This window comes from Mixophyes fleayi, chromosome 4 (assembly GCF_038048845.1).
Source record: "Mixophyes fleayi isolate aMixFle1 chromosome 4, aMixFle1.hap1, whole genome shotgun sequence".
Classification (NCBI taxonomy): domain Eukaryota; kingdom Metazoa; phylum Chordata; class Amphibia; order Anura; family Limnodynastidae; genus Mixophyes; species Mixophyes fleayi.
In genome coordinates, this window is record NC_134405.1 from 71715534 (window position 1) to 71837429 (window position 121896).

A 121896-nucleotide genomic window follows, 5' to 3' on the forward strand; every position below is an offset into this window, starting at 1 on the left:
AATGAATTACCATTAGCTGTACTGAATACTAGCGAGGTTATTTTTGTTCACTTTACATATTGCATTTTTAAAAAACTATCAGAGTGAAGAATTTCTGTCAAATGATTTAATTTGTTCTCCATACATTATGGCAGCTGCTGAGATTGTAGAACAGAAATTGAAGCCAGTTTAAAATACCCATTTATCACTTTCGCATGTATGACAATTTTATAGAATTGTAACATAAAACTGGGCAATTATTCAGATCTCCCCATTAGCCCGGCTGGACGATGACCACACGGGCAGATAGTGGTGGTCCTCCATCCTCATTTATCCAACATGCCCCAATATGATCAATTTCTATCAGATTATTATCAAGCATTATGCTTGTTTTAGTCCAGTCAAGCTGCAACATTTAGGCCAGTTGCCCAATAATATAGACAATCTGTCAACTTAAATTATACTTGTTGTCAAGCAGCTGGGGACGTAAAGAGGACATTACAAGGTAGGATGTGAGCTGATCACTTGATACACACGTCCGACCCGGGGACACTCACTTCAGCCCCTGCTGACCACAATTTAAGATTATATTTTTTGGGTGCTTAGTTAACTTCAGAAAAAGTAGTAATATAATCTTTTATAGATATTGACATTTAGCTGCCAAAAAAAAAAAAACCAGTGTATTGGCCAGAGTGTGTTAATGTCATTGATTACAGAATGAATGGATTATAAGAAATTAAAAGAGGTCTGCTTATAAACTGGTCTGCTGTGCCACTTTTTTGATCCTAGAGTACAACCACAACAGATTTTTCTTTTTAATTAATGTTCAGAAAAAAGGATAATTAACATATTTTTATATACTTAGGCCTCAGCCAAAGGTGCACCCCCTTTGGATAGCATTGTAAATAAAACATATTACGCTCAAACATACAGACTAAAAATACATCTGGAGAATAACAGCCAGCATATACAATGCCACGTGCCCTTTCACTCACTGCCACCCGTCCCGATTGTTCATTTGTATAGTAGCATTAGCAATGGTCTGCCGACACTCTAGCTAGGCCAATTATTATTATCTTTAATTTATAAAGGTGCCACAAAGGGTACACATAACATACCAAAAACATTGAGCCATGACACAACATGATACAGAAAGAACAAAAATATATACACAGACCCAGGTAACATGGTAATTAATGCAAATCAAATTATTACTGGGACAACGAGTGAGAGCGATGGTAGTAACGAGTAAGAAGTAGGCCGAAGCTTAAGAAAACAGGGCTAGGGAAGCAGGCCAAGAGGTACAGAGGGTGATGGAATAGAAAAAGGAGCGCACAAGGAAAGAGGGCCCTGCTCCTGAGAGCTTACATCCTAAAGGAAAGGGGGAGACACAAATAGGGTGGTACTAACTGGGGGAGAGAGCCAGGACAAGGGAGTTAGGAGGAGGACTGTCAGGATGAGAGCATAAATCTGATATGCTGAAATAGAATATTGGATGTCAGGACCCAAAATAACTCTTTGCACGAATACCTAAATTAACCTGATCTTCAATTCAGATAAAGGTGTGACCAAATGAACCCAGGAGGAGGTAATTGAGTTAGGTAAACCCTGTGTGAAGAGACCAGCTTTAGATATGCAGATCACAGACATCCATTGTATTTGATCATGTATTTCCCTAGCTAATGGACTTCCTTTCAATAGGTAGTGTAAACACAAACTAACCTCTGGGTGTAAATTGGAGAGCCATATGCCTAGAGGAGATCCTGGTAGACAGCATGTGAAAGCCTTTACAGGTATATAGAAATGTGAACTGGAAAGGAAATTAATTCATTTTTCATATTTCGGGAAATCTGGATGCCACTCTGTTCTGAGGGGCCAAAACCACACAAGGGTCTTGAAAGATAGATACCAACTACACAGGGAACAGCCATAGGCACATGTATTTCAGGATGAGATTGGATATTGTTGTAATTCCATTATGTTTGGTATTTAAACGTGCGGGAGATTATGACCGGTTTATTGAGGGGGGTGTTATTTCTCTGAGATATATCTGTGAAGAATTACCAACAGGTCAAAACTTAGGAATAGTTTGACCAAACCTGAGGTAACACCCAGGGAACATTTCCACCCCCACATTAGCATTCACACTGCCCCTGTGAATGCCGTCCCATTTGAGTTTGCTTAAAAACCTGTGTCTGGAGGGACAAAGTGTCAGACTTCTGGGGAAATCAAGTTACATTGATAAGCTGTCCATCTTCTTAGCCAAATTCCCCTTGGCCAGATGCAATACATGTAAGTGCAAATCTGAATGTAACCTTTTTTATTTTAAACTGTTTTTGCTTGTTATGTCAAATTTATTATTTGTTTGTTCATTATTTTTCTTTTTATCTGAATGCCCTGTACCTTTTGTATATTAAATCTAAAATGTAATAAGTTGCGTCCTTGATACTCTAAAGAATCCATAGCCTGTTTAGAAGAGAGATTGCTTGTCCAGGTTACCCTGTGTGTGATTTGTTGATACATTTGATTAACAAGCTGTGTGCGCTTGTATTTACATTTGTGTAACAGTCTGGAGGTTTGAAGAGTTAACCCTGTGTGTGCTGGTGTGAGTCTTGCTAGTTTGTGGAACTAGAAGCCTGGGTGCCAGTGTGGGACAGTATATTGGGGTCCTATTGCCCGTACCCTATAGGTGGTGGCTGTACCTTGAAGTGTCTGGGGGGTGTGAGAGCGCTGTGTTTGGGGGCGATTCCGTAGGTCTAGAACCTGTGCGATAGGTAGAGAGAGACTGCGGTCTGAAATCGTGTGTGACCTCATACAGCAAACACCCCAAAGTCACGGCAGCTGGGAGCGTGTTCGTGACAAGGACTGATAGACTTGAATAAAGAAATGAGTCTTAAGGGCATGCTTGAAGCCTTTGAGAGTGGATGCTAACCTGATGGAACGTGGAAGATCGTTCCACAGCAGGGGGGCAGCCCGGGCAAAGTCCTGGAGACGGGAGTGAGAAGAGGTGATCAGTGAAGCAGTGAGGCGGCGGTCACAGGCAGAGCGGAAGGGGCGAGTAGGAGTGTAGGTAGAGATGAGCTTGGAGATGTAGGGATGGGAGGATTGATTAAGAGCTTTAAAGGTGAGGGTGAGAAGTTTAAATTTAATTCTGTAGGCCATGGGGAGCCAAAGTAGTGACTGTTGGAGGGAGACAGCAGAGATACAGCGGCGGGAGAGAAAAATGAGGCGGGCAGCAGCATTGAGGATACACTTAAGAGGATCAAGGCGAGAATCAGGTAGGCCACAGAGAAGGAGGCTACAGTAGTCAAGGCGAGAGATTACAAGCGAGTGAACAAAGTTTTTCATAGCTTCCGTGGTGAGAAAGCGGCGAATTTTGGATATATTCCGAAGGTGAAAGTATATTATACAGTTCAGTCCAACAGGACTCACTGTACAAAGAGCCTGGCAATATCAGTCAACTAAGAATGCGAGTGCAGTCGGCTAGCTGAGCACCCTTATATCCTTTGAAAGTTAGAGGGTTGGACTGCTTCTACACCGATCCCCAATTGGCTGCCAAAATCCAGCAGCTCAGCTCAACTATTTAGAGCGTTAGTTGCTGTATACTAGTTGTTATAGATGCTAGACGTGAGTGACACGCCTAGTAGTGTAGGAGTCCTCAAGAGGGTAGTTACCCTATTTGCCATAAGCAAAAAACAGGCACTTGATCCACAATGGGGGAAATTCTGAACTAACAAGATAGCCGATTTACAAATAGAGACTGAAATAGCCACACACCACTTCTCATTCAATCTATGCAAAGAACTACAGCGTTTACAAAGTTATAAACAAAAGACACATTGTAATAATTAAATAATTTTTATTTCATTTTTGAACAGTTTAACAGTACAGAAGTATTTCCATATACACAGCAAGTTTTTATGTATTTTTTATTTTTATTTTTTTTTATCTTCTAAAACGTAGATTCTAAAAATGAGTGTGCTGGATGCAGTAAAAAGCACCATCATGTGATCTCAACACAGCGCTCAGAAAGAGAAATAAAATAAACAAATATAAAAAGGAAAAAAAAAAAAAATGAATTATACAAACAAGGGTAACCCAACCAAGGAGAGGTTTTTCTCTATACTATCTGTGCCTGCTGCTATTTGAAGCTTGCATTTTGGAAGACTGGCAAAACAACTGTGAAGGAGACAGACATTCATTTTAGGTAGGATGGCGAGGATAACAAGTACTAAATATGTCTGCCTAACAAAAAAAATAAAAAACATTTATGATGGCAAATAAATATTTGGATCTAGCAAGCGGCAGACATCACACCTTTAACCATCTGTCACCTATTAGTAGAAAGTTCCTCAACCCATCTTACAACCTTCATAAAACTAAAACTATTGTCCATGGAACTCTACTACACCTAAAATATTGCACCGTTTCCTTGGACAACAGACCATTGCAATACAGGGACAATGACAGTATTACCGTATAAAAGTCATTACTATTCTGCTAAGGGAATCCATCAAATTAAATGTATATATTATACAAATGCTTTTCATTTTTAAAACATACAAATAAAAACATGGGAATAATGTTCTCTTTGATTACATAGAATAAGCAGCAATGTATTTCCAGGACAAGCCCCCAAGTGTACAGTAACCCATATAGCAATGATAGGTAACCAATGAGTACAGGCTATCAAATTCTAGTTTTACAGCTGGAAAACACCACGTGTGCCTAATGTACTGGAATAGTATTACACTTCCTTAGTACCCGGCGCTACTAACGAGGCGTCGAGGCATGACAATTCACCTTTATAAACGGAGTACAGCTTCAAGAGGTCAGCATGAATTTTGTTTTCAAAAAATACAATTTGGTAAAAACTGAGTTTTTTCATTGAAACGCTTTAGAAATGTTTCATGGAATATAATTCCAGGCACTTGCCTCAACTTAAAACTGAAGATGTTCATATTATATATATATATATATATATATATATATATTTTATATTAATTACACATACAAATTGGTTGTGTTTAGGTTTTACACTTGTATGCAACATAGATAACATTCACAAAATTAGATATTACAAATGGAAAATAAAATCATAAGAAAAGAAGGATAAGACATAGAAACATATTAATGCAGTAGATTATACACCAGAAGTATTATTTGTACCAGTCCTAGGGTTGGAACTTAGGCTGAAATGGGACCCTAGCCCCTAGCTGCCAGAAGGATGGTAGAGACCTGACAATCATCTTCATTTTACGTCAAGACACTGTGCAGGGTTTTATAAGGCATTGAAAGGAGTAATAATGTGTATAATATATAGTGGTAAATAAACAAAAAAGAAAATAAGAAAAATAATTCATGGCGATACAAGTAAAAATAAAAAACCGCCTCACTGCCAGAGTGCCATTTTTTGGGCTTTAGAGATATTCATGAGCTTGCAGTATATCAGTGACGTCACTGGTTTCTAGTGAAGGGAGAGGCTGCATTCTCAGTGCTTCAGCAAGATCACTGCTTCATAAAGACATTCTCATAAATACTGGATCAGCAAACAAAATGGCTACCCTCACTGTGTGTGGACAACAAGTGCACATTAATGCTTGGTTTACAATATATACAAGTGCTAGATAACTTTAGGAGAAATCTTTTGTGTGTGCTGTGTTTGAATACAAGTGCTCTGTATTAGCGTAAGTGAAAAATATGCTTATTTTAAATATTAAAAATATGCAAATTTGCTGAAATTACACCACTTTAAATCTCCTGTAGGCAACAGATATTTAACAGTCAACAGACACCAACAAGATTTATACCTGTTAAATGCTACTGAAAAATGGAATAGGAATATCCATACTGCTGGCTTGTTAGGAAAGATTAAGGGGTAGAATTATCAAGTCACCTACAACGAAAAAGTGGATGTGTTTCCGATAGCAACCAATCAGATTCTAGCTATTCATCCAGCACATTCTAGAAATGATAGTGAGAATATGATTGGTTGCTATAGGCAACACCTCCACTTTTTCTTTTTAGAAAGTTTGGTAAATCTATTACTAAGTTTTGCATGGAAACCTGTGATCTGTTGCCTTTCATGGGGAAAAGCCATGGAGTTCAGACTCAGGAGCTTATTTAATGACATACAGCAATAGGCACAAGTGTACAACCAATACAGTCAATGAGATGCTGTTATTTTTTTTTAGTGCAGGTTACAAAATGAAAGCACATTATCCGATTGGTTGCTATAAGTTTCATCACATTCCTGCTTATTGAAACAGGTCATTAAATAACCATAATAATGCACTATTACCAAATTGGCTGGGTACAGGTCTCAAATATCATTGTTGTCGATATACCAGAGGACCATTACAATGAAAGACCCGTTAGGGGGCTTTGGAGGAGAACCCCCCCCCCCCCAAAAAAAAAACGTCAGATGATATAAAGATCTGCAAATCCATGTTCTCCTCAGTTTGCAAAGACACTCCATTACAAGCAACAGTGACTGTGTGAATAATACAAAGCTTGGGCAAAACGATTGCAAAGTTTAAGAATCTTATTGCGAATATACTGATTCTGTACCTAGTAACAGGAAAGGACGTTGGTCAATAACAGTTACCGTCTATGACCATGTATGCTGGTGGGCAAATTCCAGGAATAAACTCTTTACACAACAATTGCTTCCCCTATGACTGAAAGCCTGCAGTATCTTACTTTTTGAGTCTACAAACCGTAAAACTAAAGTAGTGTTGTATCTACAAGGCCCCAGGCTTGGCAGCTTTTAACGTAGAACATTCATTATCCTAAGAGCTTAGTATCTCAGATATGAATTCAATTCAAGTAAAAGATTCAGAACAGCGCACAAACACTATAGATGTCTAGGTTTTTAACCAATGAATACTGCATTAGTTTGCAAATTCAACAACATCCTTTAAGATGGGGAATTTAAAAGGTGTGTCTCTAACCAACACAAAATGGAGGCAGCCGTCTTATGGCCAGGACCAATATTCAGCCTATGGCTTCAACGGGAATCAGTCACATGACCAGTTTCTAGTGCACCGATAGGTAGCATTCTTATGAATATTGGTTCCTTCCAACAAAATGGCAGATTGTTCTTTTAACCAGATGAAGGCTACCCATTGTTATACACATTGCAGGACAAAACTGGGGCTTGCTTCTCATTAACGGTCATTTTATGAGTGGTTAGAAGTCATTCCAAAGCCACAGCCCAAACTACTCTGTACGCAATTCAGTGTTTTAATTTACTGGACTTCATCCTCACCTTTAAAAGAAAAGGAACCCAGAATGGCTAGCTGATTCTCCTACCTCAGCAAATAGAAGATGGTCAGTAACACTACTGAAGAATTTGCAGATTGTTAGACAAAAAGAAAGTGTTGCCAACAAGAGGCCGTTTCAAAATTGGAAAAAAAAACAACCCTTGGTATATATTGTTTTTATTCCGAAAGCCTGTCAACACTCACATATGAGTACATCCTCCACTGCACAAGAAGGGTCTAAACGGATTGATTTGTCAACATCAACTGAGAAACGCATAGATAAAAATGAACATTTAAAGTCATCAGTTTTTTAAACCAATCTCTCAAATGTCTTCAAAAGCAAAGGGGGCAGGAGGAGACAACCTTGTGTGTTATTGCCCTAGGAGAGAAACATAGCTGTTAATTTGTCATTGGTGGTGCCGCCCACTTGCTAGCTGCTCCTGCAACCACTGATTTCTGCCACACATGCAATAGTTTGCTGAAACGAACACCTGCTGTATGAAGTTCTTTAAAGCTATGTAACTCTTGTTGTACCTGAGTTTGACTTGTCTAGAATAAGTTTAGGAAACAATAAATTATGAGGGGATTAACCAAACTGTGAAACAGATTTTCTTCTATGGGCATAAGTCAGTGACTTAATACTTAGAAGGTGCCTACTGACTGTTCATCCAGCCTCGGATGCCAGAAAGGGGTGTAATTTTGCTTTCGTCTGACTGGAAAGAAGATAAGCTTTAAAGCAATTACCCAATTGCTATGTTTGTATCCGTCATTTACAGGCAGACATTTTGTAGCCTGAACCAACATTCACTCTATAGTGATAATCTCTGAGCAAATTTAGTCTACACAGATATGAATTTCAGGTTTTGCTCACAGAATGGCTGACTCCACTGCGTAAGCGACAGGTACAAGTTGACCTCAAAGATAATCCCCCCCCAACGAACATTGGACTAGTTATAGAGTTTTCTTTTCTTAACAGAGATTGGCACAGTGCGACTGCCTTCACCCCTGAACCATCATGTTCATCATCACCGTCTCAAGGGAGAAATCACCTTGCTAAAACTAGTAAAACAGCTATATGGTTGTATTCTTTCTGAGCGAGCCACACACACTGAGCGGACCTAGCCCTCACTCACGGTGACCCTCCGAGCCTGGCGAAAGGATCTTCTATAGCCTAGAAACATTTCCAAGTGAACGGATTGTACGACTCTTCACTATCCTCTTATAGGGCAATTTTTTTTATTTTTTTTTAATAATGCTACAAAGTGTTTAAAAGGTGTGCTAAAGTACTGCATGTAAGACTACACACTTTTATAATTTGCAGATAGAGATCTATATTATATATATTTATATACATACAAAAGAGTTAGGAGAACATTTATAAAAGCACAAATTCATAAGAATCTCCCTAATACATCAGCTATACAAAACATGAATAAATAGTTATAGATTTCATATGATTTATTTACAACTAGGTGTGCTTTTTTTAATAGCATAACTTAAACGTGTCCCTAGAAAGATAGAAAACGTGAGAAGGGGAGTTACAGATTTAGAACAGCAGAAACAGTGGCGTGAATTGTGAACGGTTCGGACCCGGACTACGCAAAACGGCCTGTCCCTGAATTGGTTTAAAATATTTCCCAGAATACTTAGTCCGCAATTACTTCAGCCCTGTGTTAGTTAGGCAAGTATTCCTGTAAGCCCTTTAGAGCTGAACGTCACGGTGGCCTAATTACGTTTTAGCTGACGGTACTGCAGTGGTTTGGGTAGAACACAGTTTAGTGATTTGAGGCCATAGTGAAAGGGGGGAAAGGAGTTTAGGGAATCTGCATTGCTGGTTAATCTCAAAAATATATTATTTCATTTTGAGATTGTACGAGAGTTTTTTTAAAAAATACATGTAAATACCACACTTTTTTTTAGGAAAGGCAAAATGAAAGATTGAAGGTCAGGAACAACCATACCTATTGGCCAAGTATGAGTTACGCTGTGTGATACCAGCAGTGTGGCTAATGCAATGGTTATTGCTCCAGTGTCTGTGTGGTGTGCCAATGACCTAAGGCCTAACAACAGTGGTTCTGACTACACAGCAAGTTGTACTATCCGTATTGATTGCAAGGAAACCCTGTGGTAGTACTTAAAGAGCACACACAACAGATTTGGTATCATAAAGAAAGGCTACTAAAAAGGTCATATTTTATAGTCTGCCGTAAAAGCACTGAGCATGTCTTGTTCATTTCTCTATGAGGTAGAAAAAAATTAAATAAAATCTAATTATATATATATATATATATATATATATATATATATATATATATATATATATATATATATATATATATATATATATATATATATATTCCTTCAAAAGAATAAACAATAATAAAAAAAAAAAGTAAAAACAACAAACAAACAAAAAAATCCCCACCTGTTTTGGGAAACTATATGGTGTAAGCTCAGTAAGGACAGCACAGTTTAATTGTGTTTACAAGATTTTGGTAAAGTTCCTGTCCAAGTAGCTGCATGGTAAGAGGTGTGTTTAGTGTACACAACAAACAAGGTCTCGATTGATTGCCTTTTATACTGTGCGCTCTCTTGTTGTATGTATGCACTTTTGGAGAAGATCTCAATCTATTTATAAAATAAAAAAGCTAATGGTCAAACAGATATCATGCAGTCAGATGCCAATCTCTAAAAATGGTAGCCCAACCTGTTACTCTCCAGCCGGCAGAACTTCAAGTCCCTCCATACACAGCCAATCACCAAATGTTAATACATGCTGAGACTTGTAGTTCCAAAACAGCAGGAAAGCCATAAGTTGCCCTAGCTTGCCTGAAGAGAACATGCCAGATTTTGACAGAGTTTTAACTTAATGTTAATTAAGGACTGCTATAAACATGGAATTCGATGACCAATATACATAGTAAATAAGACTTGATTATAAAAAGCCATTATTAGCGCCAACAACCTAAAAACAGAATGAAAACATAACAGAGACAGACAAAAAAAGAGGAGGGGGGGACAGGACAGGCTGATACACTGACTTTATGCAGATCCCCCAAAATAAGCCAGAAAGGTCCAGCTCTGCGTTCTTTAGACTGTGCTGGGTTCAGTGCAACATTTACTGCACAAACTTGTGAGGGGGGAAAAAATATATATTAGCAGCATTCTCACTGAATAGAAACAAAAACTCCCCTCTGTGGCTTCCTGGCGGCTTTTTGATGTTATAGTCTAGTAGCTGTAAACTGAAAGGCCTTGCAGTGTAGCAAGATGCATTAGACATAAATCCTTCATACCGCTCCCAGAAGTGTATTCCAGGTGATGCAAGAAAGTTTCGGTGTTGCAGGGAGATACCAAGACCATTGTGTTTGGTAGAATCTAGTGGGTGGAGGTGACAGATGCAGAAAGTGAGCAGTACAGACTCACTCCTGCATTTGCAGTCAATCTTTATCATTACAGTATGGTTGCTCCCCATATACATACTAATTATATATATATATATATATTTTCTTTCAGTGCTTTACGTTTCTGGAATGTAGTTTCCCGGAGGACAACTGGTGAATGGGATAGGGTGTGATTTAAAATGTAAACTGACACCCACATACCTCTCGGGAGCTCTGGGCATGGGAAGCAGACAGAGAGCTGGAAGTCTGAGTGGGCAATTTCACGTGCAAGGTTACGGTGTGAATGCAGTCACTACAGAAGACAGTCTCTGAAGTGGGAGCCCTGGGAAGGAGGGGGAAGAATTGCTGGGACACGGAAACCTCCTCCCCTCACCTTCTCGTACTGGTTGGTTTATAGGGTAACACTGGCTTTTAGATTGTCCTGTAGTTCTAGTCTTTTAATTCCGGCGCTGTAATAGCCTTCGTCGCTGCAAATGCTTTGCAGACTTCCTCTCTCATCCAAGTCACTGGCGCTACTGCTGCTGCTGCTGCTCCAATCCAGGTCTGCCGTTAAAAAGTCTGTGCTCTCTACATCCACGTCAATCTCCTCTGCAAACAAAATACATGTAGTGAGCAGTGATCTAGTAAAAAGGTCACTCTTATAAATTGCTAGTTACCTACATATAAGAAGCAGCCATTGTGCGGGCAAAATGGCTGCCTCCATTATTTAGGCGATGTATAACATTTTAAGAAAACGCCTATATGAACAAGACTAGGAACCTGAAAGAGAGGAGTAATGTTTTAGATGGGATTTTGTGAAATGCTCACCCCGGTCAGAATCTGATCTCTCGGATGACACGGCGGATCCTATACTATCCATTCGTATCCTGTCCACCCCAAATTTTTCTAGCTGCCTCTTCAGGTGTCGCTGCTCCCGCTGTAGCTGCTCTAGTTGGTGCTGTGACTTTCTGTCACAATCTTCAAGTTTCTACATAAACATAAAAAAAATACACAAGTTTTACAAACTCATAGGTAACCATCTGTAGCACAAAGATGGCTGAACCAAAACTCCCAGAATCCTCAGCCAGAGAGACTACCTCTGTGGGCATGTACATCAGACTTACTTTTATGTGCAACTTTGCTCTTGTTAACAAACTTAAGGTAGTATGCCTATTGGATTCAGGACCTAGCGGCACCAATACTTTTAGCTTTTCCAGACACAGTCTTAAATGAGCTCGCCTAGAAAAGATAAAAAACATAAAATTAAAGCGGATTTAATCAAAGGTTTGGAGTAGACCATAGTATAAAAACCATGCCACGTCCCAATAAATTCAATCCACCAAGAGCAAAAAAGTAAAATATACAGGCTGCCGGGCATCTGCACTTTTAACAAATATCTATTACTTAAAATGCACTCTAACCTGAATATAGAGTTCCTTGCACACATAAGTATAAAGGAAAACTCTGTATTTGGCTCTGTCTAACAAATGAAAAATGTGACTATAGTGTTTTCCTCAGCTTTTACAAGTTTGTGAGATTCCAAACATTAAAAAAAAAAGTAAAAAAAGGTAAATTGAAAAAAAAAAAATAGAATTACAGTTCCTGTGAAAAGGAACACATTAAAAATTCTGCAGACATTTTTTCAACTCTGAAAAACATCCCTGTCCTAACCACTCCTAACGAAAACAACAAATAAAATACAAAAATCACTCAAGGCAAAATTTACTCCTATTTTGTCTGCTGAATATAGATTCCTAAAGCAGCTTTTTACTTTGAAGTAGGGAAGTGCAACAAAACTGCTCAGCAAAGTCTACCCAATAATTACAACAATTATTAGGGTGGAACAGATTTGGGGAAAGAAGAAAAACAGAAAACACACATCCACACACAGAGAAGGGAAGGACTAATGACTCAAAGCTAGGAACAGGTGAAATATGACTGCTTGCCCTGCTCTGCAGGCACTAGGGAGGACCACATGTCAAGAAGGAAGAGGCAAGATAGGATTTTCAGCAGCTGTAATACATTGTTGTGGTGCTGGGGATGAATAAATAAGCCTGTAATATGACTGGACCTACCTGTTCTTCTCCATTTCATTATGGGTTGACCTGAAATGCAAAAATAACCAATATATTAGTCACATCCTCTCTAACATTAGGCTAGTAATTGCACAGCAATTTAAATATTAGATACATTGCTTTGGTAAACGTGCAGAGATAGAAGTGCACCTATTACTACAGGAGGAGAACATATAGTCTGTCTACATAGGTACAACATAAGACGTACTGGACAAAGCAGCATGTACAGCCTCATTTATTTTGACACGACATTAAATACTGTATTCTAAACATAAGACCCTATGTCGTCTTGACGCAAGCAAATGCTAAACTCCTATTGGCTGGGAACTTATAAATACAATGCCACCAGGACCCAATCATATGCTATGCCATGTTCTTCAACAAACGCTTACTGCTGCAATTACTAGGAGAAAGTCATGCTCTTTTCTTATTGTATTTTGTTTCTTGGGCCAGAATGGGAGACCTATGAAGTGGACGTACACCTTCATTTTATCTGTACTAGCAATATCTGGCCATGAGACCACCCATCCTAGTACAGTACTATCTGATGCGAGGACATGTTTTGTGCGTGTTCAGAGCTGTATAGCATAGCGGGAGATAGCAATTACATAGATAACGGCAACGTTCGGCACTAAAGCGGTTTCTGAAGGACAGGTGAACAGTCAGCTGCTCTGGGCCAGTCTGCCAGTTATTGGAAGTTAAGGTGCAGACATAGTAACACAGTATTGCCTGCACTTTTTCCCACTTCCACAGAAGGAGGAGGCAATACAAGATGAACAATATTTTAAAGGCACTAGGTCTGTAGTATATAGATCCAGTCATCTCACAATTTTTACAGTTATAGCAAACACAATAGTCATGACTGAATGCAGTAAGCACAACAAATTGATTATAAAAGTGCACTCCTCCCAATTCTAGGTGCACCGACAATTCATCAAGTGTCTGCATAGGGCTGGATAAGACAAATGGATTTATTGCAGAGACCAAACCATTGTCTACTTTCTGTGTACTACAGTGATGGCGTTTTATGAGAAAAAACACATGACCAGGTGGTGCCAGAGTAAATATCTCTTCAATCCCCTGTTACTTGCAGCAGCAGTTGATTTACATGTAAACAACCAGATCTAGCATGAACATTGCTGGCTATTCTATACAGGGAAAATCCTTGTGCAATTTTGTGGATACAAAGATTTTGCATTTCAGATAAATGCAACCCTTCATTTGAACCTTTACCAAGATACTGCAAGCACCAGCTCACAAAACTAGAGGTCACACCAGGTGCCAAGGGTTTTTGGGTTTTGAGAAGAAGGTTTTGTAGCGAGACCCATTAAACACCACTCGGAAGAAAGGACGGAAGCTGGCATGGCAGTGAATAAAAAAAGAAAAAAGGAAGTGATATAAAGTAATATAATGGCAAACTACCACACCAAATAAAAAAATATGATATCCCACACCCCCCGAAAAAATTGTTTTCGTCAAATAAAATAACACAATGGAGATTTGGGTTTTTCCTTTATATTACTTTCAGCAAAACTAATTTAAAAGGATTGGAAAACCATAGTAACATATGTACAATGCACACATTCTGAAAAATACAACAGAAAAATTACCAAGTGACATTCCTTTCAATGTGCCACCATTCTTTCATTTCTAAAGCTAAATGTTTCATCTATCTGAGATATGGGGTGTTTGTCCGGCAAGGCAGCAGCATAGGTCTCCCAAATGCTTGGTCAGGGTTTCAGATCAATGATTCCAATTAATATAGCGGACTTCAATAATTCTAAAGGCTGTGACTTGCAGCCTTTCCACCAATAGGAGGGCATGGTATGAAATCTAAGTGCAGCGATTGGTTGCTGGTTCCAGATATAAAAAACTCACACTGCCAGTGTGTTAATGAGACAAACCAAGCATACATGCATCTATATCCACCAGTTCTATTGTTGGAAAGGTGAAGGAGGATGCTCACATACATACAGGATCATTGATCTCTATGGAGAAATAGACTAACAATGCACACAGGCTTCTTATCTTGGAAGATGGATTATTGACTGGGGGAAAGAAAAGAAAGTCCTATATCTCCCCAGACCACTTACATTAAGCATGTCAGTCTGTTTAAAAATAGATCAGTGTGTGTGAGCGTCGGTCTCCCCTCCATTTCCCTCTCAAACAACAGAACTCACGTTGGCTGGATGAAGCTTCCTTCTAACACATCTCTGTGCAGAATTGTCAAGTGTGTTACAAGCAAATGTAATGGTGTCCACGCATGTAAAGGATAAAACCAGTCACTTGCCATCTCAGGCAGCAGGTTGTCAGTGTCCACACTTGTTGCCATCTGACATAACCAAATCACCACACAGCATGGGTGCGTATGGCAGGATGAAACACATTACACCACATCACCAACACATATAGTAAGGTCAGATTTTCATCATCTGGAGCCCACATGTTGTACAATGGTTGGCGATAGCAGGGACAAACCAAGAATCACACAAACTGGAAAACAGAAACACAAGTCCTCATATACAGCTTATTTCCTCATCTACTGAAATCCTTGCAGCCTCACAGCTCTACTCTATTGGCACATGTGTCGTGTGACATGTAAACAAACTTGAAAAACATGGGCAACAGAAAGGAGTAGGAGCTTAGGACAGGGCTGGTTTCGGTGGAATGATTCATATATTTGTTCCATAGAGCATCTACAAGAGAAATTGCTTAACTAGGAAATGTACCCAAGCTTCAAGCTGAAAACCATTATCCTCTTATGCACATTTCATAGGAATTAAATTCACACTCCACTCAGATTTCATTTTTACTGTATTGTATAAAAAGGACACAATCCCGGACACCAAAACAGATAAATGTTGGTCAGAATTCCCTGACTAACTTCTGTCTTTTGAACAGGATGTGCTCACTGGGTAGTAAGGACACATTTCCCAGGCAGTATAAATATACATTGTGCTGCTTCCTTGAAGCACGTTTCCTTGTATACATTGCAAAAAAAATAAAAATATATAAGTAAGTGGCCTTTATGGTTAGGGTGATGTGCGCTAAAATGAACCAAAAAAAACCCTCATTCTAAACAAACCACATTGAAAGTTTTCCTAATGGTCACGTGAAGCATGCTGCAGATAAGTAACTCAACATCATCATCATTTATTTATTTATATAGCGACAACATATTCCGTAGCACTTTACAATTTCGGACAAACATAGTAAACTAATAAACAAACTGGGTAAAACAGACAAAGAGGTGAGAAGGCCCTGCTTGCAAGCTTACAATCTATGGGACATATCCTATATTAACTGGGATCCACCTAGTGTATGTTAGACTAATGAAACAAAATATCTGATTGGACGCAGTTAGCTACAACACAACAGTGCTATTCGGAAGTCTGATCAAGTGTCTTAAATCTATACTAAAATATTGTGAAAATAGGCGACAATTTCCATGTATATAAAAAAGCACCAGTACCTGGCAAAAACTAAAAATGGCCTTTTTTCGAATAGCGAAGCTGTATAATTCCCTTGTGTTATCTCCATTCTTCATAACTGGACAACTCTACTCTTTAGATCATACACTCCCTACTCACATAGTATTTGTCAAGGGCCATAAACAGGAGGCATAAGCTCCAAAAGTGAACAAAGCTTTTCATCCATTACTAATATTATCAATATATATAGAAACATAGAATTTGACGGCAGATAAGAACTACTTGGCCCATCTAGTCTGCTCATTTTTTAACCTAAAACCCTATTTGATCCTTAGTTCTTTGTAAGGATATCCTTATGTCTATCCCAAGCATGTTTAAACTGCTCTACTGTATTAGCCTCTACCACCCCTGATGAGAGGCCATGCCACTTATCTACTACCATCTCTGTGAAGCAATTTTTCCAAAAAATTCCTCTGAACCTACTTCCCTCCAGTTTCAGTGCATGTCCTCGTCTTCTAGTACTTTTGTTTCTTTGAGAGAAGTTTCCCGCCTGTACCTTGTCTCCCCATTCTCTTCTATTCTCCAAACTATACATATTAAGATCTTTTAATCTTTGTGTAGCTATACACTGGTATTAAATAATAATAATAATAATAATAATAATAATAATAATAATAATAATATCTATTCAAACAAACATATCAGAAAAAATTGGAAACACCACTCAGTGATCCTCACATGTGTATGCTCATGGCTGGTTTATCCTTATATTTGAAGTAAAGTCCTGTAGGTCCTGCATGCAGTCTATGAGGAATACAACTGAACACACACAGGCATATTACACCACTGTGAAAGAACCCTCAGGAGAAACTGTACACGGTTCTTCTCTGTGTCTGTTCGGGGGTTAGTTACATTTACACAAACAACGGTTATGCCTACCTATGGACATCCATGTTAATGCAGCACCACCTCTGGGTATCAGCAAGGTAGCATCTGATAGCTGAAACACCTGTCCAACAACAAACACTGCACTTGCACTGCTCCATTAACACCTGCTGTATTTGCCTATGTGCCTCCCGTTCCCTGGTGAATTCTACTCTACTGTGAATGTAAAGTAACGGTGTGAACCCTCTTTCTGATGCTGGAGAGGAGGAGGAGGATTAGCTGCTTTAATTCATGTATTTGGAAAGAACAAAATATGGTGCACGCTCTGATTAAGGTGCTCTCATTTAAGCAGTTTCTGTGTTTGACAATAATACACACAGGTATTGTATGCAGTTGTCTGGTCTACAACCTTCTGCACCTTGTGTGTGGGTGAAATGTCGGAAGTATGACTGACTGACATACATCCATTTTCAGTCCTCACAGAAGTTAAGTCTTGTCCCTGCTGAAGGCTGGAGAAAAATCCCAATTCTCCTTTCTCCTGTGCACATATTAAACACCTGTATGTTTTATATAAAAGTCTGTCAGTCTCTGTCTATATATACCCAAGTGCTCTTTACAGAAACGTGACATTAAGATATAATCGCGTTCCCCTCCCCTCTCTCTTCCCCCCCAATCCCTTGTGTGTCTCCCCATACCTCCAAGACTCTCCTCTTTGAATTGTATACGCCAATGCAACACTTGTGGTTTGCTTCCTTATACTTATAACGTAATCATAAATGTTGTAATCACTGCTGCAATCTTCTATATTTTTGTATTACTTTATGTATACAATTCCTCTTTGATGTTATATGTTATTTGTAAACGTGTTCAAATAAATAATAAAAATTATTTTATAAAAAAAAAAAAAAAAAAAGATATAAGCGCTCTTTAGGGCAAGATGTTATAAAGGAAACAGATTGAATTTAGCATTCTTGACTATACTAATCTTGGTTAGTTTTGTTTTTGCTTTTTTTAATGATCAGTTTAAATGAGTATATACATCTAATGACTGCATTGTAACAGACCTGACAAGAGGCTTCTTATAATTCCTGCTTTCTAACCATATTCTTCACACGGCCTCTTATAGATTTGGTGGTAATTCAGTTGATAAGTTTATGAGCATCTTATGGCTTCCCTGCATCAACCAAATTCTGCAAGTGGTTACCATGGTAATGGTTTAGAAACAGTGTCACATTGAATTTGCATCACCGCGTGCAGTGTTCAGGGCCCAGGTTTGGACATTGGCCACTTACAATGAGATAATTGTAGGAGTCTGTGTTTATGTTACGTTGTATAAATTAGCACACACATCTGCCAATGAGAGATGCCCCATCTCCTTCTCATTAGCTTGGTGCTAGTTATGCATGAGTGTCACTGCCTTTCACATAATCTGATGGTGACAATTATCACTGGGGATGACCCATGGGACCCGAACTCTGCATGACCTTCCTCTTCTTCATCTCTGAGCCTATTCTGCATAATCAAAGCCCCTCACTGGGACCGTCATTTGTCATGACCAGGAAATCCAACAACACACTTACCCCTGTGAGCACAGTCTAAAATCCTGGCTGAAGTTGCTATAGCAACCTGCCAAATTAAATGTTCAACACTTGACTGCATTGAACAGGATCCATTGGGAAACCATTACAGGGGGTTTGCTGAACAGGTAAAGAAAAGCACTTATTACCCTCTCCCAAATCCAGGGGGAAGAAAAGTAAAGCAAACAGAAAACACATATACATGGGGGCCGCACATTTTCTAAGAAGTGGCGCTGTGCGTGTGTGCATCTATAATAAATACACATAAGAATTACATCCAGCGTACAGAAAAGGGGAAGTGGTGTTGGGGACATGATCAAACATAAAAAAGCAGGTTACAATACACAGAATACGGGCATATACTGATAACTGTATGTGGAACAATGCTGTATTATGACGCTACTCAATGATAAAAAAAAAAATATGGACAATATATGGGGACATTTTGCTAAAAATGTAAACTGTTCCTGCAAATGTAAAATTGTCAGCCATTAAAGGTAGAGGCATATTCCTTTATTACATAATAACAATGTATAGGTTATTTTTTATTCTCCCTTGCTAGACTGCAACTGTCTTCCTGTTCAGTTCTATGTATTAATTATTATTGTTGCTGTAAAATACAAGTAACAGTAGTTGCACCAATCCCTGAAATGTGTTACCTTGGATTGTATTCACATGCCAGACTGCTATTCATTCTCACTGCTTTAACAGCTCAGACACATTTTTCACATGAAAACAAGAACAGAAATCGCAAGAGGTTTCTCAATGAAGGCACAAACCCACAGGGGTGTGCAGTCTTCCAAATGTCACATGTGGACTGCATGTGAGCAGGGAGGAAAACTCATAGTGACTGAACAGATTGCAGGGGGTACAGAGACATACAAATGGAGCCTTGTTGCTCTTACCTGCTATTGCTGCTTTTTTTCGATTTGCTTTTCCTCTTCAAGCTATCCCTCTCCTTGCTATTGTAAGGCAACATGGATGCATAACCATGCTCAGCTTCTGCGTAGAACAGAAAAAACTTGACAATTAACAGGATACTGCATCAATTTCTCGCTCTCTCTCCTAGCACAAACAGGAGAACAAAAATCACACAACTGCTGGAGAATATAACAAGTCTAGATATACAAGGCAGTCTGACACAACCGAGGCTGCTTCCTCCAGGGAAACAAAAACCCCAAACAATATTCTTTAAATAAGAAGCACACGGTTTAAAACAGAAGAAAAGGGGGTGGAGTGATTACAACATTAAACCTAAATCCACTACAGCTCTTTCTTGGAATAAAATGGTGCTTAGCACTTCTAAATAGCATGTGTACATTATCCTGTAAGACAAACTGTAGTATCAAAAAGGTGTATTTAATCCATTTGAACGTTTCAGTACATTACTGTCCTCAGTGACATCATGTCTGTATACACATACACATACACACACACACTCGAAAAGGCAGTGATGTAATCAGAAGCCCAATGGTCATTTCAGTGCCCAATGAGCACCGTTATCAAGGGTTCCCAAACAAAATATATAATATGTATACACACACATATATACACGCTGCAAGTACTCAGTGGCTACTTTATCGTTTATCTAGTAGTGCGTAGGATCCTCATTGCCCCCAAGAACAGGCTGAATGCTTTGTGGCATAGAGTCAACAAGGTGCTGGAAATATTCCGCAGTGATCCTGGTCCATGTTGATATTTGCTGCAGATTTGTTGGCTGCAAATCACCCGTTGCGTTCCCGTTGGAAGTCATTGGTATATTAACCTGCTGGGAGAGTAGCGTTTTACAGATGGGTAGACGTAGGCCATGCACATGGTCAGCAACAATACGCAAGTAGGCTGTGGCGTTTAAATTGGTATGAAGGAGCCTAATGTACGCCAAGAAAACAATCCCCACACCATTACACTAGCACCACCCTGCACTGTTGAAACATTCAGAATGGATCCTGGATTTGTGTAGTTTACTCCAAATTCTGACCCTACCATCTGCATGTCGCAGCAGAAATCGAGATTCGTTAGACCAGGCAACGTTTTTCAAATCTTCACCTGTCCAGTCTTGGAGAGCCTGTGCCCACTGTAGCCTCAGCTTCCTGTTTTCAGCTTTTTTTTTCGGCGTCGAACCTGGTGTGGTCTTCTGCTGTGGTAGCCCATCCACTTCCAGGTTCAGCATGCTGAGCATTCAGAGAATACAACTGTTGTATCACATGGTTATTTGAGTTACTATTACTTTTCTGTTAGCATGAACCAGTTTGGCCATTCTCCTCTGATCTCTCTCATTAAAAAGACGCTATTGCCACAGAACTGACGCTCACTGGATGTTTTTTATTTTGCGCACAATTCTATGTAAACTGTACAAACTGTTGTTTGATGCGTGAAAATCCCAGGAAATCAGCAGTTTCCGAGATACTCAAACCATCCCATCTGGCACCAACAATCATTCCAACTGAACCTTGTGCCGATATATATATATTCTACATACCTTAATTATATTCTATGGATTCATGAGTGACTGACATTGCAATAGAACAAAAAAACAAAACAAAACAAAGCCCCCAAAAAACCTTTGGATACTTATCGCAGATTATGTCAAACTGCAGAACAACATGTTTAAGTTAAGCACTGAAAATCTGTAGGGCTTTTCACCGTTAACCTTGGCAGTTTACTGCGATACTAGATTGGAAGCACTCCTGTATGTGCTAGGCATTGTACCAAATCAGTAAATGGGTTTGTAGTTGCAGTGAATGAAACATACAACAAGCATTTATGCAAAAGTGACACATTTTCATTTGATAAAACGAAACCTGCAGATTCATAACACGTTATTTACTATTAAACACCCGTGCAGCAAAAACACAGTAAATTCAAGCTACCATTTATTTATTTGCTTACATTAAAAATGCTAGGTCACCAGGCATCAGCTGCAAAATAAATGCACTTATGGCGATTTCAATAGGATTCAAAGCAATGTGGCTTTTGAAACAAATCTAGTAAGCATGTTTGCATAGTAGCATACATAAAAGAAAGAGAAATGAAAAACATTTTTCTCTTGCCAATATTGAAATTTTATTTCCCCTCCCCCTCTGGAACCTGTTCTGTTGACCGAGAGTAACACGCATATAATAATGTCTCACTTTGTATAGCCTGTGCATCCTAGACTATAGATCTCTACATCTCTTAGGAGGTTACAGTGTTTGACCCTTGCATTTTTTTTTGAAAATGCAAATAACCTCTATTTTTAGCAAGAGCTTATATTTCTCTACTGTGTTAACAGAGAGACAGACCATAGAGAAGTACAGGCTCCATTTTCATGCACCACACTGCTGCATCATGTGAATTATTCAATATATTAGCATAATAATAGTCTACCAATACAAGAGGAAAATATTTTCAGGATAATTACCAACTATTATCGAGATGCTGATCACTAATTGTTGCTTTCACCATTATGCCAGCATTTTACATTGGCTTTCAGTCATGAATGTAGTGCATAGATGATATTATGGTTTGATGTATACATGTTTGTTGTGAAGAAATTAGCAAGCAATTTGGTTGCATCGAAATCTGCTCTCATCGAACAAAAGACGGGCAAAATGTAATTTAACATGCATTTAATCTGACTGAGAACCATGGCATCTCGAATGAATCAGAAGAGGCCTGTGCAAGTAATGTGCAGCAATTATATTAATACTATGCTTGACTGTGATTAACAGGACATATAAATATAAACGCTCATAGGTACACTTAAGCATGTGGTACAGTCCACATTTTAATAGCAACTGCTTCTTTTGCTCTAAATGCTGAATATGTACGTGCATATAAACCAGACCCAAATATCTACATAAATAATGCTGCTTGTGCATGCATCATCTTATATCAAATGCTGTTATGTTTAATATGGACATAATGCTACATAATAATTATTATTATATGTGTAAAAGATCACCAATGTACACACACAAATATATAATGCACTTGACACTTTGCTGCATGCTCACTATGCATTATATTCAATAATGTATAATCTTAATATAGACATATTAGTTCATTCATATTTACACAGAAATACATACACACACCCCTGTAACATTACATGCTATAGACTGGGCTACACAGTGGTACAATCACACTATTATGTGATGTGTTTACACATGTATATGTCAGATATGTATTATATCAACATGTGCACATGGCTGTATTATATAGTCCGATCCATGTACATTACAAAGAGCCAATTGTACACGATATGTATTTCATTATGTATGTATATGTAGAGAATATAGAGTTTTATTCATGTACAGTATACAGATAATAACTAAACACATAAATAGTACAATTGCAAGTACACAGATGTGTTTATAATCATGTATACTTAGTGTATACAGCCTGGTTCATGTACAGTGTAATGAGAAAGTTGTACACTGAGACATGTATGTATACTGGCTGGTACAGTGTAAAGAGACAGTTGTACACTGAGTAGTATATGTATGTACATACTGACTGGTAGATGTACAGTATAATGTGACAGTTGTACACTAAGTAATATACGTATGCATGTATGAACATACTGACTGGTAGATGTACAGAGTAATGTGACAGTTGTACACTGATTAATATATATGTGTATGCTGACTGGTAGATGTACAGTGTAATGAGACAATTGTACACTGAGTAATATATGTATGTATGTAGACACTGACTGGTAGTGTACAACTGTCACATTATACTGTACATTTACCAGTCAGTATGTTCATACATGCATATATATATATTACTCAGTGTACATCTGTCACATTATACTGTACATTTGAGTAATATATATATGCATGTATGAACATACTGACTGGTAGATGTACAGAGTAATGTGACAGTTGTACACTAGTAATATATGTATTCATGTATGTACATACTGACTGGTAGATGTACAGTGTAATGTGACAGTTGTACACTAGTAATATATGTATTCATGTATGTACATACTGACTGGTAGATGTACAGTGTAATGTGACAGTTGTACACTAGTAATATATGTATTCATGTATGTACATACTGACTGGTAGATGGACAGTATAATGTGACAGTTGTACACTAGTAATATATGTATTCATGTATGTACATACTGACTGGTAGATGGACGGTATAATGTGACAGTTGTACACTAGTAATATATGTATGTATGTACATACTGACTGGTAGATGGACAGTATAATGTGACAGTTGTACACTGATTAGTATATGTATGTATGTACATACTGACTGGTAGATGTACAGAGTAATGTGACAGTTGTACACTAGTAATATATGTATTCATGTATGTACATACTGACTGGTAGATGTACAGTATAATGTGACAGTTGTACACTAGTAATATATGTATTCATGTATGTACATACTGACTGGTAGATGGACAGTATAATGTGACAGTTGTACACTAGTAATATATGTATTCATGTATGTACATACTGACTGGTAGATGTACAGTATAATGTGACAGTTGTACACTGATTAGTATATGTATGTATGTACATACTGACTGGTAGATGGACAGTATAATGTGACAGTTGTACACTAGTAATATATGTATTCATGTATGTACATACTGACTGGTAGATGTACAGTATAATGTGACAGTTGTACACTAGTAATATATGTATGTATGCACATACTGACTGGTAGATGTACAGTGTAATGTGACAGTTGTACACTGATTAGTATATGTATGTACAGTAGAGACACAGGAATGCACACATATGCATTCTCACCTCTCTCCCTCCGCTCCAGATACTCAGCCGCCTCCAGCAGCATCTGGATGTTGACACAGACCGAGGCCGCCATTTTCCAGCAGCAGCAGGGAGGAGTGGTGGTGACAGGGCACGGTGTAGCGGTGGAGGAGGTGAGACTGGGGTCTGTGTGCGCCGCGTCCTCAGCCTGGCTCGGTGTCTGAATAACACAGTATATGGGGGATTGTTGTTTATCTGCTCCCGCAAGACACGCCCCTTGTTCGCCTGCGCGGACACGCCCTCTGGCACAGTGGCGACTCCCGATTGGTCACGCTGGCACGGCACAGCGCCCGCCTCTTATCTGCCATTGGTCCGGATGACAGATGGGGCAGACCAATAGAGGTCGTGAATGGGGGCAGGAACTGCTGTCAACAGAATGTGTCTCCAATTGGGCAGCCTTCTGACAGCGACACACCCATGTACAAATGGTGCCGCCCACTAGACTAGCCGCATCTGATTGGCCGGCTGCTGGAAATGTGTTTCATCCAAGAAAGTAGTGACGTCATCGTCCAATCTATATTTACACTTCGGTATCTGATAAACCTGTTTATATACCTGTGCGGGGCCCGGGCCTGTCTGACCTCTGTACATGGCACTGGCGTGGTGTCTATTTCACTTGTCACCATTTATGTGGGAGAGAAATCAGTCATATAGAGAATGGTTGTAAACAGACAGCATGTATAGAGGCATGTCTGCATAGAGAGCTATAGAACAGGTGCTCACTGGAATCTGCGCAAGGATACGCCAAGGTGTACATAGCATGGGAGTATATACACTCTGGGCACACACAGATATGATGGGTACACGATCAGTATCCGGGTCCTCCTCATAGACGTGGTACCCTGATGTGTGCACAAGAGGAAGGCGGGTCCTGATGGCGGAATGTACATAGATAAATGTAAAGCATGAATGGAACCAGCTACATTCACAACTAATTAACTATTGAGGCTGAGGTTGTTTCCTGTAAAACACTAATACGTTGCCAGACCCCCCACGTATCCATTAAAGTGCACAGACATATATGGCTGCACTATGAGTGTATAAATACATTTATTTATATATATAATGTCCCAGTACAGAGAACCATGGGCCCAGCATCCCGGGCTCTGCAGCAGAGGGGGAGTGATGACGTCACGGCTGTCAGTCAGAGCAGGGACCCCCTCTGTGACGTAGCCCGGCGATCTCTGGAAATAGAACGCATTACGTAATGTGGTTGGCTGCCAGATCACGTGACGACGAGGGATTGGGGGGACCACGTGACTCTCCACATTGACTGCTGCAGTGCTGAGCAGGTCGTGCAGCGCTGTCTGTGCACAGGGCAGCTCTACACTCCGGCAGCGTTATCCCTTCCCCGAGCATCCACGGCGCTGGTGTCTCTGTTACATGGACCAGTCTCCCAGCTTGTAATGAATGCAAGCATGTCTTTTATACACAATATATCTTTGTGTGAGCACTATTTAAAGTGATCCACCTACACACACAGGAGGCCGCCATTTTACTGACTGATCAGTACTAATCCACTAGCAAATCTGGGGCCTAGGAATGCATTAAAATTGCAACTGTTGAAAATAAACAGGCTTTATAGTAGCTTGTTTTTCAGAGATATGGGTTTTATGGATAAAAGAAAAACTCCAATTTATAATGGACGATAGAGAAGACATGATATAAGAATTAGAAAATAAAGTGAAAACTAACAAGAACACTGCACCTCCTTATTATTATTACAATACCTTAGTTGTAAATTCAACTGCATAGGCATCATTTAGTTTCACATGCATGCAGTGGTCAAAGTAGAACTGTGCATGATGGTATTCCCCACCACCACTTCTCCTGCGCCCTGCATTGTAACACATTCCATTCACTTACATTTTCTATACCGCCACTTCTAAATTTCCACCTCAAGCACAAATAAATATATATCTATCTCTCATCACCATTTATATAGCACCACCAATTCTGCAGCACTGTACAGATAATATTTCTCCTCCACATCAGTCCCTGGCCCCATTAGAGCTTAGTCTAAAGTTCATAGCGCGTGCGCACAAACGTTTTTATTTAGTCAGCAGCCAGTTAACCTACCAGTATGTTTTTGGCATGAGGGAAGAAACCCCCCCACCCCCAAATACAGGGAGCACAGACAAACTCCACAAAGATAAGGCCATGGTCTGGACGCAAACTCATGAACCCAGAGTGCTGTGAGGCAGAAGTGCTAACCACTAAGTGTGTGTGTGTGTGTGTGTGTGTGTGTGTGTGTGTGTGTGTGTGTGTGTGTGTGTGTGTGTGTGTGTATACACTATAAACACACACTTTACAGTATGTAGCATAATTGCCAAAACTTCCCATTGAAGAATATACTACACCAACATGACAGATGTGCAATTATGATCTTTAAATAAACCATCAGGGAAGGTCAACAGACAAAGAACAGAGAAGTTCCATTCCTCTATGTGGGGTTGAAGAACTTAAGACACAGACTGATGTTCTACACCTGGTGTACAGATGGTATTTCAATAGCAACCTGTTTATGCACCCAGCCTTGCACTTGTATGAACTTAGGTTTAAAGCTTAAAATAATAAATACCTAAAAGGCATACATCATTTTGTCCCTTTTCTCAAATTGTTTTAGAAGAGAGGACTGAATAATTAAACAGCAGCACTTTAGTAAAGTTGGTTTAAAGCATCTATACAAACAAATGCAAATCTTTGGATATTTTCAATGAATGAGAAAATGTTTTTTTCTCTTTACCATCCTCAGTGCCCGTGTTCCATTGAACAAATACATTGCAATGATATCTAAAAAGTTAGTAAGTTTTTGTTTTGTCCTCTAAACTTCCCTGCTCTTCAGCACAATGATACATAATTAACTTCCATCCTCTGACTCAGAAAAGGTTAGATACAGAACTTGTTTGTGGGTAGTACACTGGAGTTTGGAGACACCCAGTGTGTGGGCTGCATTTGACAAACACAAGTAATAGTGTGTGCTAGCAGTTTATTCATGTACTGCATGACTAATGTATGAGATACTGCAGTTCATATGTCCTGCACAGACACCTATCATTTCTGGGGGAAGGGGAGAGAGCTTTTTGAAAGGACCAACTTGCAAAACATTAAAGGTCCAGTTGCAACATCACCAATTCCTAAACTCTCCACAGAAATGCTGTATCTCCCCTTAAAGGTGTCAGAAGGGCACTGTTCACTCAAAGCCAGTTCACAGCCTACATCCTTGGTCCCAGCTGGATTCTGCTCCGAGGACTACAATTTCAGAATATCCAGACACCGGTATGTGTTACTTACATTGTCCAGGATAAGTATCTTATGAAAAGCTGTGTGCTGCCCCCTATGAAATGTCCAGGACATGAATTCTTGCTTTTATTCTTGTTTTATGATGCTAGTCCAGTATTGCATTATATTGTTAAACAATGAAGATGTTTTAGTTATGGACTAAATTGCTTTCATCAGTAGCTAGAACACTGACATCTGCAGGCTATGAAAAGTTACTACACCTATTACATATTGCAACACAAGTAAAAACGGCATTGTATTTAATATGCATTTAGAAATTAGTTCAATCTGTGTTTTGTAACAATGTGTCTGTGACACAATAGGAAGTTATCTTGTTCAAGCCAAAGGCACTTGGAAGCGCTTTATATCTCATTCTGATTATACTATGCTCCCATTGAGATGAGAGGAAGTAAGAACGTTGCTTATGTTTCCCCTAATTAAATCCAAATTTTAGTTTACTCAGTTGGAATATGTGGTCTAGGTGGAGAAATGCACACAGCGTTTACATGTTGCCCAGAACTACTGCTCTCTGTACTTCCACTCCATCATTGTTTATCCAGAGTTCACTATGCACGGTTTATGTACCTCTCCCATAGGAGATCAATAGCTACTATTCAAAATAATGTTAAATGTGCGTCTACTATGCAGTGAAGAGGACAATAGACAATTCACAACCATGCAACCTGGATTCTCATTTCTCTGGTAAAACTTGCTAATGGCAAGTATATGCTATTTAATCACTACAGAGAATAGAATGAACAATATTTTGTCCAGGTCATGGTGATAAAATATTCACTCATGCTTCCTTATGCACATTTCCAGAAAACAAACTCAAGTATTCCCTGCTGCGAACAGACAAAAACAGGGGTTAAATTCTCACTTAACAAATTTTAGCAGAGAACTGGTAATAAAACACAGACTGTTGTAGCAGCATAAGTGTGTGTGTCACTAAATGGAACATTGCATTCCTGGCTCAACAGGGTCAGGTTGTTCTTATCATTATAACTTTCCCTGCTGCACCCCACACAGATTGTAACATTAAACAAAGGTCTGTTTTGTTTCTCCTGTACATTCTATTATTTTACCCCTGTGACCTGTTTTATAGTCAGGGACATATAAGACCTTGATGCAATAGAACATCTTTCTACATTACATGCTGAACTTTATCTGCAACCTGGAACAATCTATCTCAACTGTAGCCGGGTTTATGATCTCCTGGGTTAAGAGCATGTTAAGCATCATTCTCATTTACACAGTAGACGGTCATATGAGGATTGGTAACCTTTGGCACTTCCAAAGTGCATTTACCATGATGCACTGCAAACCAAAGTCTTGAGATGTAGTTTAGCAAGTGTGAGTGCCCTAGTTCATTTACTGCTCCAGTATTTCATTGGCTATATAATTACTAGTTCTCAAAAAACTCCACTTTTACATTATTTTATATTTATCAACCTTAAATGAAGCAGGCAGTGCAAGAACAGAACCATGTATCCACACAAATAAGAAATATATTGGATTGCAAATAGCATAAAAAAAAAATCATTGTCATAAAATCCAACTATCTGTAAGTTATTTCCTTATAAACCAGGTCTGGCCAACCTGTGGCTAAGTGTTATTATTATTATTAATTTTTATTTATAGGGCGCCACTAGGTGTCCGTGGCGCCGTACAGGGACAAACAAAATTACACTACAAGGTGAGACAGCACAGTACAGTAAACAATAATCACAGTAACTCAATGAGCTCAACGCTAGGGTAGGGGGAGGGGAGAGTCCGCATACGACGGAGCCCAGGAGGGAGGGCACGGGTGACAGGGAAACTCCCAGAGGAAGAGTGTGAGGGGAGGGAGAGGGTCCTCGAGGAGGAGGGCTGATAGCTGGAGAGCAGAGTTAAAAGTGGTGGAGACAGGAGGAGAGATGACCCTGCTCAAAGGAGCATACAATCTAAGGGGCGGGGTAGACAGACAGAGAGACACGGGGGAGGGAGGGAGAGAAGGAGGAACAGAGGATAACTATGAGGGAAGGGGAGTGAGGGGGAAGAGGCAGAAGAAAAGGTAGGAAGTTAAGTGGGAGACTGAAAGGCTTTAGGAAAAAGGTGGGTTTTTAAAGCCCGTTTGAAACTAGACAGATTAAGGCAAGTTCTGATGGAGGGAGGGAGCTTGTTCCAGTGGAGGGGGGGCAGCGCGGGCGAAGTCTTGGATACACGCATGGGAGGAGGTGATAAGGGGGGAAGAGAGGCGACGGTCATTGGCAGATCGGAGGGGAAGGGATGGAGCATGAATAGAGAGGAGGGTGGAGATGTAGGGTGCAGTGGAGTTGGCGAGGGCCTTGTATGTAAGAGTGAGGAGCTTGAAGAGGATTCTGTAGGGGAAGGGAATCCAGTGAAGGGATTGGTAAAGGGGGGAGACACGACGAGGAGCGGTGAGAAAGGAAGATGAGCCTAGCGGCTGCATTAAGTACAGAACAAATGGGGGCGAGATGTGAAATTACAAGTCCCAGCATGCTCTGCCAGCTATCGGCTGGCTATCTACTGACAAAGCATGCTGGGGCTTGTAGTTTCACAACATCTGGAGAGCCACAGGTTGGTCAAGCCTGTATAAACCATGCTTTGTACTGTCACCAGTTCAAGACTTATTTGGAAGCCTTATGTACTATATGGAATATTATAATAGATTGTAGATTAGAATATTGCCAGTAACCCCATAGTTCTGTGCCCTAAGTGAAGATCATTTTTCCTGTGGACCTTTACATTTATACTGTTGGTAAATATAATACTCGTGTCATTTAATTTAGACTGTACAATAATTCGTATACCTTCCTACTTTTAAATACAAATAAAATAAGTGGACAGCTCCTTTAACCAGCTGAGCAAATAGTATAACGTCAAAGCAATTGTCTGTGTTTGAATTCCCCTAATAATGTCGATAGCATTAAATTTAACTTTTCTTGCATATTGCAGTTCTACAAACACATTTGTTAACATTTTAGTGCTGTGTTCTTTAGATCTTCTCAAGGATGTCACTCAATACATAACAAAATGATTTATTATACAACAGTTAGTAAAAGGGGGAACAAAGCAAAAAACACAAAAAAATAATCTCACAAATTTAAAACAAGATAGACTGTGACATTATGCCAAACAATCCTGAGCAAAGTAACATCTCACAAGGAACCGGGCTCCAGAATCCTAGGCTGATCAGCTAGTACAGGTCCACATACGGTTTCAGCATAAGACTGGAGCAAGCAGGACACAACTACAAGATGTAGTGTCAGATCCAAGCAGTGGATGTGTAGCGGGAAAGACGTGCACACATCAAGTGTCCCAAGTATACGTACTGTACACCCTCCAATCACACTGCTCTCTCAGATCATGCAATAAAGTCCAGAGGTCTGTTGAACCCTCCTTTTCTGTTCATGTATTGCCTGCATTAAAGAGGGAGGAAATCAGAGAACTTACAATCAGCATTATTAGGCCTAAAAAAAAAAACCAAAAAATCTATATTGGGGCTGTATTGTTCACACCATTGCCATTAAAACGTATCTAGTAGTCAAAACCAATTTGCTTACCTAAAAATAAAAAAAATGAAGCAACTAATTGCATATTAAACAAATAATTACTAGGCTCTGGTATCAAAAACAAATTTTACCATTGACAGATCAAATTTCACGCAGCGACTGTCCCATATGTGACCAGGACAAGAAGTCAGTAGCTCTGACTCGCGTTCTTTTTTAAAGTTAAGCGTGAACAAGCACTTTCTTCCTCCTTGTTGCTGAAGGATAGAATAATATTCTCTTCTTACCCAGTTTCAACATCTCTCTTATTTATAAGATTATCTTCACTTTATTTCCCATAGCTGTTGCTTGAATAACTCAGCAATAAGTTATATGGAAGGGGGAGAAAAAACCCCCCAAACATGTATTTGAATGAAAGGGAGCGGCTATACTGCTGTGTCTATCAAAGTAAAGTGTCCAAGTGGTCAAATTAGGAGAAAAACTTTACAGGTAAATGCCATCTAGGTGTGAAATTGTAATGTAACATCCCCCTCTAGTCAGGGAGACTCTGTGATGTTACGCTGCACTACAATGTTACTTCTGGTTGGAGTTCTTCCTGACAGTACCCTTTTCCTTTAAAAAGCCCCTTTGAACATTGATATAAACAAATCCTGTGTAATACGGTCCTAAATTATATACCTGAAACAACCGATGTGTTTATACTTAAATCTTCCCAGCATAAAAAGGTGATGCTTCTCCTTCTCGCATCACTATGTGGTCATTCAGAAACCTGATGAGTGACTGGCCAGTTTCAAGGGGGACAGAAATTATTTGTCCAAATTGCAGATAGGTAGTTTCCTACTGAGAGGCAGCAACCATGACAGACACACCACTCTCTATCAATTCAGCTTTTGTCGTCGGACAGTGTCTTGGAAATGTTAGTGTGCCTATAGCTGTTAGCGGTAGTAGGAGGAGGTGGAAATATATAAACCTTATTTCAAGGAGACTACAGTGGAAAGTCAGGGCAAAACATACGCTTCAAATATGAACATTTGTTAGTTTTAGGGTTTAACTGTTCTTTTAAAATAACTCCGTGCTATTTTATTACTAGTACCTGTCATATCAGCAAACCAGATCTTACTGTAAGACGCCAATTACAGCAACCTATTTCTGTTGTCATGGGAACTAATTCCCAAGTATATTACATCATGATTTCTCCTATTCACTACATGTGACATCAGACCAGGTCTAATCCAGTTTTACCTCTGCAGATTAAATTAGGCCCATGTTGGTACTTTTTATTTCGTCACACATGAACATTGTTACCCGGAATCTTAATAGCATTATCCTGTAAGCTGTGGCTGTTACTACTGCATTGGCTCAGTCAGCAGGGCTACTTTAAAGAACTGGCATTAGGTGGGGTTCATATTTCTATTACACTGCTCTAAAATACATTTATAAAGCTTGCTGCAAAGGCAAACCTTTCTGAATGTAACATTATTAACCCAGCTAGACCATGTTACGTATGGTGGCCTGTGCCCTGTGTATAACTGTCCCAGGAACCTCCTAATACCTGCATACTGCAGTGCTAATAATACTACAGTGTACATTGCTCTATGTCTGCAGACAGTGTCAGGAAACAGGCTGGGTTCCTAAGTGAACAGTACCCGTGTAACACCACATTTCAGTATGTGAGTTGCAGGCTGCCATGTGATGTATACACTAGTTGTGCATTTCCTTTAACAGAGTACAATGCTCACAATGTGTTATTCTTTATTTGTAGACAGCTGCACAGTGTTTTTGTTCTGCACCTTGGGTACTATTGTACATATTGAGATGCACTCTCTAGGGTGGTGTCAAACAGGACCCTTGAAAGCTAGAATTTTTTAAGCAAGAAAATGGATTTGGAGTTTCTGTGACTACAGGAAGCAGCTCCGTCCCTATTATACAGGAGCGATTAAACGCTGAAGATCCTGCATGCATCTGCCACTATGAAAGCGATTGAGCGCTATGAATGTTAGCACTTTGCTAGCTGGAAACACGTTCAGGACCATCTTATAATGGTCATCTGTTCCAGAATTATAAAGGTGATAAATTGGTCACATACTATATACAGACTTAAATGCTGCGGGTAAAATGGGTGGTACAGTCATTTATATAGAAAGCAAAGAACATAATATGACAGACATAAAACTGTGACTTGCTATTAAGCATGTTATATAAATATGTCTGTTTGTACCACTAGCTATTTTGTATTTGAGGACTGTTGTGATTTTGTGATTCCAATTTAATAAACAAAGCACCTCATTGGCACAGTCACCTTTATTACAGATATTATAAAAGTCTCCTTGTGTTCTAGTTATCCATTTACACCAAATGGAAAATATCACCATAGAAGTGGATCTATAAGAACATACCAGCAATGCACATACTAGCATTGCATGCTCCTTTTAGTAGGTTAGATGTTGTGTTTGAATCATACCTGTATTTCCGCTTTTGAGACACATTTATGGCATATGCATTAACCGAGCCGTCTACTTTCCTCCCCTGAAAGAGAACACAGTAACCAGGAGTTAAGACAGACACACATTTGTCAAGTACAGATAAAGGTCACTAGCACTACAAGACCTCCATAAACAATATGCAGAAAGAGAGAACAATAGCAGCCCCGGGACTCCCATTACATAGGGGGATTGGCCAGTTATTGATTACTGCCATGTACAGATTCAGATTAATGATGGACACAGCTAGCCACGAAATAGATAAGAACAACAACATTTACACAAAGGAATTGAAATTGGATGATTGTCTAAAACAATAACATGAGCCAATAGACTTGCACACACACACTTTCTAACAAGTGATCACTTTGCAGCAATTTCAACATTCTGCTGCTGGGGGGCTTTGAGAGCACGCTTTGAAGGCTCTGTTAACAGAAGACTATGTACAAGGTTTTGTCTTGCATTTAGTTGCCATTTTTTCATAGCCCATATATAGTCATAAATCAGTTTTCTAAATAAAAGCAACAAGTGATGTACAGGTGATAACACACACATTTACTGTAGTTCGCATTTAAAAAGGTTTTACTTATTTACAATAGTGCTTAATTAGTCCTAAAGATTTACAGAGCAAGTGATCTCACAAAGAAGGACGACCACACAATGAATTACATGAAATGACACAAATATAAAAAGGTCATCTGTGAATAGCCAAAGAGTTGTGGAAAATAAATGGTATTTGATACTTAAAGACACACATTTAAAAAAAAAAATGAATAATAGCAATACAGAAATAAAAAAATAAAATTAGAACAAAAGGGAAAAAACCCAGCTTCGAGAACAAATTTCTAGGAGGTTAAGTGCCATCTTGTGGCTGAAATATATACAAAGCTTTAAGTACTTCCCTGTTGGCACTAACAAGAGGGCATTACACATATACACACAATGGGTGAAATAAGTATTGAACACAAACATTTTTCTCAGTCAATATATATTTAATGTGGCTATTGTAATGAAATTTACACCAAATGTCAACTACAACCCTTGCAATCCACACATGCAAAGAAATCAAACCATAGATGTCCATAAATTAAGTTTTGTGTAATAATGTGAAATGACACAGGGAAAAAGTATTGAACACATGAAGAAAGGTAGGTTCAAAAAGGCATGGAAAGCCAAGAAAGCAGCAGAAATCTATCAGTAATTAGAAAGCAATTCTGCCAGCTGGTTCAGCCACAACTGATGGCCTATAAAAAGGTGTCTCATTACAAAGGTGTCACACAAGAAACATCTCATGATGGGCTAAAACAGGGATTCCCAAACCCAGTCCTCAGGGACCCCTAACAGTGCAGGTTTTCCAAGTCACAAGTGAAATAATTAGTAGCACCTGTAGATCTTTCAAAATGTGTCAGTGAGTAATGAATTCACCTTTGCTCTAGCAAAGGGATATGGAAAACCTGCACTGTTAGGGGTCCCCGAGGATTGGGTTTTAGAAACACTAGGTTAAAGCAAAGAACTCTCTCAAGACCTTCGCTACCTTATTGTTGCAAAACAGACTGATGGCATTGGTTACAGAAGGATCTATAAACTGCTGAATATTCCAGTGAGCCCTGTTGGGGCCATAATCTGGAAGCCGAAAGAACGTCATTTCACTATAAACCGGCCACAACCAGGTGTACCTCGCAAGATTTCTGACAGGGAAGTAAAAAAATTATCAGAAGAAGAAGTTGTCCAAGAACCACTTGTGGAGAGCGTCAGAAAGACCTGCAATTAGCAGGCACAATTGTTTCAAAGAAAGCAATAAGTACTGCACTCAGTCGCCATGGCCTGTAAGCACACTCACCACGCAAAACTCCTTTTCCGAAGAAAAATGTTGAAGCTCGTTTAAGGTTTGCTGGAAAACATTTGGACAAGCCTGACAAATACTGGAAGAATATAGTGTGGTCAGATGAGAGCAAAATTGAACTCTTTGGATGCCATAATACACACCATGTTTGGAGGAGCAATGGCAGTGCACATCCCCCCCAAAAACACTCTACCAACAGTGAAGTTTGGAGGTGGGAACATCATGGTGTGGGGCTGTTTTTCTGCACACGGTACTGGCATACTGCATATGGTTGAAGGAAGGATGAATGGAAAAATGTACAGAGACATTCTTGATAAAAGTCTGCTGCCATCTACCAGGATGCTGAAGATGAAATGAGGGTGGACATTTCAGCAAGACAATGACACCCAAACACACAGCCAAGGACACTCTCATTTGGTTTCAGAGAAAGAATATAAAGCTGCTAGAATGGCCCAGCCAATCACCTGACCTGAATCCAATTGAAAATTGATGGAAAGAACTAAAGATCAGAGTTCATAGAGGAAGCCCACGGAACCTTCAAGATTTGAAGACTATTTGCGCTGAAGAATGGGACAAAATCACACCTAAGCAATGCATGCGACTAGTTTCTCCATACAGGAGACGTCTCGAAGCTGTCATTAACAACAAAGGCTTTTGTGCAAAGTATTAAATAAATTGCAGGAAGCATGTTTAATACTTTTTTCCCTGTGTCATTTCACATTATTACACAAAACTTAATTTATGGACATCTATGGTTTGGTGTAAATTTCACTACAATAGCCACATTAAATATATATTTACTGAGAAAAATGTTGACGTGTTCAATACTTATTTCAGTGTGTGTGTGTGTGTGTGTGTGTGTGTGTGTGTGTGTATACACACACACACACACACACACACACACACGCACACAGTGGTTGGGCAATGAATGAGGAATTTTAAAACTTTTTTTTTTATTTAAAGTTTGTACCTCAAAAATAGTGAATATGTAGTGACTATGTTCTGATTTATAGTATATGATGTGGTCATACAACATAATAGTTTCATTTAGGCAGCTTGTTGCTATAGTGTTTCACCAGGTGTCAACACACCCTGGCTAAATCACCTTCCCGACAGGAAAGCACTTGTAAAACTACGCCAAGACAAAACAGACTGCTCAAAAAAATTGCAATAGAGAACCAAAAATTGACAGGAAAATGTGATGATGATGATGATGTGGAAGAAGCAGGAGCTAACGTTTTTTAAAAACTGTTCAGAGGCGGTTGCAGAGTTTGGGTTTAGAGCTTGTCGACAAGTCAAGAAACCAAAGCGGACACCAGTAATGAGGAAAAATCATCCAGCATGGGCCAATAAATAAAATAATGGCAAATGCACACATTTAATACTTTATATAAACTTATTTTTTTTTTATCAAACTTTTACAAGAAACAAAAACATGCCTAATTCATTAAACAAACAGCAGGTTTGCAGACAGGTGCCAAGCACAAAATATATACAAAACAATGAATCCAAAGCATTCAGTAATGACACAAGCAAAATGTCCAAAAAGTTAATGAAATGAGAATCCTACGTTCCAAGGGGCAAAGATGATAAATCTTCTAAAAGCTTGTGTTTAGTTCTTATAGTAAAAATATCTGATATTCATTAGACTATACATTGCTTTATTGATTTTGAAATCACCAAACATGATCCTTTCTGTCTGTTACTAAGGAGGAGTCCGGTATAACTCCACGCCAGAGGACCCATCATTGTAAGGAACTACATCTTTGATACGGGCTTGTTATATTTGGTGAGTGCGCAACCCTGAGGGGTTTATTTTAACCCATCATCACATGAGGTGTTCCTGTCTACTTATTAGTGCACGGAGTATATAGGGACTATTTCCCCCTCCTATATCTTGCCATATATGTGGATTGCACTATGTTTTGTTTCCTCTCTCCTTTTTCTTATGAATGACCCACGAGGATTCCTGAAGGGTTTGGGACTCTTTTAGAAGATTTATCATCTTTGCCCCTTGGAAAGTAGGATTCTCATTTCATTAACTTTTTGGACATTTTGCTTGTGTCATTACTGAATGCTTTGGATTCATTGTTTTGTATATATTTTGTGATTGGCGCCTGTCTGCAAACCTGCTGTTTGTTTATATATTTTGGATAGGGTTTGGTGTTTCCCATTTTGATTGCTACAGGCTGCCTTTCATATTGTTACATTGGTTTGCGGACTTAGTCATCCTTTGTCTATATATGCCTAATTCATTGTCCAACCACTGTATACTGTTCTCTGCTGACCTTCTGCTATAATATACCTATAAAGTTTGAAAGTGTAGGCAAAATGTAATATTGTTATCTTTAAAGAAAACCTTTTATCATATTTGTAATAAGTGAACAAAAACGAACCAAAAAAAGTAAATCCATTTCTCTATGTTCCCTTCTGCTCAGGAAAGAGCATAGAAAAATAGCACTCAGGAGATGTAATGTAAGAAGATGACCACCCTGGAGTGACTATATTACGGGCCAACTCTCATCCAGATTCCCTGCATACAGAACATACTTTTTTTTTCTTGGTTCCACGAGCATGAGGATAATAATAATAATAAAAAAAAAACCAGAACTCTTTTGTACATATATATAGTTCACTAGGCTATAAGTTAAAAAAAAAAAATTAAATGGAGGAGTAACACAAAATAACAGAATTTCCTCCTATTTCTATCTTAAATGCTTAGTCCAGGTACCCCTATTGTTACACGTTGCCAACCAACAATTAGGTAACATACTAATTATAGGTTGCTGGGATTGGAACAGAGATTTCTTACACAAAGGAGGAAGCGGAGACAAAGGTAAATTATTTATATCAGAGGTTAGGAGAGGGGGGTGGGGTGGCAAGGTTAAAATGTACAGCTTGAGAGAATGCAGCCAATATTCTATAATGTAACTCAGATCCCTCTATCACCAGGACGTATGAATGTGTGTACAGCTTGAGAATGCACTCAATTCTGAAACTGTGTGTGTGGTCCTAAGGTGCATAGGTGGTAATGCACTATTCTCTACCCTGGCTAGCACTAGGGTGAGGGTGTAAGTGACCAGAGGCCCCCACTCATGTGACTGTTACAGCAATATCTGTTGTGTTGTTGTGTAGTGATGTAGTGCAATAGAAGTAACAGTACGTTTGGTACCAGACCATGTCTATCACAAAATACAACTCTTATTTACACGCCTTGTCCACTCCAGCACAATACTACAAACAGTAAAACAGATATGTACAGCTCACATACTCCTAGCTGCACAGTTCTTAAGTGAGTCCCAAGGTTATGATCATAGAAGTGTCACATTCGTTTAAATCTTGCTCAGCCGTGTTCACTCACCCCTACTCTGCAGGGGTAATATCACTCGCTTGGCTCTGGCACTATCTCTGGTGCACTCTCAGTCACAACCTACCCCTCATCTGTGGGACGACTTCTCCATTTACTTGGGCACTTTCATATTCTCTCTTGCGTAGCTTCTTCCCCTGGAGTACACTTCCCTCCAGTGTAGTTCTCAGTTCCTTCAATACACACAATGCTGCCTCCTCCTGAGATAATTCAGTATATTTCCCCTTACTGAGTTCACCTCTATCACACAGCCACACTGTGAGGTATCTCAGTATACCACCCACTGACTGATCTCACCTCTATCACACAGCCACACTGTGAGGTAACTCAGTATACCACCCACTGACTGATCTCACCTCTATCACACAGCCACACTGTGAGGTAACTCAGTATACCACCCACTGACTGATCTCATCTCTATCACACAGCCACACTGTGAGGTAACTCAGTATACCACCACTGACTGATCTCACCTCTATCACACAGCCACACTGTGAGGTAACTCAGTATACCACCCTGACTGATCTCACCTCTATCACACAGCCACACTGTGAGGTAACTCAGTATACCACCCTGACTGATCTCACCTCTATCACACAGCCACACTGTGAGGTATCTCAGTATACCACTCTGACTGATCTCACCTCTATCACACAGCCACACTGTGAGGTATCTCAGTATACCACCCACTGACTGATCTCACCTCTATCACACAGCCACACTGTAAGGTAACTCAGTATACCACCCTGATTGAGCTCACCTCTATCACACAGCCACACTGTGAGGTAACTCAGTATACCACCCCTGACTGAGCTCACCTCTATCACACAGCCACACTGTGAGGTAACTCAGTATACCACCCCTGACTGATCTCACCTCTATCACACAGCCACACTGAGGTAACTCAGTATACCACCCACTGACTGATCTCACCTCTATCACACAACCACACTGTGAGGTATCTCAGTATACCACCCCTGACTGAGCTCACCTCTATCACACAGCCACACTGTGAGGTAACTCAGTATACCACCCCTGACTGAGCTCACCTCTATCACACAGCCACACTGTGAGGTAACTCAGTATATCACCACTGACTGATCTCACCTCTATCACACAGCCACACTGTGAGGTAACTCAGTATACCACCCCTGACTGATCTCACCTCTATCACACAGCCACACTGTGAGGTAACTCAGTATACCACCCCTGACTGATCTCACCTCTATCACACAGCCACACTGTGAGGTATCTCAGTATACCACCCCTGACTGAGCTCACCTCTATCACACAACCACACTGTGAGGTAACTCAGTATACCACCCCCTGACTGAGCTCACCTCTATCACACAGCCACACTGTGAGGTAACTCAGTATACCACCCCTGACTGAGCTCACCTCTATCACACAACCACACTGTGAGGTAACTCAGTATACCACCCCCTGACTGATCTCACCTCTATCACACAGCCACACTGTGAGGTAACTCAGTATACCACCCCTGACTGAGCTCACCTCTATCACACAGCCACACTGTGAGGTATCTCAGTATACCACCCCTGACTGATCTCACCTCTATCACACAGCCACACTGTGAGGTATCTCAGTATACCACCCACTGACTGATCTCACCTCTATCACACAGCCACACTGTAAGGTAACTCAGTATACCACCCTGATTGAGCTCACCTCTATCACACAGCCACACTGTGAGGTAACTCAGTATACCACCCCTGACTGAGCTCACCTCTATCACACAGCCACACTGTGAGGTAACTCAGTATACCACCCCTGACTGAGCTCACCTCTATCACACAGCCACACTGTGAGGTAACTCAGTATACCACCACTGACTGAGCTCACCTCTATCACACAGCCACACTGTGAGGTAACTCAGTATACCACCCTGACTGATCTCACCTCTATCACACAGCCACACTGTGAGGTAACTCAGTATACCACCACTGACTGAGCTCACCTCTATCACACAGCCACACTGTGAGGTAACTCAGTATACCACCCCTGACTGAGCTCACCTCTATCACACAGCCACACTGTGAGGTAACTCAGTATACCACCACTGATTGATCTCACCTCTATCACACAGCCACACTGTAAGGTAACTCAGTATACCACCCCCTGACTGATCTCACCTCTATCACACAGCCACACTGTGAGGTAACTCAGTATACCACCCTGATTGAGCTCACCTCTATCACACAGCCACACTGTGAGGTAACTCAGTATACCACCCACTGACTGATCTCACCTCTATCACACAGCCACACTGTGAGGTAACTCAGTATACCACCCACTGACTGATCTCACCTCTATCACACAGCCACACTGTGAGGTAACTCAGTATACCACCCTGACTGAGCTCACCTCTATCACACAGCCACACTGTGAGGTAACTCAGTATACCACCACTGACTGAGCTCACCTCTATCACACAGCCACACTGTGAGGTATCTCAGTATACCACCCTGACTGATCTCACCTCTATCACACAGCCACACTGTGAGGTATCTCAGTATACCACCCTGACTGAGCTCACCTCTATCACACAGCCACACTGTGAAGTAACTCAGTATACCACTCACTGACTGATCTCACCTCTATCACACAGCCACACTGTGAGGTAACTCAGTATACCACCCTGACTGAGCTCACCTCTATCACACAGCCACACTGTGAAGTAACTCAGTATACCACTCACTGACTGATCTCACCTCTATCACACAGCCACACTGTGAGGTATCTCAGTATACCACCCTGACTGATCTCACCTCTATCACACAGCCACACTGTGAAGTAACTCAGTATACCACTCACTGACTGATCTCACCTCTATCACACAGCCACACTGTGAGGTAACTCAGTATACCACCCTGACTGAGCTCACCTCTATCACACAGCCACACTGTGAGGTAACTCAGTATACCACCCTGACTGAGCTCACCTCTATCACACAGCCACACTGTGAGGTAACTCAGTATACCACCACTGACTGAGCTCACCTCTATCGCACAGCCACACTGTGAGGTAACTCAGTATACCACCTACTGACTGATCTCACCTCTATCACACAGCCACACTGTGAGGTAACTCAGTATACCACCCCTGACTGAGCTCACCTCTATCACACAGCCACACTGTGAGGTAACTCAGTATACCACCCACTGACTGATCTCACCTCTATCACACAGCCACACAGTGAGGTATCTCAGTATACCACCCCTGACTGATCTCACCTCTATCACACAGCCACACTGTGAGGTAACTCAGTATACCACCCGCTGACTGAGCTTACCTCTATCACACAGCCACACTGTGAGGTAACTCAGTATACCACCCTGACTGATCTCACCTCTATCACACAGCCACACTGTGAGGTATCTCAGTATACCACCCGCTGACTGAGCTTACCTCTATCACACAGCCACACTGTGAGGTAACTCAGTATACCACCCACTGACTGATCTCACCTCTATCACACAGCCACACAGTGAGGTATCTCAGTATACCACCCCTGACTGAGCTCACCTCTATCACACAGCCACACTGTGAGGTAACTCAGTATACCACTCACTGACTGATCTCATCTCTATCACACAGCCACACTGTGAGGTATCTCAGTATACCACCCGCTGACTGAGCTCACCTCTGTATTATACAGTTATATTCTTAGGTAATTTGTTATATTTCCCCCTGGTGGAGCTCACATCTCTTATCATACAGTTATAATCTGAAGTAATTCAATATACCCCCTGACTGAGCTCTGCTCTGTAATATAAAAGTTATATTCTGCAGTAATTTCTCCCTTCAAATCTGACTATTACACTTCTCCATCAGTCTAATTTACCTGTCTCTAACAGACTTCTGCTGTCTTTTCTGTCTCTGACAGCTCTCTCCCTTAGTTTGCGGTCACCCTTATTGTACTTTTAAATCTGTTCCCTCTTTTATCAGAACTCTGTCTCTCCCATTTACCTGTTTCTCACACTTCTTATTCTTTATTCTATGCTTTCTATTATTTTCACTTTCTTTGTCATGATGTACTTGGGCCCCTGCGGCAGCAATCCACAGACCACCTCTAATTCTTCATGCTTATTTCAAAAGAGTATTGACAAAAAAAAGTCTATTACCTTGGTGGTGTCAAATGAGCCAAAACCCATCACCTTCATCATTTCAATCTCTTCTTCTGTTTTACCCTCAAGTTCTTCCTCTGGGGATGAAAAAAATTGTAATAAAAAAAGAAATACATTTAACTTGAGAAAACATAAAATAAATTTAAAGAGTACATACACTATGTGGACAAAAGTATTTGGCCCCACCTGTTAATTATTGATTTGAGGTGTTTCAATCAGACCCGTTGCCAGAGATGTATAAAATCAAGCACCTAGCTATGCAGTCTGCATTTGCAAACATTTGTGATACAAAATGGATAATTCTGAAGAGCTCAGTGACTGCAAGCGTGGTACTGTGATAGGATGCCACCTTTGCAATAAGATGGTTTGTGAAATTTCATCCCTGCTGGATATTCCACGGTGAACTGTAAGTGATATTATTAGAAAGTGGAAGCGTTTATGAACAAAAGCAACTCGGCCATGAAGTGGAAGACCACGTAAAATCACAGAGCAAAGTCAACGACTGCTAAGGCGCATGGTGCATAAAAGTCGTCAACTCTGCTGATTCCATAGCTCAAGAGTTTCGCACTTCCACTGGCATTAACGTAAGCACAAAAACTGTACGGCTGGAGCTTAATGGAATAGGTTTCCATGGTCGAGCAGCTGCATGCAAGCGTCATATCACCAAGACCAATGACAAGCGTCAGATGGAGTGGTGTAAAGCACACCGACACTGGACTGTGGAGCAGAGAAAACGTGTTCTGTAGAGCGACGAATCACGCTTCTCTGTTTGGCAGACAGATGGGTGAATCTAAGTTTGGTGAATGCCAGGAGAACATTACATGCCTGACTTCATTTTGCCAACTGTGAAGTTTGGTGGAGGAGGGATAATGGTATGGGGCTGTTTTTTAGGGTTTGGGTTAGGCTCCTCATCTCCAGTGAAGGGCTATCTTAATGCTCCAGCATACCAAGTCATATTGGACAATGCTATGCTTCCAACTTTGTGGCAAAAGTTTGGGGAAGGCCCTTTTCTATTCCAACATGACTGTGCCCCAGTGCACAAAGCAAGGACTACAAAGACATGGTTTTATGAGTTCAGTGTGGAAGAACTTGACTAACACACAAAGCCCTGACCTCAACCTCATAAAACACCTTTAGGATGAACTAGAATGGATATTGTGAGCCAGGCCTTTTCAAACATCAGTGCCCGACCTCATAAATGCTCTACAGAATGAATGGGCACAATTTCCCACAGAAACACTCCAACATCTTGTGGAAAGCCTTCCAAGAAGAGTGGAAGCTGTTATCACTGCAAAAGTGGGACTAACTCCATATTAAAGTATATGTATTTGAATACAAGGTCATAACAGTCCCTGTTGGTGTAATGGTTAAGTGAACACAAATACTTTTGTCCATATAGTGTATTATTTATCCATACATTAAAATCAATGTGCAGACATTACTACAGCATACAGAATATCTATAAGTTTACAGTAAGCAAAGTGGGGGTAAGACATTGCCTTTTGTAATTCGCCATCAGGAAGACTAGTGTATTAAATGATGCTTCATTCAGTTCTTAATATATACAGAAGTTAACAATGCTCTCCACAAAAAATAAAAATGTGTATAATATACATTATATATAAGAATGGGTTAAGAGGTGAGAAATGTGATTTTGCTAAGCTGACGCCATCTTGTTGCCTTATAGCCATTTTGTTCTGTTATAGCTTAAATACAATTAGATGCACCTGTTTTGTAGGAGTAATTCATTATTTGCAAGGCTATGCTTATAACCTTGGACATACCAGACAGGAGATAAGCCACCCCCCTCCCCCTTGTGGAGTATTCCTGTCTCATAATGAGAGAATGGACTAACATCTGTGGTTAAAACCTTTTGGGGCGTAGTTTTCTGTAATATGTGATTTTTGCTATATAGATAGGGACTTGTAACTAATAAAGCAGAGTTTATTGTACACTCAAACCATGCAGTGTATTTAATTCTCTCAAGCTGATGAGCTCATAACTGATAAAGTGACACTTACAGGTAAACAATCTGATTTAGATTCGACAGAGGTATAATATGGAATGGCGATACAGCATGACACCAGCACAACGTGTAAGAAGTGCAGGTACAGTTATTGTTGGTGCTGAATGAAGAGGAAACACTCCAAATATATATATATATATATATATATATATTATATATATATATATATATATATATATATATATATATATATATATATGCGTTGTTTTTGATCAATAGAGGTACATGCCTAGTATGGTACAGAGCAGCTTTGATATTAAATCTTCTAAATACCTTGAAGGCCTCCTACATAATGTGTTTTACTCCTATATTTTACTGGAATTAATAAACATACCTTCTATTAAGGAATAAAATCTACAAATATATTTGTTTTTTTAGGCACTTAAAACAATTTGCAGTAGGCTTTACTATCTCTGATATCAAAGTTCTGAGGGGCACAGCACAACTTTTGTTGAGGTTATTGAAGCTATATACCAGTGTACTAAATATGTCCAACCAAATTTATTCTCAATATGTACACCTCACCGCAGGTATGAAAACCACTGGTATTTAAAAGCAAAAAAAAATACGGCATTGGTGTGAGGAAAAATGAGGAATGTTTTCATTACTGTAACGTTTTTGTGCGCATAAACATAATTTGTGATGATACTGTAGCACCAGAGGGGCCTTAAATTCATAAATGTGAATTAAATAGCCCATACATTATAAACTATGTCTAGATAAAGTCCACAAATATAACAATTCCAAATCTAAAAACAATAAAGTCCATATGAAGAAAGCATAATCCTGATTCGCTTATCTTACTTCGCCATCTTCAGTCCAAATCATCATCCACAGATCTTAACCACTTTATTAAGCTTGCCTTATAACGTGTGCTGGTACGCACAGGAACACAGTCCCAGCACTTCTGTTAATGTCCTCCTAGCATAGCGATACGTTTTAGAGCTCCACTACTTTTTTTAATCAGCGTTTCACTTTTTTGCTTGCAAAAATTTAATTCTAATCCGGTCATCAACACCTCTGGTATCTAGACGATCTTGGCAATCACATATAAATCTTTTATGATGTCTGATGTGAGAAGATGGGGCGTCTTTATGAATTCTATGTCAAAAGTACAAAGCCATGTGATATGAGTAGCATTTACATCAACACTGCGAGAACATAACTAGTGTCTGTAGTATAGGAAGGTATATTGAACACTCTAGGTCAGTGGATCCCAAACTTTCTTAGTTTGAGGCACCCTTAGGGTATCCATAATTTTTTCAAAGCACCCCTAAGCCAAAATAATTACCAAGTAGACACCCACCTCACATACCACCAGCCCTGGCAACGGCACCCCAAGGAGGTCTCCGCGGCACCCAGTTTGGAAACCACTGCTCTAGGTAATCAAAATGTATCTACAAATTGTACAAAAGGATATAAAAGTGATCCACATATTGACACACAGGGTTGACCCAGTGTTAGCCTTTTATGTACTTTGGGTAATCAATAAAATACTGGCGTTTGGGGAAATGGTACAGTTAGAAAACAGATCTCATGTTTATTCAATCATTTAAATGTATCCCATTGTTATAAGTTAGAATCCAATTGTAGAATTCTCTATTACCGAGATATTTCTTACATTATCGTTTATATGAATCATCTTTACAAGTCATTTTAAATACAATCATGTCAATTATTACATTAGCATGAATTAACCGAGGAAATGATTCCGCTTTGAATATGGGCTGTTTTTTGGGTTTTTTTTTAGTTACAATCATGCCATTTATGCTTTTTTTTGATAAGGTTAAAAATTAAAGAAAATGTTATATTTTGCACCACAGTGGTCTCATTTGAGTCCTAATTATTTTAACAGAACTATGTACCTGGCTTTCTTAAGTCCTAAGAGTTACTTAGGAGTGCGTCCCATTTTACCGCATGGACAGCATCTGAATAGGATTGGTATGATCTGCTATTGTGGTCAAGGCTAAATTTATCACGAAACATTTAGGGCTTCACCCCGCGAATCGTCAAGCAGTTAAGTTTGTCCAATCATTATTATTATTATTTATTCATTAGGCCCCACAGGTTAAAAAGCGCCGGATACAGAAGCTAGTAACAAATAGATTAGGTAATATATATAAGTAGCACAGATGAGTGTGAGTAATGCTATGGGGACTCATACAGAGTGCAGCAAAAGAACTGACAGGACGAATGAGGGAATAAGACAGTAAACAGACGTGGGACAATAGGTAGAGAAAATCTTGCTCGCCAGAGCTTACATTCTAGAGATCATCCGTAGAGTGCCTGAATCATACCAACATTAGCCACAAAATATATACGGAAACGTTAGAGATTGGAATGGCAGAAGATAGCACTATAGAGTATATTACATTTTGCTGACATTTATCCTTAAAGTTCAACAGAATGTATAGATTTCTTTGCATGCTGACCTGTTATCTGCCTTTCCTTGGCTACTTTTGAATCTTTACCATCCTTATCATCATCACGCCTTTCCTTCAGTCTGCCAGGTGAAAGGGAACTGGACCTGTGTCTGCGTGGTGACCTGATTACAAACATAATAAGACTTTACTATTTATGCAAGGATGCCTTACTCAAATTCACTCCACAATGCCAAACCAGTGGCCCATCAATAGGTGAAGGCGTTACTCTCTCAAAGATTGTTAAAAGTATTTACTAGTCTATGTTTTGGTGCATTGTTGCACAACACCGAGGGTTGACCTTCCTCTACAGTAGACTGTTAACATTCCATCATGAAAAACACCATAGTACAGGACAAGGTGCTAATGTGATTTCAGTTACATTTTGTTTTTTGAAGGATAGGTTTGAAGCCACATATATTTAACTTCATTATCTTAACAAAAAACTAAGCAGAAAGATATAAACTAAAGAAATACGATACATAGAATAATTTAAGAAGACAGTGCTCCTTTACTCTGAGGCATGTCCGTAGTTTATCCAGGTGAAGTCTGCACATTTATAGAACATAAACAGTATTACATTCAAAAAATCTCACAGTAGAACTAGGTAAGAATTGTAAAATAAGGGAACATGGGATATTTCTCAATTATATTTTAAATATTTATTGTCAACTGCTTTGAAATCAGCCTTTTACCACACAAATCCCATCAACCTTTGTTACCTGGAGCGCCGTCTGTGTGGGGATCGCGAACGGCTTCTCCGTCTCTCCCGAGATCTGGAACGCTCTCGTCTTCTTCTTTCTCGCTCTCTAGAAGCAGATCTGGAACGCCTACGCTCTAGAACGAAAGTAAAAACATAAATAAATATGGTGTGCATAGAAATATGCCCAACAGAAAACACAAGAAAAAAAAAAAGCACTAAAATAAAAAGTTTAACCATTCTTTTGAAGATATTTCAAGGAATAAGGCATTATTATTTTAATATACAGTGTAAAATTAAATATAATGAATCATCAGTTTAATTAAACTAACATTTATAATATGTTAAAAAGATAACAAAACTATATAAGAATGTGCCAACAATGTAAAGTAGAGCATATAATTAAATGTTTTTTTATGGTCCCAGCACTTCTGCCTCACAGTGTTGGGAGTTCGATTCTCCACTATGACCTTATTTGTGTGGTGTTTGCATGTTCTCCTTGAGTTTATGTGAATTTACTCCAGATGCTCCGGTTTACTCTCCTAAAACCAGACTAGTAGATTATCTGCTGCTGAGCACAGTGGCTCAGTGGTTATCACTTCTGCCTGACAGCACTGGGGTCATGAGTTCGATTCCCGATCATGGCCTTATCTGTGTGAAATTTCTATGTTCTCCCTGTGTTTGAGTGGGTTTCCTCTGGGGGCTCCGGTTTCCTCCCACGATCCAAAAACATACTAGTAGGTTAATTGGCTGCTATCAAAATGAACCTAGTCTTTCTGTCTGTGTGTATATTAGGGAATTTAGACTGTAAGCTCCAATGGGCAGGGACTGATGTGAGTGAATTCTCTGTACAGCGCTGCGGAATTAGTGGCGCTATATAAATAGCGGATGATTTAAATTACCACTAGTGTGTGGGTGTGTGTGTGTGTGTGTAAATTTAGACTGTAAGCTCCAATGGGGCAGGGACTGATGTGACGACAAATATTTTTCTGTATTGCGCAGGAAAATTGGTGGCGCTATGTAAATAAGAGGATTGTCCCATAGGTTGTATGCTTGCAAGCAGCGCCATCTTACCGCTTTGTAGATCTGTTAATACCCAGTCTCGTTTTACTAATGCATTTGCTCTCAACAGTAAAGCGATTCAGAGAATGCTAGTGCTATATAAATATTAATAAAAACATTGTTTCAACACACTATCATGAAGGATGATTCTGTAACAGAAAGCCCGACATGGCTCAGCAGGTGTAGTGGTAGCAGCTGGCGAGCAACAGATCTCAGCTCTAGGTCTATGGACCCTTACAAGCAATAGGGCTCAGGGTATATGTGGGTGGAGGGGAACCATGGATCGGATGGGGGGGTTGTGGTATAGACCCATGCCCCCAACACACTACGTATGAACGTGCACTGGGTGAATGAGAGTACCACCGTCCATCATAACCTTTTCTCTGGTACATGTATATATCATACATCTACTGTACGGACCGTCTGTGCCCGGTGCCATCTACTGTACGGACCGTCTGTGCCCGGTGCCATCTACTGTACGGACAGTCTGTGCCCGGTGCCATCTACTGTACGGACAGTCTGTGCCCCGGCTATAACTGCCCCTCTATGCTGTACAGCTGGGCACACTAGCGGCCAGGAGCACCGCATACACCGCTCTCACCTCTCTCACCTCTCCGCCGCTCCGGGGACCGGCTCCTGCTTCGTACCATCCTTACACCAGCCCGGAAACACGGACCGAAATCTTCCTGTGCGCACTCAGCAACCTTCCGGCTAACAAAAGCTTCCGTGGAGAAAGGTTCCGGACAAATCTCACTCACGATTGCTGTGACTTGGAATCACCCTCACTTAGCATTTGTGCAAATTAAAACAATAATGATCAGGTCTAGCGTTCCATTTAAAAAAAAAAAAAAAGCAACAACAGTATAGTTATATTATTTTCAATCTGAGGGTCCGCTGACAGTGTGCAAATATTTATTTAAACTGGTATCAATGTGCCATGATACATGATGTACAGACGTGGGTGAGGTTAGCTTCTTATTCACTTTTTATTCATCCAGCTTCTTATTCAGAAAACTTTATTTTTAAACTATTAATTCAAGTTGGATCACTGATTGCACATTAGATGTTAGGGGGTCCCTTACACACATGGGTCAGGGCATGAAATCAGGTGCAAAGTGGGCACAGTCCCCATATTTTATCATTGTGAATAAGTCGCTGTAGTTTTGCAAGGGTTAAATGCCGCTGGGCCACAAATTTGATAGTGGGAATCAACACAGGGTCTGTTACATACAACATACTTGCATATTGCCTGGTCCAACACCATTATAGGCATGAAATCAGGTGGCATATTGGGCACAGGTGCCATATTTTTTTCAAGTGGGTGGGGAATTCACTAAGGTAACAGAGGATACTGATAATATTACCGAGGTAGTTCACAGTTCAGGTGGAGGAAACCGGTGGAATAGATCCAGGGGGGTGGAGGAGGGAGTAGATCCAGAAAGGAAGGATCCCGGGTGTCACTTCCTAGAACGTATGGTGTTGTTCTGTTAGAAGACACTTTGGCCATAAATGATGGTGCTCAGGACCCAGGGATAGGGTCTAAGGTCCTATAGGTGTTAGGTAATATGATGCTGAGAGAACATGAAGGCAATGCCCATCAGTTTTAGTGATGGCTCCTCAACTCATACGATTTAACACCATTAATGTGGCATTTGTGCGTTTCGACAAGCTCGTTATTTGGTCTTTGATTTTTTTAAACACGCTTGAGGTTGATTTTTTGTTTTTGGAAGAAAAGGTTGGGTACCTCACGAACATCCACAAATGGAAGGGGAGGCGAGGTCCCTCCTATTGGTCTCTTGCGTCTGAGCCATGCGGTGGAGTGGCAGTGCATTTTACTGGTATGGTAACCACGGGATTATAGAAATAAGCATGGACGGATGTATGGTTATGGATGTTGCCCTAAGGGGGCAGGTGCTGAGGCTGATAAATATCTATGGTCCACAGACCCAAAGGGGCAGGAAATGCCTTTTTAGGTAAATTAAATATTACAATTTTACAGGCCGGCCGGTTGACTTCGGGGATGATTTTCAAACCATTGTTAGGCCAAAGGATAGTGGACATCGCTGGGCTATGATGCAGGTTTTTTAGTTAGCATGGTAAGTCAGGCTGGGCTGGTAAATGTGCATATTTATCACTCTCCAGACCTCACGGGGTTCACCTTTTTTAGATAGGATTATGGAAGTTTCAGGCCTGTTACTTTCCCCTGGTCAGCACTGTACGGTGAATGGTCGAAGCTTCTTTGATGCTGTCCTTTGAGTCCCTGGATTCCGTTAAACGGTACAGGGCTGAGAAGTGTGGCAAGTACCTTCTGACGCTGGATGAATCTAAGGCGTTTGATTACGTCAATCATGAATACCTGTAGGCACTTCTTGAGAGGCATGGTCTGCCAGTGAGGGTGCTTGATTGGCTTTGCCATTTATAGGCAGGCTGAGAGCTTCCCTCTTGTGAATGGTTGGGTGGGCCTACTATTGGGGTATCATCTGGAGTCAGACAAGGTTGTCTCATGAGCCCCCTCCTCTATGTATTTGCGATTGACCCTTTTATCAGGAAGATTGAGAATGGTACAGTGAGGGGAGTGCAGCTGGCTGTGGATGTTCCCTTGAAGGTGGTGGCTTATGCTGATGATGTCACGGTTGTCTTGTCAGACGTGGTCAAGATGCACGGCATTGAAAATCTGATCTACGAATATTCTTCAGGCTCAGAGATAAACCAGGAAAAGGGTCAAGGTCTCTGGTTAGGGGAGGAAGGATGGCAGTTTTTTCCTTCCGGATGTGCTCCCTCAGGCCAGTCGAGAGGTTAAAATCTTAGGCATTTGGTTAGGGTGATAAAGGCCATCAAAATTGGGAATTGAAACTAGCAGATGCCACCACTAAGATGGAAAACTGGAAGAAATAGAAGCTGCCCTACAGAGAACGGATTGATTTGATCAAAACTTACTTGATCTTAGTTTTTTTTGTACGTCGGTTCCATATGTCTGTTTCCAGAATCATTAAGGGTCAAGGTCAGTTCCTTGTTCTTTCATTTGCTATGGGGAAACAAGTTGAACTTTATAAAGAGGAGTGTGACATACAAACCGAAGGATGAAGGTGGCCTGGGAATAGTAAAGCCAGTGCTGTTCTTTAATACTGCCTTCTTGAATCTTTGGAGTCTCTTTGGGGTCTCCCCCTCAGTGGGTAGCTGGCTTCTGAGTTTGGGTGCACCCCTTTCTCAACGCATGGTTGGATGGGGGTCCCATAAAACTCTTCAAGTTAAGCATGGTTAAGCATGGTTACCTTCTGTCCTATGTGGTTCATGGTTTGAAGGTGACAAGGAAATGGCAGATCGGGGTGGGTGAGGCAATAAACTCCTCTAGGAGTGTGCTGGAGAGGAGGATTTTGCGCACCCATTTTGATGTGCCCCTGTTACTAAAGTATTGCCCAGGTGATATGTGCTCGAAAGGTTTGTCTTTGGTGAATTCCAAGCATATTCCTCAGAAGTTTAGAGATCTCACTTGGCTTGTGTTTCACGGGAGGCTCATCATTAAGGGGAACCTGAAGCATAAGGGTGTCGATGATCTTGGTTGTCCACGGGAGGAATGTCACGGGGAGGTTTACAAGGGAGTGTCCCACGTCTTAGGCCTTCTGTGTCTTTCGGGTCTTTGTACACATGGAGTGCACGATGTTTCGTGTTCATTTGGGGCAAAATCCTTCCCTGTAGTGAGGTGGTGGATAGTATTCTGCACAAGGTTTGGAAAATAAGGGAAATAGTGGCTGGATTGATGCTATGAGCTGGGGTAGACTCTAGCGAGGGTTGGGACCTCCCTAAGTGGCATCTAGGAACTGGTACATTTAAAGTTTGTTTTCATTTTCTGACAGTACAGGGTGTGTGTGGGTGGTATTATAGCTTGATGACAGGGTTGTTGTAATGCAGAGTACTGTGTTAGGGGATGTCATGTTTCTTTGATGTATATAGATATCTTATTTGTGAAGTGATGTAGTAGGGTTTGTGGAGGGATTGTTTTTGCTGGCGCTATATAAATAAATGTTGGTGATTATGATTGTAGGAGAATTGGGTGTAGGATAATCATCATCATCACTATTTATTTATATAGCGCCACTGATTCCGCAGCGCTGTACAGAGAACTCACTCACATTAGTCCCTGCCCCATTGGAGCTTACAGTCTAAATTCCCTAACGTACACACACAGACAGAGACAGAGACAGACTAGGGTCAATTTTGATAGCAGCCAATTAACCTACCTCCAACCTACTTGGAGTGTGGGAGGAAACCGGAGCACCCGGAGGAAACCCACGCAAACACAGGGAGAACATACAAACTCCTCACAGAAAAGTCCATGGTCGGGAATTGAACTCATGACCTCAGCGATGTGAGGCAGAAGTGCTAACCACTTAGCCACCGTGCTGCCCTAATAATAATGTGAAGTTTCGTTCCTATTGGTCCTTTTTACCATTTGATGTTGTATATAGTCTATTTTATTTTGGACAAAGTAATATGATATTTTAATGTTGTTGCAATGTTTAATAAAAACATCACCTCTTGCAAAACTACAGCTACTTTTTCAAAATGATCAAAATGCTATCTGTGCCCACTTTGCCACCTGATTTCATGCCCAAACTGGTGTTGGGCAAGGCAAAATACAAGTATTTTGTATGTAACGGGCCACTCTGTTGATTGCCACTGTCAAATTTGTGGCCTAACGGCATTTAACCCTTCCAAAACTACAATGATAAAATATGGTGACTGTGCCTGCTTTTTCCACCTGATTTCATGCCCTTACCCATCATGGGTCAGGGTTAATACTATTGCAATTTGTGTAAGGGACCCTCTTTAGTGTTAAACTAATGTGAAATTAATGATCCAACTTGATTTAATCCTTTATAAATAAAGTTTTCTGAATAAGAAGCTGGAACATAAAGAAAAAGCTAACTTCAGGCTCGTGATGTACAGCCTGTATGTACAGTACTATGACTGGAGGGGAGATAACCATGCTCGGATTGAGGGACTGGCAGTATATGACTGCCGCCTTGTGGGAAACAGGTAGAACAGCAACTGGAGTCAATACAGACGCAGGATTTTGTGAGAGTGTAATCATGTTATCTCTAACGAGCTCATGATCATATTTAACATTGTCTCCACTGTTTATGATATGCTATGAATACACAGAGCTGGAAAGAACTAATGTTTATGTGTTTTGAGTCTAACAGTGTATGTTTCAATATACAACTTTTCTATTTATACCACTTATATAATGCTGTGTAGAGTGCAACATAATCCATTTCACCAGAGACGCCTTTACGCACTGCAGCTTTCTCGCTAATTTCCCAACTGTACTAAGTACAACTAATGTTGAAACAAACCAATAGTTACTTTACTTACCTTAGGCTAATAGAAATTGGGGGAATGGGTTTTATTTTCAGGCTTAGTTCCTACTCCTTCTCTAGATCCTGTGTTGAGCTCCCTTCAGAAAAATTGTGTATAGTTGTCTTACCAGATCTAACTCAGTCTGCAGTTGCCGAAGCAGGCAAATTATAGTATCGGGAAGTCTAAGGAAAGAGGTGAGAGGCCTGAGACTGAAAAGTCTTGGTTAGTCCTCAAAATGAAAGAGATACTATCTGCCAATGTGAAGGACACCATAGCCTGACGGGACATTCTTCTGGTGTGTTGTCTTGTAATATAGGTGACGTTGTAGGGTTTACTAACCTTTCTTGGTTCTTATCCAAACCCATCAGAGGAACTTTCACAGTGTCCTATCAGGGTATCATCATTTTTATTTTATATAGCGCCACTAATTCCGCAGCGCTGTACAGAGAACTCACTCACATCAGTCCCTGTCCCAGTGGGGCTTACAGTCTAAATTCCCTAACACATACACACAGACATACACACACACACACACATACACATACACATACACATACAGACAACGGTCAACTTGTTAGCAGCCAATAAACCTTCCAGTATGTTTTTGGAGTGTGGGAGGAAACCGGAGCACCCGGAGGAAACCCACGCAAACACGGGGAGAACATACAAACTCCACACTGATAAGGCCATGGTTGGGAATTGAACTCATGACCCAAGTGCTGTGAGGCAGAAGTGCTAACCACTACGCCACTGTGCTGATGTAAGCATAAATAAATGCATTTAAGAAAACACTTTCAGCAAATATCATCAAGCATCTGGTCCAGCTCCTCCCAGATTTTTACCCACAATTCTATTCTATACCCTGCCCTGCTTATTAGATAAAATGGAGATTATTATCCCTGTAAATCTGATCCTTCAGGCTGTAGCTGTGTCCACACGGATCTTGTAGTTTACCCAGTTGTGAGTCAGGAGCTTTGAGTTACTGCACCTTCTGCTCCCTGTACTTTCAAAGCAAAAAGAGATGGCTGAGGCAAAGCATAACCTACTTGTGACACTCAGGTACGTTCACTCACCTCCTCCTGTAATATGTGTCTCATGTATGTTTTTCTATATGTATATATAGCGCTTACTGTCCATTTTTGACTCAGAGTGCACATTTCAGATAACCTGTACTTCACAGGCTGGAGTGATCTGAACAGAGGGGAGAGAGAAGGGGCGCTCAATAGTACATAAGTGTTTTACCAACACTCAGTATAATGGTTAAAATATAAAAAAAAGAGGTAACAGCTTATCTGACTAGACCATAAATTCCTGGCTTCCTCATCAATGGTTCCACCTGGCAGGGGGAACGAGCGGTGATCCAAGCCTCAATCGCAATTACATACAGGCTTCAGATGTAGCTTAACCCCCCTTGGATAGAGTCCTGAGTGAGGAGGCGCGTCTGTTCATGGCTTTGATGAGACTTGGATGCAATCACAATTAAGGCTTGGAGCTCATGCTCACTGCTAGCTGGAACCATTGATGTATAGACAAGTGCCCGGTTCTCTCATCCATGCTGGAGTGGTGGTGCAAATATACACAATATACATAATGATGATGCAAACTTCCCAACTGTCCCGTTTCCAGCGGGACAGTCCCGGGTTTCAGTGGGACTGTCCAGCTGAAATGGGGACAGTTGGGAGGTGTGCACTGAAAAACGAACTTCCTGTGACGTCCCAATCACCGTCCAGTCCCCATACAGAGCATGCGCAGAACACAAGAGCGACCCCTGCTATACACAAGACAGAACTCTGTGGTGTTACCATGGAGATAGGTGGGGTGGAGATTGTGCTGAATCGGGGCGTGGCTTATTTTGTCCCGCTTACGGGACTCTAAATGTTGGGAGGGTCTTAAATAAACTGGAGGATTGGGCGGCCAATTGGAATATGAGATTTAACATAGATATATGTAAGGTTATGCATTGGGATCAAAAACAAGCACGCAATCTAAATTAAATGGGATTAATTTAGGGAAATCTATAATGGAAAAGGATTTGGGAGTGCTCGTAGACAGTAGACTTAGCAATAGTGCTCAATGTCAAGCAGCAAGGGCAAATAAAGTATTATTGGCATGCATAAAAATAGATGCAAGGGAAGAACGTAATTTTGCCACTGTATAAATCGTTGGTAAGACCTCATCTTGAATATGGAGTTCCGTTCTGGGCACCACTCTATAAAAAAGATATGTTGGAACTAGAAAGGGGTAACCAGTAAAGGAAGGGGTTGTTTACAGTAAGGGCAGTCAAGATATGGAATTCACTGACAGGGAAGGTTGTGGTGGCAGATTCAATAGATATGTTTAAGAAAGGGTTATATAAATTTTTTGTGGAAAAGTGTATTCAGGGATACGACCGTTAATTAAAATGAAGAATAGTAGTAGATATAGGGAAAAGATAGGACTGCAATATTGGGTCTGAAGAGATTTTTGCATAATCTGGATCAATTTCAAATATAAGTGATGGATCGCCAGAGATCCAAAATAGGTTGAACTTGATGGACTGGTGTCTTTTTTCAACCTCATCAACTATTTTACTATGTTACTGTGATGGTAACAATCAGCAGCACTTGCTAGCTGCTTTCAATTGGCTGATTGTGTACAGATCCATCCATGATAATGCTTAAATCATCAGCTTTGTTTGCTACTATATTATATCAACCTCAACGGGTCTGAACAATGTCTTCAACATTGGAGCAGAAAGAAGGAGAGGCCGATATTGAAACCACTTTAAGCTGTTATATTTATATATATATATATATATATATATATATATATATATATATAGTGTGAATTTTCTTCATCACAACTCCGGCGAACAAAGGGTTCCTTGGTCTCCCTCTGGTGTTGCTACTAAAAGGACACTACCCCAGGGCCATCTCTTCCATTGGGCACAAAAAGAAGAAAATACTTACCTTGCGGTCATGTCAGCTGGCGATCCGGTTCCCTACCTGGTCCCCTCCTCCGTGCCGTGCTCGCAGTGAATGTAGGGCGTGATGTCACGCCCTACATTCACTGCAAGCACAGCATGGAGGAGAGTGAGAACGGAGAGACTCAGCGCAGAAAAAAAAAGGGGATCGGACTTAAGGTAAGTTAAGGGTGCCCCTATATATATATATATATATATGTAAAAAAAAGTGAATATATATATATATATATATATATATATATATATATATATATATATATATATAACTTTTATATTTATTTTTAGGGGCCCCGGTGCACTGCATTGCCCGGGAGCCCATAATGTAGTTAAGTTGGCCCTGCACTACCCAATGAAGACCCTCCAGTAATCACACCAAGGTGGAGACACCGCACGACTCCGAATACAAGGTACTAAATTCCTTTGCAGCCTGCACACACAGATTGATACATATATCCTAACCGGGAGAAGGGGTGTTACATATATCTCAATGCATATTTCACCTGGCAGCACATATGCTGGTGAGGGTGGTAGTGAGTGGAGTGACTATTGCATTGGTGTAAAACCCATGAATAAAAAGCCACAGGGAGAATCCAAGATGCATTGCAGACATTGACATACAATATTCCTTAAAAAGTGCTAGTTTTGCATCAGTGTATAAAAAATCCAAAATAACCAAACTTAAGGGTTTGTGGATAAGAGTGTGGCCTATAATTAGAGTGTGGTTCAGCTGCAGGTAGGCCACTTAATAATGCTGGTTCATTTCAAAGCTGTAACTTAAAATTTTAGTTGCCCGGGGCGAGAAGGAAAACTGCCCCACCCTAGCCTCAGTTTTGACCAAATGAACCCAGATTATTCATAAACTGCTTCCCCCCCTTGAGCGTTGTGCCCTAGGTAGTCACCCCTCTTGCACAGTCCTAGTTGTGCCCCTGGTTCATTTAGTGGAACCATATTTTGTGGATAAAACTGGGGGCGGCGCATAGGAATGATGGTTTTGTATCTGCACTATGATGGACTTGAGAGGTGGAAACTTGATATGTTGGCGGTAGATAAGGTGAACCAATATGGTCATGAATTAAATTCATCATATACATTGTAAATGCCTGTCTATCAGGTTTTCGCAGACAAGGATCCCTCATCATATCATATGTGTGACGAGACAGCACTTTTAATTTCTTTGTGACCTTGCAGCTGGTCAAACCCTCAATAACTTGGACGCGTGGTGTGGAGTGTGCATTGGTGTCATTTGGTATCTTCCTATTTCTGTGCTGTGTGTAACAATGTGTCATCATCATCAGTTATTTATATAGCGCCACTGATGCCGCAGCGCTGTACAGAGAACTCGCTCACATCAGTCCCTGCCCCATTGGAGCTTACTGTCTAAATTCCCCAACACACACACACACACACACACACACACACACACACACAGACTAGGTTCAATTTTGATAGCAGCAAATTAATCTACTAGTATGTTTTTGGAGTGTGGGAGGAAACCGGAGCACCCGGAGGAAACCCACGCAAGCACGGGGAGAACATACAAACTCCACACAGATAAGGTCATGGTTGGGAATTGAACTCATGACCCCAGTGAGTCGCAGGTAGCGTTATCTACTTCAGGAACGCAAGTAGTTTAAACAGCAGGTGTGTCTGTTTGTTTATTACTCCAGAGCCGCTAGGCACAGGTAAGGTTCGCCTGCAGGTCTTTCTGAGAGCCATCTGTAAGCACCGTCTCCTGACACGCAAGTCTGTAGCTGCTTATATTACATAAATCAGGTGTGGAACATACAGACGTTTTAAAAGGTGTCTAAAAACAGTACTACACAGCAGCCATTGTTATTTTTTCCTCCCCTATTTGCTGGTCAGCATTGAGCTGAACAAGTAAACTGTTAATACGTACAAGATGGCTGGGAAACACATGAAATCTGTCAGGGACACATATAGGAAAAATAACAATTACCTTATGCACTGTTTACGCATGTCTTACACCTACATGGATATGTTCACATGCGTTCTCATCAAGATGAATGGACTTTTTCAACTGCGCTGGCGCTTGTTGCACTGGACTTGAGCAATAATTGTCAAAAACTAAACTGCAACTCAAGTGAAAGAAGAATAAGTATGATCACAATGGATAGAATGGAGTTTATATTTATAATGCCAGTGGGTACGGAGCTGAACACTATACCAGAAATGAATTAACTATTAGTATATGTTGGGCAGACTAGAGGGATATTTTGAGACAAGTGAAGACATGTATTTTGTTGGAGTTTTGTTAATGGATTTGCAGCCAGTAAAGATCAGGCGCACAGACCTGTGTAAAGCAGGAGCACTCTGGCAGATTGAAAGCAATTCATATTAATTACCCGTACAGCAATAATGTAATCAAAATGGCAGAGCACTTAGGAGGACCTGGGAAAAGTACAATAACACAATAGGAATAATTTTGTGCAGGTAAATAATAAATTAGCTTTATACCTTAAATTCATGTATATTGTGCAAAATAATGTCTTCAGCGTTGTCTGAGACTTGTGTTGCACTAAGAATCACACACTTGTACATTCTTGGTTAATAGAACCTTATGGCCGCTTGCAAAAGACATATATATTTACAGTACTTGTGGATAACTATGAATTAGTACATTACTATGCATTTCATTGTCCATTCACTGGATCTTTTACTGTCTTAAGGATAAACATTTTTTCGGAACATAATTTTAGCATGTATGTCTAATATTCAGCCGTAATACATTTCATCCCTGTGTGTAGTCTGAACTCCCTTCTTTTGTATTATATATTAAAACAGTTAGAACTGAATAGTCCCGGGATGAAACAAAGAACAGACACTGAGGTTTAACAGCCCACTGTGAATTCAGTTTATTTTGCAGGTACAGCAGAAAAGAGAGGCTCCAGCGGATGAACACAGAGAACGAAGCCCGTGCGCTAGAGGCTATATTTACATGGTCTTCAGACATCACAGTAACAGGGTAATGTCATTTGTGAAAATGTATATACAGAAAAGGAGACACTAAAGAACACCATTGCTACGATTGTCAGACATCACACTTCCCAAGTGGTATACAAGTTAAACAACACGATATTATGCTAGTGGGCTCAATCAGGCAAAGGGCAGCTGAAATTGCGCATACAGGAAAATATTTAGCAGGACATATCGCTTATGCACTCCACCATTGTGTACAGAGAAGGAGAAGGATGTCTGAGTATCAGCCATATTTAATAAGGCTGATCTAGACGAGGGATTAGTATAACCCCCCTGAGATTCAGTCTTAGTAGCGGTATGCAGGTCAGTGATAACGTGTACATTCAGCAGAGGTAGCTGCCATTTTATGCCCTGAACCATTAATCATGTGAATGCAGGCTATCAATGTGAGCAGTGACATCGGAGTGAATTGATAGGCTGCGTTCCAGCATGCTGTCCAGCCCATTCCATGGCAGCCTCCACTGTGTGGAGATGAAGGGCACTCTAAAGCAGGATAGAACAACTTTGGGTGCTTCATTAAACTACATATCCCATGATGCTTCAGCAACAGCTGAAATGCTTATGTCTGCTTTAAAGAGTATATCTACAACCCATAGTAAATCTGCAGCAGTTTTTACCGGTTGCTAGAAGTGCTTTTGTTGCATGCATGCATAAGTATATAGTGTACAGATGCAGGAAGGATGGGTAAGTCCATATCTGTTTAGTTGTACTAGAAAATAGTGCGTGCAGAACAGTTTCGGTTTGGTCCCAAAAGCTACAAATTGAAGAGATACAAAGTTTGTAAACAGAGTACCATACACTAGATTACTGAAACCGATTTCCTTTCATACACTTCCTATTTTCTGTGTGTTATATTGTGATTATAGTATTTTTAATATATATGTTTAAAGATATTATGGACTGGGTTTGAAACTTATTTTTTTTTAATATAAATTTTTTGTACCAGTTTTCACAAATGCAGCAACCATCTGTGTATTTAGGGATCATTTATCCCGATCAATGCTTGTGACTTCTGGCAGGTGGATACTTCATAGGATCAATGCGCTGTATATGCTGCAGTTAGCACAGAGTGAACGCAGCACAGGTAAACCTCCCATAGGAGGATAACGCCTAAACCCAATGTCATGAACGGTTATAGTGATGCTTTAAGCAAGTAAAATGTAGAACATATTAATGTAAAATAAAGGAATGTTGATTGTCAAATGAAATATCTTGTTACTAAACCTCCACTTTTTGTTAGTGCTTAATATTTCTAATCATTTAACATTCTCTTGTGCATATTGCCCTGAGTACTTATTGCATTATTTTTATGATGTAAGTGGACTGCACAAGAATCTTCCAGACAGGAGCATAACTAGATATTTGTGGGCCTCCATAGCAAAAATGTGTTACGGGCCACTATGTAGCACCCAATGATGAAAAATTCACATATATATGGGGCTTTGACAGAGAAAGCAGGCTACCCCTAAGCTGCGCCCCTTTGATCTACGGTCCTTGCTTCCTTTTTACAACATTAGTGAAATGCATTTTTGTGAGTGTTCCGCTCACCTGCTCTTGCCTCAGATGTATAGAGATATACATTGATAGTTGGGCAAAAGCATGTCAAGCATCAACATGAGAGTGATCCCCATATTCATGAGATGGCATCAATTCACTACAAAACAGTGACATTACTTTGTGTGTCATACCTTAGTGACATCACTAATCCTTACTGAATTGATGGGCTAGATAGTGGTTCAGCCAACAAATCCACTGCCGCCACTGAGTGTAGATGACAGATCCACTCTAATGTCATCCGTTGCTCAATAACGTGAAAAAGGTGAACTACTAAGTTATATGGCCAACACTTAATTGGAAAACAGTTACATGGGTAATTCTCACAAATTGAATTAGTTTGGCTTATCATTGTTTTTTTTTTTAAATTTCAATTTCAATTATATTGCATGGTGGCTTATAATAGTAGTTATAATAGTAGTATTTATTTTCTATTTGTACATATTGACTTGTTCTCTACATAGGGTTTGTAGCAGGGTACACCCAGGCTAGGTCATATATAACAGAATTGATATATTGATATCGCAATGAGAATGCATTACACAATGAGATTAAAATGGCAAGCATCGCTTTACAGCATTGACAGAAGTAGTAGTGACCTGATTTGAGGGTCAATTTAATAGATGAAATGATTATTGTAAAGTATGCAGCACAGGAAGCATTAATGGCTTCCGTTTCTGTGGCGCCACTTGCGGCAGGGCAGACCTTTGGCCGCCATGTTGTATCCACTTTCACTTGCACATGACTAAAGTAAACACGTCGCATTCTTAAATACTCCAAAAATAAAAACTTTCAAAGAAACCACAAAAAAAAAAAAAAAAATTGAAAAAAATGTTGCCGTAGAGGAATGTCGAAAAGAAGCCAGCTATAAGGTTAAGACAATTATAAAAATGTATTTTGTTTTTCCTTGTGAGCGAAGCAGGAATCTGTCTCGAGAGTCAGTGGATTGACTGTGCTGTAATGGCACAGGCTGTACAAATCCCCTAAAAAAAAAAAACCACCTCAGGAATAAGCATCCACATCAAAACCCCCGCATCCGTACGTAGCAGGGGTACGTTTAACTCTCTTCTCTGGAAGCCAAAGAGCTTGTTTACCCTATATGACAGGACAGTTCCATGGATCAGGAGATCAAGACTCTGACTTCTCTTTCTCCTTCTTTTTTCCTTTCTTTAGGAATGAGGGGGTGCGAAACTTCTTTTTCTTTTTGGAGGGTGATTTGGTGGGGGACCCCTCTGGGGAGGCATTGGGTACCGTCTCATTTTTCCCTTTAGGGGTTTCTGTAACTTTCGGGAGTGTTTCCTCCTGAGGAGTTTGATCGTCGTCTTTCCCATTCAGCACCATGGTCCCTTGGACCTTCTCTTCAACAGTTTCTGCGGAAACTGGGACATCCTCCTTCTTCTCTGCTTCTTTAATACAAATATAGACACAAAATAGATAGAATTATACCCTCCAAATCAATTTTATTTCTAATTAACCATTTATAAGCAGCACATGTATATTGAATATGAGCATCTCAGTGACATCACAAGTTCCTAATGAATTAATAAGCCTCATTTTCCAGAATATTGGTACAAATATAATGTGGACAAAACCAATGTTATTAATGAAACTTGTCTGCTCCAATAACTGGCATGTTCCTAGGTCTCCTCACAGCGTTCATCTCTGAAATACCTGTTGGGGTGTCCTTGGAACCGATTTGAAAATCCCCATAAAAATAGAAAAGAACTCGCTTGAGGTAGCTCAGGTGGGTATAGTTTATTAAATGGAGACAAAACTATTTCTCCATCCCTACAACAAGGTCTGTAGTTACCTAAAATGACTTCACTGCAGCTTTGCTGAAGCAATTTAATTAATACATATAAGAAAAACAACACCCTCAGTCTGCTCTCAGTTTACATGCGTCTCCTATACACAGGCATCCATTTTTGTGGACTGGACCAATATTCATAATAATATGGCCAATCCAATTTCTAGTGACATAACGGATGCTTGAGACCCAAAGGCGGGAATTCAATTGCCGGTGATGTTGCGCGTGAACATTGCGCCGTGCACTTTGCTGGCAATTATGGTAGAAATCTCCGCTCATTTTGGTGCATGGAAAAATCTCAGACCGTCCGTGAGACACTTTGGGGCATATTCAATTGTCGGGAAATCCCGCCGCGGAAAAACTATTACCGTCAATATGGTAATAGTTAGCTGGATTTCAGCTCGCGGCTCAGGGAGCTGCGAGCTGAAATCCAGCGAGCAAATTACCGTATTAACAGTTTTCCCGTAATAACGGTAATCGTGCACGGACCACGGGATTTTCAGCGTTTCCGCCGACAATTGAATATGCCCCTTTGCGTCTAATTGAATTCCCACCAAAGGGCCTCATCTAGAGCGAGGAGCAAATCCATCTGAAACAGTGCAAATTTGCACTTGGACAAACTAAGTTGTAAAGCGGGGGGGATGGGGGCTTGGAGCGATGTGTAAATACAATTTTGTGGGGAAAATATTGTCTAATTTTGCATGTAGCACACAAATATTGGCCAGTTTATTTTTACATTAAGATTTATATTTGCGCAGGGAATTACGCCCCTACCAACTTGAAATCTGTCTGCACATCTTAAATGTCCCTCCCTGCAGAGCAGAATGGCTTTGCTAACATACAAATAGCATCTTGTATCTGGATGTACTAACTGAGGCCCAAAGTTTATTCTAAGGAATATTGGTATAGCTCACAAAATGGCCGCCTCCTCTGTGTGCAGGCTATGGGCACATTTAAATGTAGCCCACAAATACAGCCCCATTTTAGCTATACTTAATTTCTCAGATATAACTATTGACTTTTATAATACTCGATTTGTGGTAGCATGAACAAATTTGACATGGTACAATAGTTCAAATTAGGGTACACTGGTGGAACACGGACTCTTGACAGAAAATACATATTGCTGGGTTTTGTTTTGGCTTTGTCAACATCACACATTTTCTTTTTACTCTTCCATTTCAGGAAAGTACGGAACAGAGGAGACATTCCTGCAGACCTCTAATTATTTCCCTGCTTTTATACTGTGGAGGAATAGCTTAGCATAAAGGCTATGGAAAAAATAATTAGCATTAAGAGCACCATTTACAAAGCAAGCAGCTACAACTATACACACCGATGTTCCAAGTTAATAAGTGTTATTAGGGAGTATTGCTGCTTTGATAGTTAGTTTGCAAGGAGTGCATTAGTCAGTGCAAAAACGGTAGATGTACTAGTCTGCAAGATAGCTCCCAATTCACTGCCTTTATAGAGGCAGGTGAGGTGCGTGCCATCGAAATGTGGTCATTTACAATGCAGAATTTGGATACCACATGATCAAGGTTAAGTCAGGACAGCCCTGCAGAATGAGGTTAGTCCAATTAAGTATATATCATTTTTTTTTTTTTCTTACAGTGAATTAAATTATTTGGTTGACAATAGGTCACAAATAAGTTTTAGCTTAAAGTGGTTTGCTTTGCATGGTAACCAAATGTCTGTGGTGTAAAATAGGAGTGATTGTTGGGGGAGCAAAAGCTTAAGGAAGGTGGAGAGTAGCAAGCCAGGCCATCTATACTTACTACAGAGACAGGTATTCAGAGTCTGAGTTGACTCCTGCCATGAGACAGCACATGGAAAGAGAAGGGGAGACATTGTGGCGACACACACACACAAAGACACAATGACAACATATGATCACAATGAATACAGAAAGAGCTAAAGAAAGAAGAGAGGAACAGGACAGAATCAAAGACTGACTAGCAGGGAATAAGAGCAATGTTCCCAGACTGAGAGAATGTACACTACTTAGTACAACCAATAGGAGTCAGTAGCGAGACTTCTTGGCAGGGTGTAAGGAGCACACTTGTATGTGAGGCTGCTCTGGATGAGATCATACACCCTGGTGAGAAGTCTCCCTTCTGGCACGTTAATCTGTTCTATTGCGATTGAACAAAACATTTAATTGGTTTGCCTAATCACAGCTTGGTGACAACATGGAATTCTGTTTTATTCATAAAATTTCTGTTCCCTATCCGCCAACAAAATAATCTGCAATAAAAACAGAAAAAAAAAATCATTCTATGCAACTAAGAAGATAACATACTCCGGATTATTTGTACCAAGCTGGTTTAGCTAATTGACATCATTTACCGGGATCATATCTATCATAGTCCCAGAACAGGACCTACCTTCTGAAGACTTGGAAGGGGACACAATCAGATCCGTGGTCTTTGTAGGAGTTCTTACAGGAGAAGTGGGCGGTGTCACTAGTGAAGGCTGGGACTCCTCATCTGCAACTTCCTTCTCTCCTGGATCTGGATCTGTAGATACAGAGGATTATGATGGCCACACCTCCTGCAATAACGCAGGCGATACTGGCCATTGGACACTGCTGCATATGTCACCCTGTAAGAAGCCAGGCACTCGATAATGAATACAATTGAAATCAATTGGATCATTACCAGGCATGTTCACAAATTCTGTTGAAAGGTTATCGCTATTGGCCTGTGTGATGGGTCATCTTCCAGGTTCGGTCCAAAAATGATACGGTTGCTCTGGCTGAGCACCAAGCGACCACATCTGGTGCAATTTGGGGCGCCCTTGAACTCTACTCAGCAAATTCAAGTCATTCCATAGTTCATTGGGGGAAGGGGGAGTAGTGAAAACTCATCACACTAACTCTATATATTTACTTTAGACTCGTGTCTATAGGGAGATTATTCAGGATTTGCCTGGATAATGGAACATGGCTTTGGTTGATCATGACGTGTGGGTGGATGGGAGACCAACAAGATCTGTTTGGTGAATGAGATGGATCCTAGGTCATGCCTACCATCAATAGCACTCTTCTTCCTCTCCACCTCTTTCTTATACTCTTCAAGCTCTTGGTCGGTCAACTGGCTAAAAGGGTTGGGTGTCTCTGGTTCTGGTGAGATCTCTTCCACAGGCTGCTCCGTGATTTCTGTTTCTGTTTTGGAGGCCAGATGGCTGTCTGCAGACTGGAATTAGAATATGGTAAAGAGTTTCTCCACCTTCAATTTGTTTGCACCCATCCCTTTTAGACACCCCTGTGATAATAAGTATTTTATTAATTATGCTTATCTCCTCAGCAAAGATGACTCATTGACATGAACTTACCTGTCCTCGCTGCAGTCTCTACATAATGTTCAGCTACCAGCGGCAGACAAGCTATCAAACAGGTTGGCAGACTTGTGTCTCCAGCTTGAGATCACTATAATGAGCCATTATACATAGCACATATTATTGCAGCAGGGATGCTTGTGAAGTCCCGCTAGAAATAGCAGAGCTGAATCCAGAGACTGCAGACAGCACATTCATCACTGGAATCACCAGTTCATAAGACAATTAGCACTACATGAGTTTCTAAAAAGTGTGTGTTGGAAAGGAGTATAAATTAGTTAGAGGTGGGTTCAGTAATAACAGTCTTAAAACAGAAGGAATTCACATGACCTAGGTGAAAGATACCATTGTTTTGCAAAACCTATCAATTGGAATTATTAGATTTTGGTTGAAGTAATACTACTTCATTACAGGATCACGTGAATAACTAATGTTCAAATATGGCTATGAGTGTATTTTTTATAGCACAAGGTCATTTGGCTCCATTTAGCCCACCTGTAGTTTCAAGAATGGTTTATTCATGATGGTCTTTGTTTTCTCCATTCACTGTCTCTCTTTTGCAACAAGATTTCCTGTCAGTCTTTACTTATAATCACACCGAGGTACACAAAGTAAGGCTCTATTGAAGCATAAATTACTAGGTCGTGCAAGCATATAGGAAAAATGTATGTACCGGACTTCTGCTTTTATCTGTTATCACACTGGCTAGTAATTGAGACTGTGGTCCAGCAGACTTCACATCTTGGCGATTCTGCTCTCGGATCTGTAAAAGAAAAAAAAAATGTTATAAATGACAGCTCCGTCAGATTCTAACATATTCATTATGAAAATATACAGCATGCTAACATTCTAGATGTTGTACATAGCAGGCATAGCTCATATTACTCCACAGATGTTGTAGATCTGTAGCTCAGTGGGCTGCTGTATCCCATTGTACCAGTGGTGGACAAAGGCAGTAGAGGGCCCCATGACAAAAAAACAATATATATAGCCATTTTAACTAGGAGTTTTAGGTTTACAGAGCTTCCCAAGATTTACAATTTATACTACTGCCTTAGGTACCAAAGACTGGTATATTCCACTTTTCTGATCTAATTATTTAGTGCAATTAATGTCTGACTCTAATTTTAACTACCATATTTTTAGCTATGTTCTGATGTCACATTGTGCTACAAATAACTTTTGAATGATTAGTACAAACAGACTTGATTTGAATGTTGTAGGGGGAATGTGAGCTGCTGTAGTTAATAGCCCAGAGCTTTGAGGAGCTGACTAGGAGCTGTATCCACAGCTTTGCTTCTGTCCATAGGATGAATCATGTCCTCCACTCTGGCCATAGGATGACTCGTATCCTTCACTCTGGCCATAGGATGACCTGCCGTATCCTCCACTCTGGCCATAGGATGACCCGTATGTACCACTCTGGCCATAGGATAACCCCTATGTTCCACTCTGGCCATAGGATGACCCGTATCCTCTACTCTGGCCATAGGATGACCCGTATGTTCCACTCTGGCCATAGGATGACCCGTATGTTCCACTCTGGCCATAGGATGACCCGTATCCTCCACTCTGGCCATAGGATGACCCGTATCCTTCACTCTGGCCATAGGATGACCCACTGTCACGAACTTACCTGTCCTCGCTCCAGTGCTGAGGCTCTCAGCATCGGAACTCTCACTTCAGGGTATTGGCGGTCACATGATCGCTAGTTCAGGGCGGGGAATTTGAATCTGCAGCAGTACTTAAACCTCACTCTTACACTCAGTGAGTGTCAGAGTAACTTGTATGCTTCCTGGCTCCTGGTTCTTCGTGAATCCCTGCTACTCCTCTGTTCCAGATCTGATTCCTGTGTACCAGTTCCTGCTTGTGCGACCTTCCCTATTCTCCGTTATTCTTGTGCTCCTGACCTGGCTTGTCTGAGTGGTTCCTGCCTCCTGATTCTGTACAGCTAGTGTACGTTTGTGTACCAGTCCCAGCTGATCGACTACTCTCCTATCTGGTCACTCCCTCCACCAGTACTACATTGTGAGGCGAACCAGTGGACCGTGTCCTGCGGCTCCCGGCAGCTAAGCCCATCCTGTGTTGCGGCGCTTCTTGGTGAACACCGTGGAGTTCGTTAGACTCCGCACCTCTGGAATCCATTGTTAATTGTGATTAGTACTAGATTCAGCTACTCCGTTACACCCATATCCTCCACTCTGGCCATAGAATGACCCACATGCTCCACTCTGGCCATAAGATGACCCATATACTCCACTCTGGCCATAGGTTGACTTATATCCTCCTCTCTGCCCATAGGATGACCCACATCCTCCACTCTGCCCATAGGATGACCCATATGCTCCATTCTGGTCATAGGATGAGGGACCCACCTTGTTCCTGGTCTCTAAGACTTCACGAGGGTCGGTGAAGAGTGGCACAAACTGGTTGGGGTTCTCAATACGTATGGGCATCCCACTGCTTGGCTTCACAACCTCGTCGGCTTTCAGCCACTGTGGGATGAAATATAGTCGTGTCACAGGTAATCAATATAAAGTGCTTTTAATGCATGAGAATGGTGAAACTATAAATTTTTTTGCATTACTTATTGCACAAATAATTTAACTAAAAATAACAAAGGAAAAACTAATGTATTACTAATAATTTGCCCTGTATGCCATATACAGGTTGACATTTACAAATTAAATATTAATGAAAATTTCCTTAATTAAATACTTCCTGTTATAAGTGACTTCCTGAAAAATTTTGGCTCTTTTTTCGGTAATCCCTAAGAACCCAGGTAATATTTCTTGACTGAAGGAAGATTCCAGACGCATTTATATCCACTAAAGTCATCTCAGATACTGTAGTATAAGTATGTGAGTGAGTAATGAAGTGTTTTTGTCATAGGGGTCAAGAAAAAGGTATTTAGGCTTTCTCCCAATTTATCAAAGTTTGGCCAGTGTTAGCTATCACCAGGCTAGTACATGCTTTGTCGATTTACCATGGACAGTGGTGGCCAGTGACAGGTCACACATGGGCAGACGCGCCCTGGACCCTTACCGCTGCTAGCCAGTATTGCCGGGGAGTGGAGTATCACTCAGCTGAACTGGCAAGATTTTTTTCTTAAATTGGAGTGAAACTACATTTTTTATCACTGGTACAAAATCTAGGTTATTGCTGGAGCATAGTAAATAAGCCCCATAGGCAGTAGAAATAGAGAAGAAGTGGTTCCACTTACTTTGTCAAATAAGAGAATGACTCATGAAATTGTGAGCATTAAAACATGACCATAAAATAATGCATTTTTCATATTTGTCCATAATTAATTGTACCAGGAAGCTGATGCAATCTGAGGACTTTCAATCTACTAGAATTCCCCATGAAAGAAATCCTTGCAAGGTCCTGAAGTCTACACTTACAGAGGGGTTACCATAAATATATTGAACCGACACTGCACCATACAAGTAGAGCTCTCCCAATGTCACATGACTCCTTACCGTGGTCTTACTCCTCTGGCTGCTTACGTTCTCCTCTGCCACATTGACCCGCAAGTAAGTGTTAGGCGTATTTAGCCAGCGGGTCTTCTCCTTCTGCTGTTTCTGAGCGTGCTGCCGTAATGTTGAAAGTGGGACACCTTCCTCTTCAAAGAAAAATGCAGTAACTGTGGCCGGGATCTCCACATCGCTCTTGTGTCTCGTCTTTTCTTGCACAAATGGGTGCCGGTATGTATAGCCTGTACGGTAACCCTACAGGGGATAAATCACACTAAATCAATATATCAACGATTTTAGGTCTCCCAAAATTGTGAAATTAAAAATCTTTAACACCCATATGATCTGAAGTTTCCTCTGGCAATAAATTCCATTTTGTATTTCCTTTTGGGTGCTCTATACAGTAAACTAGTTATAGCAAACTATCCCAATGATTAGTTTCTAATAATGGTGCCTGGATAGGAGAAGCCCAAAAAGAGTTACGATCTCATCCCCCCATTGTCCAAGGAAGACAAGAGACCCATTGTTTTAAAGATAATGGATTCTGCTCTTTCAGTTGCATCATTGGGTCAAATAAAACAATACTATTACTTCCATCCGAAAGGCATACATAATGCTAACATTAGATCACGCACTGTTTTCACAATGGTTTCAGTTTAAATGGACAGTTGGGTACCTTTTCCTGAAGCATATTATTTATTATTTATGGGAATAAAGAACTTATTGAGGTTGTTTAATTGCAGAAAATGATGTGCACTCACCAAATTATCCATCATTCTCATTAAAGCCTCAAATTCATGTTCCCCCAATCTGCTCTTCTGCATGGGTCCGAACATGCCTCCAGCCCAGCCGACTGTGCCCACCTCGTGTGGACGATACTTTTCCCGGTCCATGAGGATCAGATTCTCCGGCCCTCCTGCGCTAGGCACTGCTGAGACCTTAAACACAAAGCTGTTTCTTAGAAACGTCCTTCATAGTTTTTAAAAAAAAAAAACATTCCAAGGATATGAGTAAAGACAGGGCTGGGCTAGGTCCAGATATCAGCAGCTCAGGTCTGAGCATTAAACACAGAACAGTCCTCCAAATTATTACTTTTTAATATACTGAAATTGTTGTGTGACCAGCATAGCTCCGGCCCTCCTGCGCTAGGCACTGCTGAGACCTTAAACACAAAGCTGTTTCTTAGAAACGTCCTTCATAGTTTTTAAAAAAAAAAAACATTCCAAGGATATGAGTAAAGACAGGGCTGGGCTAGGTCCAGATATCAGCAGCTCAGGTCTGAGCATTAAACACAGAACAGTCCTCCAAATTATTACTTTTTAATATACTGAAATTGTTGTGTGACCAGCATAGCTATAGTGCATAAACATTTCTTCCATTTGTAGCAGTAACTATGAATGCAGTGAAGTTGGTGGTGGGCAGTGACTGGCTGGCAAATTCTAGACTCAGCTCAACAGCCTATTAGGAACATTTTAAAGGAATAAAATATAGGTAGCCCAGCCCAAGATAGCCCACTATGGGACCAGCCCAGTGGGCAAATGCCCCCTGCCACCCCAGCCCAGCCAGCCCCTGGTGGTGGGGTTGGACATGGGGTCTTTTAGGAAACTAACAACGTCCTTTGAGAAGTGGAAAGAGAAATAAATGATTCTGGCCAGACATACAGTAATCCTGCTGTTTGGATCACCACTTTCGGCATCACTATAACCTGTGGAAGGTGACCACACACAGGCAGATACCAGTCATTTTCCTATTTCCTCAGGCATTGTTTTGAGGGCACGCACACACCACAATAGTTGTAAAGTTCTCTTATGTTTTAATCATTTACAGCTTAAATTTTGTTTCCCCAGAAAAGATTTAGGGACATATATCTAGGTTTAGAAAAGGGCCCGCAATTGTAGCACTCAATACGTATATTCAGATCATGGTTGTTGGACTCAGGACAGGCTGGGGCTTATAGTTCCCACTGTCCTGAGCTATTGTGAAGAGATTGAGGAATTGTCGATCCAAGCAAGGTGTAATTGGTACCGATGTGCAAATCACTGCGCTGGTGTGGGCTTGCCAAAAGTTGGGTGACCAGTAAGATGTATGAGCAACTTGTGGCTTCAAGCGGAACAAGTGATTTCACTGTGACCTTTCTCTGGTTATTGTATGTGTCCCTTTGCCTGTGGATGCAGGGCTTTCTCCTGGTATATACAGAGAGGTGTATCCCCCTACCCCACGGTATTGTAACAGCAAGCATCAGGAATACTGGAATCCAAATAAGTACATTTGTGTTTATATTCCTTATTTATCTTTAGGACTGTTCCTGATTTTGGCAATATTCTTTTGTCTTGTATACTTTCTATTCATTCTCTTGTACTATACATACTATATTTCTAAAGTTAAAAAAGAGTTGTGCAAATATACAGGAAACCACAATTTAGAAAGACATTCAGAGTATAGCGTTTCAATAACAGTAACTCAATATACTGTACAAGATTCAAAGACAGTCCCAGTGGGACCCAAGGTGACATTATTTATGAGGTATAGGGGCAGTACCACGGGGTAATAAGCAATCTAATGGCAATGAATTGTTTGATAGGTTAAAGAATTAGTCCCTGAGGAGCAACACAACCAAATTAAAAGGATCATTACGAAATAGACAAAGATGAACAGACCAGAAAAGTGGGACATGCATAATTCAGTAACATCGAGAACCAGTATTCTCCTATCCTGCATTCTGGCCAAACAGTAATAATTCCTGTGACAATTTTAGGTATTCAGTGTAACAAATTATTCTGGAAATGGAAAGTGTTAGGTAAGTGATAAGGCTACAATAGAAGTCCTCTGTGATACACTATTTGATCATTTATACTGTAATACCATATACCTGGATTTCACAGGCTTCCTGCAGGTGGAAAATTTTATAGAAGGCTTCTTCCACCGATTCACCCAGTGCAACAACTCCATGATTCCGCAGAACGAGGACCTGGGGGAATGGAAGTGAACATCAACGTGTAATATACCTGGGAATAGTGTAACTTCTCAAGGAGAATGAGGAATGTGCTCATTTTAGGGATTTAAAGTCAGGTGGGTAGAAAAATTATGGCACAACCTTGCACGTAGGTCCCAAGCACTTCTGCAGTTCGATCCTGTCCTTTTCTTCTTCCATGTCTCCATTGAAATCAAAATACACCGCCTCCCCAGCCAGCAAAGCATCATGTGAGATGGGTAGGAGGCCACACTTCATGGCTGACACCTACAAGAGAACAGAGCTGTCTGATTAGATAGACAATCTGCAACTAATACAATGTATTGTGTAATCTCCTCTGCATGTACTCTACTGCTATGTTATCCTGTGGTCTCACCGCAGTCGTGGCTGCTGTGTGCAGTTGGATGATACATTTCACATCTGGTCTTGCAGAGTAGATAGCTGAATGCAGGCTGAAGTCACAGGTTTCCACCTCAAAGCTGGAGCTGCCCACCTCCACCATCTCCCCCAAGATGTTCACCTTTACCTGTGGGTGACATTGCACAAGATCCTTTAGTTGTGTTGTTCATGAACACAATTGTAAAGACATTGTCATAACAACCAAGGAGGATGAGATAAATAAACTAATCTTAAATGCAAAATGGCTTGTCAGGGAGATGGTTTGAACTGGTTCCTGCCGTGTCCCTAATAAGTGACTGGCTGGTGATACCATCTAATCATATCGCTGGGCATGGTATATAGGAGTTCTGTCCAATACGTGGCAAAGGGGAGATAGATTACTAAAGATCAGGACAAAGAAGAGGTGGAGGGATGGGGAAGACCCCAGAAAATAAGTAGAGGTGGAAGAAGTAAAGATGTTTATACAAAGGGTAGATTCATTTTCATTCATTTCAGTTTCTTAAAACGTTTTTGTGTTCCATCTTTGATTTTTCACAGTTGTGTACTCACTGAGCGCATAGCTGTGATGTCTGTGTCCCACTTGTTTCCCTAGACAATATGGCCACTAGGAGGCTATACAGGGTCCCTACACTATTCAGCTTGCTGTGATATACAGGGGGGGCACTATTTTTTTATTTTTTGGGGGATCCTCCACTACTAAAACCTATCAAAGCCACTCTGACCCACCCAGTGTCTGATTACTATGATCATTGGCCTCCTTAGCTGTACTAGCTATGAGCTAAGGTGGTGAAGGAGAAATATTATAATATAATATTGTATAAAATTTAGAATCAAAGCTTTACCAAAAAGGATTTGGCTTTGTACCTTGGACATCTTGTGTTTGGTAAATGACCTCCTCTGAGGTCATGGGGCACTTTGACCATATGTCATGTGACACAAGTGCAGGGCCTGATCAACCATTAGTCTGATTAGGCTGCAGCCTGGGGCGCTGGGTCCCAGGGGGGCATGGTGCTGCCTGCATTCTGTTTTTTTTGTTGTCTTGTTCTTTGTTTTTTAATGCGCTCGGCTCCATGGCTGTCAGACAGCAGGGCCACCCCTGGTTTAATGGCGAAAACAGGAAAATAGCTGCGGGGGGGTTAGGGGCAGTTGAGGAAAATAGCTGTAGGGGGTGTGAATGGATGCTGGGTGGAAGTAAGGGAAATTGCTTCATGGGGGCATTGGTTACATGGTGGGAGGTAAGTGGGGGTTGAGGATAAGAGGAAAATAGCTGCTGGGGGGGATAGATAAGGTAAATAGCTGCAGGGGGGATAGATGAGGTAAATAGCTGCAGGGGGGGATGGATGAGGAAAATAGCTGCAGGGGGGGATGGATGAGGAAAATAGCTGCAGGGGGGGATGGATGAGGAAAATAGCTGCAGAGGGGGCATTGGCTGCAGGGGGGAGGTAAGAAAAATAGCTACGGGGGGAGTTAAGGCAAATCGCTGAGGGGGGGGGGGGGAGGGTGTAGGTAATGAAAATGGCTGCAGCCGGATTTGAGGTAATGAAAATGGTTGCGGGAGGGGGGGGGTTTATGGAAAGGCTGCTGGGGGGGGTTGAGGTAATGAAAGTGTCTGTGGGGGAGGGGGTAATGAAAATGGCTGCGGGGAGGGGGATGGGGTTATGTAAATGGCTGCAGGGGGGTGTTGCGGTAATGAAAGTAGCTGTTGGGGGGGGGGAGGGTAATGAAAATGGTTGAAGGGGAAGTAATGAAAATGGCTGAGGGGGTATTTAAAAAATAGAGCAGCGATAACATTTTGCATTATAATACAATTTTGCATTTTAAAAACAGGACCCCAACTTTCCAGTAGTCAGCTAGAAGACAGCAAAGCTGCAAAAACAAGCAGGAGAGAAGAGCAAGAACAGGTAAGAGAGAAAGGTACAATACTTCTAAATACGAATGTTGGAGAATACTCCTGAATATTTATACTCAGGAGTACACCTATACACCTATACATTGGGGAAGGGGGGGGGGGTTATGGGGTGCTACGGATGTATTAGCCTAGGGTGGCCAGAACCCTTAATCAGGCCCTGCACCAGTGGGATTTAAGTGTAATTTAGGTACAGTAAGGCATGGGCAACAAAGGGTATATTCCCTATGACGAATTGCACCCAACAAAGCCATAGATTATGTCTGAAATGTCTGAAAAAAAGAATATTGACCGATATGTACTTACAAGGATTGAAGCAGTCACTTCATTACAAGCCACCCCACGCGGGCTGATTAAGAAATGATCCTGTTCCTTATTCACTCTTATCTGAAAGCAGAATATAAGGATTATGGATGATGTGGTGGACTGAGCAGTAGATACTATGTACAGGTGAAGTCATTGACGGATCGCTGACTTCTCGGGGCTCTGGTGAGCAATTTTTGTCTCCACTGTTTTTGTTATTACTGTTGTTGGTTTTGTTATTGCAGTTATTATTACTTCTTTTTCTTCTCAATTTGGTTTCCGGCTATTGTATTCCATCAAAATCTAGTACCCCATTTATTTAGAAACCTTAGCGCTATGTCTATTTCACATATTATTGCATTTCTAATAAAATAAAAATATGTGGCTTGTTCCGCAGCTATATTATCTTATACAGCTGTATATTTGGACGCGAATGTCGATTTAAATATTTCAATTTGGTAATTGAATGTCATTATTTACATTACATTATTTACATTACAATTGGTGTGTATAATGCATATACATATTTCTTTTTGAATTTACTGTACAGTCAAAAGCCATTATGAAAATATTTTGGAAGGAAAAAAAAAAAAAGACTTTTTAGTCTAATATTTAATATGCAATTAATATACACGTTCAAAACAAGCAGTTCTGCAAATACATAAGGAAAAATGAAGCGACAAAGGCTGGGATTCTTATAATACTTCACTAAAAACAACACAAACAGGGAGGGATGGCAGGGGCGCACTCAGGAGGGGTTTCTGGGTCTCCAAAAACCCCTCCCTTCCGCTAAAAAAGTGCCCCACATAGCTGCACTGTACTATACAGCAGCCGCGGCGCTGTCAAAGAAGCATCCGCGGCGGTGCTGCTGCGCATGCGCGGCAGCTCTCTCACTTTTTTTGAAGGGGGGAGGGGGGTGGAGGGGAAACACCCCCTTAAAAATCCTCCGTGCGCCCCTGGATTGGAGGGCTAAAAATACGTTCTCACTTTTTGGATCAAATCTAATGGTACCACAGTTACAAAGTTACTTACAAATTTTTTGGAGTGGAGAGGCGGAGGATGTCAATAAGTCACCACCCACCACTCCAAAACTAAGTCAGTAAGAGACGGGCTGGCAGGACTCCGAGTCGGCTGAGTTGGTGACGGCAGGGGGGGGACTAGTTGGTGAATCACAAGAAACTGGGTGTGAGGGAGGGTGGAAATAAAATGCCACGCAGAAGAAGGGTGGTGAATGATTAGCACTGGTGTCAGGAGGGGGGCATGAATCACAGGAGTGTAGGTGTGAGGGATAATGAGAAATTAATTAACTGGGGGTGCTGAAGATACAGAAATCATCATCACCGACCTGATAAAGACGATCATAGCTGCTGTTTAAAAAACAAGCGTGTGGTCCCCCTTTAAAGTGACAACCAGCACCAGGCTCTGCCAGGATGGGATGGGTCACACTACTAACAGAGAAACCCTGTCATAATGTGATACCAGCCCCAGCCTGGTCAGCACAAGGTAGAATTCCCTCTCAAGGCCAAACCATCTATCAGACTACTTCAAGGGGTTGGGAACGGTTTAACTATGACGATAAGTCCGACATGGGCAATACCTACAAAAAAAAAGACGAAATAATGAAAAACCGAATTGAAAATAATAAGACTTACCTTCAACACGACGCTGGAGATCACCGAAGAAAGCTCTATAATGACAGCAAGGCATTCCAATAGAAGGACTGACAGACACTACAGCCTGACATCATCGCGACGTCTGTCAATACAAATTTAAAGCGGCAATGTGGGGACCCCCTAAGGTTAAATGTTTAAATACTTAACCCCACATTGCCGCTTTAAATTTATATTGACAGACGTCGCGATGACGTCAGGCTGCAGTGCCGGTCAGTTCTTCTATCGGAATGCCTTGCTGTCATTATAGAGCTTTCTTCGGTGATCTCCAGCGTCGTGTTGAAGGTAAGTCTGATTTTTTTCAATTCGGTTTTTCATTATTTCGTCTCTTTTTTGTAGGGATTGGCCATGTCGGAATTGTGGTAATCGAAAAAACGATTACCACCGACTTCAAGACAGTGTAAAATGAGAAATTTTGAAAAGTATTTTTTTTTAATAAAATATCACGTGTGTGTTTATTATGTACATTGGTGGAACCACATAAAGGGCTCTGGTTTCCATGGTATCTTTGTGCTAGTAGTTCCACATGTGATTTCCCATAAAACTAGTTGAATTTGCACCAATATAGCTGTGTGATGTCAGACATTTGTTGCCGTTTCGTACTTTTCACACTCAGTCTAGATGTATGAATACATGGCTTGTAAATAGTGTGGACAGAAATTACTCACCGAAGCAAAAGTGCCACTGAGTTGGGCCCATCCATAGAGGTCCAGTAGTCTGTAGACACTGGCGAGTTTGCATCTCATTAGCCTCTCGCCTTTCGCCAGAGGTACAGGGTCATTGTATTGAAGGTCATTAATAGGAGCCACCATGGATGAGTCTGAAATATGGAGTTTCAGTTTTATTTCACCTCTACAGAAATATGGAAACTCATATTCATATTAAAGCACCTGTCACCTACACACAGTGGAGGCAACCATTTTGTTGACCGAATCTATATTCATGAAAACTCAGTCTATCAATTCAATGGGAACCAGTGATACACTGATGCAGTGCTTCAGTCATGTCATCGCTGACTAGTGAATTGATAGGCTGCATATGTTTGGTGATTGTAATAAATCTACCTAATCCATGGAGTATATTTACTAATCTGAGGGTTTGAAAAAGTGGAGATGTTGCCTATAGTAACCAATCAGATTCTAGGGGGTACATGTATAAAGCTCCAATTTCTGCAAGTCGCCGAAAATCGGCGACTTTGCAGGGGAAATTTAAAGCGGCAATGGCTTGTAAAAGCAAGTTTGCCTTTGCAAGCCATTGCCGCTTTAAATTTCCCCTGCAAAGTCACCGATTTTCAGCGACTTGCAGAAATCGGAGCTTCATACATTTACCCCTAGCTGCCATTTTGTAGAATGTACTAAATAAATGATAGCTAGAGTCTGATTGGTTGCTATAGGCAACATCTCCACTTTATCAAACACGCAGTTTAGTAAATATACCCCCAGGGAGCCCAAATGTCCAGTTTTTATCACCCTCCATGGACTGTGCGCAGAGGCCGTCACATTTACAGGGGCCTGCTGCATATCCTGAGGTGATATGAACTTCATTTGGTCCTCAGTGTCTGGATAAGACCCGGCTTGGCCTCCATTAAGCACTTATTATTTTAAGTCTGGTAAACGGTACCTGGGTTTGCTGATCTGTGATCTTGGTTGTTGATCTGTATCTTTCATTAGTCTATTATCATAGGCTTGGTCTGATGATATTTTACTGCCTCGATCGATGGGACTTTACCTGTCTGCCTACGTGTACCAGTCTTGTCCGAAAGGTACTCATGTCGACCAGCCACTATAGTTTTAGGCTGAAGACCTGAAGCAACCAAGTATGAGTGAACAGATTGCGTTCTATGAGAAAGGTGATAGCGGGACTATCGCTGCTGACCTACAGGGAACACTATCAGACATTACAGCAGTAGTCGCATGTAAAAGGCTGCATGGGAATGAATACACTGCGTCCTCATGAACACCCAATGGCTGCCTGCATGTAGGCGACAGACACATTGGAGGAACAAGGATACATGTGTAGAATAACTTCCCAAACACTGTACTGAATATGAATATGAAGTGACATCTCCACTAGCACCGCTCCATTACAGAGAGGGGGACACGTACTGACTGGACAGGCCGGGAAGACGGATGGTGCAGTGCTGGCCATGAAGTCAGCGATTTGCCTGAGGGCCCAGATATTAGAAGAGTTATTTCCTTTCTTCATCTGCTCCTGAATGAGACTTTCCAGTTCCTCCCTGAAAGACTGACAGACAAAACAACACAAGTCACTCAAAAAGTAAGATGAAAGAGTAAAGAGATGGTTTAATGATGGGTGACACCAATTGAAAGTATTTAGCAAAAATAGAAAAAGACAACAGAAACCTACATCGCTTTGTACAGAGATCACATGAAGTGTAAAAGGCCGAGGAACGTGTAATGTGACATAGAGACGACTGTGGTATTTCCACACAACTCACCGGGCTCTGTAGGATCATGGTTACACGTTTCTTCTGATCCATGACATTGAAATCCTGCCGCAGGTCAGCAGCCATATTTCGAACCCGCAAGTATTCTGGGTCATTCTCCGTAAATCGGTCAAAGTATCTCTGCCCATCTGGGGGAGGGGAGGACACCGGCTCGGGGGTAGTTTGTGTACTCATCTTTCCGGATTACCTCCGACTCCACCACACATCAGTTCTGTGGATTGAAAAGAATGTTAATAAAGAAGTGAAAATATAATTTATGTTTACAAGAATTGAAATGTAAAAATGACGTTAATAAGGGAAAGGGTTAACTTTTAATTGGGGGATAGTTTTAAGTTTAAAAGAACAATTGATATCATACTTGCCAACTCTCCCGGAATGCCTGGGAGACTCCCGGATTCCGGATGGGTCTCCCGGGAGAGTATGGCAGCCTCCCGCATCTACCCACTTCCTAATGCAGTGGCCAGAATTAAATTAAAAATGCAGCGATTTCTTGAGTACTTGTTTAGCTGAAGAGTATTGAAAGCTTAAAATGTACAGGTGATTTGTAGCAGCCCATCAGGTAAATACATACACTGTTATCTCCAGCACCTTTACTCACAGTGAGAAATTCGTGGAGGGTATTAAAGAGAATGAGTACCATGTAGTTTCAGCACTGGAAGAGTTAAAACTTTGCTGTGTGAAAATTGCCATCACAATGCCAAGCTACGGCACACGGTGGGGTGTGTAAGACCATTAAAGTGATTAGCCATTTTAAATCTGTTAATGAGACTGACATGTAAGAAAGTGATTGGGACTTTTAATCTAGATGCTGGGAAGAGATAGAGCTAAGATTGAATATAGTTCTACAACACTGAGGCCTGTATCAGTGAAGGGTGCAGAGACGTATAGAGTGCTTGATGTGTGGCTAGTATACTGTATATCAACTAAAAAGTGTATATGTGAACAAAACAAGGCAGAGGTGCTGCCAAGTGGTGTCGCATAGACCAGCAGAGCAATTTTCATTTCGCTATGAGAACTTAGCCATTAGTAGGGATTTAAGAATAGAGGGCCGGATTCAAATCTGTGGTTTAAAAAAAGAGCTTGAGCGTATTTCTGACCGTATTCCAATTCCAGCAGATCTCAAGATGTGTTTCCATTTGAATCTGGATATAAGCACCCTCTGTCTAAATGGTACTTGCTGGAAGTAGCCAGACATAACAGAGTGCAGTGTACACACAAGCATATGTGCAATATAAGGTCAAACAGTATAATCACTAATAAAAATGTACTATTTTTTTATAATTTTTTTAACGTTAAATACATAACTCAAGATGTTCTTCTAACTCACTTGCGTACATATGTTCTGTTCTATCTAGTGGCACGCATACGTGTACTTTTTTCCGAACAAAGACTATGCTGAGCCACTCATCACAATCAGTCAGCACTTACACCTGACCTGTAGATGGTGCAAATGATACATCTTAAACCAAGCGTATGTAGAGTCCTAGGTCTTGAAGTATCTGCATCTGCGTCGTAACGTCCTCGGCACACTGTTAATGTACACAGCATAGATCTGTCCAGCTCTTACCACCCCTGTTCCACCCTTCAAGTTGTTTATTGGCATAAGGTCCATTTCTGAGTGTGCGCTATTTCACACAAGTTACGTCACGCAAACAGACTTACATCGGAATATGAATCAGGCCCAGAATGTCCCGGTGCTGGTTAAAATATATACTGTATATATAAAAACAGCTAAAAGAGCGGGGTAAATCTACCTCCTTAAATAAAGTAGTTACAGCAGCTGTTTGATATAGATATTAACTGCTGTCCCTCACTCAAAAACCTAAAAAAATACTACAGAAAAACGGCGCTATATAAGTCTAATATGGCAGAAGTCATTCACTAAAATGGGACTGGCATAAACAGGAGTAGTTTATTTATAGTACAAATACCTACAAAAATCATTTAAAAAACACATATAAAATAATAAACGTTCAATTTAATAAGACAAGTCTGTCAAACTATATGGAGTATTTGTTCTAGATATATAAATAAGGGCACCTAGAATAAGTATTACCATAGCAATGATATCATAAATCTGCATGTGTCAAATCTGCTCTATCAAATCGCCCAAAGTTCTGAGTCCCGGGGGTAAATGTATCAAGCTGACAGTTTTCCGGCGGGTTTGAAAAGTGGAGATGTTGTGTATAGCAACCAATCAGATTCTAGCTGTCATTTTGTAGAATGTACTAAATAAATGATAGCTAGAATCTGATTGGTTTTGCAAACCCGCCGGAAATCTCTCAGCTTGATACATTTACTCCCCAATCTTATATAGTGGAATGTTAAATACTACTATATACATCCACATTGCAAGTGCAGGTACACATACTGTACACCTCACCATCAGGATCACTACTATTCTGCCCTCACAATGACATATACAGATTATGGGGCTGACGCCAAGTGAGTATTATGCCAGTTTGTGTGGCGTATCTTGTGTGAAATCAATTTGCACATGCCCAGAACGTGGGCGCACACATATGTGCCTATGCAGACTTGCATGATCGCACCTGGTGAGGCAGGGCAGGTGAGGGAAGGGGCGTTCTAATGTTGGCTGAGTACAGTAAAGACATTCACATAAATGCGGCTCATGCAGACGTGCAGAAACACACATGTACACCTGTTAGGGGGCGTGTCTTTCACACCTGCTATAAGGCAAGTGCAAATACTGATGTAAAGACTTGTCGCAAACCAGGCGCATATGATGCTGACATGGAGACGGACGTATCTCAAAATGCATATGGGTGAAAATACGCCGACTTTCCATGCTCTATTTTTTTTAAGCGTAATATACTCCTATTTTGCAGTCTACACTGCATCAGCCCCTATGTCACCAGGGAAATAAGACACTTGTTTACTTCCAAGTGTTTCAACTGACCAAAGTGAAACACTTCACACATTTTTTCTTCAGACAGATACGTACACGTCAGAAGATTTTGACAGAATCATAATAAAAATACTTCCAGCCACAAACAGCTACAACCACCACAGAGTACTAAACACTACTAATATGCTACTAGTATTAGTACTAAAACACTACTAATATGCTACTAGTATTAGTAATAAAATGCTACTAATATGCTACTAGTATTAGAACTAAACACTACTAATATACTACTAGTATTAGTAATAAAACACTACTAATATACTACTATAATTAGCACTAAACAGCACTACTAATATACTTCTAGTATCAGTTTTAAAACACTACTAATATTACTACTAGTTGTGGGCATTTGGTACAATTAAGCACCACACATTCACATGAAGATCTATGTGCAGAGACACTGGAGAGCTCACAGGCACCACTAGCTAGGTGCCTGGGTACAGGGTATTTGACGAACACCAACATGGTTAGTGACCCTGATTTGTAGAAAAATTCAAAGTAAAAGCAAATTTGTGAGATATTGCCTTCAAGACCAATCAGAAGCATCTCACAGAGACCTGAATAGCGACTGCATGGAGCAGCCCACAGGTTGGGCAAGATCACTCATGGGTGGTAATGCAGTTATAAGGGTCATCAGTTTAACAATGTTTTTAAAAAGAAATTCACCCAACTTCTCCTACTTACCTGAACATTGGGGGCTAGATTTACTAAGCTGCGGGTTTGAAAAAGTGGGGATGTTGCCTATAGCAACCAATCAGATTCTAGCGGTCATTTTGTAGAAGGTACTAAATAAATGAAAGTTAGAATCTGATTGGTTGCTATAGGCAACATCCCCACTTTTTCAAACCCGCAGCTTAGTAAATCTAGCCCTGGGAGTTCAGGTAAGGAGGCTCTCTCCTGATACCAGGCCTCCACAACAGAGCACGGTCTCTGGCTCTTGCCATGTCATCGTGCAGACAACATTTAAAGTCCCTGTGACAATAGTTATCGAGTTGGGACTTTGAAAGGTGACTGTGGCAGCAGCCTAAAGGGGGTTGATTATGCGCCAAGAAGCAAAACAGTCCTCTGTCGTAACCTACTAAATAATCAGGTCCTCCATTGTAGAGGCACAATTCCATCAGGGACTCTAATGTGCAGTGAGAAGCCCCAGCGTTCAGGCAAGAAAGTAGGAGATTGCTTTTTTAATACTGTTGTTAAACTAGTGGAGGGAAAAGCAATGTAAGTATAGGATTAAAACACATGAAAAGAACAATGTCATTTGTGAACTAAGATTACAGAGGTGAAATTGCACAATAAAATCCTGTAGCACGGTGCTTCAGATTCATGGCTTGCTGCTCTAGTGGCAGCTCCCTAGCAACACCCCTGGTTATTTATCAAAAAATATCATTTTATAATGAGCTTAACCATTCTTCACTGAAGCAAGACTTGTTTGTTTCTGTGCTTGAAATCACTTTTGGCCTTGTATAATGACAGAAAGATACTGCCAGCGCACATCCGGTTGAAGGTTTCTTTTCACCTTGGACAAGGCACTTTTGGCTCTGTGTTAAGTCTTTTGCCTTCTATCGCAATCTTTGTTGCAATCTTTTGGTGTCCAGTTGTTGTGTTAAGCTGCAAGATGACTTCTACACAGGCAGTGCACTTTATCTGTGCTCTGGTCCCCTGTACAGTACAGTATAAACCCAAGCATGTTTGAACTGTTTCTTAGCTATAGTATGCTAGTGTCATGTTTACCTGAGGAGTTTCAATTGTCAACTTGTGCTGACAGCATCTTAGTAACCAAGGTGCCAGGTGACAAACATTATAATTTGTTAAATAGGACTAAGCCCAAGATATTGTTGCACTACTCATTTGGATGCACAACACGTTACCGTCAGTGGGTCAAAGTGGACATTCAGAAGTGGTGGTATGGAAAATGTAATGGGACTGGAATTTGATAGTGTTACACAATGAAGGCGGTAGGAGAAGTGGTGGTATGGCCTACCACTGTATACACCTCCACTTTGACCATTTTTAATGTACAAAAGGCTAAAAGTTTTGTATACTCAGGCCAACACAAGTGTTAATTAAACATACAAACAAGTGCATGCACAGGTAAAATCATCCACCACTTGTTTCACAATGATTACCTAGAGATGTAACCTAAAGTGTAACCGTATTGATCTAATAACTGAAAGTGTTGTGCCATTGTCTCTGATGTAAGATAGGCCAGCCCTAAGCCTATTCCTGCTGCTACAAATTACCCCCCAGATACAGTTAGTTCCTGGGTCGTCACCCACCCCTTCACTAATGGTCAATACTGAGCCCCAAAAACATGTAGTAGGAATTTCTGAGGGGAGAAAAAATATTTCAATAATATTAGGCTGAGCCTCTAACAAAGGGCCTGGAACACTTGTGTTTGTCCCCCAGGAGAAGCAAAGCTTTTCCTCCCCTCTTCTCGCTGAGCCCGGCTATATAAGTGAGTGGATAATGTGAGATGTAGCTGCTGGACAAGTCTCTTATAGGGCACAGTGGGCTTACACAAAACACATAATCAAATTCAATAATCAAGGAGAAAATGATAGTTAATTTCACATATTTTTTTATTAGTGCTAACAGGACAATGTGCTATTTTCACATCACAACACGTATAGCAACAAAAACAAAACCTTTTTTAGGAGTTTTTTTTAAAAATATTTCTTTAGAAGCACTTCTATGGAACAAAGTATCAGAATGTTTTTAAATGCACAGTAAACAATTATGGTTATATACCACTGAGTGCATGGAATATGGTTCGTTTGTATTTCAGTTACAGATGAAAAATGTGCTTTTAACAACAACTTGGGAGTCATCTACATATCAGTCAATACTATGAGAGTGTTCCATAGAAATCTAAAACCACAACTATGCTCAAAAAGGGAAGAGCATTAACGCCAGCGGACAGCTGGCAACTGGTGACCCTGGGGAAGTAAAGATGGTTAATAGTAGAGTGACACCAGCTCATTCTCCTACCCCTTGCTAACGTCTCCACTCCTCCTCATATCTTCCTCTCAGTCGACAACGTCACACTCTCCCCTGATCCACATGGTTGCTGTCTTGGTGTCATTGACTCCGCCTCAGCGTCACTCTTAACATTCATCCCTCCCGCAGCCCTGTCACCTCCTTCCCCACAATATGCCCCTTCATCCCTCAGGAAGTTACCAAAACCCTGGTCCACTCGCTTATTTCCCACCTTGACTACTGCAACCTCCTGCTCACTGATGTTCCCTATCTACATTCCATTCTGATTCTGCTGCTAGACTAAGCTTCCTCTCCCACAGATCCACATCCACTGCACCTCTCTGTAAATCCCTTCACTGGTTCCCCATTCCCTTCAAGCTGCTCACCGCCACATATAAAGCCCTCACTACTGCTTCCCCTTCTTACATCTCTGACCTCATCACAAGATACATCCTAGCTCAATCCCTCCACTTCACCTCTGACATTCGCCTTTCTTCGCACTGAATTCACACGCACTGCTCTCCACCTCTGGAACTCCTTGCCTTGCCCTACCAGACTTTATTCCCTCCTCCAATCTTTCAAAACCCTTCTCTTCATGCTTGCCTGCCCTATAATATTATTAGAATTATTGTTGATTTATAAGGCGCCACAGTGCTCCGCAGCGCCGTACAGTAGGGAAAGCAGTATATACATAAAACAGTAGAGAGCTTACATTCGAAGTGGAAGAAGGCACATCTGAAACAAGAGGAGCGAGTGTGGCTTAGTGTGGAGATTGGGACAGTGGTGAGGGTGCATTAGTGTGAGTAGTGTTATTGGGTTTAAGGTTTACTCTAAAAAAGAGATGGGTTTTCAAAGAGCGTCTAAAGATTTGAAGGGTATGGGAAAGTCTGATTGAGCATGGTAGGGAATTCCATAAGTGGGGAGAAGCATGGGAGAATCCTCCTACACCCCTTGTCCACCTCGTCTACAGATCTTCCATTTGCTCCTACACTTTAGAATGTAAGCTCTCACTTTTAGTGTCCTGTTTCCTATGTCCCTATCATGTGGTATGCTGAATTGTATCTATGGGCAGCGCAGTGGCTTAGTGGTTAGCACGTCTGCCTCACAGCACTGGGGTCATGAGTTTGATTCCCGACCATGGCCTTATCTGTGTGGAGTTTGTCTGTTCTTCCTGTGTTTGCGTGGTTTTCCTCCGGGTGCTCCGGTTTAGTCCCACACTCCAAAAAACATACTAGTAGGCTAATTGGCTGCTAACAAATTGACCCTAGTCTCTCTCTATGTCTGTGTGTATGTTAGGGAATTTAGACTGTAAGCTCCAATGGGGCATGGACTGATGTGAGTGAGTTCTCTGTACAGCGCTGCGGAATTAGTAGCGTTATATAAATTCCCGATGATGATGTGCGAAGCTATCTGTTTACTTACACCTGTATCTAAGGTAGGCGTAATTGTTCACACACGACATATTTTTGTATTTCTACTTCACTCTGCTATTATGTATAACTGCATCCATTCATTTATTTTTATGCTTAATTGTACTCATGTATGTTATTATGCTTACTGTATTCATGTGCGTTATAGCTGTTTGATGATGTCCGATGCTACGGAATCTGTGGCAGCCTATAAATAAACATTGGTGATCTCATGGAATCAGTTATTATGGAAGTCTTTCCACAACAACAGACACTTGCTCCCCCTTATGTTATATTATGATGTACCATTATGTAGGAACAACATGTGCTTCCTGCATAATAGCTGTAACTTTCCAAAACACCATGATTCAGAGTAACACATAACTGGCATCTAACATATACAAATATTCTTTCACTGGCGCAGCGGTTCTACTACAATACATTGGTCAAGATGACTTCATTGTAAATGTATTAGTCATTAAGAATGATACTTTCACTGCTGAAATATATAATGAGAGTCTATATAACCTTCCTCCCAACACATTACATCTCTGCACATCACTTTAGCCCTTTCTGGTCCAAGCACTTAGCACAATGATGATGAGCGCCAGAGTTCACCCTCCCTGCTCCATCAGAATGGTCTGCGGAGAGGATTAGTGCTGTCAGATTAGTCTGTTGTCCTAGAACTGCACGGCCACATGCCATTAAAATGCACGCCTCAGCACATCAAAATTATACTATAAATCTAACGCTGAGTAACTGGCACCAGGTTATGAGCTGTGCTGAATGTGCTGTCTGCAGAGAGGAGGGGAAATTAACCCTTTTATTCATAGATATTGGTAAATTTGATGTACACAATATAAGGGTACACAAAGGTTTCCCAAATTAAATGTTCTTTTGAGTTTTGTATAGAGGTAAAAAAAATAAAAATGATCAAATGCAGTTTATGGTATGACTTTTAATTACTCATTATAGTAATCACTAAAATGTGAGTGTTTATGTGCTTCTTTAGAGGCCAAATCCTAAACAATCCTATTTTAATTTTATGAACCCCTTTCTAATAAGATTCTCCAGCTATGTATCTATGTCTCCCTCCTCACAAAATAACGTATTCCTCTAGAAGGCAGTAACCATACTTACTTTGTGACTTCGGTCCAGCTGATCACTGCACAGCTCCGGAATTCTCGCTGTAAGATGTCATGCGTATAGTATTTGATAGGGTTACAGGTTCTGGCCTCTCCACTCTCTTGCACATAATATAGCATTATATCCTCCTAAAATATTGTTATCATGATCCGTTATACCTGGGAGAAGTGCAGAAACTCTGGAATTCCAGCAGATGATGTGCACAGCCAGAGCTTAACATTGTTACAGGATAAGTTAGGTTACTGTCTTGTAGTAAATTGAATTATCCTGGGAGGAGGAAAGTATAACTGGAAAACCCATTAAGCACAAGTAGCTCAGTAAAAATAATGTTATCCATTACTATCCATTACTTAAACTTAATATAAAAATCTTTTAAATGTATCCCATTTTCATAGTTACCAAAGTTGTAATGCAATATTGGAGTGCTGCCATTGGACAGAATTATTTATGCATCTCTTAATCGACCTAATGCACTAAGAGGTCATTTAGGGTATCATTCAAAGAGGACAAGAAACACATTTCAATGTTACTTTTTATAACTATAAGGTAATCGCTACTGAGATATTGGTAACTATTTTATACCATCTCTGCATCAGTTTCTTTTAATGTACAGATTTTGATTTTGGATTTGTATTTTTTTTATAAATTGCTAAAATATGCTAAAAATCACATGAGTTTGCTCTTTTTCATTCCTACATTATTAACACCAATAATACTAATTTTCAGTAATTTCCAGTCTATTTTGACCACCTAACAGGTCACAATATTATTTTCATCCACTTTCGGCCAAAGGCTGCAGCGAGTTGGCTGGATGCTAAGTGACATAGCAACGACACAAACAAACGGCAGTTCATAGCATATCTAGGAAACATTTCCACACAGCAGTGGCAGAAAAGAAATGTGGTGCAAGATGGAATTGTCACACCCACCTTTATGCTGGATCTTAAAAAGGACATGCACAGTTTAACCAACCAATCACTTCAGCGACAATGACTGCCACATTTGTGGTTGAAGTGCTTGGTTTGTTTGGGCCCTCACAAAACTAGCTACTGGACTTAAGGCAGGTAAGCTAACATCATCCTCACATGCTGGAATTCACCATTACAGAAGTCTCTGTACTTTGATGTAATTGCTGGTAAAGGCCTTCCTCGTGAAATTTTAGTTCATTTGGATGAACATCATCTTTTCCACATTTTTAGGAAGTAGCCTCCTATGCCAATCGCTGACAAGGTTCCCAACTGTGCTGAAAACTCTTTCCAAGAATACACTGCAGGGTGGGCAGCTTAGATATTTCAAAGCGAGTTTGTACACGGGACTCCAAATTGCCTTTTTTTCCCTCTCAGTCCCATGTAATGGGACTGTCTGACGTGTCTATTTCTATGCTGTCTTTAAAATAATCCTCCACCATTCTTTCGATGTTGATAGTAGGATCAGGTGGAGTTACGGCAGTGGTGTCACGAGTTTTGGGCAAGTCTTTTAGACTTGATGTCAAATTGTTGTACTGGCGCATCTGCATTATCCCTGGGTCTCTTGAAAAAGCTTAGTTTTCTCCAAGCAGCAGTAGACTGAGAAACTGAAGGAGGAGACGCCGTTGTGTCACGTACCACTTCAGCTATCAACTTGCTCACTGGAAGTTCATTGCATCTCTTGTGATCAGGGTCAGTTGGAAATAAAGAGAAGACATAACTCTTAAACCTAGGATCAAGCACAGTCGCCAAAATGTAGTGATCCGATTTCAAGATGTTGATAACTCTTGCATCCTAGCAAAGCGAATAAAGTACTTGATCTACAAGTACGACATACTTAGTGTAATTGCTTTATTTCAGCTACTCCTTAAATTTCTCAAGCTGCTTTTCCAAAATTCTAGTTAAGGGAATCACTTGGCTCAAGCGAGCAGTGTCAAAACTCACTTCACATCATACTTCAAAAAGTTTCAGCACCTTGCACAACACAGCGCTGGACTAAAATACATTACCCCTCCTTTCCCAATGTCATGGCTTGCGGAATAAGCGTGGATGGCTTTTCGCTGTTCCTCCATCCTCACAAGCATATAAAAGGGTGGAATTCCACCTTTTTACCACCTCTTGCTTCAGTTGGTGGCAGGACAAATTAAATTGTTCTTGTAGCTGCTCCAATCTCCTACATGCTGTTGCAGAATGCCGGAAATGACACCAAATTTTTCGGGCCGCAGACAGCATCGCCTGCATGTCCCTGTCATTTTTCAAAAAGCTCTGTACCACCAAGTTGATTGTGTGAGCAAAACACGGAAAGTGATGGAATTCACCCAGTTGTAATGCTCTCACAATATTGGTGGCATTATCAGAAATGACATATCCTGAGGAGAGTCCAAACGGGGACACAGGACCTCAATTAACTGTCTAAAACCAGCTGCATCAATTGTGGATATTGGACGCAGAACTAATACTAGCATAGTCGCCATGGCGTCTGTGATCCGCTATGCACCTGGGTGACAGCTGTCATACTTGCTTCCTCTTGCAAATGAATGTTTAACAGTCAATTGTTGTACACTACTAGTAGTCTTCTTCTTGGTCTGCTTCTGGGATAAAGATTCACCCCCAGCAGCAGCAGCAGCAGGCTGAGCGGTTAAGAATTCTTCAGCAGGACTAACTCTGATCACTAGTGAGGATATTGATGATGAAGGTGTTGGGGTGTAGATTGCAGGTGCCAGGATCTAGCAGAGTAGGGACCAAGCTGATGCTTGACTGCTAGTTGTTATTTTTTTAGCATAAATTTCAGATTTTCCCAACAGCTTGCAATGAACTCGCTTCAAATGGCGTAACATGGATGACGTGTCTAGATGGTTAAGGTCTCTACCTCTACTGACTGTGGCTTTACAAGTGCTACAAATGGCTAGACAACTGTTGTCAGGATTTTGGTAAAAATAATTCCACACATAAGAGGTGGATTTTGTGGTCTTATGTCCAGACATGACAATGGCCTTCTTCTTATCACGTGCAAGAACTGCTTCCACTGGTGCAGGACTTACACAAACAGAATCATCCTCATCAACATCCTCATTAGCGGCCTCATCAGCTACACAAATATCCCCCTCATCCTGTTGCAAATCCAAAGTGGCTTCCTCAATTTGTGCATCATCAGTTACACTTGGGCAGCTCATCCACACATTTGCAGAAATGGTGAAAGGAGCCTTCTGTATGAGTACAGTATCAGAAAGATCAGGCTTAGACATAACACTCGTGGATAAGTAGATTGTAAGCTTGCGAGCAGGGTTCTCTTGCCTCTTTGTATGTATGTTTTACCCAGTATTGTCTTATTATAGCTTATTCCCAATTGTAAAGCGCTACGGAATTTGTTGGCGCTATATAAATAAATGTTGATTATGAATGTTGATGATGGATAGACTCTCCTCAGGGATTTAAATTACCTGATATGACAAAGTACCTGGGCAGACCTCAGCCTAAAGATATGGGCAAGTCCAAAACACAAAAGGCTCAAAAGGGGATAAATTATCAATGGCCACACAAAAAAACATCATCACCAGCTAATCTAGGTCTGTGAGGATCATCCACCCGATCATCAGATATATTATTCATACCCCAGGCTGTCCAAATTCCTGATAGACAAAGGTGTGCACTTCCCCCTGTTTAACATGCCAGGCATAAAATCTGATGGGTGACCACATCTGTACAAAGATCGGGTGCAATAAGACCCAACGCAAATTTCTTTATTGAAAGTATAAGCTACCTAATAACCCATATTCCATTAATGGATCCTTGGCAATTAGTTCATTTAACTGAAATGGATTATACCTTCTGTATTGGGATGCTCAGAACGTACGCTCTAATTGCCAATACTGGATTCCTATATCGGGTTAGGCAACCCCCCAACCCCACCCCCCCCCCCTCCCCAAAAAAAACAGCAGCCAAATACAAAAAGGTGTGACAACTTGTATATAACTTCCTCGTAGTGGAGGCAAAGCAAAAAGTTAGGAATTCAGCAAGGGATACATTTTATTACATGGGGGAATAAAACAGGGAGGTTGCTAGCCAATCTAATCAAGACTTCTAATACAAAACGGAGGATACTGGGCATGCATGATCTGTTGTATGGTACCCAGGTCGAAACTGAGCTGATGCTCCATTCTTTCTACAGTGACGTCTCACCTAATAGGCAAAACGAAGACCCAAAACTAACAGAATCTGAAAGGCAGGATCTACACCCACTAAAAAGAGAAGCAGAACTAAAACACACTATCACAACAATAGCAAGTGCAAGACCTCAGGCCCAGATATGCATAACAGTCATTGAGAAATGTAGTCATTTATTTTATGTTTTATTGGCACCATACTATGTAAGGAAAACAATCAAAGCATTTTCTGTGATAGACTGGGATAACTCACTGGACACAATGGACCTGATTCATTAAGGAAAGTAAGGCAAAAAAAATGAGTAAGTTTTCTTCTGGACAAAACCATGTTACAATGCAAGGGGTGCAAATTAGTTTATTATTTTGCATGTAAGTTAAATACTGTCTATTTTGTCATGTAGCACATAAATACTTGATGCTTTATTTGTACACTGAAATTTAAAGTTAAATTAGGACATACCCTAACTCAAATATACATCTGTCACCACATTATAAATTTACCTCCCCCCTCAAATACAACATGGTTTTGCCAAGGTTCAAAGTTACTCATATCTTAATTACACACATGAGATGACGTTCCATAAATGTGGGGCATTTTTCCAGAATTAACAATTTTCAATATTTTAACATTTAACATGCAAGGTTTGTGGTAAACGGTTCCTAATAGCGCATGGAATGAGATGTCCTTCAGTTGGTTATGGTTTATAAATATCCCAGCTAATTTAATATGGGTTTGTCTATGTCACATCACTGTAAATGATATCACAAGGCTGAGATTGACCTTAATCATTGCCAATGGAATTGCCTGTATACAGTTTTTGGAAATTGGTGTAAAAATAAGCCAAAGCACTTAGTAAAGTATGTCCCCCCTCACCCTGATGGGCCATTTTCTATTCCCACAGTGAGATTTATTCATGAATCACTTAGGCCAACAAGTATCTTCTATGAATTCTTTCGTCCATGGCCAAGAAAGTGATTCTACTTGTGTGGGTGAAGAAAGGTTCTAGATTCTTTCATATGGGATGGTTGAAAGCCAGGCTGCAAGGCTTGTTTAATGTGTGGGAAAACGTCATTAATATTGCTCACAATAGCTCAAACATTATTCAAATACTTCTTCAGTACACAGTGGTATTTACAAAGAAAAGTATGTAATGATAATCCATTCTACACAGGGTAACAACTCTGATTCTTGTCATATATATATATATATATATACACACACACTATATGGACAAAAGTATTTGGCCACACCTGTTAATTATTGAATTGAGGTGTTTCAATCAGACCAGTTGTCAGAGGTGTATAAAATCAAGCACCTAGCTATGCAGTCTCCATATGCAAACAGATGTGATACAAAATAGGTGGTTCTGAAGAGCTCAGCTTGGTGCTGTCATAGGATGCCACCTTTGCAATAATACGGTTTGTGAAATTTTCCTGCTGGATATTCCACGGTCAACTGTAAGTGAAATTATTAGAAAGTGGAAGGGGGGAATTCAATTCCCCCCGAAGTGCCGCTGCGTAAAACCTATCACCGTTATTACGGTAATATTAACCCAGCGTTGAAACTACCGTAATAACGATATTTAAGTGCACAATAATGGTAATAGTGAGCAGGCTGCATTACTTTTTACAGTAATGCAGCCAATTGAATTCCCCCCAAAGTGTTTAGGAACAACAGCAACTCAGCTTTGAAACTAAAGACCACGTAAAATCACAGAGCGGGGTCAATGACTGCTAAGGCGCATGGTACATAAAAGTTACCAACTTTACTGCTGATTCCCTAGCTGAAAAGTTTCAAACTTTCACTGGCATTAATGTAAGCACAAAAGCTGTGCAGCGGGAGCTTAATGGAATGGGTTTCCATGGGCGAGCAGCTGCATGCAAGCTTCACATCACCAAGAGCAATGCCAAGTGTCGGATGGAGTGGTGTAAAGCAGACATACACTGGACTGTCGAGCAGAGAAAACGTGTTGTGTAGAGTGACATATCACGCTTCTCTGGCAGTCAAATTAGCGAGTCTGGGTTTGGCGGATGCCGGGAGAACGTTAAATGCCTGAATGCATTATGCCAACTGTGAAGTTTGGTGGAGGAGGGATAATGGTATGGGGCTGTTTTTCAGGGTTTGGGCTAGGCCCCTCATCTCCAGCAAAAGGGCTATCTTAATGCTTTAGCATACCAAGTCATTTTGGACATTGATATGCTTCCAACTTTGTGGCAACCGTTTGGGGAAGGCCCTTTTCTATTCCAACATGAAGGTGCCCCAGTGCACAAATCAAGGACTACATAGACATGGTTTGAGGAGTTTGGTGTGTGAGAACATGACTGGCCCGCACAGAGCCCTGACTTCAACCCCATCCAATAACTTTGGGATGAACTGAGATGGAGATTGTGAGCCAGGCCTTCTCGTACAACATCAGTGCCTGACCTCATAAATGCTCTACAGAATGAATGGGCACAAATTCCCACAGAAATACGCCAACATCTTGTGGAAGCCTTCCAAGAAGAGTGGAAGCTGTTATCACTGCAAAAGAGGGACCAACTCCATATTAAAGTATATGTATTTGAATGCAATGTCATTACAGTCCCTGTTGGTGTAATAATGAAGAGTCCAAATACTTTTGTCCATAGTGTATGTGATGTGATGTAATTACCTCTGCACAAGCTTTTTAGTTTCAGCTTCATGGTAGTGAATGACAGTTATTTTCTTGGTCAAAGACTGAACATAGTGAAGGAGCAGGAGGGGCTGTAAATAATAGTGTGACCCTCCCTTCTAGAACCCCACAACAAAAAAAGGCTGGGGCTCTTTCCAACCCTGCAGACTGTGGGGCTGGAGAAATGAACAAGGTAGGCACTCCTGCAGTGCCAATTTTGTACCATGCCCAACACATATAACCCTGTATCCAGCATAACAGCTCCATGCTCACCACACACAGCTCTGTGCCTAACATCAGCCACAGTCCAATACCCACTATTTACTATCATGTACCTATGACTCTCCAGCTTACTAGATACATAGCTATTTACAGTCCAGTACCCAGTGTCATGCTCACCACAGTCCAATGCCCACCATAAAGTCTGTACCAGCCTCGTGTTGGCTACAGTCCAGTGCCCAACACATACAGCCTCACCCCTCCATACCACGTTTGTCCAATTCCCATCTCCTAAATCCATGTTCTCCACTCCAGAGGTGATCAGGGGAATTTCTCTAATAGAAAGCAACCGGTAGGGTTTAATGAGCCTGTCTTTGCCAAATGCAGGTCCTGTGTCTGCTTTATATAGGAAATAAAATTCCTTAAAAGTGTAAAATGTTAGTGTTTTAAGGTCAACACAACAAGATCTTCTGTGTGACATCTATATATCAATAATTATGGGTCACTGAATTAATAGCAAGAAAACTTTATTTCATGTTCCAAATATCCTCTAAATGTATTGATTGAATCCTACACAGCTCTGTAGGTGGTGTATGTTTCTGGTAATTCTGCATAGCTTAAATCTCCATAGCACCAATCAAAATCAGGAACGTTTATCACTCATTTCAGCTATTTAGATATCCAACGCTGCAAACCAATTTTTATTGTTGTGGATTTTGCACATTGTTCATGGTGACCACAGCTCTTAGGAATGCCCATGTTCTTACTAGCTTTGCCCAACATATTTTCTTGTACAATATTTACTCTGCGTTTCACAATGCAGTGACAGAATGTAAGGGACACTTATAATGCTGTCCTGCGTGTAGTTTATACCTTTTGTCCGTTTATTATGATCAAAAGAAATACTTGCGGGTGTTCATCCTATACAGACATTTCATCACCTCACGTACTTAGTAAGCAGGAACAGGTATGATAGAAGAAGCAGGGGCGCAAATAAGGGGGGGTGAGAGGCAGGCAGTGAGGTACAGGGGAGAGCTGGTGGAGAGGCAGAGAGGGGGTTATCTGGGATAAAGTTATGGGTACATGGGGAGTGTGGACAGACAAAGGAAAGATAAGGGAAAGGAAAAGGGACACAAAGAGGACATAAGACACAGATGAGAAAACACTGGGAAGACATGAGAAAGATGTAGGACATGAATGAAAGGTGAAGTAACACAGAAGCCATGGGGAGAGCTGGAGGGACTCAACAGAGAAATAATTGGACACAGGAGTGATGAGGAACAGGGTGAATAGTCTTTCATTATTTAATATGTTTTATATTATGCTATATAGTGTAAAAAAAAGCATCTGAAATTAATGTTACATTATTAAAATCCCCAAAGCTTCTGTGCCCAGGCATTCCCTTCAAAATTCCATACTGACACTTCTAAATTCCCACACTGACCATTGTTGTTGATACACCTGTTTGGAAGTGATAATACTCAACTAGTGATGCTGTGTGGTCAGGTGACAACTCGGCAAAAAAAGGAATGTGTTCTTATTCAGGATCAGTGTGTCAGTGAATGTGTTAATTGTGCAGCAGTCCCACTCCTCTCCCACCTCTTCTTGTCCAGGGCTGCAGCATCTCTGGGGTTGCTAGGATACAGACAGGAGGAGGGATGCTCACACAGCTCGCTGACTGCCTCTCTGCACACACATACACACATACACACACACACACACACTACAAGCAGAAGTGCTGCCAACCAAACACACCTATTACTGCCAAGGCTGCTCCAGCTGAACCCAGTTACACACATAGATAGATGTTACCAATGTCACAACCTCTGAGCAGCAGCCAGACTGCTTACAGAATTTCATACACAGCAGATTCAGAGGGGAGAAGCCTGTGCTCGGGGTCCAGATACTCACCACACTAAGCAGCCCTTCACAATGTCTCTTCTACCATTAATGACACGGGAGACTTTGAAGCTTTGTGACCAGACACAAGTTAGCATTTTTGCTATGTGCCAATTAAACTACCAATATCATTTTTATTTATTTATGTTTTGTTAGGTTGTCAGAGTAAATGTTACTTTTTTTTTTTTATAGGACTTTTTCTCTTAGGGTTTTTGTGTTAATACAAATGGTCTTATTTTTGGGGGTTATAACAGCTAATTTACCAGAAAATAATTAACAAAAATAAAAAATACACTTTGATTATTTCAATCATGATTATTTTTCAAACAATTAGTGCACCCCTAGAAGTATGGCCTTAAAATGTGATTCTCTACACCTACCAGCTGCAGCTTTTTGAGGTTGTATTTAGAATTGAGCTCACCAGTGTCAGTATGCCATTTCTCTGACCCATTGAGAGTTGGCAATATAAAGTACTGCATATCTGACATTCATGTGATACATAAAGAGATTCTGGGATCCAGTCTGGGGGAGTTGAGTGATCAAATTCAAACAAGCACTTTTTTGGCAAAAGGAGAAAAAAGTGTGTGTGTGTGTGTGTGTGTGTGTATATATATATTCGCTACAATGTAGTGTTATTAATAAAATAATTATAGTACATTATAAAAATACAATAATATTAATTAAAAATAAGAACAACGTTTTGTCTAGAATCAAAACGGCAGCATAGATTTCAGACAGGAGATAACTAAAACACGAATGAAAAGATGTATGTTGTGAGCCCCCCAGATTTTACATGGTGTCAGGAGAACGTCATTAACTAATCAGCCTTGTGGGAGCAGTATTCATCATTATTTAAGTTGGATTTACAGTGCATGAAACAGCTACTCACTCTGTGTGTGGGTATCGTGTGACAGGCAAAGGGCTCAGGAATCGGGGACATTCCGCTCCTAACAACCTGTTCTGGGTTCAGATGACTGTCCCATGGGGTGAAATGATGTGCTGTTTCCATAGAAGACGCACTCACACATGTCACAGCTCTGCTGAAGATCTGTCTTGTTATCTGATGACAGAGGGAGGACAGATGGCTGTTTGCATGAGATAAACTCATTGCCTACTTCACCCACATGTTAAACACACACCCCTCCCCGAAAAGAATCTTAAAAAGCAAAATCTACCACCACAGAAGACAAATGTAGAGGAGATAATGAGTGTGATACAAGTGTGGCCCCTCAGGGTAATGTATGTTAAACTGAGCATATTACTGCATACTATATCATATTATCTATACCCAGGATACACAAACTTTCCCACGTTTTCACATATTGTTATAGTATGGCTTTAATGCAGATGTGTGACATTTGTGTTTTTGCACTTGTCCTCTCCCTATTTGGATCCTTCATCAATATAGGTGATTATTAATAGCCAGTGAAACCAAAACTCCAATGCAGCATTTAGAGACAATCTGCAAATAAGTTCAATAGGCTTTACCCATATATCATATCCTCAGCATACTCTAAACTGTAAGTGCATCATGGGTAGCCAGCTTTTCTGTTGTGGCTAGACCCATTGGTGGAAGTAGGGGTGTATACGGTGGTATGCCATACAGCCAATTATCCTACTGACTACATTGTAAAAACTATCAAATTCAATTCACTTACTCTCACATCACATTTTTCATCAGCCACCTCTAAATTTCCACTTTGACCTCTGGCTAAACCTATACTATATATACTTGTATTAGCGTTAGCTACAGCTTTTCTACACAGTATACACAAAACACAAAAACTTACAAACATTAATACTCCATAGAGGTGTATATTTATATATCGTAAAAGCAAGAGAAGTACAGTATATATGGACTTGTATATCAGATGTAATATCAGTCTTCATCTCACATATGCAATACTCTGTGTAAATATATATATATATATATATATATATTGACAAAGTCTCTGGTGTAGTACATGAAAACAGGTATATTTCACCTAGGTTCTGAAGCTACTGCTTTTAAAACCCCAGGGAAATGTCTGTTTTGTGTAAGCTGCTTGTTGAAGGGCTGTAGGCTTGATTGAAAAGCTGGAAAAGGGTCTTGGGGTTTGAGGATGGAATGTAAGGGCGGGCTCCATCCATTAGGCCCATTATCTGGGTATTCCAGGTTAGCTGTGAACCTGCTGCTAGTAAAAGGCTGCTTCTCAGCTCAGTCAGTCTCTCTGTGCCTTGGGACAGGGGCTGCAGAGTCTCTGTGAGAGAAAGCCTGATATCTGCCTGTAAACTACTCTACTAAACCTGCTTATGTTTTATTTTAGTTTGTTAGTCAGGAGTGACCAATGTTTAGCTAGCGCCAGACAGCAATGTGTTTATTTTGGAGTTTTCTTTTGTTCTCTTACTGAGTAAAACTGGCTGAGGACAGTTGCACGAAACCTGTGGAGTTGTGTGAAGTCTCTCGGGAACTATAAATCCCATGTACCCCAGGAGATGGCACCCCTGACCCGGTCACAACTTGGGGGAGAAAAATCTTGCAAAAAGATATGCGTATGTTGAGAGCTGCAGCAGGCCTGTGGTGGCTTAGAAAATAACATTGCAGGAGTGATACTCTGCAGAGACTGTTTACAGCGTGATACATGTCCTAGGTAAAAGCGGCTACATGGTTAAGGCCTTGCTGCAGGCTACAGCGGCTCAACAAGAGGTGGTACGAAAGACGACAGCTGACAGCAGTGGCTAAAAGTATGGCGTCCAGTACAGGGTCCACTACCATACAAGCTAGTCACTTTCTGCATAAAATGACTGTGGCTGATGACGTGTGAGGGTTGGCCCAAAAAACAGTGGAAATGGTACCGGGCCTCCCTACACAGTCACAATATACATTAATAAAATCTCACTTCAATGCAGACTTCCTCTGCTATAAATTCATCTTTTCATCTTTCAACACTCACCAAGCAAACATACTTCACTTTTCTAATAAGCCATCCAATCTTCTAAGTCTGAAGCCACATTGCCAATTTCAGCTTGTCTGCTCAACTGCACCCCTCCCCCTTCTTCCCTCACATCCCATCACTTTGCAACCTGCTTCAAAAACAAAATCAATGTCCTTCAACAAAATCTCTCCTTATGCCTGACCTGCACACTCCTGTACTCCCCTAAATACCCTCAGTTCATTGTCCCCCATAATTGAGGATGTAGTCTCTGCACTCATCTTACCTCACACTACAATCTGTCCACTCAAGATAATCCCCTCTAACCAACTCACTCCCTCAACTTGTCTGTCGCCAATGGCACATTCCTATACTCCTTTAAACATCTTACCAACCTTAAAGAATCCATCTCTTGACACACCCTCTCGGGTCAATGTATCAAGCTGAGAGTTTTCCGGCGGGTATGAAAAACCAATCAGATTCTATCATTTATTTAGTGCATTCTACAAAATGACAGCTAGAATCTGATTGGTTGCTATAGGCAACATCTCTACTTTTCAAATCAGCCAAAAAACTCTCAGCTTGATACATTTACCCCTCTGTCTCCAACTACTACCCTAATTCAGTCCTTTATTGTGCCTCCAAACTACTTGAGAGGCTTGTGCTCAACTACCTAACTCACTTTCTCTCCTCTCACTCCATTCTTGACTCTCTACATCCAGGCTTCTTCAGTGTTTCACTGAGACTTTCCTCAAAAATGTGATCATCAATCAACTTGCAGCAAAGTTTTCAATATACATATCCTCCTTGAGCGCTATGCCATTTTCAACACACTCTGCAAACCCTTCTCTTCACTGGCCTTTGTATCTCGTTTATTATCCTACACATTCAACCACTCCGTGATTATGTACACACTGTAGGATTGGAAGTATGTTGGAACGAGATTTATGGTTCTGCTGAACAACCAAATGAAAGGACGATCAGTACTTTGAAACTTTCCTTTATTGTATACACAGTAATGCAATATTGTCCCGAACATTTATCACTCGATTGACCCAATAGTCGGCTGTAAACACTGTAGTGTGCACCAATCTCTTTCACAGTCCTGCAGTTTACCTCTTTAATATGCCCTTTTCCTACCCAGAGTGCAACCAAAATTCTTATCCATTTTATCTCCTGCCTAAGTACTGCACCCTCCTCCCATTTGGCATGAAAGTGCATTACAAATATTACACTCTATGTCTCACCTTTATAATGCCACATTCAATAGAACTCTAGTTTTTATCAGCATTTTAAGGGGGGTATTCAATTGTTAGCGAGATGGGTGAAAATCTCGAGCTCGAAAAATATTACCCTTAATACGGTAATTACTCGCTGAATTATAGCTCACAGCTTGAAATCCAGAGAGTAAATTACCGTATTAACGGTAATATTTTTTTGAGCGCGGGATTTTCACCCGTCTCGCTAACAATTGAATAACCCCCTAAGATGGGGATACAAATAGGGAGTACAGTAAGAGAAAACATACTTACTTTTTTTTAATTTGCATTTTATTACCTATTTATATTTTAATATTTCAATCACATCTCAGCAATTCAATTGTCCATACACTGAAACATGTACTTTCTTGTGTTTCATTAAATATGTCGTTCTGAGCAGAGGTTATACATGTAAATATAAAATACAGCTTATTATAAAGAGCCACAAACACCACAACAGCTCAGAATATGATAAATATTTTAGGGGGTTATAAGACGATTGGATTTATAAAGACTGATATTATGAGGTAAAAAGACAGAGCGTGAGGAATCAAGCAATTGCCTGACACCAAAGGTTGGTATGATTAGTACTACTGCAGTCATAGGATGTGTGAGGATCCACTGCAATACCAGCTGCAGACGACAGGGGACAGTACACCGTCAACTGCAATATGTGAGGATCTGCAGCCATACCAGCTACAGATGAAAGGTGGCAGTCCACTGTAAACTGCACATTTGTTTTTTTTTACTTCGTTTAGAACTTAGGGGTATATTTACTAAACTGCGGGTTTGAAAAAGTGGAGATGTTGCCTATGGCAACCAATCATATTCTAGTCATTTATTTAGTACATTCTACAAAATGACAGCTAGAATCTGATTGGTTGCTATAGGAAACATCTCCTCTTTTTCAAACCCGCAGTTTAGTAAATCTAGCCCAAAGACTGTAAACTGCATGGCCTAACTGACCAGGCCGGCAGAGATGAGACCTGTAAAATGCCTAATATACCGAGAAGTTACTTGCCAAAACTGAAAATCCAAAATAATGCTAAGAGTATGGAACTACTATATGTGAAACCAGGTTTTAACTGTAAATTTTATTTTACTACATTTTAATGACATGTTTATTGGACTCTGTTACAAATAATATATATGCATAAATGTATGTTTACGTTTTAGACCACAATCATGAAATGAGCTATCATTTTGTAGCATGCAGTAAATAAATGAAAGCTAGAATCTGATTGGTTACTATAGGCAACATCTCCACTTTTTCAAATCTGCAGTTTAGTATATATACCCCTTAGTCTTAATTGACTTGACTTTAACAGAGACCATACCTGTATGCAGTCTTTATAAGGCCCTCTTCCTTCCAATCTTTGCACAAGCAAAGATGGAATTTCATTTCTCTGCAGATGCTTCAAGAGCCTTGTTTTATTTGCTTATTGACATCAGCTTTGCCCCTCATAAATCTACATTCTCCAACCTATTGTCTTCGCCCCTCACGATTCTACCTGAATCGTGCAGTCCCTCTCAGGACTAAGTGGCTTGGCTGGTCACGGTGCTTCTCTCCTGGGAGTAACCAGCTCTTTGACATGATGTACCAGCAGACCCAGTTACACGATTCATCCACAGTAGTATCGTTTGGAAATTTGCATCACTTTTACATGGTAAACACTTCAGAAACAGAATACACCAATCTTACACAATTCCCATCAGACTGAATTAAAGTACCTGGTTTACCAATAAATAAATATTCCCACAATAAAATGCATCTCCAGGTGTGTCCCATTGAATGCTGCATAATGTATTTATATAATTTATAACTAGTGTTTATTTTTTTCTAAATTCAGTCAAAAATATAGGCAGCATGTATTCTGCATAGAGAACATTATATCTGCATAATTGTATTTATTAAACAGCCACAGACTGATAAAATATTAAAAGGCATACTGGGTTATCACAAATATACATATCACACTACTTCAATGTAGCTCATGATCTCAGTTACCAGTCACGTTAGGCTTACTGCACTGGTCTTACTGGTAAGAAGCTCGGTGTGCACAGGAATGACAAAATCTCATCTTATATCTCTTCAGTCCCAATGGTAGATTTATTCATTCATGGTGAAATATGCAGCAGGATCAGCTGTTATTTAGGTGCGGTTTTAAAAACAAACTTTGTCACATTCTAGCTTCCTTAGATGTGAGGTAAATGCAGGGCCGGATTTACCGCTAGAATCAACCGCTTTGGTGCAACCTAGACACCAAAACGGGGGAGGGGCTAGTGTGTGGCTGGTCTCCTCCCTCCCTCCCTATGTGTGGCCAGCTCTGTGTCACATGGGACCTGCACCACATGACAGGTGCCATCCCATGTGTGAAGGGGATGAAGTCTGCACAACTCCTAGATGGAAAAAGGTAAGTTGGGGGAGGGGTAGGGTAGTATTTTAATAGTGTGTATTATGTGTGTGTGTGTAAGGGGCCACTGTCTGTGTGTATTGTGTGTGTGTGTGAGGGGCTGTTTGTGGGAGGGAAATAGGTTTATTTTTTAAATGGTAACACTATTAATTTAATGTTTTGGTTGGAGGTAGGCCTACTTATAAAATGTGGGTGCTTTATTGATTTAACACTGGGGCTGGTTGGAGTTCACTAAATTTCATGTACCCATTTTTTTTCCAAATAGGGTCTCCAACATTCCAGGATCCAGACTAGCAGCATCTGATCTAAAGACACAGCAGCCACAAGTGATGAAAGTGACGAGAACAGGTAGGAGAGAGCAGGACAGTCTGACAACTATCCTGAATCTGGTGGGATTTATATTATGAGGAGATCTGACTTGTTTAAATGTTGCACTATGGGATTCATGCAGAAGACTGACATATTAACATGATTATTACATTACAGCACTTTTTCATGTTTCTGTAGGTAGAGGGCTGCAGTCAGTAACTGTAGTGTCGGACGGTCTGTGACGAGGTAGTGATAGGAGACTGCTGTTTTTTTATTACTGGGCTTGCTAACCCTGAACTCCAGTTTCTTGACACGTTAATTATGATTAATACCTAAGTTTAGTTAAAGATAAAGTACAATTTGTGTGAATTGAAAGGTAAGCTGTGGTGGAAGTGGGGTGTATATGGTAGTCTGCCATTCTGCTACTTCTCATACTGCCTTCATTGTAAAATAATAAAATTCCATTCACTTGTTTACATTCCCATTACATTTTTCATACCGCCACTTCTAAATTTCCACTTCGACCACTGAGCTTAATATTCATTGTATGGAGTATATGATTAGTATAATTCAAAATTCTGGTAGATCCTTTGACAAAATATGGGGTCCATGGTCATTATTCTTTAACTGCTGGGACCACAGTATGGTGCAGTGTAATGATAAAGGAGGGCACAGTGTGATGCAAGGGACAGTAATGAGGGGCCGCAGTGTGATGGAGGGCACTGTGTAATCAGAGGGACAGTAATGAGAGGCAGCAGTGTGATGCAGTGTAATGATAAAGGAGGGCACAGTGTGATGAGAGGGACAGTAATGAGGGGCCACAGTGTGATGCAGTGTAATGATAAAGGAGGGCACAGTGTGATGAGAGGGACAGTAATGAGGGGCCACAGTGTGATGCAGGAAGAGCAGCGTGATGTGCGCCAGTACATAGCTTGCACTTCTACTTAACTCTTGGGGTATATGCTATGGTAAAAAAAAATATAGTGCTATTGATTGTTTCAGGGAGGGGGGCGGCCCAAACCAATATCTTGCCTAGGGCCCCTTGAGGGGTAAATCCGGCTCTGGGTAAATGTCATACTTGCCAACATGGGCAAGATGATTCCCGGGAGGTCCAGGGTGCAGGTGGGTGTGTGGGGGCGGGGCTCGGAGAATCGTGTCATTAGCCCTGCCCCCAAAATGAACATCACTAATCTGAACCAATAAAAACAGGGGGCGGGGCCACAATGCTGGGTCAATGACGTCACTAGGCCCCGCCCCTCCATTTAATTTACACAGCCGGCTAGGATCAGGGAGAATTGCCTGCTCTCCCGGGAGTCCAGTAAATGTACAGGATTGTAACTGTATTTTAGTTATTAAAGTACAGGTATATGTGAGGATCCTTAATGTTGGGTTGTGAGCTTACAATATGAACAAATACCTCATATTCTTATTGTGCATATATATATATATACACACACACACACATACATACATACATAGCAGTAAGGATGAGCAATGGAAACAGCGCTTTTTTATATTACAAGCCTCGGGCAGAACTAATGGATTGTTTCACACCATTACATACATTCTACATAAATCTAAATATAATCTGCCTCTAATGTAGGCAGATTATCTATTAGGCTGATTAGGTTTTTGGGTGAACAAAATTGTGACAGGGAGAGGTATAAACTGAAATTCATTTTAAAATGTAAGAGAATAGGTGTTCTCCACAGTAAAAAGAAAACATGAAAAAAAATTGTATTAAGTTTTTTTTTTGAAAATCAAATATTTTTATTTAAGTTTTTCAAATTTAAAAATTGTACTAAGGTTTTAATCATGACATATTCCCATGGTAAAGAGTGAAGACAATGAGTTTAAATTGCACGATTTGACTCCTTAATGAGTTCCTTCATGTAAGTTACATCTATATAGTTCATTTACATATAATGTTCTAACAATGCGCTTTAGGACAAGCGCCGAGAGACAAGAATGGTGACAGGCGCATATGTGACAGCCCTCTCCCCATCTTCACCCTCAGTAGCGCTGGTTCACGCCTCCATTCTGCTATACAGTCCTACTTTTAATGACAACAAAACAAAAAGTGGCAAAGATTGCCGTGACCCTTTTAAAAAGCCCACAGGAGCGGAGCTTCACAAACAAAGAAACATTGGAAGAGGGAGAGGTAAAAGAAAGCCAGATTTTGAATTAAAGATGGGTTCATTTTTCCAACTGCATAATAGCCTGGCGTGGCAGTGGAAGGGGCGTTACAAGCGTATTAGCTTAGGGCGGCCTGAACCCTTAATCAGGCCCTGAATGTAGGACTAGGAAATAACAAGGCACCAACTTTTCTACTATGCTGCAGAGGTTTTAGAACTATTTTTGGGCTAGTTCTCACTTTGTGCTGTGCAGTATTATTTCACTACCACAGCTTACATAATACTCCCATCAGGGTAATATTAGCAACCCTATGCTTCTATGTGCCTGCAGTTAGGCCTGTAATATTAAGACATGTTCAGTCTGCTGATTTTCCATTATCTTTAGAGTTTAGATTGTACGACTTGACTCCTTAATGAGTTCCTTGATGTAACACATTACGTTACATCTATATGGTTCATTTACATATAATGTTCTATCAATGGCTTTAAAGACCAATTACACTTTCTAAAAAGTTCTTTTTAAATGTAATTTTTTGCTCTCCTTACCCCAAATGACATTACTTTGCTGTGATCTGCTCTGCCAATTGTCTACTCCTTTGTGGAGGGGTCAGTTCTGTGTTGACAAATGTCAATGTATATGGGTGCTCTAAATGAAGAGTAAGTATTGTTAATGGTAGTTTATTTTCTAAAGTTTCCCCCTCATTGGCTAGTGCCTCTTGGTTACCTAGGAGCGGAGTTATTATATTCAAGCACAGATAGTTTGCTGTGCTCAGAATTTCAAATCTGCTGGAGTCAGCTAATAGACGTAGTGAGCCGCTGCCTGGCAGTTTACTCGTTTTCTTGGCTCGCTTCAATCTCGGGTCATCCAGGGTGGTGGACTTTAAACTATTCTGGTTTTTACAGATCATAAATTGCGCATCTCAGAGGAAGAACGGATTGTTTTATAATAGTTTCTTTTAAGAATTCAAAAACTATTTTCTATGCCACAGCAGGCTCCATAGGGTAATGTTATTACTAATAGAACAAGTGTTGATTGCATCTATTAATCCCCCCCCCCTCCTCCATAAATCATACAGCAATCTAGTGTAAGGCCCACATTGGTTTTCTAGCTGCAGGAGCCCTGCTGTGTCCATTAAATGCTGCAGCTTAACACAAAACATAGCTGTATAGGATCACTACAGGGATAACTTTCAGAGGAGACATTTACGGATACTTTCAATTAATTACAGATCATTATTAAATACCTAGATTTTAATTAAGACTTCCCCTCACTATACACAAAACAAAGCTTCATCATGTGTGGGATCATTAAACATACCAATCAGTCATGTTAGCAGTATCTCCAGGTATCTGAGCACAGCAGAATGTGACATGATGATGTACAGGACTGAGCTACACCTGACAGACAGACAGACTGCATCGCTTCAGGTAAGGGATCGGGTTGTGCTGAGCTGTATTGCACATATTACCACCATGGCGGCATTAATGAAGACAAAGTAGACTTCTATTCATACCACTGTATTACAACTGCTACATACAGGCATCAAACTTCTCACCGAAAAAGCGTTAACAAGGGGTCACTAAAGTGATCAATGTAAAAAAACAAACAACAAATTTTGCCAGAAGTACCCAGTTTTCCTGAATGATGAATATAATGGGCATGTGGGGGATAGCATAGAGAAAACAAGTTTGCTCTTGATTGGTTTTCATTCTGATGAATGGTGCATCAGGCACGGTTTAGCTTGCCTTACTATTAGCCAGTGTTACAGTAATATTAGTGATACAACTGAGGTGTGCTGTGTGGATTTAACTCACTAGCAATATTATTCCCAACAAACACTTCTGTATATGGAACACTTCAAGCTAATGACTTATTTTTAGCTATTTTAGATTGTGAGCTCTCACGCCCAGGGCCCTATCTACTCAGTTTCATATCCGCGCCTTGTTCTGTTTGTATGTTTTACTTGTGGACTTACTAGCAAGAAGTCTTGTGTGAATAGAAAAACATACCACCTCTATCTAAAATTAGCTAAAGTCTGGTAAGCTTCCAAGCCTTTTACATACGTAACTGTAAATATTATTAGATCTTTTATAGAAGGTCATTTACAAGTTGGGCTCAGCAGACGCTTAGATTAAGGACAATTACTAAAACACTGCAGATTTTTTTTTAAGCTATGTACTCAGCTTTGTGTGTATAGAAACAAGTAGCTGCAACAAGAGGGAGACTAACTCATAACCACCAATTAAACTGTAGCATCATTTCTTTTTGTGGCACAAAAGGAAGGGACTGGAGACAAAAACAAAACAACGTTATATGTCACATTTCAAAACGAGTCAGATTTAAAGCGTCTCCTATTCATTTAGCATAGCAGTTGGGGATTTGCTTGCAACTCTTGCGGCTGAGGGTTTGTTCCCATTATCTGGAGTGTTTAATTAATAGCTACTGCAGTGACATTCTACAACAGTGAGGCAGCAGGAAGGGTAGTAGCAGGCTGTACAGTCCCCTCCATGGCCAATTAGCAGCTGTAACACCCTGGCTGTTGCCAAGACAGAGAGAGAACTGGCTTCCATCGTTGCTAGGTAGAAGCAGTACCCATCTGGATAGATGCAGGCAGCTTGCCGAGGATTATAAATATGCCTGTGATTTCATCATAGATCCACTTGCAAAGACAAATTACTATTAGCACATATCTAAGACTTCATAAAAGTTTTGAGGAGCAAAGAAATAAAAGAAAATAACTTCCACTGTAGTCATTATTTTCATTGTAGTTTATTCAATTGTTAATTTACACAATATTAGCTTTTTTTGTTATGATCACTCAAGGAAGGTGAAAATATCTAGTTATGGTGCAAGGCCTCACCTTTCACTGCCTGTCAGAACAGCTCAGGTTACGGTGGACATAATTTATTAGCTACTCAATGGAGGCCACCATATTTGAGAGAAAACTGAACTTATCTGTAAACATTCTAGCAGAGTTTATCCAGAAGAAAGCAGAACACAATCCCAGTGAGACAGCTGCCAATCTATCCTGGCAGTTGGGGAAAATTCCTTCTAAACTCCATAAGTGGAGTCTTTGTAATTCTCTGGCTCAAACAAATAATGCATCTAATCCCCTTTAAATGGAAGCACAGTGCTCTATAGTGTGACCATTAGTGAAGATGATGGTGAAAACAACTTTCTTCCAGTAGAAGTGGATGTCCCCCTGTCATCCGCACAGTCCTAGGTATGAACAGCTCCTTGGGCTGTGCGATAAGGGCGACTATCCAGGGCGCAATGCTGCAGGGAGGCGCAGTTTATGCATATCTTAGGTTAATTTGGTTAAAATTGAAGACTAGGGGGGCAGCGGTTTTATGTGCTAAACTTTTAAGTTGTGGCTCTGCTAAGATATAGAACTTTTTCCTAATATAAATAACGCCAGTGTCTAATCTTTCATAATAATGTATATGCCTTACATGTAATGTTTTCCTGTGTGTTTAGTCTAGAAGTGTACCTGCACTGTTTATAAAACCCAATACTAGCAAAGTCTACTTGTGTTATTAATACAAACACCATGTATTGGCTTTTTCATTGAGTGTCAGCCAAGAACAGAAAATGCTGATTGTACCATGCCTTAAAAAATGGTCTTGTCAACAGCAACATATACTACCGTATACCCCTTCTTTACATATTATGCCATTTATTAAAAAATTAATACAATTATTGCAAGGTAGTAAAATATTTTTTATATTAGATTGGAGAACTGACTTAGGGTCATGTAAAAAACCCATGGTACTTTCCTTGTAATATTGTGCACATACTTAAACACGTTAGGTACCCTCAATGGCTTGAAGCTGAAGACCGACAATTTGCACAAACTAATTGTCACGAGTCACAGGGACTGGAGGCCACTTGCTGATATTTGCACTGCTAAGCTAGGAGGCGCGGAGCCTAAACACGCCCCCGGTCTTCGCCAGGGACCACCACAAGGGAGTTTGATGCAAGGGACGTGCAGATCGCGGCTCTCCAAGTTAGTTATCAGTGGAGTGGATGGTGAACAGACGTGGTCGTGCAGGCAGAGGTCAAACCGTACTGACAAACGTGGTATCAAAGGGTAAAGCAAATCGGAGTCAGTAAGCCAAAGGTCAGATATAGTGGGAGCAATAAGGCCAGAGGGAGATCCAGAAGCAGAACCAGGGATAGCTGGGTCGGTACACAGGAGGTCAGTCAGAGAGGAGGGAAACAGGCTGTAACACTGGAGCATAGGAAGACCTAGATACTCTGGTGCCTACCTAGTGTTAGAGGTAGGTTTACATAGTGGAGGGCAATCCCTGATTGGTGGCAGTGGCCCGAATAGCTGACCGCCGTCAGGAAGTGCAGAGAAGCGTCCCGTTGCTGGGAAACGGAGACACAAACAGACACATGCGCCGGCAATCCTGAGGAGAGAGGACGGCGTACAGCTGCCTAGCAACGGACAGCGCTGCTGACAGAGGAAGGCGTCCGTCCCTGGCACAGACGGTGAGTGCGGGAACGGCGCCCGACCCTAATGATGGAATACATTTGTAATTGCCCTTATATTCAACTGAATCTCTCTCTGCAAACACTGCCCCAAATGGATATCTTGCAATTTTATGTTATGGATCTAAAATATTTTATTTGTAAGAGAAATTTAAAGTAATATAGGAGTACATAGGATGTAATGGATTTAAATATTAATAGCATTGCTTCAAATGTATCATTTTTTTTATCTCTACTTTACTGACTAGATTTGTTTCTGTGATAACACAATTTATGCAAATAACCATAATAATGAAACAAGATATGGAAACATTAAAGCCGGTATTTAATGCTTTTAAATTCCCCTTCTATAAGTATTACAGAACGACCTGTATCCCCACGGTGAGATCGCTTACCTGACTCTCAGGCTGGTATCTTTGCTCCGAAGCACTGGTTGGGAATTATTGTTCCATTTAGACAAGTTTAGGATGTAGTGGTGTTTACACGCCAACCAATCAGTTAATGTTTATTCAGGGAAGAGGCTATAAATCCAGTGAGCTGTCCAGAGTGCTGAAAGCCGAGTCTATGTGCAAACAAAGGTAATGGCCCTCTATTATATGGGATGGGTATTGTGCAGAGGAGAAGACAATCTAAAAGGGGCTGGATGCAAAACAGCTTTTTAGGAGGGTGTTTTAGCATCATTAGATTTATATATTTGAAATACATAGTAGGATAAATTACTTGTAGAAATATAATAAAGTTTCTCCTTTAAACCAGGCATACATTCACGTTTTCTGAATTTATTCAACTTTAAGCTTAAACTATGTATAAAGAAAAGTAAAATATAAAGCACTCAATGCTCGTAAATCTGTCCATAGGACACTTTATAGCGCAGTTATGGGGTTGGATGTAAAAAGCCACTGACTTATGACAAATGTTAAACTCCCCTCCATGCCAAGCATATAATAATTACAGGTCTCTGAACCAGTGAGCTGTGTCTGTCAAATGGAAAATGAGTTTTGTCTCAAATGAATTGTATATATACAAACAAGCTTTTTGTTTCTGTAAGTCAGATATATAATTACAGCCTTGGAACAAAATTCCACATCCGGACATTTGCTGATTAATGAGAAATGGATGTCTTGTGATGGGACCAAGTGGTAAATACAAATGAAAATTAATAATGCAGCAATCCCAGGTTCTACTGTCATCCTGCCAGCCGAAAATGATAGTGGATGAGATTTAACTCTGTCCTATCGAAACAAGCAAATGTAATCTTCCATACGTACTGGATGAAGCATCTGCACTAGGATGGCTGCATTCTATTTATTGGAATGTATGATCATAACACAGCACAAGGATGGGCCATGCACAGAAACAAAGGCTTCCAGAAGTCTGACACTTGCAGCCAACACCTACAGCAGATGGACTTTAGCTTTCTAATTTGTAATTCTATATTACATGGACTTGAATATACAAATATGGTGCTTTCAGAATATTATTTAAAATGTACATCCACTGCTTCCTGGATTTGAGGTAGTAAAAGCTTAGGCCAGCTGTTCAGTTTGGATAATTATTTTTTCTCTATTATACATATTTTTGTATACAGGCATCCTATGACCCTATAGACCGTGTGTAGTCAGTATGATCATATAGTCAAACTCTAATGTCTAAACATTTACACGCATCTTACAAGAATGTCCATTGAGCCAAATGTTTTGCAATGGAAATTAAGACTTCAAACTGATCATTTCTTCCTGATTTGGGCTCATCACTATAGAGAAGAGGCTGAGCAAGTGAAGCTCTATAGAGATTTCCTTGTTGGGGAGAACAGGTGAAAAAACAGAGATGCATATTGGGAGGAGCTTTAAATGTTTTTCTAACCTTGCTCACTTTGTGAGAGAGAGGTCACAGGCCGAGCAGAGAAAACATGACTTACACTGATGAGACCAATAAGGTCTGGCTGAAGGGGGGATTTGTTCTCAGCACTGGTCAGTATCTGATTAGTCTGTAGGTAAAGCAGTTATTAAATATACAGCCATGTAACGTACATGTTTAAAAGTGACAGCTCCTGAAGGGAGATGCACATTTATATACAAGTACATTACATTTTGAAGATCTGATCTTGCTAAGCATGGGCAAGAAGTACAGACATGGACAGAACTGTTCAGCAACAGGTCACTTTCAAATACATGTATTATGCATGCGAGACAAATTGCAGAATTTCTTTTGTCTAAGTTAACGAGTGACCAAAATTTAATTAGTGCAGATGGAGGAAAATAAAGGCTATTAATTAGGCAGAACATATCGGATATGTTGTGATTTGAAAGTGTTTTTTTTGAAGCTACCACCATTTGTCACTCATCCAACTAAAAATTAAGAGACAACAAAAGCAGTCTCCTCAAATTAGTGGACCCTGAGTATGGAACTAGGAGAACAAGAAGACACGTTTGAGCATTTATGTCCCCACATCTCATCTCTGAGAGCAGAACTAAAACTACCTATACCCACTGCCATGTGAATACCAACACACTGTATCCAGAAGAACTGTGTCTCCAATCTTTGCTTGCAAGCTAGAAGAGGAGCAGTGATAAGAACAGAGAAGTGATGAATGAATCGTGTTGTTTTTAGACAACAGTATTTCTGATATGCGAAGTCAAAGGTTACCTTCTGTTTTGATCAATTTCGATTTCAGCCAAGTTCACTTTTCGTTGTTAAAATAACCAAAATGAACATTGGTTCATATACCTTTTGTCTGTTTAGATACATGGATTACATGAAGTAATGGTCTGTATGCTTAAGCCTCAAGCTCATGTCAGAAGGATATGTGTACATCCGTGTGTAAGCTCTGGGCTGCAGTGTATGATTGCAGTATATCCAGAGAGAGAGAGATGCTGGGAACAGTATTGGTTTATGGTATAAGGGTTAATGGGTCTAGATTAGCCTGTATGTGTTAAAGCAAAGACAGAGCGGAAATATGTATTGTCAGCAATCTCAGGGAACTGGAGATGTGAGACATTGGTTTAGCCAAAGCTTTCTTTGAACAAGCCCCTTCCCCATGTACCTCTTTGTATATTGTTATTGCTGACAGCCGGGACATGCGAGGGCAGAACTCTTGCTTGGTATGTATATACAGGCATGTGAAAAAGAAAACATAGCCTATTTTATATGTATTAACAACAGTATCAGGACATGGGTAACAACAATAGTCTATTTCTAGAGTCACGTTTCATAAATCTAATCTCATGTGACATGACACGTTTTACTTATTTTGTTGAACTATTTATTCAACAAAACATAAGTTGATATGAAGTAGTCAGTGCATCTGTACTGCGTCCTTATCAATATAAAGGCAATTTCAGCCAGGTGCTGCTACTCAAGGGCACTTCATCATCTGATCATTACGGAGCTCAACCATTCGCTATATACTAGCAGGTTTGGTTGTGTGATCTGGAGCGTTCAGGTTTGTGTAAATACCAGGCCAAGGACAAAAACTATCTTGTTGCTCATTAAGGGTTACAAGACCATCATTCTACAGTGAAATATTACTTACAAATTGACAACAATAAAGGCAGGGACCCCGGAGTAGGGTCCCTGCAAATTTATCCAAAAGGTCAGACTGTAGGATGCTCTGAGAAACCAAAAGCTACATCCAGGGATTAACAAGCCTCTGTCAACATAGTAAATTTTAAAGTTCATGACCAGATTTTCTACACGCCCTTGTCCTAGCTGCTTGAAAAAATATGATCGGTTCTGTCTGCCAGTGCTCCCAGCCAGGGGCTGGCTGGCAAATTTCAGCCCGGGGAGGGAGTTGGAGCTTGGCTCAGCAACCAGGTAGGGACATTTTAAAGGAAAAAGAATGCAGTTACCACTATGGAATCGCCCCGGGGTGCAGATGCCCCCAGCCAGGCCCTGCCCTTGGAGAACACAACAGAGTTGCGGTATATGTGGGTGTTCAGGAAATCACTAATTAATGGGATACACTAAGATGGGTCGTTCCATGTAGCTGGGGTTGTTCAAAGGAAAGCAACCCCTTTAGGCTACTAAAATACCTGCAAAAAATGTAAGAAAATGGACCTTTCTGAAATAAATGGTTGCACAGTATACATACAGATATTTTTGGGATACACTATTGAATCAGAATCCATTGGGTCATAGCACACTATAAACCCAAACATTTACAAACGACAGGAATGCCACTGTAAATGCAGCGAGAGCAATGATCAGACTACGGTTCTATAGGCACTCTGAGTATGACTGTGTACGATAACGATGAGGGCCAACTATTTCTCTCTTGTTTATTAGTGTTATGGATTTATTTGTTCTGTTAAAAACAAGTGTGATCTTTCCCTACAAGAGCTACTTTCAGATAATCAGGGAGAGCTGGCAGATTTGTATTCACACAGCTGCGTGGGAAGATCAGAGGCGTGAACCGAAAATAACTCAAGTGAGTCAGACTGGATGGTGATTTATACAGTATGTAATCCATTCCTAAAGCCAATGACACACATGGGGCTCTTGGCAATCAAGACCCTGTAGATGACAAGATGGTGAAGCAAGTAGGATAATGTACTACATATCACGCTGAGCCACCTATTATTGGATGAAATATCGCCATGCACCAAAGTGCTGGCTGGAGCCAAACATTAACGAAAAACAGAAGAACCCTTGACACATTAAACAGAACAATAAGTCTCTGAAAAGTCCCACTAGTGCATCTTAACATAACAACATTAAAGCTTCACCTATAACGTTACATACACCAGATCAATAAACCCACGGATGTGCTATCAGCAGCTGAATGGTTAACGATTTAATATCCATGCAACAGGTGACCTCATGAGTCCAAAGATAGGACACCGGCAGTGAATCTGCACTAACGTCTATGGATTCAATGCACTAAATCTAGTAACAGTGGAAGGATGGTTTGGAAGAGTTTAGAAAGCAGGAAAATCTTAGAAGTGCATATTTTACAAGTAGAAGGGTCTCTAGGTGACGACTTACAAAATAAATGACAAGATTTAAAGGAAAACAACAACCTTTGTGCAATCTATGCAAGCTTGTAATACACAGACGTTTATAATTGTAGCTCACTGGTCACTCCCTTAAATGCAGTGTATGGCTGCATCCCAGTCATTCTACTGTCCGAGGCAAACATCTAAAGTGGCAGCTTTTATATGCATTATAGAAGGGTTTCAACAATTTATTATAACTGGCCAGGATAGTTTGCATGGGTGATGTTTTTCATTGTTTATGTTACTGCCGCTTGCTGCATAGTAGCTGTAGTACTATATAAGCACTCCAACCCAACAATAGGAAACCTGAAAAACTTCAGGGGCCACATCGATTGCCCTTTAATCTTCAAAAGGGCCCCACATTACCCTTAATCTCAGTAGTATGATAAAAAAAAATACATTTAATCAAAGAGAGCGACACTTATCTGTAATAATATATCAGCAGGCATTTAAATGAGCGTTACACTCGTATAAAACAAATCTTACAATAAAGCAGGTATGAGCTGGGGGCCGCAGGTAAAGGCGCAGAGCCTCCAGCCAATGAAAGCACTTTTTATACTCAAGAACCTGACCACATTGTTTCAATTATACTACAACAACATACTGATGCCTGAGATGCGTTATACACTTGCACTGTGCAATAAGATCTACAACAAGCTACTGCTCCATTATCAGTCATACTCAATAGTGTGCCTCCGCTTTTATCAGGACTGCGCCATTCATGCTACTATACTATTGTATGGCCCACTGCTCCTGTGACAACCATCATAGTCTATTGTATATCAATAAATGTGACTGCTCCTTACAACTACTGATTTGTTCAAGTGGTAGCCCAGTGCAAAAGACGAAAATAGACAACCAGATCATCCTACATTTCTACATACACAGAATATGATAATGATCCACAGAAATACTAACTAAAGCTTGTATTTACCTATTAAAACTCCCTCTTCTTGGGGCTTCATATACCCCAAAACTAAGATGTAAAAGAATTATTAATGTTCCACGTGATATTTGCCATAATCCCTGCCATAGCCCATGAAACCTCTGCTAACCTATCACATTAATTACGTAATGCTCATGATAACTCTTTGTATTGGTCAATACATTTTTCCTCCATGTGTTTCTATTCCATTATAAAACTTCTTCTATTACCCCACTTGCTTTACAAAACCCTTGCCTACAATACAAGCAGAAGAACGCTCCCAAAGTACTGATTGTTCTACAAGATCTTACCCAGTGATAAACTTTACTCTAGAACCTTGGTGGAGAACAGTGTAACATCCAATTCCCATCACTACAGGCCATAAACACTGCATGGCTCCAGTGCATTAAGATGAGATGCATTCTGCTTGCCTGCAGTGAATACTGTGTTGGCTGCAGTGGAGCCAGTAAGTGTCTTTCATGTGTTGTGTATTATAAGGCTGACCTGATATTATATGTAACATAGTGATACTCTTCTGTATTAACCTTGCTTCTCTTCCAAGTTGTAAGAGCCAATGCTTGTAAGAGAATAGGACATGCCAGCCTTATTCTTCTAGACCCTAAACCGTATGGGTGTGGACACTGGGTCTGACAACTTGCTTTCAGACTGGTTTGTATTGTGGGCACACTTAGCAAAGAAAAGAAGCTTTAATGAAGAGTGTAATTAAACTATCACTGATGAAAACCCATACAAAGCTTACATTGTTACCCTGATGAACAGCTAGAGTGTTAGAACCCTTCTGTGGAGCAATGCGGAAACCTATTATATGTATCAGTATCTTGTATGCAAGCAGAAATGAAAAGGCGTCTGCAACATATTTATACATATTAAATACAACAAACTCATTATCAGATATATGCATATATACGACTACATAAAGCACAAAAGGAAAGGCGCACTAATATATCAGAACATAAAACCGTTCAAGTTTCATCTCCAAAAGTTATATGTACCAGATCAATAAACCCACTAATTGTGCCATCAGCAGCTAAAGGGTTAAAGACCAGATTTTAAATCCTCAATTGAAATGCAACAGGTGTCTTCAAAAGTAAGACCCCAACAGTGGAAGCAAAGATAGGGATTCAATGCGCTAAACCTTGTAGCTCAAGGTTAACAGGGAAAGGATACCTTGGAAACGTTTAGAAAGCAGGAACATTTTGGGGGGTCCATAGTTTACAAGTAAATGTGTTGCCAGGAAACTTGCAAAATACATTATAAGGTTTAAAGGGAAAAAAAATAAAATGAATTGTACAATCTATAAACTTGCTGCAAAGCTTGTGATACACAGAGAAGTTTATAATTCAATCACATTGGACCCTCCCTTACATGCAGTGTATGGTTACAGCCAGGGGTGTGCCTGAGGCGACAACGAAAAAATGGCATCCTCATCCTTTATATAAGCTTCCATAAAACACTTGTACAAGAGTTGAGTGCACTTTAATGACAATTGTTCTAATTTCATACATTGCTATAAATAAGTTTAATATCACCAATTTAGATTTTTCTTTAAACAAAATTTTAATAACGTCCTTAAATTAAAATCTCCTCATTTTCTGTCTGCCCCCTCCCAAACTTGCTGCCACAGGTTGCCTCAATATAGACACACCCCCAGTTACACCAACCACTTGGTGCACAAGCGGACAAACCAATAAGGTCACACCCTAGTTTGCAAAAAATGTCTTTAGAATTGAACTTGCTCCGAGATGAACTAGGACAATGGCATTATCTTACAGGTCTTCAGATGGACTCCACACATCGCTGGCAACTAAATAGTTAATATGGCGATAATCCGATAAGCATCCTCATTCAGAGATCACTGCTAGGTTTAGCAGGTATCCCCATAGCTCATGACCGTACTGCATGAGGACCCAGTGCCTCTAACCTCCATCCACACACTTGCAATGCAGGACCATTAATTAACACAGCCAGACATAGCAAATGAAGCACGCTGTGCATCTTAAAATTAAGCATTTCTCACCATCATCCATCTTATCATTAAGTTTATAAATATATAAAACATACATATTATGTTTAGCAATCCTTTCTGCAGCCTGAATGCCCCCCTGTGGCTGCTGGCAGAACTGCAGCAATGAAAAGAATCTCAGCAGGGTGCTTTATTCCTCTGCTCTGTCACATCCATTACATCCATACCGAAATGTACACGTCAAAACAATATATACACCCACCTGCCACACCACCGTGGAAAATACTTGAATAACTGCTAGTAAAAACACTGGGTGACCACATTGGAGACTGCCATGTCTACAAAGCATTTTTTTATACTACATTAAAAAGGATCATGCATCAAATTACTGGTGCACCTCCTATTAATTGCAGCAGGCTGCAATTCCTTCACAAGCTATATTCCTGTATTAAAAAAATAAATAAAAATGAAAGGATATGGACGTACCTTTAATCTCTGCAGTGGATGGGAATGTTATCTCCTGCAGGTTGGGAAGCCCATGTTATCTCCTGGTTTATGGCTATAGAGCAGAAGCCCAGCCCCTCTCTGGATACAGCTGGCAAACAAAAGGCAGTGACAGTGATCTTGGTGGGTCCTCCCCCTACCACACCCACCCACCAAGCAGCATCCCTGGGATGCTCTGTACGGTCACCTCACAATAGACTGGGGAATATCCCAGGCTGCCTGTCACATTAAAGCCATGACAAGGTTCAGACAGACAGAGGACTCAGCATTTAAAGGGTTATCACCAACAAAATACACCACACAGTCACACACACCAGCAGTGGAGGAGTTAAATGCACACAGCAGGTGGATACAAATTATACCTCCAATTTCCATAGAGAAAACATACAATGCTGGAAGAACAATCACTCCCTTTCCTGACTCATACCAGCTTGTAACCTTTGCAAATCTCTGGTAAAATTGGATTACTCTTTCCCCAACATGAGAATCTCCTCCTCCAGGTTATCCCACCCCCATGTTCATTGCAACAAACACTGAAAGATTGAATATACATGCCTCACGCCTCCATTATGTCCCTGCATCTGCCCTGGTGCTGTGTACCTCAGTCACAGAAGAAATTAGTCTGACTTATAGGAGAGTTATGATATCCGTGAACGGTGTAACTACCATAGTATCAGGGGTGCAGCTGCTATGGCCCCCCACCTCTCCATCAACAACCTATATGCATTATAGTTTATTTATTTTGTAACCATTTTGCGGTGCCATGGGGTCCTTACAAAATGTTGTGATGCAGCCTACAAAGGTCTAATTAAGCCCTGCGTCCCTTATATGATGACCTGACAGGATTCAGAAAGCCGCCTCCAATATAAAGTAGTGTATAATGGAACTACTGTGCAAACCAATATCTTCCCTATAGACAGATGAGCTTAATACCCCATATGAACGGTTCCTGCAGTAGAGGTGGACCATGATGAGGACAGCCCGTGCAAAGTGCTAATAGAGTCATTCATGCTCAGCTCCACATGGACAGGCCTTCTTCATCACTCACCACAGCAGGAGCCTGTCATCCGCTGTGCAGAACTAGGTGCAGCTATGGAAAGGCAAACTTAACCCCTTGGTGCATGTATAACCCTGGGCCTCAGATCATGGGTCTGAAGTTACTGTCAACAACCACTGAATGGTCACTTCATATTATGAAGATGAATTACCTTCTACTTTTCACCCCATCCACAAACCTTTTTTTTTTTTTTTTTTTTTTTTAAAAGTGGTGTTGGTATTTTGAGCTGCTCAGACACCCACAACAGAAAATCCTTTCATGCATCTCTCCCAACAAGCTAATGTTATGCTTATTAGGATAGGAATACCAAAGAAACATACTTTGTTCAAGATCTGACAAATTACAGGGCCCCGTAACAAACTAGTATTTATTACTGGGCTCTACATTTTAGCTTCTTGAATGTGCGTTTATAATCTACATAAATGCAAAGCACCAGTGTGCACAAATCCTTATGAAGTAGGGTGAATGAAAATTGATACATTTTCCTTCTTCCTCTCGTATAAAGAGGAGGAATTCCATAGACCGGTAAGCCGCCTCCTTCTCCTGAACCAAAACTCAGGCATTCTTATAATGGTCCCCACAGGTTCACAGCTGTTTCCTACATTCAGCACCAACACAGTACTGTCAGATGCAGAAGGTATCCTAGCAATCCAGGCAGCTAGGTACAGCATGTGGCATCAGCAGTAGATACCCAGAGAGCTGGGAGCTTCAATCTCGCACCTAAACGCGCTGACCGCTCTCTCCTCTAGATGCTGTCAGTGCAGGTAATGGCTGGGAGGACTACATGAGAGGGGGGTGCTGGATTAATAGAAAAGGACGTCAAAAAGTTTACTCTCCCTTTACATTCCTTTGTTGGGTAGTTCTACTGAATATAGTTACTGTTAGTTTGGTTTAAGTGATCACTTCTCCAAGACACTATTATGCATCTAATATGTTAAGTCATAATGCCAATACGCTGTTATATTTACCAAACACATTGATCTTAAAATAGGACATCCAATTAAGGATGCACATTCTGTTTATCCTCCGCATGAATGCAATCCATGGCAGATTTTGAGGTTTCCAATTTGCGTCAATGTATAAGTACTATTGTAATTTTGTCTCCAATAAGCTGTTTTGTCTATTATTT

General features: G+C 40.6%; 3 protein-coding genes across 7 annotated transcripts; all 3 read right to left on the minus strand.

The window, feature by feature from the left end:
• Positions 1–10453: 10453 nt before the first annotated feature.
• On the minus strand, positions 10454–24560 carry MXD1 (MAX dimerization protein 1). Its single transcript, XM_075207431.1, has 6 exons — positions 24352–24560; positions 19498–19594; positions 12700–12729; positions 11749–11863; positions 11453–11612; positions 10454–11233 (listed from the first exon to the last, which is right to left on the minus strand). The coding sequence occupies exons 1-6, from the start codon at positions 24422–24424 to the stop codon at positions 11037–11039; spliced, it is 672 nt and encodes a 223-aa protein (XP_075063532.1). The 5' UTR covers positions 24425–24560; the 3' UTR covers positions 10454–11036.
• Positions 24561–30678: 6118 nt separating this feature from the next.
• On the minus strand, positions 30679–49920 carry SNRNP27 (small nuclear ribonucleoprotein U4/U6.U5 subunit 27). 2 transcript variants are annotated; one of them, XM_075207433.1, is made up of 6 exons: positions 49820–49920; positions 48170–48284; positions 47460–47572; positions 42999–43078; positions 33625–33689; positions 30679–31073 (listed from the first exon to the last, which is right to left on the minus strand). In XM_075207433.1, exons 1-6 carry the CDS (start codon positions 49857–49859, stop codon positions 31019–31021), a joined length of 468 nt encoding a protein of 155 aa, XP_075063534.1. In that variant the 5' UTR covers positions 49860–49920; the 3' UTR covers positions 30679–31018. The 2 variants fall into 2 exon arrangements, with proteins under 2 accessions (XP_075063534.1, XP_075063533.1); XM_075207432.1 differs by having other exon boundaries at positions 49811–49919.
• Positions 49921–62498: 12578 nt separating this feature from the next.
• On the minus strand, positions 62499–119835 carry ADD2 (adducin 2). 4 transcript variants are annotated; one of them, XM_075207435.1, is made up of 16 exons: positions 119693–119834; positions 98669–98839; positions 80413–80632; positions 80060–80198; positions 78623–78774; positions 76288–76368; positions 74053–74202; positions 73800–73943; positions 73575–73673; positions 71467–71643; positions 70712–70960; positions 69605–69724; positions 67903–67992; positions 66922–67087; positions 66278–66409; positions 62499–63489 (listed from the first exon to the last, which is right to left on the minus strand). In XM_075207435.1, exons 3-16 carry the CDS (start codon positions 80593–80595, stop codon positions 63212–63214), a joined length of 2160 nt encoding a protein of 719 aa, XP_075063536.1. In that variant the 5' UTR covers positions 80596–80632; positions 98669–98839; positions 119693–119834; the 3' UTR covers positions 62499–63211. The 4 variants fall into 4 exon arrangements, with proteins under 4 accessions (XP_075063536.1, XP_075063535.1, XP_075063537.1 ...); XM_075207437.1 differs by lacking the exon at positions 98669–98839 and adding an exon at positions 65669–65702 and having other exon boundaries at positions 63354–63489; positions 119693–119835; XM_075207434.1 differs by lacking the exon at positions 98669–98839.
• Between the last annotated feature and the right edge of the window lie 2061 nt (positions 119836–121896).

Excerpts from the sequence above, each read along its gene's own strand:
- MXD1 (XM_075207431.1), bottom strand. The coding sequence starts at position 24,424 with ATGGCGGCCTCGGTCTGTGTCAACATCCAGATGCTGCTGGAGGCGGCT. Across the intron at positions 12,730-19,497 it reads AAAAAAAGCAGCAATAGCAG|GTCAACCCATAATGAAATGG; the intron begins GTAAGAGCAACA and ends TTTGCATTTCAG. Across the intron at positions 11,234-11,452 it reads GAGATCAGATTCTGACCGGG|AGGAGATTGACGTGGATGTA; the intron begins GTGAGCATTTCA and ends TTTTGTTTGCAG.
- SNRNP27 (XM_075207432.1), bottom strand. The coding sequence starts at position 49,859 with ATGGTACGAAGCAGGAGCCGGTCCCCGGAGCGGCGGAGAGGTGAGAGA. Across the intron at positions 48,285-49,810 it reads GCGGCGGAGAGGTGAGAGAG|AGCGTAGGCGTTCCAGATCT; the intron begins GTGAGAGCGGTG and ends CTTTCGTTCTAG. Across the intron at positions 31,074-33,624 it reads TCTCAAAAGCGGAAATACAG|GCAATACATGAACAGAAAAG; the intron begins GTATGATTCAAA and ends TCTTTAATGCAG.
- ADD2 (XM_075207434.1), bottom strand. The coding sequence starts at position 80,595 with ATGAGTACACAAACTACCCCCGAGCCGGTGTCCTCCCCTCCCCCAGAT. Across the intron at positions 71,644-73,574 it reads AGGAAGCCTGTGAAATCCAG|GTCTCAGCAGTGCCTAGCGC; the intron begins GTATATGGTATT and ends TTTGTGTTTAAG. Across the intron at positions 70,961-71,466 it reads TGAGAATGATGGATAATTTG|GGTTACCGTACAGGCTATAC; the intron begins GTGAGTGCACAT and ends TATCCCCTGTAG.